Source organism: Hylobates moloch, unplaced genomic scaffold, assembly GCF_009828535.3.
Source record: "Hylobates moloch isolate HMO894 unplaced genomic scaffold, HMol_V3 SCAFFOLD_4, whole genome shotgun sequence".
NCBI classification, from domain to species: domain Eukaryota; kingdom Metazoa; phylum Chordata; class Mammalia; order Primates; family Hylobatidae; genus Hylobates; species Hylobates moloch.
The window spans coordinates 27,074,413-27,208,536 of record NW_026652279.1 but is presented as its reverse complement, the minus strand read 5'-3'; the positions used below and the strand labels follow the sequence as shown (position 1 = coordinate 27,208,536).

Below are 134,124 nucleotides of genomic sequence, written 5' to 3'. Positions count from 1 at the left end.
AGCCTGACCAACATGGTGAAACCCCCGTCTCTGCTAAAAATACAAAAATTAGCCCGGCATGGTGGTGAGCGCATGTAATCCCAGCTACTTAGGAGGCTGAGGCAGGAGAATTGCTTGAACCCGGGAGGCAGAGGTTGCAGTGAGCTGAGATTGTGCTACTGCACTCCAGCCTGGGTGACAGAGTGAGACTGTCTCAAAAAAAAAAAAAAAAAATTGCAACTGTGACTAGTACGTCAAAAAGAGACAGGGCACTATAGAAGGCTAAAGATCTGGGGGTCAAGGAAGACGGTACACAATTCTGTGTAATTAAATGTTCAGTGATGTGGGATGGACTCAAGTGGAGAAGCAGCTCAGAAAAAGAAGGGTTCAGAGAGTTTTATATTAGTTAAAAATATTTTTTTTTAGATAGTCTCGCTTTATCACCCAGGCTGGAGTTCAGTGGCTCGATCTCAGCTCACTGCAACCTCCATCTTCTGAGTTCAAGCGATTATCATGCCTCAGCCTCTGGAGTAGCTAGGATTACAGGTGTGTGCCACCACACCCGGGTAATTTTTGTACTTTTAGTAGAGACGGGGTTTCACCATGTTTGCCAGGCTGGTCTCGAACTCCTCACCTCAGGTAATCTGCCTGCCTTGGTTTTCCAAAGTGCTGGGATTACAGATGTGAGCCAACATGCCCAGCTCAAAAATACATTTCAAGTAGAAAGAAAAAATCTATCAAGTGCCAGACACTGTGCTAAGCATCCCACATGAATTAAGGCTATGTCATTATCTCCATTTCACAGCTAAGAAAACAGAAGGGTATATAAGAATGTGAAGGCCAGGCACTGTATGCCTGTAATCCCGAGACTTTGGGAGCCTGAGGCGGGTGGATCGCTTGAGTCCAGGAGTTTGAAACCAGCTTGGGCAACATAGCAAGGTCCTGTCTCCATAAAAAATGAAAGAATTAAGGCCAGGCGCGGTGGCTCACGCTTGTAATCCCAGCACTTTGGGAGGCCGAGGTGAGCAGATCACTTGAGGTCAGGAGTTCGTAACCAGCCTGGCCAACATGGTGAAATCCCATCTCTACTAAAAATACAAAAAAATTAGCCGGCATGGTGGCCCGCGCCTGTAGTCCCAGCTACTCGGGAGGCTGAGGCAGGAGAATCACTTAAACCCCAGAGGTGGAGGTTGCAGTCAGCCCAGATAGCACCATTGCACTCCAGCCTGGGCAACAAAGTGAGACTCCATCTCAAAAAATAAATAAATAATAAAAATAAAATAAACCCCAAAGTAGGACTTCTGTTAATCAAATTACAATGGCTCAGAGCCATCATAATTCACAAGATTCATGCAAACATCCCCTCAGTTGTACTCCCATGCTAGCGAGGTGAAATATAACAGTTTAATATTACAGAAATGCCTACATCCCTAAAATGAAACCAGTTGTTTAGATAAATGCAGGCTTTGAGATTGCAAATAATGTTTCAAAGATCATTTAAGAGGAAGGGGTGGCCAGGCACGGTGGCTCATGCCTGTAATCCCAGCACTTTGGGAGGCCAAGGTGGGCGGATCACTTGAGCTGAGGAGTTCAACACTAGTCTGGGCAACATGATGAAATCCTGTCTCTACAAAAAATTAGCTGGGCATGGGTGCACCTGTAGTCCCAGCTGCTCAGGAGGCTGAGGCTGGAGGATCACCTGAGCTCAGGAAGGTCAAGGCTGCAGTGAACTGTGATCGCAACACTGCACTTTAGCCTGGGTAACAGAGCGAGACTGCCTCAAAAAAAAAAAAAAAAGTTGCAAAGGAAACATGTTTAGAATATACTAAGTAAAACCACAGGCAAAATTGTTCTTACAGTACACTTTTCATTAGGCAAAAAGACATGTAAAAAAGAATAAAAATTACAATGTCTAAAGACAATTGGTGGGCCGGGCGCAGTGGCTCACGCCTGTAATCCCAGCACTTTGTGAGGCCGAGGCAGGCGGATCACGAGGTCAGGAGATCAAGACCATCCTGGCTAACACAGTGAAACCCCTCTCTACTAAAAATACAAAAACAAAATTAGCCGGGCATGGTGACGGGTGCCTGTAGTCCCAGCTACTCAGGAGGCTGAGACAGGAGAATGGCGTGAACCCGAGAGGCAGAGCTTGCAGTGAGTGGAGATGGCGCCACTGCACTCCAGCCTGGGCAACAGAGCGAGACTCTGTCTCAAAAAAATAAATTAATTAAATAAGACAACTGGTGACTTTTTCTTTTTTTCTTTTTTTTTTATTAATTTTTTTTGCACACAAAAAACAATAAACATTTTCTAAAAATACATACAAACAAAAAGATGCGTATCAAACATATTAGGAAGGTTGCACATGGGAAGTCGGGGAATAGAAATGCGGGGTGGGAGTTAAAATAAATGAGAGAGGGACTTTATATGGATCAGTGATAATAACTCAATCCTCTATTTGACAAAGAAGAGGGAGAAGGAAGAGGAAGAAAAAGAAAGTGGGGTAAAGGATCAGAAAGGGAGGAAAATAGAAAAAATTAGAGTATGACTCCAGGGTAGACCTGTTTTGTTGTCACTGAGTTGGTTGGTTAGTTTGTCTGTTGTATTTTTCATGTTTCGCCAAGTTGGCCAGACTGGTCTCGAACTCCTAGCCCGAAGTGATCAACCCGCCTCGCCCCCCAGAGTGCCGGGACCACAGGCGTGAACCACCACGTCCAGCCCCCACATTGCTTCTGGCCTCCGTGGTAGACCTCCCAGATGGAGCGGCCGGGCAGAGGCGCTCCTCACTTCCCAGACGGGGCGGCCAGGCAGAGACGCTCCCGGGCCAGTCCTTCACCAGACTGGGAGGCCGGCGGGGCCCCACCTCCAGACCATGGGTGGCCGGGCAGAGGCCCTCACCTCCCGTGGGTGGCCGGGCAGAGGCGCTCCTCACCCCCCAGAAGATGGGTGGCCGGGCAGAGGGGCGGCCGACTGGTGATTTTTTCTATCTCCTTTTCTGTCTTTTCTAAATTTTCTCTAAGGGGGATATATTTTGCCTTGTTTGTATGTCGACCAATTAAAAAATACAAGTACAATAATAAAGCAAATACTGATAATCTCACTACATGTAATTAGCATGTTGTCATATTTACATCCTTTGTTTCCAGTTTTTACAGTGAGCTGAGATCGTGCCACTGCACTCCAGCCTGGGCGACAAAGCGAGACTGTCTCAAAAAAAAAAAAAAAAAAAAAAAAAAAACAAACAAAAAAAACAGAATATCTTGTCATCCCCAAAACTCCTTCATGGTCAAACCCTGCTCCCACTTTTAATCCCTGGCAACCACTGATCTGTCTGTCTTCTGTCCCTATAGTTTTGCCTTTCCAGAATGTCACACAACAAAATCATATCATATGTAGCCTTTTGAGTTTGGCTTTTTTTCACTTAGCATAATGCATTTGAGATTCATCCAAGTTGTAGTATATAACAACTTACTCATTTTTATTGCCAAGGGTATTCCACACTATCTACTTACCAACTGCAAGCTATTGGTTTGTTTCCAGTTTTTAGCAATTATAAAGCTGCTATATACATTTGTATACAGGTTTCTTGCAAACATAAGTTTTGTTTCTCTTGGGTGAGAATCACCTAGGAGATTGCTAGGTCAAACGGTAAGTACATGTTTAACTTCATGAGAAATTGCTAACCCGTTTCACCCAGAGCAGTTGTATCATTTTGCATTCTCACCAGCAATGTATGACTGTTCCAGTTGCTTCACATTCTTGTCTACAGTTGGTATTATCAGATTTGAGGTTTTGTTCTTTTTTTTTTTTTGAGACGGAGTCTCGCTCTGCCGCCCAGGCTGGAGTACAGTGGCACAATCTTGGCTCACTGCAACCTCTGCCTCCCGGGTTCATGCCATTCTCCTGCCTCAGCCTCCCAAGTAGCTGAGACTATAGGTGCCCGCCACCACGTCCAGCTAATTTTTTGTATTTTTAGTAGAGACGGGGTTTCACCATGTTAGCCAGGATGGTCTCAATCTCCTGACCTCGTGATCCGCCTGCCTTGGACTCCCAAAGTGCTGGGATTACAGGCATGAGCCACCGCGCCTGGCCTGGCGTTTCGTTCTTAAAAAAAAAAAAAAATTTAGCCATTCTAATTGATGTATAGTGGTATCTTATTGAGGTTTAATTTGTACTTCTCTAGTGACTAACAATGTTGAGCATCTTTTCTTTTTTTTTGGAGACGGAGTCTCGCTCTGTCACCCAGGCTGCAGTGCAGTGGCGCGATCTCCGCTCACTGCAAGCTCCACCTCCCGGGTTCACGCCATTCTCCTGCCTCAGCCTCTCCGAGTAGCTGGGACTACAGGCGCCCGCCACCACGCCCGGCTAATTTTTTGTATTTTTAGTAGAGACGGGGTTTCACCATGGTCTCCATCTCCTGACCTCGTGATCCGCCCGCCTCGGCCTCCCAAAGTGCTGGGATTACAAGCGTGAGCCACCGTGCACAGCCGAGCATCTTTTCATGAGCTTGTTTGCCATTAAAAAATAATCAAGCTGGCCAAGTGCAGTGGCTCACGTCTGTTAATCCCAGCACTTTGGGAGACCCAGGTGGGAGGATCGCTTGAGCCCAGAGTTCAAGACCAGCCTGGGCAACATAGTGAGACCCTATCTCTATTTTGTAAAAAAATTAAAAATTAAAAAAATAAAGCTAACATATCTATCGCCTCAGTTTTTTTGTGGTGAGAACATTTAAGATCTACTCTCTTGGCTGGGCATGGTGGCTCATGCCTGTAATCCCAGCACTTTGGTAGGCCAAGGTGGGCAGATCATCTGAGGTCTGGAGTTCGAGACCAGCCTGGCCAACATGGTGAAACCCTGTCTCTACTAAAAATACAAAAATTAGCCAGGTGTGGTGGTGGGTGCTCGTAGTCCCAGCTACTCGGGGGGCTGAGGCAGGAGAATCGCTTGAACCCAGTGTAAGAATTAAAGAAAAAAGAGAGAAACATGAGGGGTGGCTTGACAGTCAACAGGTTTATTTCAAACCTGGGAGGGACTTCTGACCAAGTTAGCTCAGAAGCTGCACAATCTTACAGACACAGTTTTTAAGGATTCAGGGTGGGTGAGTTTATCAGAGACTTCGACTGCTTCTGTGTCTCTTTGTTGTGCTTATCTGGGAGGGAGAGTTGTTTTGTCTGTTCCCGTACATCTTTCTGCAGCTGCAGGCATATCCCCTGAGTCTGCTTTTAGCTTCCCTATCTTAGGTGCACCTGAGGGAAAGAAATGTGCTTATTAAGGCCCACTGTTTTACTGGGGCACATTGTATGAGGGTAAAGTTTGGCAGTTACCCAAGAGACTTTCCCCCTACTTCCCTCTGTGCCAGAGCTGTCTTATCTGTGTTTTACTGTGTGCTCTTTCTGGCTGCTTGTGGTTAGAAGAGATTTCCTTGAAATGCATGAGGCTACAAAGGGAGCTGGAACTTAAAGTGGCGGTGTTTGTCCAAGATGACGGTGCTCCTGCTCTAGGAGGCGGAGGTTGCAGTGAGTCGAGATCGCGCCCAGCACTTTGGGAGGCCGAGGCGGGCGGATCACGAGGTCAGGAGATCAAGACCATCCTGGCTAACATGGTGAAACCCAGTCTCTACTAAAAATACAAAAAATTAGCCGGGCGTGGTGGTGGGCGCCTGTAGTCCCAGCTACTCGGGAGGCTGAGGCAGGAGAATGGCGTGAACCTGGGAGGCGGAGCTTGCAGTGAGCCGAGATTGCACCACTGCACTCCAGCCTGGGCCACAGAGCAAGACTCCCTCTCAAAAAAAAAAAAAAAAGAAAAAGAAAAAGAAAAGAGATCGCACCACTGCACTCCAGCCTGGGCGACAGAGCAAGACCCTATTTAAAAAAAAATATAAATAAATAAAAATAAATTTAAAAACTACCCTCTTAGCAATTTTCAAATATACATTATTTATTGACTATAGTCATCATGCTGTATAACAGATGTCCAGAATATATTCCTCCCAACCAAAAGGGTGACTTGTACCCTTTGACCAATATCTCTCTGTTTCATCTCAACTCCCCTGGCCCTGGCAACCACCATTCTACTCTCTGTTTTTGTGAGTTCAACTTATTTTATTGATTGATTGATTGATTGATTGATTGAGATGGAGTTTCGCTCTTGTTGCCCAGGCTGGAGTGCAATGGCACAATCTCAGCTCATCGCAACCTCCGCCTCCTGGGTTTAAGCGATTCTCCTGCCTCAGCCTCCCGAGTAGCTGGGATTATAGGCATGCGCCACTATGCCTGGCTAATTTTGTGTTTTTAGTAGAGACAGGGTTTCTTCATGTTGGTCAGGCTGGGCTTGAACTCCTGACCTCAGGTAATCTGCCCACCTTGGCCTCCCGAAGTGCTTGGATTACAGGTGTGAGCCACCGCACCCGGCCAATTTATTTTAAAGATTCCAGCCGGGCGTGGTGGCTCACACCTGTAATCCCAGCACTTTGGGAGGCCGAGGCGGGTGGATCACGAGGTCAGGAGTTCAAGACCAGCCTGACCAAGATGGTGAAACTCTGTCTCTACTAAAAATACAAAAATTAGCCAGGCGCTGTGGCAGGTGCCTGTAATCCCAGCTACTCAGGAGGCTGAGGCAGAAGAATCGCTTGAACCCAGACGGCAGAGGTGGCAGTGAGCTAAGATCACGCCACTGCACTTCAGCCTGGGTGATAGAGTGAGTCTCTGTCTCAAAAAAAAAAAAAAAAAAAAAATTCCACATATAAGTGAGAACATGCAGTATTTTTCTTTTTTTTTTTCTTTTTTTTTTGAGACGGATCTCGCCTGTCGCCAGTGAATGCAGTGGGCAATCGGGTCACTGCAAGTCCGCCCGCCGTCAGCCTCTCCGAGTAGCTGGGACTACAGGCGCCCGCCACCACGCCCGGCTAAATTTTTTTTTGTATTTTTAGTAGAGACGGGGTTTCACCGTGGTCTCGATCTCCTGACCTCATGATCCGCCCGCCTCGGCCTCCCAAAGTGCTGGGATTACAAGCGTGAGCCACCGCGCCCGGCTTTTCTTTTCTTTTCTTTTTTTTTTTTTGAGATGGAGTTTCGCTCTTGTTGCCCAAGAGGAGTGCAGTGGCGTGATCTTGGCTCACTGCAACCTCCGCCTCCTGGGTTCAAGCAATTCTCCTGCCTCAGCCTCCAGAGTAGCTGGGATTACAGGCGCCCACCACTGCACCCGGCTAATTTTGTATTTTTAGTAGAGATGGGGTTTCGCCATGTTGGCCAGGCTGGTCTCAAATTCCTGACCTCAGGTGATCCGCCCATCTTGGCCTCCCAATGTGCTGGGATTATAGGCGTGAGCCACCGTGCCCGGCCCACATTTTCTTTATCCATTCATCTGGCAATGGACACTTGATTCCATAGTGTGGCTATTGTGAATAGTGCTGCAATGAACATGGGAGTGCAGATATTTCTTCAAAATACTGATTTTCATTTCCTATGTATATATATCCAGAAGTGAGATTGTTGGATCACATGGTAATTCCATTTTTAGTTTTGCCAGGAACCTCCATACTGTTTGCCATAATGGCTGTACAATACACATTCCCACCAAGAGCCTGGGAGGGTTCTATTTTCTCCACATCCTCACCAACACTTATCTTTTGGCCATTTAATGTCTTCTATTGAGAAATGTCTACTTAGGTCCTTTGCCCATTTTAAAATTGTTTCTTTGCTGTTGAGGTCCTTATATATTTTGAATATTAACTCCTTATTGGATGTATGATTTGCAAATGTTTTCTCCCATTCTGTAAACTGCCTTTTCACTGTTTTTTTACTTCTTCTCACATCAGATAGACAATGTGTTGACATCATACCAAGGTTTGAGGGAGGCACACCTCACACATGAACATGAAAATCCACTCATCATGCTTATGAACTATGAAAAAATCTGTTGTATTTTGTTTGCCATTCTTGTTTTTTTTTTATTTTTTATTTTTTTTTGAGACGGAGTCTCAATCTGTCGCCCAGGCTGGAGTGCAGTGGCGCAACCTTTGCCTCCTAGGTTCAAGTGATTTTCCTGCCTCAGCCTCCTGAGTAGCTGGGATTACAGATGTGCACCACCACAACCAGCCTATTTTTGTGTCTTTAGTAGAGACGGAGTTTCACCATGTTGGCCAGGCTTATGTCGAACTCCTGACCTCAGGTGATCCACCCGTCTTGGCTTCCCAAAGTGCTGGGATTACAGGTGTGAGCCACCGCACCCAGCCTGTTTTTTATCTTCAAGGTGTCAGTTCAAATATTTCACCCGTTTATTTAGCTGTTTTCTTACTGCTGAGTTTTAATAGTTCTTTATATATTTATTCAGGCCAATTGTTAATGCTTTTCAAATGCATGTGTATGTCCATAATGTATATGTGGTGATATATTACTTTTACAATGGTAAACAAACAAACACAACAATAACAACAACAAAAACCCAAACATCATTTCCACGTACAATACAGTTTTGGCCTATGGTATCTTTATCATGCAGTGAAGTTGATACTGCATTGCTCCTTTGTGTATGTTGCGTTTTCCTGAGGTTTTTCTGCAAATGTCATTCTAGTGTCTTTTGCTTTGAGAACATGCAGTGAATAAATGACTACACTATAAGCTCCATAGGCATAGAAACTGTTTCTCATTTTATCTCCAGTGCCTCACACATAATAGACATACAATGTATTTAATGCTAATAAACAACTTCTTAGGCAAAATGTTTGTGAAAGCCACACTGAAGCATTTATTATTTATTGAATTGAAATGTTCCATTTCATTTATTTATTTATTGAGACAGGGTCTTGCTCTGTCACCCAGGCTGAAATGCAGTGGTGTGATCTTGGCTCACTATAGCCATGACCTCCTGGGTCCCACCTCAGCCCAATGAGTAACTGGGACTACAGGCATGCACCACCACACCCACCTAATTTTGTTTTGTTTATTTTTTGTGGTGGAGGTCTCTCTGGGTTGCCCAGTTTGTCCTCAAAACTCCTGGGCTCAAGCAATCCTCCCATCTCAGCCTCCCAAAGTAATGGGATTACACACATAAGCCACCACACCTATCCAATAAAATTATTATTATTATTATTATTTTTTGAGGTGGAGTCTGGCTCTGTCGCCCAGGCTGGAGTGCAGTGGCGCAATCTCAGCACACTGCAAGCTCCGCCTCCCGGGTTCACACCATTCTCCTGCCTCAGCCTCCTGAGTAGCTGGGACTACAGGCACCCGCCACCACACCCAGCTAATTTTTTGTATTTTTAGTAGAGACGGGTTTCACCATGGTCTCGATCTCCTGACCTCGTGATCCACCTGCCTCGGCCTCCCAAAGTGCTGGGATTACAGGCTTGAGCCACCACGCCCGGCAATAAGATTATTTTTTTAAAAAACCGTTATGGTTGGAAGATGCAGCTGAGGCACAATACAAACTTCATGCTTGATAGTCTTAGCAAGCTCAAAGGAGCCAAAGATAACTTTGTCCTAAATGCAAACGTTGATGCCAATGGATACCACCACTTAGATAAATGTAACAAACAATTGCTTTTTTTGCACTTTCAAGGTATCAGTGAAATCCAGGGAGAGGCTAATAGAGGGCCAGTATGGTACAGAAAACACAAAACTGATTTATGAGACTCTGAGTGGCTCTGCACTGATCTGGGATAAGGTTTTAGTTTTGGCTTTGCCACCAGGATGGACATGTCACTCAACCTGTCTGGGTTTGCTTCTATATTCCCAGAATGGCAGGGGCAGACTAAATTATCTCTAAGATTCTTTCTCACCCTAATATTCTGTGAGTTTTAATTCTTGCTAGTCCTAATCTTTTGCCAATTTAGTGCACAGGGTGACTTTACTTTTTTTTTTTTTTTTTAGCAGATACGGTGTCTCACTATGGTGCCCAGGCTGGTCTTAAACTCCTGGCCTCAAGTGATCCTCCAAGGTAACTTTTCATTAGAAAATAAACCAGCCGGGCACAGTGGCTCATGCCTGTAATCCCAACACTTTGGGAGGCCAAGGCGGGAAGACTGCTTGAGCCCAGGAGTTTGAGACCAGCCTAAGCAGCATAGTGAGACCCTGTCTCTAAAAACAAAGAAAACAAATAAATAAAGAAAAATTAAATAAAGAAACCCCAGCCTGGTCAATCTGGTGAAACACTGTCTCTACTAAAAATACAAAAATTAGCTGGGCCTGGTGGAGCATACCTGTAATCTCAGCTCTTCAGGAGGCTGAGGCATGAGAATCGCTTGATCCTGGGAGGCGGAGTTTGCAGTAAGCCAAGATTGCACCACTGCACTCCAGCCTGGGTAACAGAGTGAGACCCTGTCTCAAAAAAAAAAAAAAAAAAAAACGAACAACAACAAAAAACCTAAGAACTCGAAATCAGCCTTTCTTATTGTATAATCTACTTGACAGTTATATGGCCTTTAGATGTTAGTTGTTGTTGCTGTTATTGTTGTTTTGAGACAGAATCCAGCTCTGTTGCCTAGGCTGGAGTGCAGTGGTGTGACCTCAACTCGCTGCAAATTCCACCTCCAAGGTTCAAGCGATTCTTGTGCCTCAGCCTCCCGAGTAGCTGGGATTACAGGCACACATCATCAAGCCTGGCTAATTTTTTGTTTTTTCATTTTTAGTAGAGATGGGGTTTCACCATATTGACCAGGCTGGTCTTGAACTCCTGACCTCAAGCGATCTGCCCACCTTGGCCTCCCAAAATACTGGGATTACAGGTGTGAACCACTGCACCCAGCCATGTATTTTGGTACAATTATTGACAGCAGCAATTGTCTGCAAACTGCCAGAGCAAATTTTCTAAATCATATTATCCAGAGGCAACTGGGGTCTAACCTTTTTTGCAGGCAACAGCATGAATCTGAGTATAAATACTGGGAAGGAGCCTAGAGATGAACAACAGGCTTCCTGTCCCCACCACCATGTGTTTTTTTTTTCCATTTTTCTTTTTATTGTAGAGACAGGGTTTTGCTGTTGGCCAGGCTGGTGTTGAACTTCCGGCCTCAAGTGATCTATCCGCCTCAGCCTCCCAAAGTGCTGGGAGGCATAAGCCTCAGCACCCAGCTGCCACACCATGTTTTTGAGATGGTGTCTCACTCTGTCACCAAGGCTGGAATGCAGTGGCATGATCATAGCTCACTGCAGCCTCGACCTTCTGGGCTCAAGTGATCCTCCTACTTCAGCCTCCGCAGTAGCTGGGACTATAGGCTTGTGCCACCACACCCTCCTAATTTAAAAACTGCTTTTATAGAGAGGGGTCTCACTACGTTGCCCAGGCTGGACTCAAATTCCTGGGCTCAAGCAATCCTCCTGCCTCAGCCTCCCAAAGTGCTAGGACTATAGGTGTGAGCCACCACGCCTGGCCTGTACCCCACTTAATGTGGCTTATAGTAAAGGCTGAGTATTATCTGAAATGCTTGGGACCAGAGGTGTTTTGGATTTGGGATTTTTTCAGCTTTTGGAAACCTGAAATACTTTTGGAACATCCTTATATACTTACTCATTGAGCATCCCTAATCCGAAATCCAAAATGCTCCAATGAGCATTTCCTTTGAGTGCCATGTCAGTGCTCAAAAAGTTTTAGATTTTGAAGCATTTCAGATTTTCAGAATGGGGATCATCAACCTCTAGTATACTTCTTTAGCTTGGTGAAATAAACATGGGTAGTTAAAGGTCTGAGTAACAAGAGTGGAATGACAGAACTGGGTACTTCTGTAACAATCAGCCAGACAATAAGCTCCCTATTTTTTCCTGCTTCTGAAATCCACTTTAACCATGTTGGCCAGGATGGTCTCGATCTCATGACCTCGTGATCCGCCCGCCTTGGCCTCCCAAAGTGCTGGGATTACAGGCGTGAGCCATAGCGCTCGGCCCAAGCTTAATTTTTAAAGACAGACTGAAAACTGCTTTATTATCAAGGGACTTGCAATCTATGCCTAATAGCTCATGGGTTCAAACTTTTCAGCTTTTCAGTAAATAAGTGAATTAAACCAAATTATAGGGTAAAAAACATTTCAAAGTATACAGGCATGAAGAGATTCCCTTGAAGGTGCCTATGAATGGCTTAGAGGAAAATTTAAAATTTAGCTCATTTTCCACTCACAAGATTTTTTTTTTTTTTTTTTTTTAAGACAGGGTCACACTCTGTTGCCCGGGATGGAGTGCAGTGGTGCAATCTCAGCTCACTGCAGCTTCCACCTCCTAGGCTCAAGCAATCCTCCTACTTCAGCATCCTGAGTAGCTGGGACTACATCTGCGTGCCAGTTAATTTTTGTATCTTTAGTGGAGATGGGGGTCTTGCCACATTGCCCAGGTTGGTCTCGAACTCTGTCTCAAAAAAAAAAAGGTAGATTAAAAAAATTATAATTAAAAAAATTATGATGAGTTGGCTGGACATAAATAGAAAAAAAGAGCTGCCGGGCACGGTGGCTCACGCCTGTAATCCCAGCACTTTGGGAGGCTGAGGCAGGCGGATCACGAGGTCAGGAGATCAAGACCGTCCTGGCTAATACAGTGAAACCCCGTCTCTACTAAAAATACAAAAAGTTAGCCAGGTGTGGCGGCGTGCACCTGTAGTCCCAGCTACTTGGAAGGCTGAGGCAGGAGAATCACTTGAACCCCGGAGGCAGAAGTTGCAGTGAGCCGCAATTGTGCCACAGCACTCCAGCCTGGGAAAAAAGAGCAAAATTCCATCTCAAAAAAAAAAGGCTAACTAAAAAATAAATAAATAAATAAAAATGGGTCTCATTATGTTGCTGAGGCTTGTGCTGACCTCCTAGGCTCAAGCTATCCTCCCACCTCAGCCTCCTGAGTAATTGGGATTACAGGTGGACACCACCACACCTAGCAGTATGGTACAATTAAGGGCACTAACTCATTTAGAACATATTATTTTAATACCAATAAATTAAGATTTTTTTTTTTTGAGATGGAATTTTGCTCTTGTTGCCCAGTCTGGAGTGCAGTGGTGCAATCTTAGCTCACTGCAACCTCTGCCTCCTGTGTTCAAGTGATTCTCCTGCCTCAGCCCCTTAAGTAGCTGGGAGTACAGGCATGTGCCACCATGCCTGGCTAATTTTTTTTGTATTTTTAGTAGAGACGGGTTTTCACCATGTTGGCCAGGCTGGTCTTGAACTCCTGACCTCAAGTGATCCACCTGCCTCAGCCTCCCAAAGTGCTGGGATTACAGGCGTGAGCCACTGTGCCCGGCCAATTAAGATTAATATCTATAAGCCAATAAAAAATTTATTGAGCATTTTCACATGTAATGTCATAAAAAGGTTTGTCTGCCTAGTATACCATCATTTTTGCCTCTATTACTATATCATGCTAGTCCTTGCATATAGCAGGAACTGAATGCTTTTAAGCACCTGTCTGCTATTAAATCAATGTGTCTTTTAAACTGACTGCCCCAGATAACCTAAAACTTGAACTTTAGAACTACTTCTTTTTTTTTTGAGACAAGAGTCTCGCTTTGTCACCCAGCAGGCTGGAGTGCAGTGGCGTGATCTCGGCTCACTGCAATCTCTGCAGGTTCAAGCGATTCTCTTGCCTCAGCCTCCTGAGTAGCTGGGATTACGGGCACCTGCCACAATGCCCAGCTAATTTTTGTATTTTTAGTAGAGACCGGGTTTCGCCACATTGGCCAGGCTGGTCTTGAACTCCTGACCTCAAGTGATCCACCTGGCCAAAGTGATAAGCTTACAGGCATGAGCCACTGCACCTGGCCAAAGATGTTAATTTCTATTCTAGGATGCACATGCTAAATCAGAGGCAAACCCATATCAAGATCAAATCCAGAGCTGAAGCAGTGTCAGCATGGTAGGATTGGGAGGAACTGAGAAGAGGAAAAGGGCAATACTAAATGAAAAAGTCAAGTCCAGGAGAACTTTCAGGGGGAAATTTGGCTTGAGAGGTAGACTTCTTTTTTTTGAGATGGAGTCTCGCTCTGACGCCCAGGCTGGAGTGCAGTGGCGCAAACTGCAAGCTCCGCCTCCCAGGTTCATGCCATTCTCCTGCCTCAGCCTCCTGAGTAGCTGGGACTACAGGTGCCCACCACCACGCCCAGCTAATTTTTTTTTTGTATTTTTTTTAGTAGAGCTGGGGTTTCACCGTATTAGCCAGGATGGTCTTGATCTCCTGACCTTGTAATCCAACCGCCTCGGCCTCCCAAAGTGCTGGGATTACAGGCGTGAGCCACCATACCTGGCTTTGAGCTAGACTTTGAATGGCAAATATGATTTGAATTGAGGGAAATTAATGTATACGGAGCATAATGACTTATGTGTGACTAAAATAGAGATTCTATATAGCGGATAAGCCTTTAGAAGTAGGTTGGTACAAGTTTATAGTAAGCTTTGGATACCAAAATGAAAAGTTTAAACTATCTGCTTTTCTTTTTTTTTTTTTGAGACAGAGTCTTGCTCTGTCACCAGGCTGCAGTGCAGTGGCACGATCTCGGCTCATTGCAACCTCCGCCTCCCGATTTCAAGCGATTCTCCTGCCTCAGTCTCCCGAGTAGCTGGGAGTATAGGTGCCCACCACCATGCCCAGCTAATTTTTTGTATGTTTAGTAGAGACGGGGTTTCACTGTGTTAGCCAGGATGGTACCGATCTCCTGACCTCATGATCCACCCACCTCGGCCTCCCAAAGTGCTGGGATTACAGGCATTAGCCACTGCACCCGGCTATCTGCTTTTCAAAGAGTAGACATTTAGCTTGTGCCTTATAAAACTAATAATCTTCCTTGGATTGTGGCTAAATTGTGTGAATGCTGGTATTTCAACAGACTGTAAGCATCATGTCTGATTCAATGCTGTATCTTTTATTGGAATTTAACATGACTACATAGTAAATACTTGGTAAATGTGCTGAATGACCAATGATACCCAGGATGAGCTAGTCAGCTGAAAGTCCAAACATGGGGACTTGGGCTGTTAAGCCACCTAGGCTTTGAATCAAACAGCTACATCTGAAAGTTTTATGTTAGAATAATAATGCCATATATTACATTTCTGTGCAATAAGTGAGCCCATCTCTAGCTCCTCTCCCCACCATAATCACAGCAGTCAGATAAAAAGTTGAGGAGTTTATTAGGGAAATATGAGAGGCATAGACACTCCAAGTGACAGAAATAAAAGTCTGAAAATGTCCCTTCAAGCCAAGTGGGGGCCTGGCCTTGACCTCCCCAAATCAACAAGAAACTGGTGGGTTAGCAACAACATTCTCTGGCAGCCACATTGCCAGGGCATGAGTGTCTTGACCAGGACTGCCCCCCAACTTCCCACCAAAGATGGGGAGGAGACAAAGACTGTTCACAGAAGCAGTGCAAAGGCAATGAGAACTTTAAGGAAAGTTTGAGAGACAGAGAAAGAAAGATAGAGGTGGGGAGGACCTTCACAAAGAGTCCCAGGCTTTTGGCTGTGAATGTCTCAAATACATTGATAAGTAGATGTATAAAATGTTACTGAAAAGGTAAAATGCCTAACGTCGTTTCCAACAGTTCCTCTGAACTTCTTCCCACATACCACATCACACCCCAGATGGCAGAGCCCAAAGGCCACACTTTTGAAAAAAGAAAAACAAGAATAAGCCCTGTTGCTCTTTAAGGAGAAAGGAAGGAGCTGAAGGCTGCTGGGGTCTTTCCCATGTGGCCTGTGTTGTGTAAAGCAACTTCCCAGCAGCAGCACGGCACTGTTCTAGGTGAGTGTCTCACCTTTTGTCACCTGTGAAAGGAAAGGAAAACTGACATTTAGATAAATTAAAAAAGATTAGAGGGGTCTAAAAAAAAATCTTACTTTAGATCCTAAGCAGTGAGAAATAGTAGAAAAGAAGATAGCTGTGAAGTCACAGAAACATCATTCAAATCCAGGCAATGTGCTTAACTTTTCTTTTCTGTTTTTTTTTTTGAGATGGAGTCTCACTCTGCCACCCAGGCTGGGGTGCAGTGGTGGGATCTCGGCTCACTGCAACCTCCACCTCCCAGGTTCAAGTGATTCTTCTGCCTCAGCCTCTCAAGTAGCTGGGACAACAGGTGTGAGCCACCATGCCTGGCTAATTTTTGTATTTTTAGTAGAGATGGGGTTTCACCATGTTGGCCAGGCTGGTCTCGAACTCCTGACCTCAGGTGATCCGCCCACCCTGGCCTCCCAAAATGCTGGGATTACAGGCGTGAGCCACCATGACTGGCCAGTGCTTAAGTTTCCTAAGACTGTTTCTGCTTTCAGGTTTTTTTCAGCAATAAGTGGAAATGTGCATTCTCTCTTGGAATGCCCTTGCCCATCAAACTCACCCGTGCTTCAATGTACTCTATTCTCCGTTCAAGGGCTGTCAATTTCTCGTTTAGTGTTGCAAGTCTTGAACGACAAGACATATCTGAGAAAAAGAGACTGGTGTTCAGGATTAATGTCACTCCGAACACAGACACAGACATATACAACACCTACACTGAAAAAGAGGAATAATACACAGAATACAAATGGAAGTGGATACAGTGCTAAGATCCACTCTTAGCACAGTTGCTTAGAGTGGATCTGCTGAACTTCCTATCAAGTGTTGCAAGTAGAGAATAATGTCCCCACAAAAACGTCCTTTCTTGCAGGGCACGGTGGCTCACGCCTGTAATCCGAGAACTTTGGGAGGACTAGGCGGGTGGATCACCTGAGGTCAAGAGTTCGGGACCAGCCTGGCCAACTTCGTGAAACCCTATCTCTTACTAAAAATACAAAAATTAGCCAGGCATGATGGCACATGCCTGTAATCCCAGCTACTCAAGAGGCTGAGGCAGGAAAATCACTTGAACCGGCGGGGCAAAGGTTGCAGTGAGCCAAGATCTCGCCACTTCACTCCAGCCTGGGTGAAAGAGCAAAACTCTGTCTCAAAAAAAAAAAAAAAAAGTCCTTTCTCTAATCCCTGGATCCTGTGAATATGGATTATACATGAGGAAACAGGGCTTTGCAGGTATGATTAAGGTTAAGAACCTTGAGAATCTAGAGTTTGTCTTGGATTGTCCATTTGGGCCCAATCTAATCATAGTCCACAAATGTAGGTGAGAAAGGCAGAGGAAGGGGGTCAAAGATGAAATGAAAGAAGAAAAAGAGATTCGAAGTGTGAAGGGGATGCAATCTGCCATTGCTGGCTTTGAAAGTGGAAGAAAGGAGCCATGAGCCAAGGGATGTAAGTGACCTTTAGAAGCTGGGAACAACTCTCAGCTCACAGCCAGCAACAAAACAGAGATCTCAGTCCTACAACGAGAAACTGAATTCTGCCAACAACCCAATATTCGAGGAACTAGACCCTCTCCTAGAGCCTCCAGAAAGGAAGGCAGTCCTGCTGAAACCCTGATTGGAGCTCAGGCCAGGAGCAGTGACTCATGCCTGTAATCCTAATACTTCAGAAGGCCAAGGTGTGAAGACTGCTGGCCAAGGTGTGAAGATTGCTAACCCAGTGACCAGTGTTTGATTTATGACCTACACATGGTAAATAATAAATTTATGTGGTTTAAGCCACAAAATGTGTGTAATTTGTTTTTTTTGTTTGTTTGTTTTTTGAGACGGAGTCTCACTCTGTTGCCAGGCTGGAGTGCAGTGGCGCGATCTCAGCTCACTGCAACCTCCGCCTCCCAGGTTCAAGCAATTCTCCTGCCTCAGCCTCCCACGCAGCTGGGACTACAGGTGTGCGCCACCATGCCCAGCTAATTTTTTTTTTTTTTTTTGTATTTTTAGTAGAGACAGGGTTTCACCATGTTGGCCAGGATGATCTCAATCTCTTGACCTCGTGATCCGCCCGCCTTGGCCTCCCAAAGTGCTGAGATTACAAGTGTGAGCCACCATGCCCAGCCTGTGTGGTAATTTGTTATTCCAGGAATAGCAAATGAATACACCAAGGCTGTACAGCCATTTACTAATGGCCTAACTAAGACTTTCAAGAGAGGGGACATGGCAAGAATAAGAAAATAATCTCAACAGGAAAGAAACGAGGCCGGGCGTGATGGGTCACGCCTGTAATCCCAGCACTTTGGGAAGCCAAGGTGGGCAGATCAACTGAGATCAGGAGTTTGAGACCAGCCTGGCTAACATGGTGAAACCCCATCTCTACTAAAAATACAAAATTAGCTGGGTGTGGTGGCAGGTGCCTCTAGTCCCAGCTACTCGGGAGGCTGAGGCAGGAGAATCACTTGAACCTAGGAGGTGGAGGTTGCAGCGAGCCAGGATTGCACCACTGCACTGCAGCCTGGGTGACAGAGTGAGACACCATCTGAAAAAAAAAAAAAAAAAAAGGCTGGGCACAGTGGCTCATGCATGTAATCCCGGCACTTTGGGAGGCCGAGGCAGGTGGATCACGAGGTCAGGAGTTCAGGGCCAGCCTGGCCAAGATGGTGAAACCCCGTCTCTACTAAAAATATGAAAATTAGCTGGGTGTGGTGGCGGGCGCCTGTAATTCCAGCTACTTGGGAGGCTGAGGCAGAGAACTGCTTGAACCCGGGAGATGGAGGTAGCAGTGAGCCGAGATTGTGCCACTGCACTCCAGCCTGGGCAACACGGTGAGACTCCATCTCAAAAAAAAAAAAAAAAAAGAAAGTAGAGGCTAAGAAAGCAGCAGAAATTATGGGGAGGGAAGGTGTGAGAGTTCTGAGCTCATTAAAGCCATGTCACTACTGTTGTTCCTAGAGGCAAAGGCCTTTCAGAACTAGAGAAAACTTGGAGAACATCAAATACCCTATAAAGCCCACATTCCATCTGTGAAAACAGCCAAAATTATTTTTCTTCCTCTAGCTTTTCCAATCTTCTTTTACCATCTCATTCAAGATGAAACCAGATTTAATTTAAAACATCTTTTTCTCTGCAAACTTCTGTAACAGGAACTATTCTTTTTCCAACTATTCTCAACATATAAGAGAAAAGGTATCTTAGCATGGTCATTATCTTCTACTCTCTCCTCCAACCTTGTTGTTCAGTCATCTCTCAACAACCTTCAGTTTTCAAGTCTGAAATATTCGCTGAGACTCTCCCACGTAATGATTTAACACTTAGCTAACAAGTTTCCCTTTCATCTATTCCCTGGCTGTTTTGCAAAAGCACTTCAGCATCCATTTTGACAAATCTTCCTGCACCCTGATCTTGCCTCAACTTTCATCTTATTATGTCCAAATCTTACTCATCTTGCCTGCCTATCTCCTTCAAGGCTAAGTTCAAATTCTATCTCTGAGAGGTCTTGCCAGATGGACATAATAATTCTCCCTCTTCTGTATTTATCTGAACATTTACGGATGAATTTTTTTTTTTTTTTTTTAAAGAGACATGGTCTTGCTCTGTCACCCAGGCTAGAGTTCAGTGTCGCAATCATAGCTTACTGCACACTCCAATTCCTAGGTTCAAGTGATCCTTCCACCTCAGCCTCCCGAGTAGCTGGAATTACTACGCAGTAGGTGGATGCCACTGTGCCTGGCTAATTTTTTTTTTTTTAGTAGATATGGGGGTCTCACTTTGTTGCCCAGGATGATCTCAAACTCCTGAACTCAAGCAATCCGCCTGCCTTGGCCTCTCAAAGTGCTAGGATTACAGGTGTGAGGCACCGTGCCAGCCTCTGAATTTCTAATTTGTAAGTTATTCATGTACTTGGTCTTTGGTTGCGACTTTCCTCTTTGGATAAAGATTTTACAAATAAGAATGTGCATCACTATTATTTAAGATGATGAAAAAGCAACAAAACCAAATGCCCATGATTGGAATGGTTTGATATAGTGCATCAATGAGACTAATAAAATAGCCACTGAAAGTTACAAGTGGCTGGGCGCGGTGGCTCATGCCTGTAATCCCAGCACTCTGGGAGGCCGAGGTGGGCGGATCACCTGAGGTCGGAGTTCAAGACAAGCTTGACCAACATGGAGAAACCCCATCTCTACTAAAAATACAAAAAAAAAAAAAAAAAGAAACCCTGTCTCTACTAAAAATACAAGATTAGCTAGGCATGATGGCGCACGCCTATAATCCCAGCTACTCAGGAGGCTGAGGCAGGAGAATGGCTTGAACCCAGGAGGCAGAGGTTGCAGTGAGTCGAGACTGCACCACTGCACTCCAGCCTGGGCAACACAGCGAGACTCCGTTTCAAAAAAAAAAAAAAAGTGGCCGGGTGCATTGGCTCACACCTGTAATCCCAGCACTTTGGGAAGCCGAGGTGGGTGGATCACCTGAGGCAGTGAGCCGAGATTGCACCATTGCACTCCAGCCTGGACAACAAGAGCGAAACTCCATCTAAAAAAAAAAAAAAAAAAAAAAAAAAAATTTGAGGAATATTTAATGAAATGGGAAAATGTTCATTTTACGAAGCCAAATGATATTTATGTACTTGTAATTTACAATTTATTTACATGTCTGATTCACCATTAGAACAAGTTAATCGAAAGAAGTACATATTGCCTCTTGTAACCTTAGCATATTGCCTGGTACACAGATATTGATTGAAAAAAAAAAAGATGGATTCTGGTATGTTAGTGGAACAAAAGATTGACTCTAGTGTAACTCTATTCACCTTACAAGTGGGAAAACTGAGGTCTAGGTAAGCTGAGGGCCCATGTTGGGTCACTGGTATTCTTTCCCATACTGTGTGCATCCCAGTGCACACTGCTACCATCTTTCTGTGCCTCCGGGGCTATAATTTATACCCCAGGTCTCCAGCCCAACTCTGCCACTTTCCATTCTTTCACCTGCTTAAAGTATACAATTCAGTGGTTTTTAGTATATTTACAGAGTTGTGCAATCATTATAATCTACTTTTAGAATATTTTCATCATCCCCAAAAGACACCTTATACCTCTCAGTCCTGTCACTCCCCATTCTGTCACCCCTCAGTCCCTGGGAACCACTAATCTTTGTCTCTATGGATTTGCCATTTCTGGACATTCTTCATTCTTTTTATGCTTGTGCTGCTTCCTTGAATTCCCAGGTCTAGCTTAAGTATGATCACTTCAGCATCTCCCTTTTCCTGGATGTACTGCCACTTTCTGTCGGAACTGCCCAATAGGACAAAGCCTCTTTTCAGTCTGGTTTTTGGAAGTCTGAAAGCACATTATGTATGCTACTGACTAAGAGCATGAATATTGTCTCTGACAACCTGTCATTTCCCATGAAGAAATACCAAAATTATTGGGGGAGGTGGGAGAGAGGGAAGGTTCCTTCCTGGGTGGCTATTCTGTTCTAGCTGTCAATTTGGTAATGAATTAGAATTCAAGAACAATACTATGCTACTGGCCTACATGGATAAACACTGTTGAGAAATAGAAAATGTTCGGCTGGGCGCGGTGGCTCACGCTTGTAATCCCAGCACTTTGGGAGGCCGAGGCGGGCGGATCACAAGGTCAGGAGATCGAGACCACGGTGAAACCCCATCTCTACTAAAAATATAAAAAATTAGCCGGGCGTGGTGGCAGGCGCCTGTAATCCCAGCTACTCGGAGAGGCTGAGGCAGGAGAATGGCGTGAACCGGGGAGACGGAGCCTGCAGTGAGCTGAGATCGCGCCACTGCACTCTAGCACTCCAGCCTGAGTGACACAGTGAGACTCCGTCTCAAAAAAAAAAGAGAAATAGAAAATGTTCAACTTCAGAAACCTTGGTCATATTTCAAATCCTAATAAGTATATGCTAGTTCAAATAAAAAACACTGAGAAAGCATTCAGCAGCTGGATAAATCTGAAACCAGAGCACAGGTATGTGTACATTATCACCAGCCTTTAACTGAAAATACCAGTTCTCGTTAGGGAACAAATGCTGTTATCAGATAGCTCCTTCTCTGAACTTACTGCATATAACTTTAGCATTACAAAAATCAATAATGTCAGGCCAGGCACGGTGGTTCACACCTGTAATCCCAGGACTTTGGGAGGCCGAGGTGGGCAGATCACTTGAGGTCAGGAGTTTGAGACCAGCCTGGCCAACATGGCAAAACCCCATCTCTACTACTAATACAAAAAGTAGCTGGGCATGCTAGCATGTACCTGTAATCCCAGCTACTCGGGAGGCTGAGGCAGGAGAATCGGTTGAACCCAAGAGGCAGAGGTTGCAGTGAGTCAAGATTGCACCACAGCCGGGCGCGGTGGCTCATGCTTGTAATCCCAGCACTTTGGGAGGCAGAGGCGGGCGGATCACGAGGTCAGGAGATCGAGACCACGGTGAAACCCCGTCTCTACTAAAAATACAAAAAATTAGCCGGGCATGGTGGCGGGGGCCTGTAGTCCCAGCTACTCGGAGAGGCTGAGGCAGGAGAATGGCGTGAACCCGGGAGGTGGAGCTTGCAGTGAGCCGAGATTGTGCCACTGCACTCCAGCCTGGGTCAAAAAAAAAAAAAAAAAAGATTCACCACTGTACTCAACCTGGGCAACACAGATTCCATTTAAAAAAAAAAAAAAAAAAATTACCAGGGTGGTGGCCATGCCTGTAGTCCACTATCAGGGGGCTGAGGCAGAAAAATCGTTGAACCGGAGGCAGTTGCAGTAACCCGATTGACCACTGCACCAGCCTGGGCAAATAAGTTCAGTCTCAAGTCTTTCTTTTGGAATGTTTTTGTAGTTAAGTCTTACTTTTCCAGCAAAATTCTGAATATCTTAGGAGTGGGTATCATACCCATTTATTCATATTTATTCCTTTCTCACAGCATCTGACACACACCAGGCATGCTACATTTGTTGGCTTAGTACAAAAACTAAGATTTTTAAAAAACAGTCATATTCTCTATTTTTTCTTTATACTTCTCTGCATATATTACCTTTAGAACCAGAAAAAAATAGGATAAGAATAAAAAGCGATAATCTCTAACCATCTATTTTTAGAAGCTTCACCAATTCCAAAGTACAAAATAGGCCTAGTGTTATGATATTATTGCTACATTATGATTTGTATGTCCTCAAGTTCACGTGGGAGACTGTGACTCTACTCTCACCAGCTAGAATCACAGGGTAAATGCTTTTCAGAAAGTCATTCACTATCTTAGAAAAACAGTTCTCTCTCCAAAATACATGGCCCATGCAGATTCTCTGTGGTCAGGGTAAGGACTACAGAATTGCTAACATATTTGAAGAACTTCAGATGCTCCCTCAAAGTAAATTATTTTTCTTTGAGACAGAGTCTCACTCTGTCACCCAGGCTGGAGTACAGTGGCACGATCTTGGCTCACTGCAACCTTTGCCTCCAGGGTTCAAGTGATGCTCATGCCTCAGCCTCCCAGGTAGCTTGGAATTACAGGCATGAGCCACCATGCCTGGCTAATTTTTGTATTTTTTATAGAGATGGGGTTTCTCCATATTGGCCAGGCTGGTCTCGAACTCCTGAGCTCAAGTGATTCACCTGTCTCGGCCTCCCAAAGTGCTGGGATTATAAGCATAAGCCACTGTGCCTGGCCTCAAAGTAAATTCTTATTTTTTTATTTTTATTTTTATTTTTGAGACCGTATCTCGCTGTGTCCCCCAGGTTGGAGTGCATGCAGTGGTGCGATCTCAACTCACTGCAAGCTCCGCCTCCTGGGTTCACGCCATTCTCCTGCCTCAGCCTCCCAAGTAGCTGGGACTACAGGCGCCCGCCAACACGCCCAGCTAATTTTTTGTATTTTTAGTAGAAACGGGGTTTCACCGTGTTAGCCAAGATGGTCTCGATCTCCTGACCTCGTGATCTGCCCGTCTCGGCCTCCCAAAGTGCTGGGATTACAGGCGTTAGCCACCGTGCCCGGCCATTTTTTTTTTTTTTTGAGACAGGGTCTTGCTCTTTCGCCCAGGCAGGAGTGCAGTGGCACGAGTGCAGAGCTTGCAGTGAGCCGAGATCGCACCACTGCACTCCAGGCGACAGAGCAAGACTCCGTCTTAAAAAAACAAAACAAAACAAAACAAACAAACAAAAAACCATTAGGAAAAGGAAATATATTTACTATTCATTAAATGGAAGTGGATCATCATAAAGGTCTTCATCCTCATTGTCTTCCTGCTGAGTAGGCTGAGGAAGAGGGGGAAGAAGAGAGGCTGGTTTTGCTACCTCATGGGTGGCAGAGGTGGAAGGGGAGGCAGGAGAGGTAGGCATACTGTATAACTTTTATCGCAATAAATCCACCTATGGCCAGGCACAGTGGCTCATGCCTGTAATCCCAGCACTTTGGGAGGTTGAACAGAGGTGGATCACTTGAGGCCAGGAGTTCAAGAGCAGCATGGCCAACATGGCGAATCCTGTCTCTACTAAAAATACAAATATTAACTGGGCATGGTGGCACACACCTGTAGTCCCAGCTACTCAGGAGGCTAAGGCAAGAAAATCACTTGAACCTGGGAAGTGGAGGTTGCAGTGAGCCGAGATCATGCCACTGCACTTCAGCCTAGGTGACAGAATGAAAATCTGTCTCAAAAAAAAAATCTACCTGTAAATGGATCTATGCACTTCAAACATGTATTGTTCAAGGGACAATTGTACAAGCCTACTAATGACTTAGGATGGGAAAAAAACATCCCATACACAGTCATCCTGACTCGTTCAATACCAAGACAACATACTCAAGTCTATCCTTATAATTTATCCAGTTTTGCAGCCTGTGGGGTCTTTTTCTAAACTCTTGCATTGTGATATTGTCATTTTTTTTTTTTTTTTTTTGAGACAGAGTCTCTATCTTTTGCCCAAGCTGCAGTGCAGTGTCACGATCCCTGCTCACTGCAACCTCTGCCTCCCCGGTTCAAGCAATTCTCCTGCCTCGGCCTCCTGAGTAGCTGGGATTACAGGTGTGCGCCAACACGCCCAGATAATTTTGTATTTTTAGTAAAGACAGGGTTTCACCATGTTAGCCAGGCTGATCTCAAACAAGACCTCAGGTGGTCCGCCTGCCTCAGCCTCCCAAAGTGCTGGGATTACAGGCATGAGCCACCATGCCAATCTTCAGGAACTTGCCTCAGGTACACCTAACTGCTAAGTCAAATTCCTTTGACTGTTAATCCTGCATTATAATTCTCTTCTTACTTAGTTGTATTTAATTGTTATTTTCTCTAAATTCACTTTCTAAAATCTTTAAAAACCACCTAGTAATTACTCCAAACATTTGGCCATTATCATCACTTTAAGGGAGGATAATGATCTAAGCTAAGGGAAGTCATTCCTTTTGGCTCCAAAAGACTGGACTTCTGTATGTCTAATTCCTTAGTTTAGAATTTTTGGAGGCAGGGCACAGTGGCTCAGACCTGTAATCCCAGCACTTTGGGAGGCCGAGGCAGATGGATCACTTGAGCTCAGGAGTTTGAGACCAGCCTGGGCAAGATGACCAAAACCTGCCTCTATTTTAAAAAGCACAAAAATCAGCCAGGTGTGGTGATGCACACCTGTAATCCCAGCTACTCAGGAGGCGGAGGCATGAGAATCACTTGAATCCAGGAGGAAGAGGTTGCAGTGAGCTAAGATCACGCCACTGCACTCCAGCCTGGGTTAGAGTGAGACCCTGTTTCAAAAAAAAAAAAAAAAAAAAGAATTTGTTGGAAAGCCCAAATAAAAAGTCTTTACTCTCTATCTGATCATAAAATGTGACTCTTACAAATCAGACATAAAGATATCCAAGCTGATCTCTCCTTGCCTATAAAGCAAGAAAAGGGACATTTCTCCTTTGCAAATCCTAAGCTTAAGCTTTTCAATTTTCAGTCAGTCGCCTAGGCTGGAGTGCAGTGGCATGAACATGGCTCACTGCCTCCAGGGCTCAAGTGATCCTCCTGCGTCAGCCTCCCGAGTAGCTGGGACAACAGGTGTGCATGACCATGCCCAACTAATTTTTTTGTTGTTGTTTTTTTGTAGAGATAGGATCTGGCCATGTTGCTCAGGCTGGTCTTGAACTCCTGGGCTCAAGCAATCCTCCCACCTTGGCCTCCCAAAGTGCTGGGATTACAGACATGAGCCACTGAACTCAGCCACGATTATAGTCCTAAACACCCTGCATGAAAATACTTTAATTCAAAAATAATGCTCTTCTTTGTCCTAAAGTTGTCATTATTTCATCTTCAAGATTAGAACTTCTTTGAATGTAGGACGTGGTTCTTATTCTGTGTCTCCCACTATGCCTTAAGAGAGGGCCTCACATGGAGCTCTAGCATCTCTCGCTGATGCTTTCTGACAATCTCTTGCTCTGTCACCTTTGTACTCCTAAGGCCATCAGTCCTTTAGCTAGAGAATAATTCATTTAAAAATGTTTCCAAAGTACACCAGTTGAAGAAAATGTCACTAGATGCATCCCTATATCCTGTTATTACACAAGAAAGTCTAACCAGTGCCAAGTTCTCTTAAACACTTGGAGAAGAAGGGGTAGGAGTCTCGATTACTTTGCTTGCTGTTCATAGGGAAGAATTTAAGGCTGTCACAAGCAGGCCATGCCTAGGAAAGATTCTGGTAAAGATGTCTTTCTGCTGAAGGCACCCGACCTGTGTTAGCTCTGAGGAACGGGCTAGAAGCAGACAGAACACCTACCATAAGCTATATACTAGCAATACAGAGAGGACTTCCAAGGTCCTACAAGATCCTGGCATCCCTCTGACTTCATCTCCCACACTCTCACCGCAGCAGACATAGGAAACAGGAAGGAATGGACAAGACGCGAGTGGTTGACAACGGGTCCAACTAAAAGGCACGACGCTAGAGGGTATCGACCAGATCCTGAAGATGGGGAACGGTCAACAGTCTTGAAACAGAGCATTGACACGGTCCCAGATGCTCACTTTGAGTGCAAAGTGGCGACTGGAATGGATGCAGAGTACAAAGGAGACAGGGAGACCACTTAGGAGAAGAACCAGGGAGCGAGGATGGGGCTGCCTGACGCGTCTAGGAGAAGGACTTGTAGAATGGATCCAGAGGGATGGCAGGAAGCCATGAGCTCAGCGTAGGGCAGGATAACCCTACAGAGACTGTCTAGCGGAGCCTGAGGGTCAGGGCGGGAGGGAGAAGGTGGGACCTGAAGGGGGAAGTGAAAACCCGCAACGGCCGAAGGCTGCGGGAGTCCTCTCAAAACATCTCCCCGGCGCCCCAGCCCAAGCACCTCAGCGGCCTCCCTCCTCCCCGCCTCCCCTTGCTGGCCCGCTGACCGAACGAGTTGAGAAAGTCCGCGATTTTCTTGATGCTGCTGGTGATTATCTCAATGTACTCCCGGTTAGCCCAGTCCTGGTGAATCTCCCGCTGCACCGGATCCTCCTGTCCCGCCATGGCGGCCGCCTGAGGAAGAGCGACTGCGCAGGCGTCCCGACCGTACAGGCCTCTAGTGCGCCTGCGCTGCCAGGCGACGCCCATCGTCTTGAGCACCCACGAATTCTCGGGCATTGTGATACGCCTGCGCAACGTCACGTCCTCGCCGGCGTTTGCTCTCTACTCCCACGCTATAGAAAACAGACACCTCGACTCCGGCGGCGAGATTGTAGTGCACGCGCGTTATGGTCGTTAAATGGGCGCGTGGGGTCTTGCCGTCTCCCTCAACTGCTCCAGGCTCAGGTTGCGCAGTCAGTGTCCGCAGTAAGATGGGCACAGTCGATTAAATCACACTAAATACAAGCCTTTTTTTTTTTTTTAGACGGAGTCAAAAATGATATGGTCATAAATAGCTGGGCACACTGCGAACTGGAACAGCCCTTTTCAGAAGGAAATTTGTGTTTTTGTGTTGTTTTTTGAGACAAGGTTTTTTCTTGTTTTTTGTTTTTTTGAGACGGAGTCTCGCTCAGTCGCCCAGGCTGGAGTGCAGTGGCGTGATCTCGGCTCACTGCAACCTCCGCCTCCCAGGTTCAAGCGATTCTCCTGCCTCAGCCTCCCGAGTAGCTGGAATTACAGGCGCCCGCCACCACGCCTGGCTAATTTTTTTGTATTTTTAGTAGAGATGATGTTTCACCATGTTGGCCAGACTGGCCTCGAACTCCTGACTTCAGGCAATCCGCCCGCCTCGGCCTCCCAAAGTGCTGGGATTACAGGTGTGAGCCACCGCGCCCAGCCTGAGACAAGGTCTTACTGTCGCCCAGGCTGGAATGCAATGGCATGATCATGGCTCACTGCAGCCTCGAACTCCTGGGCTCAAGCTATCTTTCAGCCTCAAGCTATCCTCCAGCCTCAGCCTCCGGTGTAGTTGGGACTACAGGCTCACGTCACCACGCCTGGCTAATTTTTGTATTTTTTGTAAATGGGGTTTCACCATGTTGGCCAGGCTGGTCTGGAACTGACCTGAGGTAATTTACCCACCTCGGCCTCCCAAAGTGCTGGGATTATACGCATGAGCCACCATGCCTGGCCTATTATGCAGTCATTTAAATGCTAATTATGAACACAAGCAACATGAAAACACATACAATAAATTGAGGGGAAAAACAAAATATCCTCCCTCCCTCCCTCCCTTTTCTTACTTTTTTTTTTGAGACGGAGTTTCTCTGTTAATGCCCAGACTGGAGTGCAATGGCACGATCTTGGCTCACTGTGACCTCTGCCTCCCAGGCTCAAGTGATTCTCCTGCCTCAGCCTCCCAAGTAGCTGGGATTACAGGCACCCGCTACCACACCCGGCTATTTTTTGTATTTTTTAGGAGAGATGGGGTTTCACCATGTTGGTCAGGCTGGTCTCAAACTCCTGACCTCAAGTGATCTGCCCACCTCAGCCTCCCAAAGTGCTGGGATTACAGACATGAGCCACCCTGCCTGGCCCACATTTTTCTTTAATTGCAACTATGGAAAAATGTATGTTTGAGGACAACAAGGATCTACCAAAAAAGTCAGTATCTGCTTTGCTAAGGTAGTGGAATATGAACAACTTTATTCTCGTTTCAGGGAATACTTACAATCTGGCATGCAGTAAATGCTCTTTTTTTTTGAGACAGAGTCTTGCTCTGTTGCTCTGGCTGGAGTGCAGTGGCTCGATCTCAGCTCACTGCAACCTCTGCCTCCCGGGTTCAAGCAATTCTCCTGCCTCAGCTTCTCAAGTAGCTGGGACTACAGGCGCATACTACCACACACAGCTAATGTTTGTATTTTTTTTTTTTTTTTTTTTTTTTTTTTTTACTAGAGATGGGGTTTCACCATGTTGGTCAGGCTGGTCTCAAACTCCTGACCTCAGATGACCTACCTGCCTCAGCCTCCCAAAGTGCTGGGATTACAGGCGTGAGCCACTGTGCCTGGCCAGTAAATGATTTTTATTAAAAAGAAAAAATGTGGCCGAGTGGCTGGGTGTGGTGGCTCACACCTGTTAATCCCAGCACTTTGGGAGCCTGAGGCGGGTGTATTGCTTGAGGCCAGGAGTTCGAGACCAGCCTGGCCAACACAGTGAAACCCTGTCTCTGCAAAAAATAGAAAAATTAGTCAGGCATGGTGGCATGTGCCTGTAATCCCAGCTACTTGGGAGGCTGAAGTGGGAGGATCACCTGAGCCCAGGGAGGTCAAGGCTGTAGTGAGCAGTGATTACACTCTTGCACTCAAGCCTAGGTGACTGAGTGAGACCCTGTCTAAAAAAAAAAAAAAAAAAAAAAAAAGGCTGAAGAGTCAGATTACTGCTAGTATTAGCATTAACTGGGAAGCAACCATCACTAACAGTTATTTACCCCAGTAGAGGATTTTATGACCTATAAAGATGCTTTTATAGCTATGACCTCAGTGGACCCTCCCAAACCCTGTGGAAGGAAGCCAGGAAGAAGTTTCTCATTTGAAAATAAAAAATCAGGAATCTGATGTTCAAGGTAACAAAGCCAATTAAGAGGTAGACCCTAACCAGCTGATTCCAGACTTCATTATTTCTTCATTATACCACTCTGAAAACAGGTTAAAGTCTGTCTGAGCAACCCTATGAATACATATAAATTATTATTATTATTTTTTTTTTTTTTTGAGACGGAGTTTTGCTCTTGTTGCCCAGGCTGGAGTGCAGTGGCGCCATCTTGGCTCACTGCAACCTCTGCCTCCCGGGTTCAAGCGATTCTCCTGCCTCAGCCTCACGAGTAGCTAGAATTACAGGCATGTGCCACCACGCCTGGCTAATTTTTTTTTTGTATTTTTATTGGAGATGGGGTTTCTCCATGTTGGTCAGGCTGATCTTGAACTCCCGACCTCAGGTGATCCACCTGCCTCGGCCTCCCAAAGTGCTGGGATTACAGGCATGAGCCACCATGCCTGGCCTACATATAAATGATTTCTAAAATAAATAATAGATATAGAGAATTAGGGAAGCCTAAGCATGCAGTAGGCTATTTGCTGCTCAAGGCCCTGTATCCTAAGTGATGCTGTTGAAGTGGCATTTTGCTTAGATATCACAAAGTCAGATAGACCTGCTTTTCCTTTAAAGGTATTGCACCGGCCGGGCATGGTGGTTTATGCCTGTAATCCCAGCACTTTGGGAGGCCGATGCAGGTGGATCATCTGAGGTCAGAAGTTGGAGACCAGCCTGGCCAACATGGTGAAACCCTGTCTCTACTAAAAATACAAAAAAAAAAAAAATTGGCCGAGGGTAGTGGCAGGCACCTGTAATCCCAGTTACTAGGGAGGCTGAGGCAGGAGAATTGCTTGAACCTGGGAGGCAGAGGGTGCAGTGAGCCGAGATCACACCATTGCACTATAGCCTGGGTGACAAGGGTGAAACTCCGTCTCAAAAAAATAAAATAAAAAATAAAGGTATTGCACCATGGTTTGAAATCTTAAGTCTACCATCCAGGAGTCATTTCACCTCTCTTAGCTTTGGTTTCTTTATGTATAATTCAAGGATAACAACACTGATGAATTAGGATTGTTGGAGGATTATGTGAGCAAGTATAAATAAAACACTAAGCACAATGCCTAGCTCTTCATAAAGCAGGCACTCAGGATCAGTTTATATTTTCTTATTATGCAGATGGCAGAAAACTGTATCCAACAATTTTTTTTTTAATGATCATCTTCCATGGACAGGTCAGACTCAAGTCTTGTCCTTTTGCTTGACTTTCTATACACCTGTTCCAGAATCTCCCCTGTAATTCCAAATGACTCAAGGATATGATGCTGTTCTTGAGTGAAGATGGTTCCTTTGGACCTCAGGAGCCTTTTCCTAAATGCTTTACAGAGCTTGCTGTCAGACAGTCCTCTAGTTATGGGTTTGCTAGCATGATAGTTCTTTTCTTTTTTTTTTTTTGAGATGGAGTTTTGCTTTTGTTGCCCAGGCTGGAGTGCAATGGCGTGATCTCAGCTCACCACAACCTCCACTTCCCAGGTTCAAGCGATTCTCCTGCCTCAGCCTTCCCAAGTAGCTGGGATTACAGGCATGTGCCACCAAGCCCAGCTAATTTTGTATTTTTAGTAGAGATGGGGTTTCTCCGTGTGGGTCAGGCTGGTCTTGAACTCCCAACCTCAAGTGATCTGCCCACCTCTGCCTCCCAAAGTGCTGGGATTACAGGCGTGAGCCACCACGCCCGGCCGATAGTTTTTCATTGTAGGAATTGTTTCTGATGAGTGATACAGGGCTGCAGAGGCCAGCTTTGGAAATGTTGTTGGTACAACAAGGAATGCTACAGTTAACATAGGGAAACCAGGTCCCTGTCTTCACTTTTTTTTTTTTTGAGACAGAGTCTCATTCTGTTGCCCAGGCTGGAGTGCAGTGGTGCGATCTCGGCTCACTGCAACTTCTGCTTCCTGGGTTCAAGCAATTTGCCTGCCTCAGCCTCTTGAATAGCTTGGATTACAGGCATGTGTCATCATGCCCGGCTAATTTTTGTATGTTTTGGTAGAGACTGGGTTTCGCCATGTTGACCAGGCTGGTCTCAAGTTCCTGACCTCAAGTGATCTGCCTGCCTCAGGCTCCCAAAGTGCTGGGATTACAGGCACGAGCCACCGTGCCCAGCCCGTCTTCACTTTGAGTTGGTCATACACTTCATGGAAGTTGGGGATCTCATTGATGACTTCAGATATAAGAATCAATGTGGAATCAAAGCTCGAAGAAATATAGCACTTGTATTAAGCCTGGTCATTTGAGCCTCCTTTGCAGTCATATGCAGTTGGACCATCACTGGCACAGCTGGGCCTGTTAAGTCAGTATTTCAAATTCCTACTAACACTTTGTGACACCATATTTGTGCCACAATAAATGTAACATGTGCTGAGACATCTAAGGATGGATACAGCTTGTGCACCATAGCAATGTTGCTGCCTGCTTTGAAAGCATTGAATCAGCTTTTGGCAGAGTAAATGTGGCTATTGTCATGAGAATCCATGAACAGTGCAACCAGAATGTTGAGCACTGGATGATACAGATCACATTCTGGTTTTCCACATGGAGCATGCTATCGGACTTGGAGGTGATGGTGAATGGCACTTCTGAGAACACGTCCTTTAGAGCTGGGCAGACTGCACAGGGACTGTTGTACAAATTCTTTTTTTTTTTTTTTTCCAGACGAAGTATCACTCTGTCACCCAGGCTGGAGTGCAATGGCACGATCTCGGCTCACTGCAACCTCTGCCTCCTGGGTTCAAGCGATTCTCCTGCCTCAGCCTCCCGAGTAGCTGGGATTACAGGCGCCCACCATCACACCCAGCTAATTTTTGTATTTTTAGTAGAGATGGGATTTCACCACGTTGGCCAGGCTGGTCTTGAACTTGTGACCTCAGGTGATCCGCCTGCCTTGGCCTCCCAAAGTGGTAGGATTACAGGCGTGAGCCACTGCACCCAGCCCAAATTCTTATAACAGTATGAAGCCCTATCTATCCAATAATTTTTAAACATGCAATTTTGCATTGAGGACTTTCATTTAAAAAACAAAACAAAAACCAAAACCACTGTGCAATTAAAACCTAAATGAAAACGACTGTTTTCTTTTAAAATAAAAATGTCGGCTGGGCACGGTGGCTCAAGCCTGTAATCCCAGCACTTTGGGAGGCTGAGGCGGGCGGATCACGAGGTCAGGAGTTTGAGACCATCCTCGCCAACATGGTGAAACCCCATCTCTACTAAAAATACAAAAAAATTAGCCGGGCATGGTGGCGGGCGCCTGTAGTCCCAGCTACTCAGGAGGCTGAGGCAGGAGAATGGCATGAACCCAGGAGGCAGAGCTTGCAGTGAGCCGAGATCATGCCACTGCACTCCAGTCTGGGTGACAGAGTGAGACTCCGTCTTAAAAAAAAAAAGATGTCTTTTTTATTCAAGAGGGAAATAAAGCCAGTGTGGTGGCTCACGCCTGTAATCCCAGCACTTTGGGAGACCGAGACGGGCAGATCACGAGGTCAGGAGATCGAGACCATCTTGGCTAACACGGTGAAACCCCATTTCTACTAAAAATACAAAAATTAGCTGGGCCTGGTGGTGCACGCCTGTAATCCCAGCTACTCGGGAGGCTGAGACAGGAGAATCGCTTGAATCCAGGAGGTGAAGGTTGCAGTGACCCAAGATTGAGTCACTGCACTCCAGCCTGGGCAACATGGTGAGACTCCGTCTCAAAAAAAAAAAAAGAGGGAAATAAAAATGAACTAATTGGCAGGGCGCGGTGGCTCACGCTTGTAATCCCAGCACTTTGGGAGGCCGAGGCGGGCGGATCATGAGGTCAGGAGATCGAGACCACGGTGAAACCCCGTCTCTACTAAAAATACAAAAAAAAAAAATTAGCCAGGCGTAGTGGCGGGCGCTTGTAGTCCCAGCTACTCGGAGAGGCTGAGGCAGGAGAATGGCGTGAACCCGGGAGGTGGAGCTTGCAGTGAGCCGAGATTGCGCCACTGCACTCCAGCCTGGGCGACAGAGCGAGACTCCGTCTCAAAAAAAAAAAAAAAAAAAGAACTAACTGGGGAAAAAAGTTTTGTAATTCAAAATCATTTGTGTCTCTTCCAAGTCTCACTATTCTATGCCTCTCCATGTTCTGACCTGACATGCCCTCCAAACTCTTCTCCACTTACCTCTTCTTCCACAAGGTGCACATGCACACACAGTGGGTGTGTGTCTTCTAAATCAGGATCTTGCCTGACTCTATTCTCAGACCCTCAGTCTTTCTCCATCAGCTTTACCCAAAAAACCAGAACAAAGGTGACAAGTCTTATTTGTGGTGTGTGTTCTATAGTTTGTAAAATGCAAGGGCAATTCTGGGTGTACAAGGGAAGGCCAAGTAGGCCATTAGTTACTTCCTCCCACAAATATTGCACACTGCCAGACACAGCAATAGCCAGGTACTGGGAATACAGACATCAGCTGGGTAGACTCCTCCCTTCCCTCAGCCATACAGGGTCATTATTTTAAGTGATGATTACAAAGTTGTCAAATCACTCCTTCACTAATATGATGAAAGTGTATTTCTGCATTATAAGAATGAGACAAAATCATTCTTTTTGAGATTTTTTTGTTCTCTTTTTGAGCCGGGCGTCTCACTATGTTGCCCAGACTGGTCTTGAACTCCTGGGCTCAAGCAGTCTGATCGTCTCAGCCACCTAGACAGCTGGGATTACAGGTACTCTGAGGTTTAACAGAAGGCTGAGAAAGGTTTTCTGTCAGGAAATCAAGGAAAGACGTGCGTTTCCTCCTGCTCTTGACAGGCGAACATTTATTAATTCTCTTTCTTTGCCACTGGGATCATTCAAATAGAGCAACAAAACCTGAGAGCTCTGGGTCACTCTGCCTGAGCACCCACTGAACAGAGTGTGATGAGTTGGGACTAACTTTTTTTTTTTTTTTTGAGACGGAGTCTTGCTCTGTCGCCCAGGCTGGAGTGCAGTGGCGCAATCTCGGCTCACTGCAAGCTCCGCCTCCCGGGTTCACGCCATTCTCCTGCCTCAGCCTCTCCGAGTAGCTGGGACTACAGGCGCCCGCCACCACGCCCGGCTAATTTTTTTGTATTTTTTAGTAGAGACGGGGTTTCACTGTGGTCTCGATCTCCTGACCTCGTGATCCGCCCGCCTCGGCCTCCCAAAGTGCTGGGATTACAAGCGTGAGCCACCACGCCCGGCCTGGGACTAACTTTTAACACTAACTACAGGTCCTGGGACTTTTATGCAGGCCTCTGACCACGGCCATTGAAGTAGGGGTGGCCTGTCCTCTGTGGCTTGATCAAAGGCACACAGGTGTGGCACGGTAGGGAGGAGGACAATGGAGGGGACAGGATTCGAACCAGCCCTCCTGAAGGCCAAGTCCTGGACAAGGCATTCCAGTGAGGTGGGGGCGGGGAGTGTGGCCCTGACGCCTCCCAGCAGGGCGCCTCGAGCCCCAATCCCCGCTGCGGCTCGGGCTGTCCTGCGGTCCTGGATCACAAAGGCGGTTGCCAGGCGCCACGAACAGCGGCCGCCACTTTGGAGCGTGCGACCCTCAGAGTTCAGCAGGTGAACCCCGGGCCCTGATGGTGGGACTGGGCCCGGGTTCCCACCGCATCGTCCGCCTCAGCCAGAACCTTCTGGTCCCCGCCCCCAGATAGGGACCCAGGAGGCCCACGCCCCTTCTTCCCGGCGGGGAGTGGGAGCCTCTCGCACTCTCGCAGCTCCAGACCCTCGGCAGCTCCAGACTCTTGGCAGCTCCAGACCCTCGTTTACAGTTCAGGACCTCAGCTGCACTTTGGCGCTAACGCCCTGTTTCCCAGGTGGGGAAATCAAGAGATGGGGTTCCTTGGAATGGAAGTGGGGTGTGAAGGGGATTTCCTTTTTGGCCAGGAGAATCAGGTGTTCCATATCTGGGAGCTATTGAGCAGCTTGAGCAGACTTTGTAGGTTCAAGCCCTTCTAGAGTGGTTGACAGTGACTTCTGGGCGGTGGGGATGGGGTGAACCATCTTTAAACTTTGTGCGAAGTGGTGCAGGGACCTAGGTTTAGAAGCCCTCTCGTCCCGTGTTGGTTCTTCCGAATATTTAGGCTGACTCCTGACCTCAAGTGATCGGCCCGCCTTGTCCTCCCAAAGTGCTGCGATTGCAGGCCTGAGCCACCGCGCCGCGACCTAGGCTGGACATTTGACAAAGGCTTTTACTTCTACCTCTATTTCCTCTTAGAAGATGCGGCAAGAAAAGGATCCAGGGGGCCCGGACAATGGTTAGTATAGGGGGATTTGTTGATTTTCTCCAACTAGTATGTTTCTCATGATCTATGTAGGCTCTTTGCAAAGTACTAAGTGTTCAAATATCTGGGCTGCCTTAGAATGAGAAAGGGACACCCAAGGGACAGTTATTTATTCCAAACACCCTGTGAAAGGCTTCTGGTGCTTGATATCTTGACCTTCAGAGCACATATCCAAGACAGGGACTACTGTGGTACACCACCATGGCAAAGTGGGTGAAGGGTATGAATGCTGCCAAGCATATTTTTAATCCCATAATATGGGATTTAAAAAAGTATTTAATCCCAGGATCCTTTTCTTTTTTTTTTTTTTTTTTTTTTTTAAAGAGAGTAGCTCTGTCGCCCAGGCTGGAGTGCAGTGGTGCGATCTCGGCTCACTGCAAGCTCCACCTCCCGGGTTCACGCCATTCTCCTGCCTCAGCCTCCCATAGCTGGGTCTACAGGCGCCTGCCACCACGCCCAGCTAATTTTTTTATATTTTCAGTAGAGACAGGGTTTCACTACGTTAGCCAGGATGTTCTCGATCTCCTGACCTCGTGATCCGTCCACCTTGGCCTCCCAAAGTGCTGGGATTACAGGTGTGAGCCACCGTGCCTGGCCAACAATTCTTTTTTTAAAATGAACTTTTCTATCTCACAAATGGCAGTGAAGGTGTCAAAATTTTCACAGTATTTCTGGGGCAATTACTGGATAGGATGAGATCTGCTGCTATCTTCTGTGGGAGACGAAGGGGCAGAGAAATACACTTGGCTAGAAACAAAAGGGACATACTATGCCCACTAACAAAATAGGTACGTGCTAAAAAAAATTAGTTTCTGAATTTAGTAAAACTTCTTATATACTGGCAATGTTGAAGGAGAATGATGGAAAATTCTAATTTTACTTGCATGAATTTTGAGTTAGCAATATCCTCACAGCCCTTTTTAATCTTCAAAGGAAAAAGAAAATTAAGGTCTTATGGAACCAGTAGGTCTTTCATAGATGGAAAACAAACAAGTCAGAAAAACAAATTTATTTATTTATTTATTTTTTTGAGACGGAGTCTTGCTCTGTCGCCCAGGCTGGAGTGCAGTGGCGCGATCTCAGCTCACTGCAAGCTCTGCCTCCTAGGTTCACGCCATTCTCCTGCCTCAGCCTCCCGAGTAGCTGGGACTATAAGCGCCTGCCACCACACCCGGCTAATTTTTTGTATTTTTAGTAGAGACAGGGTTTCACCACATTAGCCAGGATGGTCTCGATCTCCTGACCTTGTGATCCGCCCACCTCGGCCTCCCAAAGTGCTGGGATTACAGGCGTGAGCCACCGCGCCCGGCCCAGAAAAACAAATTTAAAAACATACCCACACCTAGAAAAACAAAAATCTTTAACAATTTTTTGACTGGACTTTGGAAATGTTTTCTCCTCCCAGCCTGGTGCAGCTCCTCTGAGGTGGTATATAAATAACCCAGGGGTCTGCAAGTTGCTCCCTTGTGCTAGAAAATGCAGAGGCCTTTGGGGCCAGGAGATGATCTCAGTAATGAATAGTGAAAGCTAGAGTTGTTTGAAAGGAATAGCATAAGAAATTCTCAAAATAGACAATGCAAGAGGGCTTGTATAAATGCAGATTGCTGGGTCCCACATGGAGTTTGTTCTTGTTGGTCTGAGGTGGGGCCCCAAAAATGTGCATTTCTACAAGTTACCAAATGATGCTGAAGCTGCTACTACAGGGTTCATACATCGCGAACCGCACAATATTTTTTTTTTTAGACGGAGTCTTGCTCTTTCGCCCAGGCTGGAGTGCAGTGGTGCGATCTTGACTCACTGCAACCTCCGCCTCCTGGGTTAAAGCAATTCTCACACCTCAGCCTCCCCACGTACCTGGGACTACAGGCATACACCCCCACGCCCAGCTAATTTTTGTATTTTTAGTAGAGACAGGGTTTCACCATGTTGGCCAGGCTGGTCTGGAACTCTGACCTGAAGTGATCCGCCCACCTCAGCCTCCCAAAGTGCTGGGATTATAGGCATGAGCCACTGTGTCCAGCCACAAATATTTTTAAGACAGGACTTTTCTGAGCTTCTTCTAATCTCAAGTAATAAGGTCTCATCATGAAGTCCCAGAAGTTTCTGTCACCTCAGAAGATATAGATTCTGTCATTAGCAGCTAACAACACAGCATAGGTCCTAACAGTGGACCTATATTCATTTCAGACAAATCCATTTCCTCATCTATAAAATGGGTTAAGACCTACTTCCAAAGTCTTGTGAAAAAGTTTAATATAAAGTTTTAGTACACATAGCAGTTGCCAGATCAATACTTGTAATCATTCCCTACTTCCCTGTATTAGAATTACTAATACCTAGGCTGGGCAAAGTGCGTCACGCCTGTAATCCCAGCACTTTGGGAGGCCGAGGTGGGTGGATCACCTGAGGTCAGGAGTTGGAGACCAGCCTGGCCAACATGGCAAAACTCTGTCACTACAAAAAAAATAGTGAGCCAAGATCGCTCCACTGCACTCCAGCCTGAGTGACAGAGTGAGACTCTTGTCTCAAAAAAGAAAAAATAAAAGAATTACTAATATCCTAACACCTGTTGGAATCTATTCATGGGAACTATAGAACAAGTTTATGTCAATAGTGAGACAGAGATGGGAATTTGAAAGGCCATACTCTCATGAAAAGCATGTCAGGGAAATTCCATGCTCTGATTTCCCTCCTTTAGGACTGTCAATGGCAGGATACCAGCTCTGGTCACCATGGACCCCACTGGATGAGAGTTTCCAATGGCTGCGCCACACGACACCTACACCATCCTCCAAGCACCCATTCAGGGCCTCCCCCTACTTCCCACACACACCGTCCGACCTTGAAGTGCAGCTGTGCTTTCAAGAGGTCACTCTAGTCCTAGACAACCCATTCCTGGAATCTGGAGTGAGTCCCAAGTTACCCTGCCACACATCAGAGTTGCGAACGATGAACAACAAAGGACTGGTCAGGAAGCCCCAGCCCATCCGCCTCAGTGGAGTAGATTCTGTCTTTGGCAGGGTTATCACAGCTCAGCCACCAAAGTGGACCGGGACTTTCAGAGTTTCAGACAAGTCAGCCTTTTGCAAAATCATTAGCAGGGAGCACCAGTGGCCCACTGGACTGAAGGAGCCTCAGATTCAGATGACAGTGACTATGTGCAAACAGATGCTGCGCTCTATCCTCTTGCTGTATGCAACTTACAAAAAGTGCACCTTTGCCTTGCAGCACTCCAAGTAAAGGGTCCTCATTTGATCCCCATTTCTTCACACCATGCCCTTTGGTATGTACCCGAAGCTTACAGAAACCTGTCCATGTAAATGAAACTGTGACATTGTCCCAGGCATCTTGCTTTTGTTTCAAGCAGTGATGATTCAGGAGCCCCTTTCATCCCTTCCCCTCCAAAAAAGGACCAATGATAGAGAACAAGGAAGAACATTCCCATTGTAAGGTTGAACCATTTAGAGTCAAACTAGCATTGACATGTACATGTGATAACCATTAAACAAATGATATAAACCAATGAGCCTAGTGTGAACTCACATAAACACCTAAGGCCACAATGAATTGAGGGGAAAAGGGGTGTAGAGGAGAAAGACGTATGGATTTCTATGTACCAGGGGATGTCAAAAATCTATATATAGGTCAAGGATTAGTTTAAAACCTCCCCCGACCAAAACAATGAAAATAAGAAAAAAACTCTAACTAACCACACCCTAATACCACTGGAGTACAAAAGTGGGTAGAAATACTGATATTAAACAATACTTACAGCCTGGCAAGAAAGATCTTGGTAGCAGCACTGAAGCTAAGCCTAGGCTACATGGAACTCATGAGTCTCCATTTTAGCTGAAATGTACTCCTAATGTAATTTTGTAGCATTTTTTTGTTTTTTTGGAGACAGGGTTTCATTCTGTCATCACGGCTGGACTACAGTAGCATGGTCTTGGCTCACTGCAGCCTCAAACTCCCAAGCTCAAGTGATCCTCCCGCCTCAGCCTCCTGAGTAGCTGGGACTACAGGTGCGGGCCACCATATCTGGCTAATTTTTATATTATTATTTTTTTTTTGAGAAGGAGTTTTGCTCCTGTTGCCCAGGGTGGAGTGCAGTGGCGCCATCTCGGCTCACCGCAACCTCCGCCTCCCAGGTTCAACAATTCTCCTGCCTCAGCCTCCCTAGTAGCTGGGATTACAGGCATGTGCCACCACGCCCAGCTAATTTTGTATTTTTATTACAGATAGGGTTTCTCCAGGCTGGTCAGGCTGGTCTCGAACTCCCGACCTCAGGTGATCTACCTGCCTCAGCCTCCCAAAGTGCTGAGATTACAGGCATGAGCCACTGCGCCCAGCCATTAATTTTTGTATTTTTTTTTTTAGTAGAGATGGAGTTTCGCCACATTGCCCAAGCTGGTCTCAAACTCCTGGACTCAAGCAATGCCCTGGCCTCGGCCTCCCAAAGTGTTGGGATTACAGCGGTGAACCACCATACCTGGCCTTTGTAGTGTTCTTATAACTAGGTTAGGTATAACTCAGAAAATGGAAATAAACATTATGACAAAGTTAACATGAGTTTGATGCTGCTTTTTAATTTTATTTTGGTCTTTTTTATTTTTTTTGAGACGGGGTCTCGCTCTGTTGCCCAGGCTGGAGTGCAGTGGCACGATCTCGGCTCACTGCAAGCTCCACCTCCTGGGTTCACACCATTCTCCTGCCTCAGCCTCCCGAGTAGCTGGGACTACAGGAGCCCACCACCACGCCTGGCTAATTTTTTGTATTTTTTAGTAGAGATGGGGTTTCACTGTGTTAGCCAGGATGGTCTCGATCTCCTGACCTCGTGAGCCACCGTGCCCGGCTTTTTTTTGGTCCTATACTATCACACCAATCAAAAAAATTTTTAAAGCAGCCAAAACATTCCTTTTGACTTTTCTTTGGGCACTGACAAGAAGTTCAAGTTGGCCGGGCATGGTGGCTCATGCCTGTAACCGCACCACTTCGGGAGGCCGAGGCGGGTAGATCACGAGGTCAGGAGTTCAAGACCAGCCTGGTCATATGGTGAAACCCTGTCTCTACTAAAAAATACAAAGATTAGCCAGGCATGGTGGCATGTGCCTGTAATCCCACCTACACAGGAGGCTGAGACAGGAGAATCGCTTGAACCTGGGAGTTGGAGGTTGTAGTGAGCTGAGATGGTGCCACTGCACTCCAGCCTGAGCGACAGAGTGAGACTCCGTCTCAAAAAAAAAAAGGAAAGAAGATCAAGATCAAGTCAATCCTCTAGAAAGATCAGATATATCTCATCTCAAATGAAGTTGGTTCTTACAATAGAAGACATGATTTTAATCAGCAGAACTATGTTAGCACCAGTCTCCATTATTTCTCTGCACAAATCTCAATTCAATTCCACCTAATCCTTGAATAATGAAGCAAATCCAGAAAGATAAATGAGGCAACTGAGGCAGAACTTAGAATTTATTTGTAAAATTGGTACAAGCCTAAGTTCTACAATAAATCAGAGTTTCAAAACTAGCTCCCAAAGTCCAGAATCATGACTCAGAGATTTTACTCTGCAGTGTAGCACAGCTGGGTTTATCCAAACCAATAAATAATGCTACATTAGAATCCTGAGCCAGGGACTGTGATGATGTTAGACAATCCATGATGTCCACAAGTTAATAAAGCCCCCACTTTAAGAACAAAATATGGCTGGGTGCGGTGGCTCATGCCTGTAATCCCAGCACTTTGGGAGGCTGAGGAAGGTGGATCATGAGTTCAGGAGATTGAGACCATCTGGCCGACATGGTGAAACCCCGTATCTACTAAAAATGCAAAAATTAGCTGGGCATGCTGGCATGTGCCTGTAGTCCCAGCAACTCAGGAGGCTGAGGCAGGAGAATCGCTTGAACCAAGGAGGTGGAGGTTGCAGTGAGCCGAGATTGCAGCACTGCACTCCAGCTTGGGAGACACAGCGAGACCCTGTCTTTTTAAAAAAAAAGAGGAACAAAAAAGGATCCTTCCAGTAAGAAAGGCAAACAGCGGATTTCAAACTCTAACACAAAATGATCACAGGCTGGCAGAGACACAGAAACGGGCAACAATTTATCTGGGGTCTAATCAGAGTCATCATAACTTTCATCACTATCTTGCTCCTTTTCTCCAGCACTTACTTCGTCTTCTTCACCATCCTGAGGGGCAAAGAATAAATAAATATTTTAGGTTACTGCTCTGGGTGACCTCTGGAATACAGCTCCTAGAGGATTCACAACTCTATTATTAACACTGTTAAAACTTTTTTTTTTTTTTTTTAAAGGATCTTGCTCTGTCACCAGGCTGGAATGCAGTGGTGTGATCTCAGCTCACTGCAACCTCTGCCTCCTGGGTTCAAGCGATTCCCCTGCCTCAGCCTCCCAAGTAGCCGGGATTACAGGCATGCGCCACCACGCCCAGCTAGTTTTTGTATTTTGGTAGAGACAGGGCTACACCACATTGGCTAGGCTGGTCTCAAACTCCTGACCTCAGGTGATCTGCCTGCCTCAGCCTCCCAAAGTGCTGGGATTACAGGCGTAAGCCATTGCGCCCGGCCCAATTTGCATAATTTTAAACAAGCCATGGTCCTCCCGCTCTACTGCATGTATATGACATAGGAACAAAGAGGGCATTCGATATAGAATGAAATATTTATTACAAGTGGTGGTATGGCAGTGCACGGTGGCTCACGCCTGTAATCCCAACACTTAGGAAGGCTGAGGCGGGTAGATCATCTGAGGTCAGGAGTTCGAGACCAGCCTGGCCAACATGGTGAAAGCCTGTCTCTACTAAATATACAAAAACTAGCCGGGCATGGTGGTGGGCACCTGTAATCCCAGCTACTTGGAGGGCTGAGGCAGAATTGCTTGAACCCAGGAGACAGATTGCAGTGAGCCGAGACTGCACCACTGCACGCTAGCCTGGGAGACAGAGGGAGACTCCGTCTCAAAAAAAAGAAGTGCTGTGCTGGTGTATCTCAACAGGAATCCAGTATAAAATTCTGTTCTGTCTGGCTTGCAATACTAGTATGAGAGATCTGCTTAGGGGAAAGTACCAAACTAATAGGATATTGTCTGTCTCAAATTCTCTGAGAAAAAAGTAGAAGGGGTATATTATACAAATAAAACTGGAGACCATGTAAATAAAATAACTTTTTTATTTTGAGACAGGGTCTCACTCTGTCATCCAGGCTGGAGTGTGATGATGGCTCACTGCAGCCTGCACCTCCTGGGCTTGAGCAACCCTCCCACCTCAGCTTCCTGAGTAGCAGGGACCACAGGCATGCGTCACCATGCCTGGCTAGCTCAAAAAATTTTTTCTGTAGAGATGGGGTCTCAGGCTGGTCTTGAAATTCTGGGCTTAAGCGGTCCTCCCACCTCAGCCTCACAAAAGTGCTATGATTACAGGTGTGAGCCACCCCACCAGGCCAGACTTTTCATACTAAATGATCTTTCTGGATCAGACTCAAATTGCATTACAGACAGAGGCCCCACAGCTGGGGTTCTTAAATCTGAGCTTTTTGGTGTCTATAACCTACCTGAATTGTGACAAAATTTTATAAATGTACTTTTTTTTTTTTTTTTTTCCGAGATGGAGTCTCGCTCTGTTGCCCAGGCTGGAGTGCAGTAGCGTGATCTCGGCTCACCACAACCTCCACCTCCCGGGTTCAAGCTCCTCCCAAGTAGCTGAGACTACAAGCACGTGCCACCACGCCCAACTAATTTTTGTATTTTTAGTAGAGATGGGGTTTCACTATGTTGGCCAGGCTGGTCTTGAACTCCTGACCTTGTGATCTGCCCACATCAGCCTCCCAAAGTGCTGGGATTACAGGTGTGAGCCACCACACCCAGGTTTATTTTTCATTTTTTTGTGGAGATAGGGTCTTGTTATGTTGCGCAGCTTGGCCTTGAGCTCCCAGGCTCAAGCAATCCTCCTACCTTGGCCTCACAAAGTGCTAGGATTACAAGCATGAGCCACTGCGCCAGCCATGTATACATTTTTATTTAGCTTTCTTTAAATTGTCAAAAGCATCTGTACCACAAAAAAGCGTAAGAACTTCTATTTTTATTTCAGTTCTCTAAGGTGGCAGCTTCTGACTCTGTGCTTTGGCTTTCACCAAATGCTTTCACATTTCTATTTTTGTATGTTTCAAATGTGTTTAAATGGTTTAACTCATTCTCCTCAACACTCAGAAAATACTTCGATGACTTCTCCCTTATAAAATGGTTTCAGATATGAATTCATGGAAAATGAGAGGCTATAATGCAGAGAATTGTCAACTCTATAACAAATGCCACAACTCAAGATACTCAGGAGCGATTCTAAGATTGTGTGTGGTTGTTTTTTCTGGGTCCCACAAAATTATATAAGCACAGAAGCTGTTATGGAGGGAATGGAAATGGGCATAGAAGCATTTGACAATAAACGTAAGTGGGCAAAGTTCTGCTCCACCAACTTAGAACAATTAACAAAATGCAACCATCAGTGCCAGACTCTGGTTGCCTTTTCCAGAGATACCTCAGTGGCTTTGCTCTTGGAGGCCTGGGATGACATGTCATCCTCACTCTCATCTGCTGTGCTCTCCTGGGAATTTTGGGACTTAATCTCTTCACCCTAAATATGAATGGACCAAGAAAATGGTGGGTTATAATGATCACCTTTAGGGTAATAGGGGAGAAGGTTGAGTTTACAGGCAATACAAAGGAAGATATTTTAGCCATTCAAAACACAGTCAAACATGGATACCAACTTGTGATTCAGCATCTAGAGGAGGGATACTCAACTCCAGGTTTCTGAGATGTCTGTGGCTCTGATACAATAAGTAATGTAATGAAAGGTTCATCTTAGCATGCTAGTATCACACTACATTTTAAAAGGCTAGATTGTATTGGTGACTCTAAGTTGATGCTGAACATGGTTCTAAAATTTCCCAAATACCTTAAGGTATATAAGCACCATCATACCCACCACGAATGGCCATGCGGAGGCTAAAGGACAGTACAGTGAAGTGGTTTAAGAACATCAACTCTGGATTTGGGACTGTTTGGACTCAAACCCTGGCTCCACTCACTTACTGTTGAATGACATTAGGTAAATTACTTAACTTCTCCGAGCTTCAATTCTTTTTTTTTTTTTTTTTTTTTGAGATGGAGTCTTGCTCTGTCACCCAGGCTGGAGTGCAGTGGCGCAATCTCGGCTCACTGCAAGCTCCGCCTCCCGGGTTCACGCCATTCTTCTGCCTCAGCCTCTCCGAGTAGCTGGGACTACAGGCGCCCGCCACTACGCCCGGCTAATTTTTTGTATTTTTAGTAGAGACGGGGTTTCATCGTGGTCTCGATCTCCTGACCTCGTGATCCGCCCGCCTCGGCCTCCCAAAGTGCTGGGATTACAAGCGTGAGCCACCGCGCCCAGCCTCTGAGCTTCAATTTTTATGCAGAAACAATAGTATCTGCCTCATAAGGTTGATGTGAAGAAAGGAAGCTAATTCTCTGTGGTGCTATTTTATATATTTCATATATAACTGACTATAAGACTCAGATATTGTAAGCATGAAAGAAAAGGGCTTATACTACCCTATCTGAAAAATGTTGTAACTCCAAAGTAGTATTATAAACAACACAAGATTTCAGCTAATCAGGCAACTAAAAAACCTTATAAATGCTCATTAGTTAAAATTAGAGATTAATTTGTAATTTCCCGAATAAGACAGATTGGCTTAGGGGAAAAAAATAACAAAAGAAATGTTTGTCCCTATACGAAAATGTTATTATGAATCTACCCTCAGTGGGGCTTAAAGGAGCCCCTCTGGCTGTGGAGAGAGGTTTGTACTGGTCTGACTCCTTTATGTCTGAGGCATGTTTTGGTGCCTTGCTGCCTAAGATGAGGGGTGCAGCCTGTGACCAGGGCCCATGAGCAATGTACCATAACTTTAAGAGTTAAACAGTCACAGACTTAAGAGAAAAGTAGCCTTACTAAGAGACAAGGGCTTAGGTGACCTTCCTTACATGCCATCTGATGCTGTCACAGAGAGTAAGAGTGGGGGATTATCACTAGCAGGATCCAAGGCTTACCTGCAAGTCCCGGTTTTTTAGATTGCCCAGCCAGAAAGCCTCTCTACAATTGTTGAGTGTGAGCATAGCTTTGACTCTGCAAACTAACAGTTCCAGGGTCTTTTTGAGCAGAGGCACATGTTGGGTGAGTCTCGTGTCCTGGTGAATCTGAACGGAAACAAATAACATCCATCTTTTGTGAGTTCATCATCATGCCTTCACATTTCTTATAGAAACCTTTGAATATTGAATAAGAACACAAGCCCTGCCAATATGGGCCAACGGTACGTTCCATCAAACAAGAATAGTTTGGCAGAGTAATCCAAAGAGAATGGGAGCTAAAGAATTCAAAGCCTAGAAGACATACCACCAAACACCTCTAGTTCCTCTTCATATCCCCTTACAGGCCGATCATCAATGAATTTACCTAAAATATTCTTGAATATATATTTTAATGATATTAAACAATAGAGTAGCCCTGTTTAGCTAAGAGAATTCCTTAAACATTCACTGTTCAGCCGGGAGGCGGAACTTGCAGTGAGCAGAGACTGTGCCACTGCACTCCAGCCTGGGCTACAAAGCGGGACTCTGTCTCGAAAAAAAAAAAAAAAAATCACTGTTCAGGACCTTATAAATTTAGAACCAGGGGAGGAAGTAACAGAAACTGGACTCAAGAATCATTTGGTTTGCCAGTGACTGCAGAACTCTAGGGTCCTGTGTTCATTCAGACAAAACGTGACAATACCTCATTAACTATAAGAAGGCTTCAAGTGGAAAAATCCTTTAATGCTAAGATGTTCTCATAAGACATAGATGCGCTCCTTGAAAATAAGTGGCACAGATGAAAGCCTCTACAGATGGCTGCTTTAGAGCCACCTCCTGTCTCCTGCAGGATCATCACTTACATCACAGTCCTGTCACCTAGAGGACTTTGCAGAAGTAAACATATATCAGCATTCTATTTCTGTCACCCAAGAAGTTTCTAGAGGAAAAACAGCTTTGGAGTTTGAATCAAATTTCAGATGCAGAGATTACCCTCTAGAGGACTGCCCAATCTCAAGGAGCAACTAAGGATTTGCTCTGAATAAACTGCCTTTGGACAGACACAGTCCCAGACATAAAGGAAGAAGGACGGTAGCCCGTGGATCCCTCAATAGCAACAGCAGATTAAGCCAACAGGCAGGCTGCTGATAGAACCTGCTCCCCCTTCTTACCTTGGAATGCCCACACAGGTGATGAAGCAGCCTTGTGTCCAACTGGAAGGTTTCCAGTAAGCTCAGAACATCTTCCTATAACCGATAAGTTTATAAATGCTCTATGAAATGTCCTGATTTCATTTTAGATTCAAGATACCCTTGCAATCAAAAGCTCCAAAGAGGATAAACTCTGCAGGTTCCAGCCTATGCTGATAATCATCTTAATTTGCCTGTCAAATAGGAGGAATAGCGGCTACCTCTTATTCTCAACTCTCCCATTTCTGTCCCTTGTATAAATCTGAGAGTTATAAGACCTGCATTTTAGTTTTACATAGGTTACCATGTCTCAGTTTTCCCATCTGCAACATTAGGATAAAATACCACCTTCCCTTTCTCTTTCAGGGCTGTGAGGGACCAACCAAATATGGTGAGTGTTTTGTTCAACTTGCTAAATATGTACAGGAAATAATGTGATTCAATCCTTACTTCATCACTCTAGCCCTGGGTGCCACTGGCTAAAAAACTGTCAAGACTGTTCATTACCACAGCAAAGGGTTTTATGACACAAATGAGCTTTTTTTTTTTTTAAATCATTTCTGAGAGTATACCTACAGAAGCATAAAGGAATAAGCAAATGACACACTGATATATGAGGACCTGAGAGTGCAGTAGCACAATAAAATCAGGCTAAAAGGAAGACCACTGTCAGATCTGGAGAAGAAGTAGAAAGGTGGGTTTGATCCAGAGTGGGTCTGAGGAGTTCAGCCTACTTTGGAATATTCAGTCCGATTTGGGGATCTCTGGCTATAGCTGAAGTGGACCAGAGGAGCCCAGGTAGAACACTCCCAGCCCCACCCAGGAGTCACCATGGACATATCTTCTGAGCAACTCTTCAGTGCATATCTTTGTTCTCTGCTCTTAGCTCTTACCCGGTGTTTTCTAAAACTGAAGTCTAGGAGCGGCATACATTGCTTCAGAAATGCTTCCACAAAGAGACGTCCGTACTGAAGAAGAGAGACACACTGTTATCTCTAGCTGAGGTATCTCACTGAAAGACCCCTGAGGCAGAATAGCCTCATCCAGCCCAAGGGTTTTATTTTCTTATTTATATATATAGAAAACAAATTGGGAAGGGTCCAAAAGGTTTATTTGGAGAATGTAACTTAATACAAAAATCAAATAGGCCTGTTAACTAAGCCCCAGAATTAGGCAGACTTACTTACCTACCACAGATACAGTCGATGGACAGGGAACTTGCTCAGCTTAGGAGTGAGAGCATAGAGGAGTAGAGGGGAGCTCTGAGGATAGCTTACTCCCAAGAGGGAAAAACTGGGTAAAGCTGAGGAAGCATATGACCAATTTCTGAATTTCCCAATCAGATAAATCACTCCTCTCTCCAACTCGCCCATCTCCCACATTGCGCAAGGGTGGAGTAAAAAGGGAGAGTGACCAGTAGATAACAAGAATGGGGCACCATCCACTTGGAAGGAAACTTGAGGAGTGGGGAAGTAGCATTCTCCCCATAACATTCCGACTGGACTTCCCATCAAATCTAGGGCTAATACAGGCTATTCCCACAAAAGAGAAGTTTGGCAATTATCAGGATATCAGATCCCACATTTGTAAGGCCACCTATAGACTTTAAAGAAGAATCATCTGCCGGGCGCGGTGGCTCACGCCTGTAATCCCAGCACTTTGGCAGGCCGAGGCGGGTGGATCACAAGGTCAGGAGATCGAGACCATCCTGGCTAACACGGTGAAACCCCGTCTCTACTAAAAAATACAAAAAAAAAAAATTAGCCGGGCGAGGTGGCGGGCGCCTGTAGTCCCAGCTACTCCGGAGGCTGAGGCAGGAGAATGGCGAGAACCCCAGGGGGCGGAGCTAGCAGTGAGCAGAAATCGCGCCACTGCACTCCAGCCTGGGCGACAGCGAGACTCCGTCTCAAAAAAAAAAAAAAAAAAAAAAAAAAAAAAAAAAAGAAGAATCATCTACTCCTCTTTCCTCCCTTTTGCCTGGTAAGGAATGGCAGGGAAGGTAACTACTGCTCCTAAACTCAACTGCCCTGAAGCCATTCCTCCTAATACTAAGATTCTTACCAAAAGTTTTCAAATTCATGGGAAAACTGGCTTCTCCAATCATCCAACTAGGGTGGGAAAATGTATCCATTGCCTTCCCTAAACTGGCATAGATTCTGGAAACTCTGGCTTGTGGGCAAGAAATTGAGCAATTTATCTCAGCTGAGGTCCTCTCTAGAGTGATCCACAGGAAGAATAAATATGAAACAGGACTCAGTAAATCTCTCACCTTCAAACATACATGCAGAACAGGATGACTGTCAAATACCTGGAGAGGTGAAAGACAAGAAACCAAGTCTGAGATCTGCTCCTTTGAGCACTCCAGCCTCTTTCCCACTGCGCAAAGCACAGCTTGGTGCTGTAGAGAATTCTAAAATGGAGGAATATCAACATTTAAATTAATATTACAAAGCAGAATAAAGTAATTATGACAACTGAAGTTCAAGAAAAGGAAGAGACGAGCAAAGAGAAATAAACTGATTCCAACTGGGAGTGTTGAGAAGATGGCATTATTAGAGGTCCAAAACCTTGATCTGAAGACTTAAGAAAGACTGGATGAGGCTGGGCATGCTGGCTCATGCCTGGTATCCCGGCATTTTGGGAGGCTGAGGCTGGTGGATCACTTGAGTCCAGGAGTTCGAGGCCAGCCTGGGGAACAGAATGAGACCCTGTTTCTACAAAAAATAGAAAAATTAGCTGGGCGTGGTGGCATGTTCCTGTAGTCCCAGATACTCCAGAGGCTTAAATGGGAAGATTCTTGAGTCTAGGAGGTTGAGGCTGCAGTGAGCTGTGATCACCCTACTGCATTCCAGCCTGGACAACAGAGTGAGACCCCACCTCAAAAAAAAAAAAAAAAAAAAAAGACATGAAAGAGGTGGAAAGGAGAGACAAGGACATTCTAGGCTGGGGGAACAAGCTGAGCAAAACCACGATGGAGTGGGTGAGAACACAGTGTGTTTAAAGGAGAATGAGGGCATTCCGGGTTAGAAGAGGGAATGTGAGCTTAGATCATAGAGGAACCAAGGCAAGGTGAAAAAGTGAGGGAATTACAGATGGAAGGAGTCATTAAATAGTATTGTGGCATAAGTAGAAGGAAGGAAGGAAAAGACAAAAACGAATGCCTAGTGAGAAAAGGGGTTATCCAGGATGGGTAGGGGGACAAAGGAAGAAGACGACTCAGGGAGAGCAGGCCCCAAGGAAGAGTGGGAAGAGGAGCAAGGAGAGTCCATTTTGGAAGCCAGGACACTTGGTTTCTGCAGTTATTTGGTGAGATGGGTCAAGGAGCCTCCATACTCACCTTTATCAAGTTGATAAGGATACTGAAGTCTCGAACAGCCATGTTCCAGTAGAGGAGTTTCTCTTCATGAATCTGGGGCAGCCAAATATATGGGCACCTCTGAGTCACAGCCAAATACTTCCCTTACTGTATTCCCACTAAGATATAGTTCTTGAATTACATAGCTATACAGATATTTAAGCCAATTACCCTTAGATGTAGCAACCAGTGCATCCACAAGATGGTTCTGAGGCCTGCACATGTTGTGGTAACATTAGAACACCTCATAGGGTCAGACTTTCTAAAAAGTTTCCTCTTCAGCAATTTCCAAGTAAGTAAAAGCCTTTGCAACATATACTGGCCATCAGACCAGGTGCAGTGGTTCATGTCTATAATCCCAGAACTTTGGGAGGCTGAGGCAGGAGGACTGCTTGAGCCTATGAATTCAAGACTAGTCTGAGCAACACGACAAAACCCCGCCTCTACTAAAAATAGAAAAATTAGCCAGGCATGGTGGCGTGCACCTGTGGTCCCAGCTATTTGGGAGGCTGAGGTGGAAGGATTATCTAAGCCCAGAAGGCAAAGGCTGCAGTGAACCAAGTTTGCACCACTGCACTCCAACCTGGATGTCAGACTCAGACCCTGTCTCAAAAAGAAAAAAAAAAAAAAAGAAAAAACATATACTGGCTGTAGCTTCTCTGCTTCCCTATGCTAGCCCTTTCTTTTACTTGTCTAGCTCCGTTCTGGTTAGCAGGCTGCCAAGATCCACAGTATCTCAAACAGGCTGGCTTACCTCATGCCAGTTAGCAGGAGACAAACTGGGAAGTGGCCAAGGAAAAGACAGCCCTTTCCTCACCTCTAACTGGAGGGAAAGGAAATTAAACTAGGAACTCTTTGAAAAAAAATCTTGAATCTCAGAAACTCAAAACAAAACAAAAACAAAAAACAGCTTAGGAGAAAACTTGGACCCAAGAAATAGAAGAATCAGCAACTACCACCGGGCGCAGTGGCGCACGTCTATAATCCCAGCACTTTGGGAGGCCGAGGTGGGTGGATCATGAGGTCAGGAGTTTGAGACTAGCCTGGCCAACATGGTGAAACCCTGTCTCTACTAAAAAATATAAAAATTAGCCGGGCGTGGTGGCGCATGCCTGTAATCCCAGCTACTCAGAAGTCTGAGGCAGGAGAATTGCTTGAACCCAGGAGGTGAGGTTGCAGTGAGCCGAGATCATGCCACTGCACTCCAGTCTGGGCAACAGAACAAGCAAGACTCTGTCTCAGGAAAAAAAAAAAAAAAATCAGCAACTTCCAAGTAATCCAAAGTCCACTTCTTGAAGTGACTATATCTTACTCACCTGCTGCGAGTCTGCTGCTGTGCCAGGCTCAATTTTTTTCACTGTCTTCTCTAGTTCAGCCATCATCACGCGGAAGAAAACAACAAAAGTGTGCCTAGAAGATGGGAAAAGCATGTGTGCCCACACCATGATGCACTGCTTAGAACTACCTGGGAAGAACCAGGAACCAAAAGTAGCTTCCTTCCCTACCTTTCTAAATGTCCTTTTACTAGGGTCCTTAGTAAGAGGATGGGGGAGTGGAAAGGACTCAGTAACAAGCCCAAGAAGATTGCCTATCAAACAATGGAATTAACTTTATGAAAGGAGGTGTTATGGTAGTATGGAAAAAGCAATGAAGTAACAGTGAGAAGATCTGAGTTTGAGTCCTGGTTCTATGTTTATTTTATTGCACGTGTAAGCTTGAGAAGTTCCCTAGCTCTCATTTTCCTAGCTCTCATTTTCCTCAACAGTAAAATAGGGGCAATGATACCAACCTCACAGAATTATCAAAAGAATCAAATGAGATAAAGTGAAAGTGCTTTATAAACTGAAAAGACTACAAATGTTAAGGTAACTATTGATATTCTGAGACACACACCCATTAAGTGAGACATACATGTGAGCACCCTGTTCTCAAGATGGCTGAAATATCTCAGCTGGGCACAATGGCTCATGCCTGTAATCCCAGCACTTCAGGAGGCCAAGGCAGGCAGATCACCTGAGGTCGGGTTCAAGACTAGCCTAACCAACATGGTGAAACCCAATCTCTACTAAAAATACAAAAATTAGCCAGGTGTGGTGGTGGGTGCCTGTAATCCCAGTTACTTGAAACGCTGGGGTAGGAGAATCGTTTGAACCCAGGAGGTGGAGGTTGCAGTGAGCTGAGATTGTGCCACTGCACTCCAGCCTGGGTGACAAGTTTTCTCAAAAACAAAACAAAACAATACAAAACAAAAACCACCAAGGTCCTCTCAAATGTATTAGCTGAGAGCCCTTGAAAGGAATGCATAACAGACTCTCTTTACTAAATGAATGATTATATCTACTGTCTATATCAGAATTAGATGAGGAGGAGCAAGGCAGTTGTGTGGAAGCTATATACGTTGGACAGTGTGATTATGATTCTTTTTTTTTTTTTTTTTTTTTTTTTGAGATGGAGTTTCGCTCTTGCTGCCCAGGCTGGAGTGCAGCGGTGCGATCCCGGCTGACTGCAACCTCTGCCTCCCAGGTTCAAGCAATTCTCCTACCTCAGCCTCCTAAGTAGCTGGGATTACAGGCATGTGCCACCACACCCGGCTAATTTTTGTATTTTTAGTAGGGACAGGGTTTCACTATGTTGGCCAGGTGGGTCTCAAAACTCCTGACCTCAAGGTGATCCTCCTGCCTCAGCCTCCCAAAGGGCTGGGATTACAGGCGTGAGCCACCGTGCCCAGCCTGATGATGATTCTATCTTAAGAGAAAAACTGGAGGAAAGAACTCCCTTACCTGGTCAGTGTGGGGAATGTGGAGGAAGATGCATCTTTAGGAGAGTTGATCAGTTCTGGGATACCAACACCAGCAATCTCCTCTATGGCCTTCAGAATGCTGTCTGTGTGCTCCAGGTAGATACTGCATTGAGAGTCAAATATTTGACCCACTGATTAACAAAGTAGAATACAACTGCAGATTCCCCTAATTCCTCTATGATCTGAATTAACAATAAGCAGTTAGCTGACAGTATAAAACAGAACCAGAGGATCTTAAGATCCACATGTTCCAAATTGTGTTCATTTTTAACTACTTCATTGTTTTCAAATTCCCACTAAAAAGGTCATTTGTCCAGTCTCTGACAAACAACAGTAGCAAAATAGAAAAAGGCTATTTGGCTCATTGGAAGAAACCACACATCTCACCAGAGCAAAGCATGGAGATGGTCATTAGAGATGTTGCTCTTCTCTTTATCTCCACTTGGCCACACCCGACAGAGGAATTGTCTGGCAAGGGAAGCTGTTGGAAAAGAAGACAAAGGAATCTTATATATGGGAACTTGACCTCATTCTTGCTTTTCAGGCTTTTGAGGATGATTATTGATCAAAAGGATCATTAGTTTAGATTTACTAAGACGTTCCCGGTCTAACAGGCAACTTACAAAAAGCTGTCATGTTCCTCATCCACTGGCCCTTTTGCCAGACATAAACTCATTTGTCTAAGGCTCAACACATCCCACCTCAACCCCATCCTGAAACACACAAACATGCAAACATGAACATAAATACAGACACACAGAGAAAAGGAATGCTGCTGGGCAGTGGGAAGACCAATCTTGTTCCTCCTGGGCTGGCCAATAGCAGTGGTCACCACCAAACCTTCCCCTTTTAATCAACAGGGAAAAATAAAGGTTTGTTTTGCATTTTTATCTTGCTTTCTGATGTGCTGCCAACTAGGATGAGCTGCATTCTAAGAGCTATAATAAAAGACAGTTTAAGAAAGAGGCCAGGGCTGGGCACAGTGGCTCATGTCTGTAATCCCAGCACTTTGGGAGGCTGAGGCAGGTGGATCATGAGGTCAGGAGTTCGAGACCAGCCTGACCAACATGGTGAAACCCCGTCTCTACTAAAAATACAAAAATTGGCTGGGCATGGTGGTGTGCGCCTGTAATCCCAGCTACTTGAAAGGCTGAGGCAGGAGAATTGCTTGAACCTGGGAGGTGGAGGATTGCAGTGAGCCAAGATCGTGCCATTGCACTCCAGCCTGGGCAACAGGGCGAGACTCTGTCTCAAAAAAAAAAAAAGAAAAAGGCCAGGGAAGAGGCTAGTATTTCTTTTACACTTGAACCTGATTTCTCCTTTATCTCCTACTTTATTAACCTCATGATTTATGTCTCGTTTTGTCAAATATCTCAGATAATTTTTTTTTTTTTTTGAAAAGGAAGAACATGATTAAACTTAAGCCAAAGAGAAAACTATCTACTCAGCTTGTCTAACCAAACTCAGACTAAGCAATTTTAGCAGAAATCAGTCAGGTTGTTCTGGGAAAATGACCTTCTTGGTATAGCAAGAGGGCCTGTCCAAGGTTATGTGGGGATTTACATGTAAAAATGTCCTGGGAAGCCCCAAGTTTACAAGTGTGAGACATTAGTCCTATTCATTAAAAAAAAAAAAGGATCTGGGCCCATCACCAATTTTTTGTTTGTTCTGAGTAGAAGCTGTCGATTTCTCCAAAATAACCATCAAAAGTCTGATGAGATAAAGAGCACACTGGAAACTGGGAATGCTTTGATGGAAATTCTGCAAGTAATGGAAGCTCTGGCTGTAAGGAGACAAGAAAAACAAACAAATGCAATAGTATCCTATGTATTACAGATATATTTAAATCCACATGACGTGCCCAAGTCCCTTTAAGTGTCTGATGGCCTAATCAGAATCCTCCTTATTTTCAGGTGCTTTAGTAGCAACCCTCTTCAAGCATCTTGGTAGAAAACCATACCTTTGTATGGAAAAAGCCAAGGCAGAAGACAGCCCCATGGATAGAATGTTGGCCTTGAAGGGGTCATGTATGCTGAGAAACCCAAGCACCACGCTAATATGTACAACCCTAGAGAAATTATTTGCTCTTTAAAGCCTTAGGCAATATACTGAAAATAATTTTTAAAATCTGGGTTCACAGGCCGGGCATGGTGGCTCATGCCTGTAATCCTAGCACTTCGCTAGGCTGAGACAGGCAGATCACCTGAGCTCAGGAATTAGAGACCAGCCTGGCCACATGGCGAAAACATCTCTACAAAAATATAAAAATTGGTTCGGGGTGGCAGCATGTGCCTGTAATCCCAGCTACTTGGGAGGCTGAGGCAGTACAATCACTTGAACCCAGGAGGTGGAGGCTGCAGTGAGCTCACTCCAGCCTGGGTGACAAAGTGAGACTCTCAGAAAAAAAAAAGAAGAAGAAATAAGGTCCTGACCTATAGACAGGGATGATAAGCACTGACTGCTGACCCAGTGATGGTCTAGGTTATCAAGGGAAATGAGAGAAAGACCAAGTCACTCTGACTGAAGGGGGAGGGGCTGAAAGCCATGCCCCTGAGATCATGTCACTTCCCTTGTCCACTGCCTACCCCTCAGCCACATAAGGTCTTCCTACAAGACAAGGGGAAAGAAACAGGCTATCAGTGATAACGAGCTGCTGCCTAATTACCCAAACCTGCTGGGAGACAGTAGGTCCCTGGATAATCAAGAGTTGATTACAGATGGTCAATGTTTTCATCATTATTACTTGAAAAGGCTGAGTTTATGGGCTGATGCATTCATGAAGATTTAGCATGATTATTCAAGGTTTCTAATACTTCAGGATTTATTAGAATACATAGATGAGAACGCTTATATATGAGGAGAGTAGCTGAAAATAATTTCCTTTACAACTACTGAAAGACATCCAGGTTATTTTAAAGAAAGTTGCCAATCTTGTTCCTAGGAGTTTCTTGGGACAACAATCTTGGCTATGTAGTATGACTCGCCTGAGTAGTTCCTCCAAAGGCTGGCTGTGTTCTCCCTGTTTCAGTCGGCTATTAAGGACGTGGAGGGCTGAATACAGTAAATTCTGATTTTCAGGTTGAGAAAATCCACTCCTAAGGAAGTCAAGGTAAAAGGGGTTAGCTTAGTTTCTGGAAAACTACTTGGATAGTATTTAAGGATCCTGGCCTCCAGTTTGTACCATCAATAGTTTAACGGTTTGAAAAAAAGAATTGAGAGGTCGAGCGTGGTGGCTCACAGCTGTAATCCTAGGACTTTGGGAGGTTGAGGCGGGCGAATCACGAGGTCAACAGATGGAGACCATTTTGGCCAACATGGTGAAACCCCATCTCTACTAAAAATACAAAAATTAGCTGGGCGTGGTTGCAGGTGCCTGTAGTCCCAGCTACTTAGGAGGCTGAGGCAGGAGAATGGCCTTAACCCGGGAGGCGGAGCTTGCAGTAAGCTGAGATCGTGCCACTGCACTCCAGCCTGGGCGACAGAGCGAGACTCTGTCTCAAAAAAAAAAAAAAAAAAGCGTATGTCCACCAGGGTCTGGTACGAGAATATTTTTAGCAATTTAGCCTGTGGTTTTACATAGTATATTCTAAACTTGTTTCCCATGCTTTTGTGTGTGTGTGACAGACAGAGTCTCACTCTGTCGCCTAGGCTGGAGTGCAGTGGCGCGATCTCGGCTCACTGTAACCTCTGCCGCCCAGGTTCAAGCGATTCTCCTGCCTCAGCCTCCTGAATAGCTGAGATTACATGCGCCCGCCACCACGCCTGGCTAAGTTTTTGTATTTTTTGTGGAGACGGGGGTTTCACCGTGTTAGCCAGGACGGTCTCGATCTCCTGACCTGGTGATCCGCCCGCCTCAGCCTCCCAAAGTGCTGGGATTACAGGCGTGAGCCACTGTGCCCGGTCAGTGGACATATGCTTTCATTTCCCTTGATTAAATACCTAAGGATAGAATGGCTGAGTCACATGGTAGGTGCATGTCTAGCTTTTTAAGAAACTACCAAACTATTTCCCAATATGGATGTACCATTATAAAGTCCCCCTAGAAGCATGTGAGAGCTCTAGTTGCTCCACCTTCTCACCAACACTTGGCATGCTAAGTCTTTTTAATGTAGCTATGCTAGTGAGTGTGTTGTGCTATCTCACTGTGCTTTTAATTTGCATTCCCTTAAGAAGTAATAAACATCCTTTCATGTATTTATTTTAATTGTTGTTTTTATAATTTTTAGAGATGGTTTATTTTCTGTGTTAACTTCGCTGGGCCATGGTGCCCAGATTTTTCTTTTTTTTTGAGACAGGGTCTGGTTCTGTTGCCCAGGTTGGAGTGCAGTGTTGCAGTCTTGGCTCACTGCGACCTCTGCCTCACAGGCAGAAGCCATCCTGTCATCTCAGCCTCCTGAGTAGCTGGGACTACAGATGCATGCCACCATGCCCAGATAATTTTTGTATTTTTTATAGAGACAGGGTTTTGCCATGCTTCCCAGGCTGGTCTCAAACTCCTGAGCTCAAGTGATCCACCCACCTTGGCCTCCCAAAGTGTTGGGATTACATGCATAAGCCACGATGTCAGGCCCCTTTCACATGTTTATTTGCTATCTTTAAGTCTCTTTGATAAATTGTTCAAATTTTTTGTCAGGCACTGCTTTTAAGTACTGAGGATATAAAAATGACAGACAGCTGCCTTCATGGAGCTCAGAGTCTAGCAGGAAAGACTGATGAACAAGTAATTATAATAAAATGAGATTAAGTTTTATCACGAACGGATACCAGAGTGTTAGAAGAGAACTGGGGGTTAGAGAGGCAGGATAGATGCTTAAGTTCAGATCTCAAGAGATGTGATGAGTCAGAAAAAGCTGGGGATCAAGAAAAGTGGGGGTCCTGGCAGGAGAATGAACATGTGCAAAGCCTCCCACGTAAAAGCTATATAGGGTGCTCAAATTAATTCAGTGAGGCTGGAGGCAGAGTATAACATAATAAGTGGAATAGCAGGAGTCAGAAGAAGACCTAGAGGCTAGGTAAGAGAGTTTTAACTCAAGAAAAATCTAAAAGCCATCAGAAATAAAAATTGGGATAGGATCAAATTGGGTTTACGTTAGGAAGATCACTCTTACTGCCATGTGAAGCATGGACTGAGAGAGGCCAAGTGTGAACCTAGCCCAGTCCAGGTTGAGAGATAATGGGAGTCTGGAAGCAGTGGAGAAACAGGGACAGATGGCTATCTAGATGTTAATTATAACAGAAAATAAAATCAACAGGATTTGGCAATCAGACGTGGGAAAAAGACGGTGGCGAGCAGAGGGAGGGACAAAGAATAACTCCTGGTTTCTGGTTCAGGCAACTGGTGGTACCATTTACTAAGCCAGGCAAAGCTGAAGGAGCATGCTAGGGATGACATGTTCCATTTTGGATGTGGAGTGTGAGGTGTCAATGACACATCTAAGGAGTTGTTGAGTAGGCAGTTGGATATAAATGCCTATAGCTCAAAAAATAAATTTTGGCTAAATTTAAGCTTGGGTAGGATTGACCAGAAATCTTGTATAATGAGAACAGAGAGCCCAAGGCCTATCCCTGAGGAACAAAAGTATTTAAGGGGCACACCTCCCTTAGTTCTACTTTTGTCCATGTTGTACCTTCCACTTCCTTCCTTTATGTCTCTAAAGGCCATGTACCCTTCTGGGGTTCCCTCGAGTCCCACTGTTTCCATGAAGGTATCATGGAATAGCCCAGCTCACAGTGTTCAGCTCGTCACCAAACAATCTGGAATTGAAGCATGCTAAAGGAAACTGGACTGAGGATCAGATGGCCACATCTGTTATACATCAGCTCATCAGCAAGTCACCTAATCTGTCAAACGGGTTAACAATAGTGGCTCCAAAGGACTCAAAGGGTACAAGATCAAACGAAATAATACAGACAAAAACACTCCCACAAAATTAATGAACCATATTCACATAAGATTTTTGAACCTTTTCTTTCTTTTCTACATTTCAGTGCCTTGGTGACTGTCAAGTAAAAGCAAGTATATACTCATTTCTCTCCACACTTCCCACATACTTACCAAGCAAAAAGCCCATGAAAAATCTGCAGCAGCCTCTGATAGCAGGAAGACATTATGTGGTACTCCTGAACTTTCACTCCTGGTCCATCAACTACACTGTGATTCTCAGCAGCTAAACACTAAAAATAAAAATGATTTTAGGACAGTTGCTTCAGTAATTGTCCTCATTTTCCTTTTTCTCAGCCAAAAATGAAACCTCATATTTGCTTAGCAGCTTCTAAGTCTAGGCTTCTGACCTGAAAATAGTTGTGAATGTTCTCCAGGTGGTTACACATTGGGGTCAGCAGTTGAAAAACACAATGAACAATTTCTTGGGCAGATCTCTGTTGGAGATGTGAGAATCCAATATTCCGGCTTCCTTTGTTCTATAATAAATTCAGAGTTATGAGTGAAGAAACTGCTGGATAGCTTCTCAGAAACTAAGGGTTCACAATGGAGTCAAGTCAAACCTGTGTCACCAGGTAGGAGCGGATGGGAGAAATGAGCTGTTCACCTAAGACTATATTCTGACAGAGGGATAAAAATCTTGCTCCATCTTCCAATAACTGAGAGATGGCTTTTGTAGAGTAGGAACAGTGATTGAGACATATAGCCCTATCATAAATAATCAGATAAAGGTCACATAAAAGTAGAAATCATTTAGGTTGACAAATGTAGAGCAATAGACTCCTTCTTATAATTTTTTTTTTTTTTTGAGACAAGGTTCTGCTCTGTCACCCAGGCTGGAGTGCAGTGGGACGATCACAGCTCACTGCAGCCTTGAATTCCTAGGCTCAAGTGATCCTCTCACCTCAGCCTCCTGAGTAGCTGAGACCATAGGCACATGCCAACAAACATGACTAGTTTTTGTATTTTTTGTAGAGATGGGGTTTAACCACGTTACCCAGGCTGGTCTCAAACTCCTGAGCTCAAGCAATCCATGATTGGGCTCCCAAAGTGTTGGGGTTAAAGGCATGAGCCACTGTGCCTTGCCTCCCTCTTATAATTGAAAAAAAAAAAAAAAAAATGTAGAAGCCTGGGCAACATGCTGAAACTCTTCTTTACAAAAAATACAAAAATTAGCTGAGTGTGGTGGCACATGCCTGTGGTCCTAGCTACTCAGGAGGCTGAGATAGGAGGATTACTTGAATCCCGGAGGTGGAGGTTGCAGTGAGCCAAGATTGTGCCACTACACTCCAGCCTGGGCAATAGAGCAAAGCCCTGTCTCAAAAAGTAGAGCCAATAGTGAATACAAAGAAGAATGAATTGCTGGGCACTGTGGCTCTCACCTGTAATCCCAGCACTTCAGGAGGCCAAGGCGGGTGGATCATTAGGTCAGGAGTTCGAGATCAACCTGATGAACATGTTAAAACCCTGTCTCTACTAAAAATACAAAAATTAGCTGGGTGTGGTGGTGCGCACCTGTAGTCCCCAGCTACTCAGGAGGCTGAAGCAGGAGAATCACTTGAACCCAGGAGGCAGAGACTACAGTGAGCCGAGATTGCACCACTGCACTCCAGCCTGGGCGACAGAGCAAGACTCCGTCTCAAAAAAATAAAAACACATTTCTTATTCCAAGTGCCTTTCTATTTTCTGTTTCAGACTTCCTTTTTTTTTTTAAAATTTCTGAGACAGAGTCTCGTTCTAATGCCCCAGCTGGAGTGCAGTGGCATGATCTTGGCTCACTGCAGTGTCTGCCTCCTGGGTTCAATCAAGTCTTCTTCCTCAGCCTCCCAAGTACCTGGGACTACAAGCATGCGCCACCATACCCGGCTAATTTTTTTTGTATTTTTAGTAGAGACAGCCTCTTGCCACGTTGGCCAGGCTGGTCTCAAACTCCTGACCTCAGGTGATCCACCTGCCTCGGCCTTCCAATGTGCTGGAATTACAGGTGTGAGCCACTGCACAGGTAGACTTCCTTTTTTTTTGTTTGTTTGAGACGAAATCTGTCACCCAGACTGGAGTGTGGTGGTGCGATCTCGGCTCACTGCAACCTCTGCCTCCCCATGCCTCAGCCTCCCAAGTAGCTGGGACTATAGCTGCGCCACCATGCCTGGCTAGTTCTTTTTGTATTTTTAGTAGAGATGGGGTTTCACCATGTTGGCCAGCTGGTCTCGAACTCCTGAACTCAAGTGATCTGCCCTCCTCGGCCTCCCAAAGTGCTGGGATTACAGGCGTGAGCCACCACGCCCAGCCTTCAGACTTCCTATTTAAAGCAAGATGAGGCCGGGCGCGGTGGCTCAAGCCTGTAATCCCAGCACTTTGAGAGGCCAAGGTGGGTGGATCACAAGGTCAGGAGATTGAGACCATCCTGGCTAACACAGTGAAACCCCATCTCTACAAAAAATACAAAAAATTAGCCAGGTGTGGTGGCGGGCGCCTGTAGTCCCAGCTACTCGGGAGGCTGAGGCAGGAGAATGACATGAACCCGGGAGGCGGAGCTTGTAGTGAGCCGAGATCACACCACTGCACTCCAGCCTGGGCGACAGAGCGAGACTCCATCTATAAATAAATAAATAAATAAATAAAAATAAATAAATAAATAAATAAATAAATAAATAAATAAATAAATTGCCTGGCAATACAGCTGCACCCATGCTACCCAGTGACCCAAACACAATGCCAAAGAAAGTGACAACTTTTTCATTATAATACCTCCTTTGTTCCCAAATCCACTAAGCCCAGGTCCTATGCTTCTGCCTACACTAACCTTGAGAAAGGGGACTCTCCTGGCAATAGGAGGTGTCAGCATACTCTCCAGCTTCTGGGAGAGATCTTCCAGCAAGAAAAGCAGCTCAGGGGGCCCAAGTTGCACAACTTCTGTAGCCTGTCACATGGAGGAAAGGATTAGTTCCAAGAATGTCCTAGTCATTTCATGATAATTTTCTTCTTTCTTTTTTGTAAATGTGCAGTGGCAAGATCATAGCTATTCCAGCCTTGAACTCCTGGGCCCAAGTTATCCTCCCATCTCAGCCTCCCGAGTAGCTGGGACTATAGGCACATGCAACCATGCCCAGCTATTTTTTTTTTTTTTTAATTAATAAGAAATGAGGTCTCACTATATTGCCCAAGCTGGTCTCAAACTCCTGGGCTCAGATCATCCTTCTGCCTCGGCCTCCCAATGTGCCAGGATTACAGGTATGAACCACCACACCTGGGCCCAGCGAATTTTTAAATTTTTTTATATAGATGGGGTCTCACTTTGTTGCCCAGGCTGGTTTCAACCTCCTGGGCTCGAGCAATCCTCCTGCCTTGGCCTCCCAAGGTATTGGGATTATGGACAGGCATGAGCCACCACACCTGGCTATTTCATGTTAATACTTCCCAATGGATGAAAAAAAAAATTTTTTTTTTTTTGAGACAGAGTCTTGTTCCGTCACCCAGGCTGGAGGGCAGTGGCACGATCTTGGCTCACTACAACCTCTGCGTCCCCGGTTCAAGCAATTCTCCTGCCTCAGCCTCCCAAGTAGCTGGGATTACAGGTGCCCACCACCATGCCTGACTAATTTTTGTATTTTTAGTAGAGATGGGTTTCATCACGTTGGCCAGGCTAGTCTCAAACTCCTGACCTCAGGTGATACGCCTGTCTCAGCCTCCCAAAGTGCTGTGATTAGAGGCGTGAGCCACCGTGCCCGGCCGGGTAAATAATTTGACTTTTATTTATTTATTTACTTATTTTTGAGACAGGGTCTCGCTCTGTTGCTCAGGCTGGAGTGCAATATTGTGTTCACAGCTCACTGCAGCCTCAACCTCCTGGACTCAAGTGATGGTCCCACCTCAGCCACCCAGGTAGCTGGGATCACAGGTGTGCGTCACCATGCCTGGCTACTTTTTTTTTTTTTTTTTTTTTTTTAATTTTTTGTAGAGATAGGTCTCACTGTGTTACCTAGGCTGGTCTCAAACTCCCAGTACTTTGGGAGGTCAAGGCAGGCAGATCATTTGAGGTCAGGAGTCTGAGACCAGCCTGGCCAATGTGGTGAAATCCCATCTCTACTAAAAATACAAAAATTAGCTGATGTGGTTGTGGGCACCCGTAATCCCAGCTGCTTGGGAGGCTGAGGCAGGAGAATCGCTTGAGCTCAGGAGGCAGAGGCTGCAGTGAGCCAAGATCGCGCCACTGTACTCCAGACTGACAGACAGAGGAAGACTCCGTCTCCAACAAACAAACAAAAAAACTAGCCGGGTGTAGTGGGGCATGCCAGTGGCCCTAGATACTTGGAAGGTTGAGTTGGGAGGATCACTTGATCCTTGAACCCAGGAGTTCAAGGCTGCAGTGAGCTATGATCTTGCCACTGCACTTCAGCCTGGGTGACAGAGCAAGACTCTGTCTCTAAAAAGAAAAAAGAGGCAAGGGAGGAAATTGCACCTATCTCATATAAAAGATAGCTATTATGCTCTGTCATATAATAAAGTCAAGCATGTCCAAAATAAATATTCGGAAGAGTAAAATAATAATTCAAGACAGGATAGTTTAGAAGACATACTTTTTCTCTATAAATTCCTCTGTATACCTTTCCAGTTGCGGATCCAAGATGCATTTCCTAAATATCCTGTGATTTAAAAAATGACCTTGAATGCCACAAGCAGGGTTTGGAAAAAAAAAAAAAAAAAGACTAATTCAAGGGAATTTCACTTGTCTGTTCATTAAATAATCCTTTCATACTTCTTTTCATCTAATGTTTTGCTACTATTAACCCTGGGCGGGATCCCAGAGTGATCCCAATGGAATAACTATATTACACTGCCAGAAGCAGAATGGGTGAAATACAGTCTCACTGCAAACTGCTCACTCAATACACATTTATGTGGACTCTCCTAAGGGCAAGATGATGTAGAAAGATTAAAAAAAAAAAAAAGATATGGCTGGGTGTGGTGGCTCACACCTGTAATCCCAACACTTTGGGAGGCCAAGGTGGGCGGATCACGAGGTCAGGAGATCAAGACCATCCTGGTTAACAACAGTGAAACCCTGTCTCTACTAAAAATATAAAAAATTAGCCAGGCATGGTGGCAGGCGCCTGTAGTCCCAGCTACTCGGGAGGCTGAGGCAGGAGAATGGTGTGAACCCGAGAGGCGGAGCTTGCAGTGAGCCAAGATCCCGCCACTGCACTCCAGCCTGTGCGACAGGGCGAGACTCCATCTCTAAAAAAAAAAAAAAAAAAAAAGATACTATTTCTGTTCTGAAGGTACCCACATTCGTGTAAATTTCAGGTGAAAATTAATGCTATTTCAATTTCTCTTAACCTGGAGAAATTCTACTCTCTGTCTCTGATGAAATCCCATCTCAAAAGTTACTTTATCTGTGAAAATGTTCTCTACTCCCAACTTCAATATAAACATCATTCTCTCACTAGAGTTTCACTAGTCCTTGGTTCGGACCATTAATACCGTATTTGGCATCAATAAAGCTATGGGGCCAGGCACGGGGGCTTGCGCCTGTAATCCCAGCACTTTGGGAGGCCAAGGCGGGTGATCACGAGGTCAGGAGATCGAGACCATCCTGGCTAACATGGTGAAACCCTGTCTCTATAAAAAATGTACAAAAAATTAGCTGGGCGTGATGGCGGGCGCCTGTAGCCCCAGCTACTCAGGAGGCTGAGGCAGCAGAATGGCGTGAACCCGGGAGGCAGAGCTTGCAGTGAGCAGAGATTGCGCCACTGCACTCCAGCCTGGGCGACAGAGTGAGACTGTGTCTCAAAAAAAAAAAAAAAAAAAAATTAATAATAATAATAAAGCTATGGTACTGCTAGCTATTTCCACTTCTTTGATTAGATTAGAAGCTATTCGAAGGCAAGCATGATACTCTATGTACTACTGAAATACAAGTGCCTTGATTAGTGGCAAACACAAAATAGGACTCAGTAAGCAACTGTCGGATGCTGAACAAATGTTGTGAAAAAGTGAAAAGGGCAATGACTTCTAAGAACCAGAAGAGTGCTCCTCTACAAAAATAATCTAGGTAGCTTATTATTATTAGTAGCAGTAGTAGTAACCTAAATGTAAGGATCACATCATTGGCATGATATTTTATAATGTCTGACACATTATTAAAAACCTTATGACTTACAAACACCAGTATGAGGATGATTATTCGTCATTACTTTCACATATAAAGGCTTTTAAAGTCAGTCTAACTTCTCTCCTCAGTGTCACAGTGTTCTTTGTGAAATAAGAATAGACCTGAGGAACTTTCTGAAAGAAGATTAAATTCTGAGATCTTAGCCTGTCACTTACTTCAGTGTGCATTTCAGTATCTAAGATGAACTTCGTCACAAGTCCACAATGTAGAATAGAGAAGACCTCAATGTCCAGCTCTCGGAAAAAAGCATGGGCATTATGTAGTAACAATGATGTCTTTTCTTCCCTCCCTGTGAACTCCTATGGGGAAGTCACAGCAACAAAGAGAATAAATAAATCTTCTATATTAATCAAATTTTAATAAAAACTTCAAAGTGCAAATATGCATTTATTTAATGCAAAAAATTACATTTTCATTATAATAACAACTTCCTCTAGCCAAAGTCCCTAAATATTCCCAAGACAGAGCACCTAATTTAAGATGGGGATACAAGTCACACATCAAGACCCTTAGCTGGTTTCTATTTAGGGATGATCTATTAGGCAAATCAAGGCATTTAGGTCTAGTACAGAAAACTGTGAGCTGGCCAGGCGTGGTGGTTCATGCCTGTAATCCCAGCACTTTGGGAGGCTGACGTGGGTGGATCACGAGGTCAGGAGTTTGAGACCTGCCTAGCCAAGATGGTGAAACCCCGTCTCTAATAAAAATACAAAAACTAGTTGGGTATGGTGGTGCATGCCTATAATCCCAGCTACTTGGGAGGCTGAGGCAGGAGAATCGCTTGAACTCGGGAGGTGGAGGTTGCAGTGAGCCAAGATCGCACCACTGCACTCCAGCCTGGGTGACAGAGCGAGATTCCATCTCAAAAAAACAAAACAAAACAAAACAAAACAAAACAAAACAAAACAAAACAAAAAACAAAACAAAACAAAACAAAACAAAACAAAACAAAACAAAACAAAAAACTGTGAGCTTAGGGGCCAGAATGATCTGGCTTCAAACGCTAGCTCCAGCATTTATTAACTGTGTGACTTTGCGCAAGTCACTTGCCCTCCCTGGGTCTTAGTTTCCTCCTTTATTAAATGTGGTATTAATATGAAACTTGGGCTCTTACAGAAACTATATCTAATAAATATACAATAAATGGTGGCTGATCAACAGAAATAATTGGGATCTATGTGGTCCAGGCAATTTCAAACACATGAAACTCATTCTGCAAACAGTACAAATGTAAAGTAAAAGGGAACTACTGATAATCAAGTACCTCAAGAGAGAATTCAATATACTGCTGGGGTACAAAAAAGGGAGTAAAACAGTCAAGAAAATAATTAGAAAAAACAGTCAACAATGTGTGGCAGGAATAAGGACCTAAAGTCTAATCTGAACTTTGCTACTAAGGAGATTACTCCAAGGCCTAAGAGAGTTTTGGCTCGCTGTTTCCTAATTTTTTTTTCTTTGTAAAATGCAGAGAATAAAGCTTGGTTTCTGTTAATCTCACTGGGATGTCACAAACCTTCACGGATACCCATCATTCCAATACCTTGTTCAGCGGGCCTTTATGAGATGGAGTAGGGTCACATTCTGAATTTTTCTCTTCTGAAAGTGTGTCAGAGGAGGATGTCTTGCTGCCATCTGTTTTTTGTTTCCTTTCTTTTATATTAAAAAGAGAAAAGTGACTCAAGTAATTAATAATCATGTTTGCCAAATATCATTGCCCTCAGAAAACAACCTGTTGGAAACTGCCTAGAGGTAGAAGAGGTAATTTTATAACCCTAAATTACAGTGTATTTATAAATCTAATAAAGAAAGAGTTCAGTTTTACAATTGTTCCAATTACTGATGCCATGATACACATAACTTTTAGGTTAATTCAATGAAGCTTATTTGGAGACACAAGACAAGAGGAAAAGAACATACTTACCTATTTTTCCTTTCTTTCTGATTTTTGCTGAAATAGCAGTAACAGTATGAGGTGTTATATCTAAAGTTTCCACGTCAAAGTTTCCAAGAGGAGGGACATAGTCTGGGGTGACTGAAACAAACAGCAGGCTGAAGCTCAATGTGTACCAATTACACACCACCATTAGACTTGAAATTCAGTCACTCCATTGGCTAAAAACTAGTTTCCAAAATTACCAAGCATGGCTGAATGCTTATAAGACATATTCAAGTCATCTGACATTGTTTTGGTATAGCAAAATGGCCAGAGATAACACAGAAATGTCATATTAAGTATGATCAATTATCATAAAACCACTTTAAATAATGATATAACAAACAGAAAAAAACTAAAACAAACATTTAAAATCTAAATGGTGGCCAGGCAGGGTGGCTTGTGCCTGTAACACCAAGCACTTTGGGAGGTCAAGGTGCGTGGATCACCTGAGGTCAGGAGTTCGAGACCAGCCTGGCCAACATGGTGAAACCCTGTCTCTACCAAAAATACAAAAATGAGCCAGGTGTGCTGGCAGATGCGTGTAATCCCAGCTACTTGGGAGGCTGCGGCAGGAGAATTACTTGAACCCAGGAGGCAGAGGTTGTAGCAAGCAGAGATCGCACCACCACACTCCAGCCTGGGCAACAAAGCAAGCCTGTCTCAAAAAAAAAAAAAAAAAAAAGAACGGGGAAGGTATATGTATTTATGGCGTACATGAGATATTTTGATACAGGTACACAGTGTATAATAATCACATCAGGGTAAATGGGGTATCCATCATCTCAAGCATTTATCATTTCTTTGTGTTACAAACAATCCAATTATACTATTTTAGTTATTTTTAAATGTACAGTAAGTTATTGTTGACTGTAGTCACCCTGTTGTGCTATCAAAAACTAGATCTTGGCTGGGCTCTCTGGCTCATATCTGTAATCCCAGCACTTTGGGAGGCCGAGGCAGGTGGATCACTTGAGGTCAGGAGTTCGAGACCAGCCTGGCCAACATGGTGAAACCCCATCTCTACTAAAAGTACAAAAATTAGCTGGGTGTGGTGGTGCACACTTCTAGTCCCAGCTACTCAGGAGGCTGAGGCAAGAGAATTGCTTGAACCCAGGAGGCAGAGGTCGCAGTAAGCCAAGACCGTGCCACTGCACTACAGCCTGGGTGACAGAGCGAGACTCCATCTCAAAAACAGAAAAACAACTAGATCTTATTCATTCTATCTAATTATATTTTTGAACCTATTAACCACCCTCATTTTTCCCAGTCCCCCAACCACAATTACCCTCCCCAGCCTCTGGTAACCATACTTCTACTCTATCTCCATGAGTTAAATTATTTTAATTTTCAGCTCCCACAAATATGTGAAAATATGTTGTGCCTGGCCTATTTCACTTAACATAATGTCCTCCAGTTCCATCTGTATTGTTGCAAACAACAGGATCTCATTTTTTTTATGGCTGAATAGTACTCCATTGTGTATATGTACACTTTATCCATTCACCCACTGATAGACACTTAGGTTGCTTCCAAATCTTGACTATTGTGAATAGTGCTGCAATAAACATGGGAGTGCAGATATCTCCGTGGTATACGGATTTCCTTTCTTTTGGGTATATACCTACCAGTGGCATTCCTGGATCATATATGGTGATTCTATTTTTAGTTTTTTGAGGAAACTCCAAACTGTTCTCCATAGTGCTTGTACTAATTTACATTCCCACCATGTACAAAGGTTCTCTTTTCTCCATATTCTCACCAGCATCTGTTACTGCCTGTCTTTTGCATAAAAGCCATCTTAATTAGGGTGAGATGATATCTCATGGCAGTTTTGATTTGCATTTCTCTGATGCTCAGTGATGTTGAGCACCTTTTCACATATCCACCATTTGTATGTCTTCTTTTGAGAAATGTCTATTCAGACCTTTTACCCATTTTTCAGTCCGAATAAATTTTTTTTCCTATCTTTATATATTCCAGTTATCAGTCCCTTGTCAGATACATAGTTTGCAAATATTTTCTCCCATTCTGTGGGTTGTCTCTTCACTTTGGTGTTTCCTTTGCTATGCAGAGGAAAGGAACTTAACTTTTTAACTTAATGGGATCCCATTTGTCCATTTTTGCTTTGGTTGCCTGTGCTTGTAGGGTATTCCTCAAGAAATCTTTGCCCACTCTAATGTCCTGAAGAGTTTTCTGAATGTTTTTTGTTGTTGTTGTTAATAGTTTCATAATTTGAAGTCTTAGATTTAAGTCTATAATCCATTTTGATTTTTGTATATGGCAAGAGATAGGGGTCTAGTTTCATTCTCCTGCATATGGATATCCAGTTTTCCCAACACCATTTATTGAAGAGAGTGTCTTTCCCCAATGTATATTCTTGGCACATTTGCTGAGAATGAGTTCATTGTAGGTATATGGATTTATTTCTGGGCTCTCTTCTGTTCCATTGGTCTATGCATCTGTTTTTATGCCAGCACCATGCTGTTTTGGTTACTATAGCTCTGTAGTATAATTTGAAGTCAGGTAATGCGATTCCTCCAGTTTCATTCATTTTACTTAGGACAGCTTTGGCTATTCTGGGTCTTCAGTGGTTCCATATAAATTTTAGGTTTTTTTTTCTATTTCTGTGAAGAATGTCATTGGTATTTTGATAGGGATTGCCTTGAATCTGTAGATTGTGTTGGGTAGCATGGAAATTTTAACAATATTAATTCTTCCGATCCATGAACATGAAGTATCTTTCCTTTTTTTATTTGCTCTTCAATTTCTTGCATCAATGTTTCATAGTTCTCATTATAGTGCTCTTTCACTTCTTTGGTTAAGCTTACTCCTATTTTATCTGTAACTTTTGTTTATTTTATTTGTAACTATTGTAAATGGATTACTTTCTTGATTTTTTTCAGATTCTTAGTTGTTGGCATACAGAAATGCTACTCATTTTTATATGATGATTTTGTATCTTGCAACTTTACTGAATTTATCTAATAGTTTTTTGGTAGAGTCTTTAGGCTTTTCCAAATATAAGATCATATCATCTGCAAACAAGGATAATTTAACATCTTCCTCTCCAATTTGGATGCCCTTTCTTTCTTTCTCTTGTCTAATTGTTCTAGCTAGGACTTCCAATACTGTACTGTATAACAGTGGTATTATATAAGTGGGTATCCTTGTCTTGTTCCAGATCTTAGAGGAAAGGCTTTCAGTTTTTCCCTGTTCAGTTTAATAGTAGCTATGGGTCTATACCCAGTTTTCTGAGGGTTTTTTATGATGAAAGGATGAATTTTATAAAATTTTTTTAAGCATCAATTTAAATATCATGTGGTTTTTGTCCTTCATTCTGTTGATAGGATGTATCACATTGATTTACATATGTTGAACAATCCTTGCATCCCTGGGATAAATAATCCCATTTGGCCATGATGAATGATCTTTTTTTCGTTTGTTTTTGAGACGGGAGTCTCGCTCTGTCACTCAGGTTGGAGTGCAGCGGCACGATCTTGGCTTACTGCAACCTCTGCTTCCCAGGTTCAAGCGATTCTCCTGTCTCAGCCTCCAAAGTAGCTGGGATTACAGGTACCCACAACCATGCCTGGCTAATTTTTGTATGTTTAGTACAGACACGGTTTCACCATGTTGGCCAGGCTGGTCTCGAATTCCTGACCTCAAGTGATCCACCCGCCTTGGCTTCCCAAAGTGCTGGGATTACAGGCGTGAGCCACCTCGCGCCTGGCCGATATTTTTAATGTGTTGCTGAATTAGGTTTGCTAGTATTTTGTTAGGATTTTTGTATCAACGTTCATCAGGGATATTGGCCTGAGGTTTCTTTTTTTGATGTGTCTTTGTCTGGTTTTGGTATCAGGGAAAGCTAAGTGCTTTATTGCCTCACTACTGGCCTAGTAGTACTACCAGTATAGGACACTTCCCTTACCTGCCAAGTACTTTTCCAGGATTATTTGCAATTCTACAATGTGCTTTAACCGGGTGAGCACCTTCCCCTTCATCTCAGGTGATGTTTCCCGGCAGAAGGCATTCACAATCTGCAAAGTACAAATTACATTCTCATACTTCCAAATGTTCAGATTTTAATCTTGTTTGTATTATTTATCCAGAGCTGAGAGATGTCTATGAAAAGCAGGATCTTTGAGTTTAGTCTGTAATAGAACTGTCCTCAGCAACGTGGTATAGAGAAAAAAAATCTCTGGGCCAAAATATAGGAGATTCAGCCAGGCGCGGTGGCTCATGTCTGTAATCCCAGCACTTTGGGAGGCCGAGGCAGGAGGATCACTTGAGGCCAGGAGTTCGAGACCAGTCTGGCCAACATGGTGAAAGCCCATGTCTACCAAAAATACAAAAATTAGCTGGGCATGGTGGCACACATCTGTAATCCCAGCTACTAGGGAGGCTGAAGCAGGAGAATTGCCTGAACCTGGGAGGTGGAGGTTACCATGAGCCGAGATTGAGCCACCACACTCCAGCCTTGGTGACAGAGCAAGACTCCGTCTCAAAAAAACAAAAAAGGAAGGAGATTAGGCTTGTGACCCTAGTTTTACTTATTACTAGTTATGTTACAAGGTAGAATAGCCAGAGAGCACACAATTTGGTGAAACAAGTTCTATACTGCTACTTACTAACTGTGTGACCGTGGCTGAGTCTTTAATCTTTCTAAGTATTTCCTCATAAAGAAATGAGTCCAGCACTTGGTACAGTGTAAGTACTTAAAAATTTTTAATGACTTTGAACTCCCTATACTTGAAATTTGTATGTGTAAAATGAGGACAATAGCTATCCTGCCCATATCATAATAGAGATGTGGTAATCAAATAAGCTCATTCAAGTACACAAAAATTCCTGAAATAATATGTGAGAGGAAGACAGTGAGGTAGAGATATAAGATGTTGCCATCGTTGTCATTATCACTAAACACAAATATGTTCTAATGGGAGGGAAACTACCACCACTCACTGAATCAAAACAGTAGGCATATGCCTGTGCTAGGACCAACAGTAGTTCCACAGTGAAGAAGGTGAGAAGGTCATTCTAGGCAGAAGGCAGCTTGGAGAAAATAAAGCACGGGCAATGTGAAGTGAATTCTAAGTATTCTCATTTGGCTACATAAGGAGGTTCATATAATTGGGGAGTGGTGGGACATAACAGCTAGAGAAGCACACGGGGGTTAGTGCTTGGTGAGGACTTCTAGGGAGTCTTCTGGGAACTAAGAAAATAGTTTTGAGGAAAAACTATGCACAATAAGTGAAACATCCTATTAACTCTGCTCACCTCTCGGAACCAGTTGAGAGTAAGAAATATGAGAGAGCACATGAATGAACACTCTTTAGCAGACATGGACTCCAACCTCTCTCCAGGCTCCAGGTCAGTTAGGAATACAGGACAATCTGAGAGAGAACAAACATTTCCAACTACCTTTAGTGCAAGCCAATAAAACATGGAGGTTGCCTCTGCAGCTAGCTCTCCTTGCTATTTACTTTCCCCTTTAATTCATATTTGAAGGCCAAGATCTGATTAAAATATTTGTATAGCAATCAACAAATATAATTAGAAAGTTTTTGCAGCAATTGATTTGTTAACATAATGGGATTCTGTATGTACTATTTTGTCTTTGGAATTCCAATGCTAAACTATTCTGTTGAAGTTAGAAAATTCCTCCCCACATATACCATATACTGATCTGCCCTTTCCTAAGTTTACCAAAGAAAGAGTATAAAGAAGAAAGGATCTGATGACTTCATCCCATACCTAGTAGACCATCAATCTCCTCCAAGTTTCCGTTATGCTGTCTCTCCACACAAAGTCTCAGTAACCGGAAATACGGAGCCAGGCACAGTGGAGACACCAAACTGAGAAGGAAAAATAAATTTCTAGACCACACTTCATAGGTGTATTATTCCACGTACATAGGGAGCTATTACTCCACATACATAGGGAGCACAACTTCTTTTTTTGAGACAGAGTCTTGCTCTGTCACCCAGGCTGGAGTGCAGTGGCATGATCTCAGCTCACTGCAACCTCTGCCTCCCAGGTTCAAGCAATTCTCCTGCCTCGGCCTCCTGAGTAGCTGGGATTATAGGCGCATGCCACACTGCCCAGCTAATTTTTGTATTTTTAGTAGAGATGGTGTTTCACCACGTTGGCCAGAAAGTAATCTCGGAATATCTGTTGGCTCACACAAGGCAATATAAATCTCAAGCCAAGGATCCAAGAAAAAACAAGGAATCTGCCCCATTCTCCCTAAGCTCTCCAAATACTATTGTCTCAAGAGAAACTTTTTTGACTCAACTTCCCCACCAAGAACTGTGGAATTCCCCGTGAACATTCAAAACACTAACAGGTTTAGAAAAGAAAAACTATACTGACTTTTGGCCTGATTCCTGTGAAGTCACCGGACCCCCATCTTTTGCAAAGTCCTGAGAAAACAGCAGTGGCAGGAGGTTTATGGCGATCCCATCCTGAGTGTTGTATTCTTCCAGTCCATACAGCGCTTTCACAGGAAATGGAAAGTCACTGCAGAGAAAAACCAGAATCTGATGCTGCAGCTCAGGAATACGCAAGGCTACAGGGAAAACCACTAGAGCAAACCAATTTCAAATACAACATCATGGGGAGAAATTAGAAACAGAAGAACAAACAGTGAACCTTTTAGGAATTTTGGAGCTAAGGGTGCAGAGGTGCTGGGGTTGGGAGGAAAGAAGCTGTGGGACTGGGCAGCTGTGGCTGAGGTCAAGGGTATTCTGAAGTTTGTATCAGCTACTGACAGAATTGATGTAACTTCACCAGTACAACCAAGCCAACAGGTAAACAATACCTACCCTTCGGGAACAACACAGGAGTCCACTACGAAGGCATCCTGGAAATCATTACAGATGGTATGCCCAACCCATTCCTTCAGGAAGCAAACAAACAAAAAGGGCAGTGCAGGGTGTACTTGCTGTAGAGCCCTAGATAAATTACTCTTAACCTTTCTAAGTCTCAGTTCCCTTATTTCTAAAAAGAAATAATAAATATTTCATTATTGTGAAGTAGAGAAGAGAGAGTGCATAAAAAGCACTTAGCACAAGGCCTAGCATAGACTAGGGCTCTCAGACAGATAGTAGCCATCATCATTAACAAAGTCAATCTCTTCTTTACTATTGTGATTGTTATTAAGTGAAGGAGGCCTCAGAGAAGAGCTGTGAGGCAGGGTAGGGCAGAAAAGCCTTTCCCAGTTAGAATTTAGGAGAGGTCACAGGATGATCTATTTTCACACTGCAACAGAAAGACTTGAATAGTAAAGCAGCTCTCATGCTTTACTGCTTTAAGAAAAGACAATTGGCTTTACCAGGGCTTTTGGATCCAGCTTTTCATGTTGGATCAGGTTGGCAAATTCATCATAGTAAAGTGCAGAGGCCTGAGGAGACTGCTCACTGCAGGAATGAACCAACTGCAACAAGGAGGTCACCTGGAGCAAAGAGGAAGAATGGTTTAAACCTTGGGCTGCCAATCCTTCCCAAACTCCACTCGCCCCATTCAAGATTGTTTTTTCACTTTCTGATTTTACTGGCAAAGCTCTACGTCTCACTTGAAGTTTTCCTGAATGTTCTGACTTGTCTGTCTCTTTCTGATATCATCCCTTTCCCAATCTGCCAGACACTGCAGCCAGATTAATTTTTCTAAAGTAAAGCTTTGATTTGCCATCTCCATGCTAAGAAACCCTTAAGGAATACCTCTGCCTAAAGAATGAAATAAAAATGTATTACTTTACATGCAAGGCTCTCTGTTTTCTCTCTCAACTAGCTTTTTCTTTTTTCCTTTTGAGACGGAGTCTTGCTCTGTCGTCCAGGCTGGAGTATAGTAGTGTGATCTCGGCTCACTGCAACCTCCACTTCCCATATTCAAGCAATTCTCTTGCCCCAGCCTCCTGAGTAGCTGGGACTACAGGCGCCTGCCACCGTGTCCCACTAAATTTTTTGTACTTTTATTAGAGATGGGATTTCACCCTGTTGGCCAGGCTGGTCTCAAACTCCTGACCTCAAGTGATCCTCCTGCCTTGGCCTCCCAAAGTGCTGGGATTACAGTCGCAAGCCACCGTGCCCTGCCTGAACTAGCTTTATGTCCCACTTTCCAATTATATACTTATTTGTCCCCATGCTTCAACCAAAGTGTTATTCCATAAAAATGGCATATCTTTCTTGCTAAGACTTTATAATTTAATTAGAGAGATTAAATGGAAATAGAAATAAATGCAACTGGCCCAGGGGTGGTGGCTCACATCTGTAATCCCAGTGCTTTGGGAGGCTGATGGGGGCAGAGTTTGAGACCAGCCTGGTCAACGTAGCAAAACCCTGACATGGTGAAACCCCATCTCTACTAAAAATGTAAATTTAGCTGGGCATGGTGGTGCATGCCTGTGATCCCAGCTACTTGGGAGGCTGAAGCAGGAGAATCGCTTGAACTTCGGAGGCACCACTGCACTCCAGCCTTGGCGACAGAGTTGAGACTCCATCTAAACATAAATAAAAAAACATAAAAATAAATGCAACCCAAGCCAGTAGTTTCCAACTGTCAGAAAACCACAGAAGTAGGAGTTCAGGAAAACTTCTTTTTCAAAAGAAGCACTTTCTGGTGAACTGACAGTGACTAGAAGCAATTCCTCAGTTACTCATAAACATATCCAATCACATTATAAGAACTCGGCCAGGCGAGGTGGCTCACGCCTGTAATCCCAGCACTTTGGGAGGCCGAGGCAGGTGGATCACTTGAGTTCAGGAGTTCAGGACCAGCGGGGCCAAAATGGTGAAACCTCGTCTCTACCAAAAACATAAAAAATTAGCCAGGTGTGGTGTTGGGCGCCTGTAATCCCAGCTACTCTGGAGGCTGAGGCAGGAGAATCACTTGAACCTGGGAGGTGGAGGTTGCAGTGAGCCGAGATCTTGCCACTGGACTGCAGCCTGGGTGACAGAGCGAGACTCTCAAAAAAAAAAAAAAAAAAAAAGACAGGAAAAAAAAAAAGAAAGAAAAAAAGAACTCACCTGTGTGCACTGCTCATCACTCAGGTTGGTTCTGTCTTGGGTCAAACTAGATGATTCACTTCTAAAAACAAAGAATTTTTTATTTTATTTTATTATTATTATACTTTAAGTGTTTTTTTTTTTTTTTTGAGACGGAGTCTTTCTCTGTCCCCCAGGCTGGAGTGCGGTGGCGCGATCTCGGCTCACCGCAACCTCCACCTCCTGGGTTCACGCCATTCTCCTGCCTCAGCCTCCCGAGTAGCTGGGACCACAGATGCCCACCAACACGCCCGGCTAATTTTTTTGTATTTTTCAGTAGAGACGGGGTTTCACCATGTTAGCCAGGATGGTCTCGATCTCCTGACCTCGTGATCCACCCGCCTCGGCCTCCCAAAGTGCTGGGATTACAGGCTTGAGCCACCGCGCCCGGCTATACTTTCAGTTTTAGGGTACATGTGCACAATGTGCAGGTTTGTTACATATGTATACATGTGCCATGTTGGTGTGCTGCACCCATTAACTTGTCATTTAGCATTAGGTGTATCTCCTAATGCTATCCCTCCCCCCTCACCCCACCCCACAACAGTCCCCGGTGTGTGATGTTCCCCTTCCTGTGTCCATGTGTTCTTATTGTTCAATTCTCACCTATGAGTAAGAACGTCCAGTGTTTGGTAAAAACACAGAATTTTAATTTCACTTTTGTAATATTTTGTAACAACTGCCAATAAGTTTAAGAATTCTGACTTCCCTAGGGTAGGGTAAAGATAAAAGTGCATGAAGGCAGTGAAGAGTATTTATTTTGTCCATACAAAATACAGATTAGAGTAAAGGATGGTTATCTTATATATATTTTTTCTTTTTTCTTTTTGGTACGTATTTTTTAAGGGCAAATTAGCAATAATTAGAGGAAGCACTTAATTAGTGCATATTATGTGCTAAACATTGTTCTAACCCTTTAATGTTCTCAATGACTCTATGAGATAAATCCTATTATTATCCTTATTACTGATGTGAGTCTACAAAGGCAGAGAGATAAAGTAACTTACCCAAGGTAATTCAGCTAATAAACAATGGAGCCAGAATTTGACCCTGGGCAAGCAGTATGGCTTCACTGAATGAACTCTTAACCAGTACACTCTGCAACCTCTTCCCATTATTAATGTGTGTCACAGGAGAGTAATGACTATCTGAGCCAGTGGCGGTTGGGGTGGGGTTAGGGGGAGAATTTACTAAGACAGTTGTAGGTAAAGAAAGGCAGATATCTTAGAGAAGGTATAAAAATATGTTGCAAGAAAGTAATGGGCAGCCAGCAATAGAGGAGCTGACTGCAAGGAAACAACGGCTTGCTGGGGATTTATAGAGTAGTATTTATGATGTATGCTGTATGCCGAAGAGGGCTTTGTGCAGTACTGATAATGCCAAAGTTGCAGTGAGCTAACTTGCAGGTGTCTGGTGATTAAGTTGGGCGCAGGAGAGCTGCATGTCCTGCACCATGAAAAAAGGCAGACTTATATACTTTCTGTCTTTGCTTTCTTTGCTCCCACCATTCTGACTCCTTTTCCCTAATTAGGATTCCACAATGTGGATTCTAAAGATGTCTCCTGATGTCTCAGAAAATAAATTCCAAGGAGCATGAACTGATATCCAATGTCGGTTTGTAATGGCAACATCTTATCAAGCCCCCAAACTGATATTTCTTTAGATTCTACAAATGGGGCCTCAAGGAACAAGGTGAGGGGAAACACACAAGATCTTATTTGTACCAAATGTATAAAGTTCCCGACAGGAATGACACAGCAATGTAGACACCTGCATTGTCTAATGCCTATATCAGGAGCAGATAAAGAAAAATGCATTCTAAAAGAATCAGGGTTCCCGTTTCGTGCGGAGATTTCTAGAATTTTACCTCTAGGCAATCCTTAATTTTTAACCACAGACTGTAATGGCTAGGAACACAATCCAGCAAAACATATACATGGTAATATATACAGTCACGATTAGAAGGGAAAATGGAAAAGTAGCAAAACACATTTGCTCGTTTCTCTTAAAGTTGTAACTTCTACTGCTAAAATGATGTCTATGAGATGTAACACTTTGTTAGTAAGATTAACTGATCTTAAACCACAGAAGTCAGAATCTCCACGTGTACCTGTCTGCCGCCATGATGCCAGCCATGGTGACAGCACCAATAATCCCAATGAGTTTGTACTTGAATACGGTGCTAGAGAGCTGCTTTCTTATCACCAAGTGCATGTCATCCTGCAATGAGATGATGAAGAAAGATGAAAATGCTGGAATGGCACAGCAAAAGAAGGTATGGATATTGAGCCATATAGCTAGACTATAAAGGCTTTTATCGTTTACTGCTTTTTTTTTTTTTTTTTGAGACGGAGTTTCATTCTTGTTGCCCAGGCTAGAGTGCAAAGGCGCAGTCTCGGCTCACTGCAACCTCTGCCTCCCAGGTTCAAACGATTCTCCTGCCTCAGCCTCCTGGGTAACTGGGATTACAGGCGCCCGCCACCATGCCCGGCTAATTTTGTATTTTTAGTAGAGACGGGGTTTCACCATGTTGGCTAGGCTGGTAAACTCCTGACCTCAGGTGATCCACCAGCCTTGGCCTTCCAAAATGCTGGGATTACAGGTGTGAACCACCACACCCAGCCCTGTGTGTCTTTAGCAAGTCAATTCATCTCTCCAAGTTTTAATTTTTACGTCTGTGAAATGGGGACTTTTTTTTTTTTTTCTTTGAGACGGAGTCTTGCTCTGTCGCCCAGGCTAGAGTGCAGTGGTGCCGTCTTGGCTCACTGCAAGCTCCACCTCCCGGGTTCATGCCATTCTCCTGCCTCAGCCTCCCGAGTAGCTGGGACTACAGGCGCCCGCCACCAACCATGCCTGGATAATTTTTTGTATTTTTAGTAGAGACGGGGTTTCACCATGTTAGCCAGGATGGTCTCAATCTCCTGACCTCGTGATCCGCCTGCCATGGCCTCCCAAAGTGCTGGGATTACAGGTGTGATTACGTGCCTGGCCCGAAATGGAGAAGGTTGTTTTAAAGATTAGAGATAAATTATAAAAAACTTCTAGAACAGTGCCTAGCACATGATAGACATTCAATAATATCTTTTATTGTTATTATTTCTATAAGGATATGAAAATTATCATAATGTTGATGACTGCTCAGCCAAAATAATGAACTAGAATAAAATACTCAGGTAAAGATTTAAACATGGAGGCAAGGCTGGGCGAAGTAGCTCATAGCTGTCATCCTAACACTGAGAGGCTGAGGCGGCTGGACTGCTTGAACCCAAGAGTTCAAGACCAAAGACCAGCCTGGGTAACATAGCAAAACCTCGTTTCTATAGAAAATACAAAAATTAGCCAGCTGTGGTGGTGCATGCCTGTGGTCCTGGCTACTCGGAAGGCTGGGGTGGGAGGATCACCTGAGCCTGGGAAGTCAAGAACACAGTGAGCCAGGATCACATCACTGTACTCTAGCCTGGGTGACAGAGCCAGACACTGTCTCAAAATAAAATAAAATAATAAAATAAATATTGCTGAAAAACATTAAAGACATAAGTAAATGGAAAGAGCTATTGTCTTCATGGATTGGAAGACACTTAATATTGCTAATACCATTCAAAGTGATTCAGTGCAATCCTTATCAAAGTCCCACAACATGTTCTGCAGAAACAGAAAGATCCATACCAAAATTTGCATGGAATTTCAAGGGACCCCAAACTGCCAAAACCTTGAAAAAGAACAAAGTTGGAGGGCTCACACTTCCTGATTTCAATATTAATACAAAGCTACAGCAGTCAAAACAGTGTGGTGATGGCAGAAGGACAGACATATAGACCAATGAAATAGAATACAGAGTTCAAAGATAAGCCTTCATATATGTGACAAATTGATTTTAGACAAGGGTGCCAAAATCATTTCAATGGTGAAAGGACCATCTTCTTAACAAATGGCACTGGAAAAACTGGATATCCATGTGCAAAAGAATGAAGTTAAATCCTTAAAATATTAAAATATACTATATACAAAAATTAACACAAAGTGGATCAAAGACCTAAATTTAAGAGCTAAAACTTTCTCTTAGAAGAAAATAAAAGAAAACCTTCATGACCTTGGATTCGGCAATGGTATCTTAAGTATGACAACCAAAAGGACAAGCAACACAAGAAAAAAATTGATAGAGAGTGGGTCGTACAGCTTTGGAGTGGCAACCTTTGTGGTGCCAGTGACGAAAAAGAGAATTAAATACGGGTGATGTTGAGAAAGGTAAGAAGATTTTTGTTCAGAAGTGTGTCCATTGCCACACGGTGGAAAAGGGAGGCAAGCACAAGACTGGGCCTAATCTCCATGGTCTCTTTGTGTAGAAGACAGGTCAGGCCATTGGATTCTCTTACACAGACACCAGTAAGAACAAAGGCATCACCTGGGGAGATGGTACACTGATGCAGTATTTGGAGAATCCCAAGAAGTACATCCCTGGAAGAAAAATGATCTTTGCCGGAATTAAGAAGGCGGAAAGGGTAAACTTGATAGCTTATCTCAAAAAAGCTACTAATGAGTAATAATTGGCCACTGCCTTATTTATTACAAAACAAATGTCTCATGACTTTTTTATGTGTACCATACTTTAATAGATGTCATAACACCAGAATTCAGATCATGAATGACTGACATAATATCTTCTTGGGTGGTCCTCATTTAAAACTAAGACTGGCCGGGCGCGGTGGCTCACACTTGTAATCCCAGCACTTTGGGAGGCCGAGGCGGGCAGATCACAAGGTCAGGAGATCGAGACCACAGTGAAACCCCGTCTCTACTAAAAATACAAAAAATTAGCCGGGTGTGGTGGCGGGTGCCTGTAGTCCCAGCTACTCGGAGAGGCTGAGGCAGGAGAATGGCGTGAACCCAGGAGGCAGAGCTTGCAGTGAGCCGAGATTGAGCCACTGCACTCCAGCCTGGGTGAAAAATCGAGACTCCGTCTCAAAAAAAAAAAAAAAAAAAAAAAAAAAAAAACTAAGACTGGCTTGTGGTTAAATGAATATGTTGTTTTTTTAAAATTTTAATAGTAATTCCAATTCAGTAAATGGTATCACTGTTTACCCCTTCTAAAGATATAATTAGATTTTGTTAGTCATGTTCAACTTTTCACAAAGATGGTGAGTGCCATCTTAAAACTTAATGGAGGCTGGGAGCAGTAGCTCACGCCTGTAATCACAGCACTTTGAGAGGCTGAGACAGGCAGATCATGAGGTCAAGAGATTGAGATCATCCTGGCCAACATGGTGAAACCCCGTCTCTACTAAAAATACAAAAATTAACTGGGCGTTGTGGCGCATGCCCGTAGTCCCAGCTACACGGGAGGCTGAGGCAGGAGAATCGCTTGAACCTGGGAGGCGGAGGTTGGAGTGAGCCAAGATTGTGCCACTGCACTCCAGCCTAGCCCTAGCGACAGAGTAAGATTCCATCTCAAAAAAAAAAAAAAAAGAAAGAAAGGAAAAGAAAAAGAAAAAAAATAGATAAATTTGACTTTATTGAAACTAAATACTTTAGTGCATCAAAGGACACTATCAAGGGGGTGAAAACCCATAGAATGGGAGAAAATATTTGCAAATCATGTATCTGATAAGGGATCAATATCCAGAATATATAAATAACTCCTATACCTCAACAATGACAAAAACCTAATTTAAAAATGGGCAAAGAGCTGACCACGGTGGCTCGTGCCTGTAATGCCAGCACTTTGGGAGGCCGAGGTGGGTGGATCTCCTGAGCTCAAGCGTTCCAGACCAGTCTGGGTAACATGACTAAACCTCATGTCTACCAAAATTATAAAAAATTAGCTGGGCATGGTGGTGCACACCTGTGGTCCTAGCTACTCAGGAGGCTGACATGGGAGGATCTCTTGAGCCTGGGAGGTGGAGGTTGCAGTAAGCCAAGATAACACCACTGCACTCCAACGTGTGTGACAGAGTGAGATCCCATCTCAAAAACAAAACAAACAAAAATGGGTAAAGGACTTGAATAGACATTTCTACAAAAATATAGAAATGGCCAAGAAGTACATGAAAAGATGCTTAACATCATTAGTCATTAGAAAATGCAAATCAAACCACAATGAGATACCACTTCACACTCATCAGAATGATTATAATTAAAAAATAGGGCCTGGCGAGGTGGCAGGTACCTGTAGTCCCAGGTACTCAGGAGGCTGAGGTGGGAAGACTGCTTAAGCACGGGATTTTCAGGCTGCAGTGAAGTATGATTGCGCCACTGCACTGCAGCTTGGGTGATGGAGTAAGACCCTATCTAAAAATAATAATAATTTTTAAATTAATTAATAAAAATCAAAAGAAATTTTTAAGAAAGGAAAATAAATGTTGGCAAGGATATGGAGAAATTGGAACCTACATACATTGTTGGTGGGAATGTAAAATTATGCAGCTGCTATGGAAAGCAGTTTGGTGGTTCCTCAAAATGGTAAACATATGGTCATCATATGACCCAGCAATTCCACTCTTAGATATACACCCTAAAGAACTGAAAACAGGGACTCAAACAAATATTTGTAAACCAATGGTCACAGCAACATTATTCAAATGGCCAAAAGGTGGAAACAACCCAAGTGTCCATCAATGGATGAATGGATAAATAAAATGTGGTATAAACAAAGAATGGGGGCCAGGCGCAGTGGCTCACGCCTATAGTCCCAGCACTTTGGGAGGCCGAGGAGGGTGGATCACCTGAGGTCAGCAGTTCAAGACCAGCCTGGCCAACATGATGAAACCCCAACTCTACTAAAAATACAAAAATTAGCTGGGCATGGTGGTGCACGCCTGTAATCCCAGCCACTCAGGAGGCTGAGGCAAGAGAATTGCTTGAACCCAGGAGGCAGAGGTTGCGATAAGCCAAGATTGTGCCATTGCACTCAAGCCTGGGCGACAGAGTGAGACTCCATCTCAACAAAACAAAATAAAACACAACAACAACAAAAACAAAGAATGGAATTATTTATTTATTTATTTATTTATTTATTTATTTATTTATTTATTATTATTATTTTTTGAGACGGAGTCTCCCTCTGTCGTCCAGGCTGGAGTGCAGTGGCACGATCTCGGCTCACTGCAAGCTCCGCCTCCCGGGTTCACGCCATTCTCCTGCTTCAGCCTCCCAAGTAGCTGGGACTACAGGTGCCTCCACCACATCCAGCTAATTTTTTGTATTTTTATTAAAGACGGGGTTTCACCGTGTTAGCCAGGATGGTCTCGATCTCCTGACCTCATGATCCGCCAGCCTCGGCCTTCCAAAGTGCTGGGATTACAGGCGTCAGCCACTGCGCCCGGCCAAGAATGGAATTATTATAGCTGTAATGGGAATAAAGTTCTGATGCATGCTACAACCTACATGAACCTTGAAAATATTATGCTAAGTGAAATAAGCGAGACACAAAAGGATACATATCGTATGATTCCATTTATATGAGGCATCTAGAATGAACAAATCCATAGACAGAATGTGATTAGTGATTACTAGGGGGTGGGGAGAGGAAGATGGCAAATTATTGCCTAATGGGTACAAAGTTTGTTTGGGATGATCAGGAAGTTCTAGAAATGGATAGTGGCAATGGTTGTATAACACTGCGAATATACTTAATGCTACTAAATTGTACCCTTAAAAACAGCTTAAACGGTCTATTTTATGTTATGTATATTTTATCAAAATTCAAAAATAAAATAAAATAGTGAAGTAGCTTTATATTGCTGATTTGAAGCAATCTCCAAAATAAACTGCTAAATGCAAAAGGTAAGATGTAGAACAAGAAGGGAAAGGAAACTGCCGGGCGCGGTGGCTCACGCCTGTAATCCCAGCACTTTGGGAGGCCGAGGCGGGTGGATCATGAGGTCAGGAGATCGAGACCATCCTGGCTAACACGGTGAAACCCCGTCTCTACTAAAAATACAAAAAATTAGCTGGGCGAGGTGGTGGGCGCCTGTAGTCCCAGCTACGTGGGAGGCTGAGGCAGGAGAATGGCGTGAACCCCGGGGGGCGGAGCCTGCAGTGAGCTGAGATTGCGCCACTGCACTCCAGCCTGGGTGAAAGAGCGAGACTCCGTCTCAAAAAAAAAATAAATAAATAAAATAAAAATAAAATGAAGAAGGGAAAGGAAACTACAGGTAAACACAAATTTGTAAATTCTCAGAACATCTCAGAAGATTATAAAGTGATTGCCCCTGTGGGAGACAAACCAGGTGCCTACAGAACTGAGAAGAAGTGAGAGTTATTTTTCACTGGATACTCTTCTATATGTTTTGAATTTTGTATGACACATGTACATTACCCAGTCCAAAAATTTTTTTTTTAATTAAAAAAATGTGCTGACTGGGGATCCAAGAAAGGAGGGGAAAAGAGATAAAAAAATATGATGGCTGTGGCCGGGCGCGGTGGCTCATGCCTGTAATCCCAGCACTTTGGGAGGCCGAGGGTGGCGGATCATGAGGTCAGGAGATCGAGACCATCCTGGTTAACATGGTGAAACCCTGTCTCTACTAAAAATACAAAAAATTAACCAGGCGTGGTGGCAGGCGCCTGTAGTCCCAGCTACTCGGGAGGCTGAGGCAGGAGAATGCTGTGAACCCAGGAGGCGGAGTTTGCAGTGAGCCGAGACTGCGCCACTACACTCCAGCCTGGGCGACGGTGCGAGACTCCATCTCAAAAAATAAAAAAAATGTATATATATACGTGTATATATATATATAATATGTACATATATACGTATATATATAATACGTACATATATACGTGTATATATAATACGTACATATATACGTGTATATATAATACGTACATATATACGTGTATATATAATACATATATATACACACATATATACACACATATATACATATATACACACATATATACATATATACACACATATATACATATACACACATATATACACACATATATACACATATATATATACACACATATATATATACACATACATATATATACACATATATATGTATATATAGGCTGGTTGTTCAAAGTCACAGTCTAGTATGAATTACTGCCATAAGGTAGCACTAAAAATACAAACGAGTTACAAGTTATGATTCCAATCTAATCTCTTCCTTTTGTTTTATTTATTTATTTAATTATTTATTTTGAGATAGAGTCTTACTCTGTTGCCGTGGCTGGAGTGCAGTGGCACAATCATGGCTCACTGACGGGGTTTTGCCATGGTGCCCAGGCTGGTCTCAAACTCCAGGGCACATGTGATTTGCCTGCCTTCGCCTCCCAAAGTGCTGGGATTACAGCCTGGCTTTTTCAGTGAATGGTGTCCACAAACGAAAGCAAGCCCATGTGAAGTTCACATTAGATGGAGATGTTTCTTAGGAAACAAGGCAATTCTGTGTCCCCACTGCACTCAGAACCTGAACAGTTTCATGGTTAGCTCATCACAGACCCATCTCTACCCTAATAGACAAAGCTTTTTGAGGGCAGAGGATCTAATATATCAGTGCCTGGCACAGAATAGGCACTTAATGTTTGTGGTAAGAATAAAAAAATGCTAGTACTATGGCTATGTACTCCATTTCCACTACTACACACTAGCAAATCTATCATTTGCTTTTTTTTTTTTTTCCTAGCAAATTTCAAGTAAAGAGGTTTAAAATTAATACAAAATACTGAGAATACAAAAATTAGCTGGGTATGGTGGCACGTGCCTGTAGTCTCAGCTACTTGGGAGGCTGAGGCAGGAGAATTGCTTGAACCCAGGAGGCGGAGGTTGCACTGAGCTGAGATCGTGCCAACTGCACTCCAGTCTAGGAGACAGAGCTAGACTCCGTCTCAGGAAAAAAAAAAAAAAAAGAATCTTTCCCAGCATATTGCCACTTACCTGGATGTGGCTGCTGGCTTCATTCTGTTTGCTAAATGCCAGTGTGCTGAGAACATAGAAGAGTTTTCGTATTTGCTGAGGGGATATGTTATCCAGATAATCTAAAATGCCCTGTGGAAAAAATGAGGACAACAATGAGGCTAGCAGCTAACATTTTTCCCTTAAAATTCAAAAAATTAAAATCCCTTTAAAAGAGACACACATAGATAGCCAGGTATCTAAAACTTTTTAGCTCCCTTAAAAGCTTAAGTTCTAAAAGCTATGCTCAGAGCCCAAAGGTTTGATAGACTAGATATAAACTGAGAAAACTCTTACAACTTTCTAAATCTCTTATTATCAGCGACTAGGAACTATCAGGAAACATAAAGTTTTCTTTATCCTCTTCACTCTGAACCACAATCCTGGGCTTTAATCATCTACTGCTTAATCATTCCAATGCACCTCCCAGTTGGTATTCTTTACCTCCACCTTTCCCTTTCTTTCAGTGAAAACAATATTCTACCAAAAGTTATGTCTTTACCCTATTCCTTGCCATATCATCCCTTCCCAGCTTCTACTCCATGAATTATTTCTCCCTTCTCTACAGATCTGGAAGGAGTCACAAGGAAACTATTTACTTTGTGACTTTGGGAAATGCCTCAGCTTTTCTCATCTGTAACGTGGCGATAATAATAGCTATAGTACCTTTCATGGTTTGTCTGAGGATGAAGTAATAAAACAGCTTTGCAAACTTTTAATTAATTTTTTAAAATTTCCATTTCTTCCTCTCTATTGAATCCTTTCTCTCAGCCTACAAGCAATCTCAAACCTCCTCATCTAAAAAATAATCTCCCTTGCAACCAGCTTCTTTCTCAAGCTACTTTTTTTAATTCTCTCCTCCTTGATGCTTCTCAACATTGACTCTATTCCCCAAGTCTTCAAGTTACTGCTCTCTGGCTTCCACCCTTATAATTCAATTAACACTGTTCTCTCAGAGGTTACCAGAGGTATCCTAATTGCCAAAGCCAATAGCCTCTGCTCCATCTTCAACCTCTATAGTATCCAACACTGGAGATAAATCCCTCACTCTTTTTTTTTTTTTTTTTTTTTTGATGGAGTTTCGCTCTTCTCTCCTAGGCTGGAGTGTGATGGCATGATCTCAGCTCACTGCAACCTCCACCTCCTGGGTTCAAGTGATTCTCCTGCCTCAGCCTCCCGAGTAGCTGGGATTACAGGCATGCACCACAATGCCCAGCTAATTTTTGTATTTTTAGTAGAGAAGGAGTTTCTCCATGTTGGTCAGGCTGATTCGAACTCCCAACTTCAGGTGATCCGTCTGCCTCGGCCTCCCAAAGTGCTGGGATTACAGGCGTGAGTCACCACGCCCGGCCAATCCCTCACTCTTGAAACTCATTCCTGGGCTTTTGCTACCTGACATCCTTTAAGCTCACATTATTAATCTTCCAGTTTTTTCATTTTCCTTCTACGGACATTTGCTTTCATCTGCCACTTAAACTTTAACCTTCTCAAAACAAAATGTCTGTGCTCTTCTAAGCTTCTTTTTTTTTTTTTTTTTTTGAGACAGAGTCTTGCTCTGTTGCCCAGACTGGAGTGCAGTGGTGTTATCTTGGCTCACTGCAAGCTCCGCCTCCCAGGTTCACGCCACTCTCCTGCCTCAGCCTCCTGAGTAGCTGGGACTACAGGCGACTGCCACGACGCCCGGCTAATTTTTGTATTTTTAGTACAGACAGGGTTTCACCATGTTAGCCAGGATGGTCTCTATCTCCTGACCTCGTGATTTGCCCGCCTTGGACTCCCAAAGTGCTGGGATTACAGGCATAAGCCACCACGCCCAGCCTGCCACATATTCTTAACAGTCACCAAGTCATGTTAATTCTAACACCAAATTGTCTCTAAAGCCATCATTTCTTCTACATTCCCGTGACCAAAATCCGGCCCTTACACTCACTCCCTTAGACCATTTCAGTGGTCTCCAATCCACCCATCATATAGCCTACTGAGTTATCTCTCAACGCTGAGTAGATTGGGTCAACTCTATGTAAAAACTAGTAATACCTTATTGTCTAGAAAATAAAGTTGAAACTCTTTAGCATGTTATTTGAGACTCTTTGCAACATGGGCCTGTCTTATGTCTTACCAGCCTTGCCTCCCATCATTCCTCTCCATATATATCCTATTCTCCAGTCATGTTTGTTTGCTTCTCATTCCTCAGTCACACCATTGACTTGGGCACCAGTTTGCTTCTGCTCAAACTCTTCTCTGCCCAGAATGCACTTCCCATACTTTCTCTTGTCAGTCATTCCCATCCTTCAGCAATCACTCACATCGCCTCTTTGAAGAATTCTCCAGCTTCCCAGGCTAAATTTAATTATTCTTGCTCTGTTATATCTATAGTACTTTACCAGAGAATTCACCATGTTGTATTTATAGTGACTTGCTTATGTGTCTTAGTCTTTGACATCAAAGGCAAGGGCCTACTTTACATTCATAGCACCCAGAACAGAGCTTAGCCTGTAGGTTAGGTATAAAGAAGTATTTGCTGAATGAATTAACACATAGATAGAACAGTCACTTTTTATTTATATTACTTGCCTATCATCTCACCTCCTTCCCACCTCCTCCCACCAATTATAGTATTCAATATCTAAAGTACAAGAAGCCAGTAAGATACCTTTACAAAGACAGCATTCATCATCATAGCAGATGGGTTTAACACTACCAACTCTAGGAGGACATCTAAGGCAGTATCAACTTCAGCTTCATTCCCACTGCAGATATGGGTCACTAAGGCACCAACCACTTCCTATACAGAGGAAAGTCAATAGGACAGTGTAAAACAAAATGTGGATGGCCATTCTAAAGGGATTCACCCCCAAGGCCTCTCCAATCTCTTCTTCGTTAAAATCACAATCAACCCAATCCCATCATCTATTATCTAGTTTTCATTAATGTTGGCTTCAGGAGATTTAGGAATATGCCAGTGTAACTTGACCATCCCGTCTTGACCTATTTCCCATATTTTATCAGTGAGCACTACCTAAGCCCTCCTGATTTTGCTCCTTGGCATAGTTTTCCTCTTTCTTTTTCCCATATGGGTTAAATTTTACCCTTTAAGTTGAGGTTGTACAAGATCAGTTGAAATTCCTCAAAAAGATGGCACTCAAGGAGCTAAAAGCTTTAAAGGTTTTCTCTATATAGTACAGGCTAGATTTGCATGTTTCCAAGCAAACATGGATCATGATAGTGTCTGTAAGACATTAAGAGGGTCCAGAAATGTCTTAGATGCCATTCTCCCTTTATACTGTCACTCCATCATAGTCATAACAGAATTATATTCTCAACTGCAACAGCTACCTCATGTCAGCTGCAACTATTGCTCTACTTTAAATGTTTAAAATTTTTTTACAAATCTTCATTTTAAAAGCTCCATTCAAATGTGTTTTAACATTGTTAATGATAGGAAGAATATATGTAAAAATACAAAATAAGACACTGTTCTTTACTTGCTTTCATAAACATTTTCCACAAATACAGTCCTCCCTCTCTGGATATATGCTATTAAAATATGTCTCGGCCAGGCCCGATGGCTCATGCCTGTAATCCCAGCACTTTGAGAGGCCGAGGCAGGCAGATCACCTGAGGTCAGGGGTTTGAGACCAGCCTGGCCAACATGGTGAAACCCTGTCTCTACTAAAAATACAAAAAATTAGCCGGGCGTGGTGGTGTGTGCCTGTAATCACAGCTACTCAGGAGGCTGAGACAGGAGAATCGCTTGAACCCGGGAGGCGAAGGTTGCAGTGAGCCAAGATAGCACCACTGCACTCCAGCCTGGACATGAAGAGCAAAACCCCGTCTCAAAACAAAACAAAAAAAAGTGTCTCATGTTTTGAAACAGCCTAGATCTAGATCTTAATTTCAGACAGAGAATTTTAGAGCTCAGAACACAGAGTTAGATCCACCAGTCAAGTCTCTTCATTTCGTCAAGGCTAGGACTAGAATTGAGCCTTCTTGAGACCCAGTTCAGAGTTCCTTCCCCTTCAGTGAGTTCCAACCAATAAGAAATAAACATCAGATTATTTTCCCTTTCCATGTTCCCTCCTTGCCAAAATAAATGTTTCAACATACCTGCTGGCAGTACGTGTCAAAAAACTTAAATGCATATTTGTATAGGAGACTGCCAAATGAAATTATACTCTGGTCTAGAGAGTGAAGCAAACTCTGAGCCAGCGAGAGAATGGATGAACACATATCCTTAAGAACCTTGAGTGGGGAAGAGTAGAGAGAGAAAAGAAGCTGTAGGAAACAGTTAGTACACAACCTGAGTTGCTTATCCTTTTGGAATGTCAGACTTCTCCTCCCTAGCTCTCATTTTAACTTAGGAAATCTTAATCTTTGTTTTACACAAAAATAATCCTTCATCATTCTGAGATTATTCTCAGCATCAATGGGATTCCACGTTTGGATAATAATTGACCTTTAAGCTCAAAGAAGTTAAATTATAAGCCTAATAGAACGTTCCTATCTGCTCAATTTGGGATTGGAGGCCAGATCTTCTAAATACCAGTTTCCCCATGCAATCACACTATCCCCCAGGGATGTTTCACCTTGGTTATAATTTGAAGTAGGTCTATAAAGTTCAATGCTAAGTAAACTGATTTTTTTAAAAGAAGATCAAGAAGAGAAGTGATCATACCCTACCAATAATGCAATATACATAGACATTAATGGACCTAGAGTAAATAACCAGTTAATAAACATAGCTTCCTTACTGACACCATAATTTTTAAAAATCTTATATTTAGTACTAAGCTGGGTATAATGCTTTATTGGGGAAAATGCAATGAAAAATTACATACGGTTTCTGCATCTAGAAAATTACAGCCCAAAACATATATAATTGGCAGAAATAAACACAGAAAGAACTGCAAGATAAAATAATACAACCATTAAATCTATTCCTAAATATAAAATTTAAGACCCAGCAAGGTATTCTCATTAGCTCCTAACCCAAACCCCAAACCACTGGCTCATCCAGTTTTCTAAGTTCTATACTGTTAATATCCTGAACGTTCAGCCAGCAAAACACTATTCCTAGCTTATAAAATTCCACTTTGAATAATTTACATTTCCAGAGGAATTATCACCTAAAGTCCACAGTTTTGAATGGCCAAAGAGTGATAGTTCAAATAGGTACATATTTACATTTCTACTAGTTTCTACAGGCTGGTCCTATTCCCCTCAAGGTTTTTATAAGCTACTTAAATAGGATACGGAAGGCCAGTTTGTCAAAGTTGCAAACTGCATTGAGATAGGCAATTAAAATGATTAATGCAAAAATAAAATTCAAAAATCTCAATGGGTTTGAACAATGGACTGAAATAAGATGAAATTTTATATGGGAGCTGTAAAGCTTTCCATTTCAGATAAAAAATTATATAGTCTCTGACACTTACTAAGTAATGAACAGAGAATGTACTCTGGAGCAGCTGTTCTTGAATGCAGGCTGATCGAATCTTATTTCTTAGCACCCTTTCAATATACTTCTTTGTCTGAGTATTGGTGCTATAGATGATGAAAAGCATCACCAGGTCAAACACCTATTGTCAATAAATATGCAATAAAAGAAAAACAGTTAACAAATCAGTACATTTGCTACAATGAAACAGCAGCTTTTCCTCTAATTAAAACACAGAAAGGATAATGCTCATTTGTTCCACACACTCCCCTGGGAGTATCTACACTTTTCACAAAACTCAGAAATATTTTTCAGATAAATAAAGTGCCACAACTGTTAACCATTGGTACCCCTTAAGAATACAGAGCAGGCCAGGCACAGTGGCTCACGCCTGTAATCCCAGCACTTGGGAGGCCAAGGCGGGCAGATCACAAGGTCAGGAGATGGAGACCATCCTGACAAACACGGTGAAACCCTATCTCTACTAAAAATACAAAAAATTAGCCGGGTGTGGTGGCGTGCACCTGTAGTCCCAGCTGCTGGGGAGGCTGAGGCAGAAGAATGGCGTGAACCCGGCAGGCAGAGCTTGCAGTGAGCTGAGATCGCACCACTGCACTCCAGCCTGGGTGAGACAGCGAGACTCCATTCTCAAAAAACAAACAAAAAAACAAAACAAAACAAAAGAATACAGAGCAATATGCATAAAAGTGATATTACTGCAGAAGTAACTCTGAACATCTTGATATTTATTAAAAGAAAAATTCAATAACTTGCCAACTCCAGTGTGTATTTGTTGCCAACTACAGTATGTATTTTCACTATTACTAGGAAAATTACTAGGCCGGGCGCGGTGGCTCATGCCTGTAATCCCAGCACTTCGGGAGGCTGAGATGGGTGGATCACGAGGTCAGGAGTTCAAGACCAGCCTGGCCAAGATGCTGAAACCCCGTCTCTACTAAAAATACACAAATTAGCCAGGCAAGGTGGCACACACCTGTAATCCCAGCTACTCGGGAAGCTGAGGCAGGAGAATCGCTTAAACTCGGGTGGCAGAGGTTGCAGTGAGCCAAGATCGAGCCACTGAACTCGAGCCTAGGTGACAGAGCAAGACTTTGTCTCAAAAAAAAAAAAAAAGGAAAATTACTTTGTGAAAAGTTGGAAAGACTATAAATGCCCATCAATACATCAATACAGGAAAGGTTCAATAAATTATGATGGAGTAATTTTATTTTTTGGAATATTACACAGTCATCAAAAAGAATAAGCCATGCTGGGCGTGGTGGCTCACGCCTATAATCCCAGCACTTTGGAAGGCCCAGGTGGGCAGATTACCTGAGGTCAGGAGTTCGAGACTAGCCTGGCCAACATGGTGAAACCCCATCTCTACCAAAAATACTCACAAAAAAATTAGTCGGTCATGGTGGCAGGTGCCTGTAATCCCAGCTACTCGGGAAGCTATGGCAAGTGAATCACTTAAACCTGGGAGGCAGAGGTTACAGTGAGCCAAGATTGTGTCACTGCACTCCAGCCTAAGTGATGGAGCAAAGCTCTATCTAAAAAAAATTTTAAATTAAAAAATTAAAAACAAACAAAAAGAATAAGCTAGACCAGGGGTCCTCAACCCCTGGACCACAGAGTCCGTGGTCTGCTAGGAATCAAGATGCACAGCACAAGGTGAGGGGTGGTCAAGTGGGCATTACCACCTGAGATCTGCCTCCTGTCAGAATAGCAGCTGCATTAGATTCTCATGGGAGTGTGAACCCTATTGTGAACTGCACATGCACAGGATCTAGGCTGCACATTCCTTATGAGAATCTAAGTAGTGCCTGATGATCTAAGGTGGAACAGTTTCATCCTGAAATCATGCCCTGACATGGTCTGTGGAAAAACTCTCTTCCATGAAACCAGTCCGTGGTGCCAAAAAGGTTAGGGACTGCTGAGCCATACTATATTTTTTGACAGAGAAAACATTCCTGACATGAAGTGGAAAAAACAGCAACCTGCAAAGGGATAATCAGGCTTGGCATGGTGGCTCATGCCTATAATCCCACTGCTTTGCGAGATTGAGGAGGATCACTTGAGCCCAGGAGGTGGAGGCAACAGTGAGCTATGATTATGCCACTGCACTCCAGCTTGGGTGAAAGCAAGACCTGGTCTCCTGAAAAACAACACAAGGCCGGTGCAGTGGCTCACGCCTATAATCCCAGCACTTTGGGAGGCCGAGGCGGGCAGATCACGAGGTCAGGAGATCGAGACCATCCTGCCTAACTTGATGAAACCCCATCTCTACTAAAAATACAAAAAATTAGCCAGGCGTGGCCAGGCGCGGTGGCTCACACTCGTAATCCCAGCACCAACCCGAGGCGGGAGGATCACGAGGTCAGGAGATCGAGACCACGGTGAAACCCCGTCTCTACTAAAAATACAAAAAAAAATTAGCCGGGTGTGGTGGCGGGCGCCTGTAGTCCCAGCTACTCGGAGAGGCTGAGGCAGGAGAATGGCCTGATCCCGGGAGGCGGAGCTTGCAGTGAGCCGAGATTGCACCACTGCACTCCAACCTGGGTGACAGAGCGAGGCTCCGTCTCAAAAACAAAAACAAACAAACAACATAAAAATTTAGCCGGGCGTGGTGGCGGGTGCCTGTACTCCCAGGTACTTGGGAGGCTGAGGCGGGAGAATGGCGTGAACCCAGGAGGCGGAGCTTGCAGTGAGCCGAGATCATGCCACTGCACCCCAGCCTAGGTGACAGAGTGAGACCCTATCTCAAAAAAAAAAAAAAAGAAAAACAAAAACAAAACAAAAAAAGAGAAAACATTGGGAGTGTATTCAGGGCAACCTGAGTCTATGCTTCCAGGTAAAAAAAAAAAAAAAAAAAAAGTCAAAAAGGCAAGCAGGACAAACAAGAAAAAACAAAACAAATTTTACTACTTCTCTTAACTGAATGCCCCATTCCTTAGGACACCAAAATTGAGAGTTATTAGACCAGAATACAGTCATTAAAGATAATGAAGACAATGCAGACCTTGAAATATTTATGACAGGAGAAAAAATGTTAAGAAAAAAAAGTAAGAATACAAATTATATTTATATAATGATTACAAATATGTAAAAATAGGAATGCAGGCAGCCAAGGTGGTAAATTTGTGTTTATCCAAAACCAAAAACAGTGTGTTGGAGTACTTTGATATTTTTCACCACAAAAAATTATGAATTTTCATTGCTTTATTCAGCATCATGAAAGCTTTTAAGATGGTCATCCAAAAATTGGATAACAAAACTAACAAAAATCCCACAAAACAGATTGCAACCAAAGAAAAATCTTTAAAGGCAACCAATCAGCACCAAAGGAACTCAATCATCTAGCTTTTTATCTTTTGAGATGGAGTCTTGCACTGTCACCCAGGCTGGAGTGCAGTGGCGTGTGCCACCAGGCCAGGCTAATTTTTTTTTGTATTTTTAGTAGAGACAGGGTTTTGCTACATTGGCCAGGCTGGTCTCAAACTCCTGACCTCAGATGATCCGCCTGCCTCAGCCTCCAAAGTGCTGGGATTATAGGCGTGAGCCACCGCGCCCGGCCAATCACCTGGCTTTTTGATGGAAGGTATTTCTAGAATTAATAGAGACATAAGATCCAGTACCACTGCCTTGACAGTGGACAGACTGATTTACTCCAGTCAGGTCTACATGGGCAAAGTAAAGTAAAACATGGAATGCCATTATCTTGACAGTGGTGCTAGGTGGAAGGAAGGGCAATTAGGCAGATATAGGGACCTGAGACTTAGGTGGTTATTTTCTTCATCTCATCAGTGGGGAACTGGCTTCTTTGACTGCATCTTGATGTGCTTGTTTACAATGTTAATATTTCCCCTTGTGGATACTGTAGGCTTATTTTATATCCAGAGTGAGTAGGGGCAGGCTATCTGACCAGTCGCCACCTCAGATTATCTTCCCCAGACAGCTAATGTTTATTAGAGCAACTAGGGAAGAGAGAAAAGAGTGACTGGAGGGAGGAGAAAGAAAGAAAGTGGGAAGGCAAGCTAGCCAATGTCATTACTTTTAAGTCTGCAATACTTAAAATGCATAGTACATGAACATTACCTTGTGTTCAGACACTGAGGCAGTGTTTTCAATTGCCTGAAAAACAGGAGAGAGTCACAAAAATATTATGACACATCAGCGAAACACGTTACACCTTATTTAGCATGCCCTGTTATCTCATCTGAGAGCCAGTGTGTCCATATGGCAACCATCAGCTATCATTTCCACTTGAATGACTTTTGAGATTTTTATTTCAGTCTACCTCAGTTATACATCTGTCACTAATTGCCACGCATTTCCTCCTTGATAATCAAAGTTCCAAAGATCTCACCTTAATCCAGGCTTCTGAAATGGTTTTCTCATATCTAATAGCTGACTTTATTACATCAAAGAGGAGAATAATACAGTTCTGACCGCTGCTTTCTTGATTTCCTGAGGAACTACAAGTAGCAGAGAGGAAAAAAATTACTCTTCTACCTACCAGAAAAGAACTTACAAGATCAGAGTTCCTGCTTAGTAGCCATGTACCCTGGAGCAAATGACAACCTCATGAGTAAGATGGCTAATAAACTTGCACTGTAGTCTGTCTGGGATTGATCTGAATGGCTAAGAAAACATATAAACACATACATACTCACATACATATATGTAATTTGGAACACTATACAATGCTAGACGTAAGTGTCATAATAGTACCATTATTTGTAGTAGCAAGTATTAAGTTCTAACTCTGTGGGATGTCAGAAAATTGTGACATCCTATGTGAGGATGAGCTCTTTACCTTGCTCGTCCTTTACTTTTCAACTTTACTTGGGAAGCCTGTAACCGTGATGGCAAAACACAATGCTGTAGATCCAACTTCTCCCGAAGCTCAGAAATTACCTGCAGAAAGTAAATATTAGCTATGGTTTTCTGCTCATTCACAGTGGGTAGGCACAGTCCAGTCTCTCTACCATGACAATCTCCTGAAAGACTGAGGAAGAAAAAATTTTAAACGTTATACATCTTGAAAAATAGAGTTATGAGAATAGCCAATGCAATGTCATAGAACGTCATACCCAAAATTTCAGAATTCTGTGAGGTACTACACAGAAAGAGTAAATGTAACTTATAGCAGCTTATATAGATCAATGAACCCATTGAATAGCTCCATTCTCTCCTCTGAATGCTATCCGGATTAGTCAGTATTCTCGGTTAGTCTGGGGACAGAGAAGAGCAATTGGCACTTAAGTTGCTTTATCTAGGTGTGATGGGATATAAGAGCATACCTCAAGTGCATCCATGGCTGTTATGGAATGAAGAATGAACTTTATTATCACAGGTAAATCCTCCAATCTAATAGACAACAACTTATCCATCACCAACTGGCGAACCTAAAGATTAAAAGCACAAAAACTTAATAGGTTTTCATGTCACTATCTCAACTTTGTACTGAACTGTTAGGTAAAATTAGAAAAAAATCACTTCTCTTACTCCGTTTTCCCACTTATAATTTAGGGAAAGACAAAATTTTAGATTTTTCCCCAAATTAAAGTCTTTTAGTTGTTAATACAGCTTCATCAAAAACAGACGGGCAATAAATGTGAAACAGAGCTATTATCCTACATTTAGAGCCTAAATTCTCAACTGGCTACAGTAAGGCATAAAAAGTATTATTCCTATGGGAAGCAGGTATGATTCAGACAATATAGAAGATTTCCACTCAAAACTTACTGCTTAAAAACAGACCTGTGGGCCAGGCACGGTGGCTCAAGCCTGTAATCCCAGCACTTTGGGAGGCCGAGGGGGGTGGAAAACAAGGTCCAGAGTTCAAGACCAGCCTGGACAATACGGTGAAACCCCGTCTCTACTAAAAATACAAAAATTAGCCGGGCGTGGTGGCAGGTGCCTATAACCCCAGCTACTTGGGAGGCTGAGTCAGGGAACTGCTTGAACCTGGTAGGCAGAGGTTGCAGTGAGCGGAGATTGCGCCACTGCACTCCAGCCTGGGTGACAGAGCGATACTCCGTCTCAAAAAACAAAATAAAACAAAACAAAACAAAAAAAACAGACCTGTGAATCTATCATAGAATAGCATCTGAAACTCATTGAAGGGAAAAAAAAAAGAGATATCAAATGTGATTCACTATGGTTTCAAAATGAAATATTCATTACTCCCAAGGCAATGACTGACTAACACTTGTTCTGGGAGGTTGGAAAGCTGGCTCTGTTTCTGGAAAGCTGAGTCTTTTCTACCTTCAATAGGAAGTTTGGGTCAAGTCGGAGGCTTGAAAGGACATCCAGGATTGGGACAGTGAGTGAAGTATTCTCTATCAGTAGGTCACTGTGAATGGTAGAAAAAGAAAAAAGTTGTGTAATGGTTTGAACAGAGCTGGGCAGACAATGACTTGAGAAAATCATTTATTAGAGTATGAAAATAAAGGATATACTTAGTTGCCATTAAATTACCGTTTATAGTATGTTTCTTTAAAAATTGTTTTGACTGCAAAAAATAATACATGCTCATTATAAAAATTCAAATAATAAATGTAGAAACAAGAAGACTTCCATCACAATCCCCACTACCCAGAGAACACCACTATTTAGTTTGGTACATATCCTTCCCTGCAAAAAGGAAAAAGAAAACCCAAAACATTTACAATGAAATGTGATAAGTATGAGAGACACATGTACATGGTGCTACAGGAGCACAACATAGTGAGGAGGACAGTGATAGATTTTTTTTTTTTTTTTTTTTTTTGCTTTTTGAGACAGGGTCTTACTCTGATGTCCAGGCTTGAGTACAGTGGCGTCATCATAGCTCACTGTAGCTTCGACCTTCCACGCTCAACTGATCCTCCCATCTCAGCCTCCTGAGTAGCCAGAATTATAAGTGCGTACCACCACACCCACCTAATTTTTGTATTTTTGGAGAGACAGCTTTTCACCATGTTGCTCAGGCTGGTCTCAAACTCCTGGGCTCAAGCAATCCACCCACCTCAGCCACCCAATATCCTGGGATTAAAGGCATGAGCCACTGTGCCCAAATGACAGTGATAGATGCTAAAAGAAGACTATACAAAAGGAGATGAGCTGGCATCAGGCAGGTAAAGTGGATGGCGTAGTGCTTTGCCCAGAAGGAGCACCCTGCCCAAAAGGACGAAGGCAAGAAATCATTGGACGTTTTGGAGGTAGCTTTGCAGACAACTATACAAAAGGAAGTATTACAAACTGAATTTTTTAAAAATACTTCTAGTACAATAAAAAGTTGCATTAAGATGGAAACTTTATTACCTAGGGATATTGTTCTCCCCTTCCTCAATACTGCCCTACCAATTACTATTTTTCAAATGAATAACAGTAAGCAATGGGTCTCCACAAGGGGTCTGATGCAGGGCTGTGCATTAGAATGAATCACCTAGGAACCCAAAGAAGGTAAATGTTTAATAGGCTCCACAAATGATTTTAATGTGCAGCCAGGGTTAAGGATCCCCTGAAGAACAAGTTAATGAAACTTAAGGGATCATGGTCAACTTCACCATTGGCCAAATTTAGATACCTAATCCTAAGCCAGACTTCACGCTCATAACAGGTATACCATTTAAAAGAAAGTACGTGGGGCCGGGCACGGTGGCTCACGCCTATAATCCCAGCACTTTGGGAGGCCGAGGCGGGAGGATCACAAGGTCAGGAGATCGAGACCATCCTGGCTAACACGGTGAAACCCCATCTCTACTAAAAATACCAAAAAAATTAGCCAGGCATAGTGGCAGGTGCCTGTAGTCCCAGCTACTTGGGAGGCTGAGGCAGGAGAATGGGGTGAACCCAGGAGGCAGAGGTTGCAGTGAGCTGAGATCGCACCACTGCACTCCAGCCTGGGCGACAAGAGCAAGACTCCAACTCAAAAAACAAAAGAAAGTACGTGGATCTATTCAAATATATACCTTTTTTTTTTAAGTCAAATTCCATACCCTACTCATGAAGGTGGGTATCATCCTCTTTTTAGATATAAGAGACCATATTACTACTGCTCTTTGCATACTGCGGTGATAGAACCCCCATAGCTGAGCCTCACTTAGATGGTGACAGAGTGTTTATCCACCTGAGTTCTTTCCCCACATCAGCGTGCTGGGAATCCCCTAGGATCTCAGGTAGGCTGGTGATGATGTCATGCTGCAGGTTCTCTGGAGCAATACTGATCAGCTGCATGATCTTAGTGGTCAGGTCCTGCAGTAGAGGACACTATTAGAACTGCAGCACATTACCCAGAATAAAGAAAGACTACCTACTTGTGAAATGCAGAGCTGAAATTATTTGAGAAATAAACATAGTTATTTATCTCTGTACTTTGAAAAGGAATCTTCCCAAATACTTAATTTATTTAATAAATGATATCTACTCTTCGTATTTAAACTTTTCTGAAATTTAAAGGGTGAAATATCTATGATTCTCAAATTATGAAAATTGGAAAAAGCTAATGGATGGATGGAAAAGTATGAATTTTCTGTTTAGAAAGAGAAAAAAAATACAACTTCCAAAAGATATGAGAAACATACTCTTTAAATTCAAGAGATAAAGTCCATAAGCCTACCTTGCCATCCACAACTCTGTCAAGCCATTTTAGTTGACTGACAATGAGTCGAGGTATGTTGATTTCATCACTGTTCTTGCTAAAATGTTAGGAAGAGAAAACAGGGAACTTAGCCTTTCTGGCCAAAATAACAGCAAGCATTAATACTGCACAAAATATTTTAGCCATTCCATTAACATTTACTGAACACCTACTATGCATTCGGCACTGCACTAGACACACAAGTGATACCCAATATGCAGGAGATATATGCTTACGTTTGTTGAGAAAAATGTCTAGAAGACATGCTAAATATGAACAGTGGCTACATCCAGGGAGGGTTTAGAGAGAAGGGATGACAGGGCTAGACAGCATCTCTTAATAATAATTTTTAAAAAGACAATGTTAATAAATCTTAAAAACTGAATACGACAAATATTTTTAAAAGGTAAGACACTAATAACATCAACGCAGTAAGTGCTTAAAAAGGCAAGCATAAGTCAGGTGCGGTGGCTCATGCCTGTAATCCCAGCACTTTGGGAGGCCAAGGTGGGCAGATCGCATGAGTTCAAGACCAGCCTGGCCAACATGGTGAAACCCCATCTCTACTAAAAATACAAAAATTAGCCGGGCATGATGGTGGTTACCTGTAATCCCAGGTACTCGAGAGGCTGAGGCAGGAGAATCGCTTGAACCCAGGAGGCGGAGGTTGCAGTGAGTTGAGATCGTGCCACTGCACTCCAGCCTGGGTGACAGAGCCAAGACTCTGTCTCGAAAAAAAAAAAAAGCAAGCATATATTGCTAAGGGAACATAGAAAGTCAAATTAGATTATATTCATAAAAGTACTAAAAATCATTTATAAATAAAAAAAGTTGGCTCAATTATCATTTTTCCAAAAATGATAGTTTCCACCTTCCTTCGAGCCTCCTGTATCTAAAGTTTTGGAACACTTCCATCTCCTTGACAGCATGGTCCTTGTTATTGCAGCCAATCTTTTTTTTTTTTTTTTGAGACGGAGTCTTGCTCTGTCGCCCAGGCTGGAGTGCAGTGGCACAATCTCGGCTCACTGCAAGCTCCACCTCCCAGGATCACGCCATTCTCCTGCCTCAGCCTCTCCGAGTAGCTGGGACTACAGGCGCCCACCACCACGCCCGGCTAATTTTTTGTATTTTTAGTAGAGACGGCGTTTCACCGTGGTCTCGATCTCCTGACCTCGTGATCCTCCCGCCTCGGCCTCCCAAAGTGCTGGGATTACAAGCGTGAGCCACCGCGCCCAGCCAATTGCAGCCAATCTTAACTGAAAAAGACTAGCCAGGATGTAAAGCATACAGCATGAGACATTTAGCTAAAACAAATTTGAAAAAATAAACCTTCAGTGGGTGCAGTGGCTCACTCCTGCAATCCCAGCACTTTGTGGGACTGAGGCAGGCAGATCACTTGAGGTCAGGAGTTCGAGGCCAGCCTGGCCAACATGGCGAAACCTCATATCTACTAAAAATACCAAAAATTAGCTGGGTGTGGTTCGCGCACGCCTGTAATCCCAGCTACTTGGGGGGCTGAGGCAGGAGAATCACTTGAACCCAAGAGGCAGAGGTTGCAGTAAGCCAAGACTGCACCACTGTACTCCAGCCTGGGCAACAGAGTAAGACTCTGTCTCAAAATAAATAAACCTTTAAACTTACTATTATTGTATCAGGACTCTGAAAAAATTAAAAAGGAGAACATAAAAATGACTATAATCCTGTCATTCCAGAAATGTACACTATTAATATGCATATGTATATGTGTGTGTCTTCTTTTTTAAACAAAATACTGAACTACTTATTGCAAAAACTGCAATTACTTTTGCACCAACCTAATATAAATGCTATGTGTAACCTGGGTTTGTTTTTTTCAATTAATGTATGATATTAACTAGTTCCTTTTACAATCATTAATGTGCACATAATATTTCTATTTTTTGAACATCTCAATTATTTACATTTCTTTTTTTTAAAGAGTAATCTTTTTTCAATATATGGAACACTTCACAAATTTGGGTATCACCCTTGCAAAAGGGCCATGCTAATCTCTGTATTGTTCCAATTTTAGTATATGTGCTGCCAAAGCAAGCACTAAACTAGTATTATTTCATTTTCATTCACAGTTATTATCTTAGGATAAATTAGGAGACATGACATTAGGATTAAAGGGTATGCAAAATTTAAGGTTTTTGACACATACAATCTATTGCTCTTCCGAATCAATGCCTGAACTAATTTATATGCTCACTAGCAATGTACGAGCATGCCTATTCACTACACTCAACAAGGAGACCCTTTGAGAGTAGGAAAAAATGCATTTATTTTACTGTTTAGTAGTTATTATTTACTATTTTGATATAGTGTTTTAAATTTGTGCCTTTGATTGCTAACAAAATTGAATTTTTTAAATATTTGATGTTCTTGTATTTCTTCTTTGTAAACTGTCTGTTCATGACCTTTGTCTACTTTTCTATTAGGCTGTTCATTTCTTTTTTAACACAGTAATTAAAAAAAAAAAACAGGTAGGGCCACATCCCAGTAGTTTGAGTGGCTAAGGCAGGTGGATCACTTGAGTCTGAAAGTTTTGAGACTAGCCTGGGCAACATGGGGAAACCCCAGCTCTACCAAAAAAAAAAAACACGAAAATTAGCTGGACCGGGTGGTGCACACCTGTAGTCCCAGGCACTCATGATGCTGAGGTGTGAGGATCACTTAAGCCTGATAGGTGGAGGCCTCAGTGAGCCATGATCGTACTATGGCACTCCAGCCTGGGCAATAGAGTGAGACCCTGTCTGAACACACACTACAAAATTTAAAAGGTAAAAAAAAGTATTCAGAAAATTCCAACCACTGGCTACCCTCTTTGGAGACAACTACCATTACCAGTATATTGTGTATCCTTCTACTAGGGATTATTCCTGAGCATAAGCAACAGATACTTTAAAAAAAAAAAATTCTGTTTTGAAATACAGACAAGGTCTCACTACATTGCCCAGGCTGGTCTTGAATTCCTGAACTCAAGCAATCCTCCTGCCTCAGCTTCTCAAACTGTTGGGATTACAGGTGTGAGCCACCGCACCAGGCCAATAGTTACTTTTAACAGTAATCCTATCTATTTTTACAAAGTCATGTTAATAGATGAAACTTCAAAGACACTACAGTAAAATTTTAGTAGTCACTTAAGAAACATCATGATAAATATGACTTTCAGAGAAACCAAAAGTTTTCAGAGTAACCTTTTCAGAGAGAACTTAAGTACACCAGGGTACTTTGAACATTCCATAATAATGCCACTTACTTTTCAAAAAAATATTCTGGCAACTTCTCAAATAAAGTTTTGATAATGGCAGGCTAAAAAAGAAGACATAGGGAGTTAGGAGATGATCTCAAAATACACAATAGAAATGTATAATCCCAACTACTTGGGAAGCTGAGGCACGAGAACCTCTTGAACCTGGGGGAGGCAGAGGTTGCAGTGAGCTGAGATTGCACCACTCCACTCCAGCCTGGATGACAGAGGAGACTCTGACTTAAAAAAAAAAAAAAAAAAAAAAAGAAATGTATAATTCTCTTTCCAACTACAGCTCCTGGAATAAACACTTTGCTAAAGTTGATATCTTATTACAAGGATATCCACATGAATATGTCTTCATTTTTAGAATATGCTATTGGAATGCAAAGACTTACTTTGTCTTCTGAAAAACTGAAAATGATTATCAAGGCAAAGTTAAAATAATCAGATAATTAAAATATTATTAAATATGATAACGGTTAATCCACAAAATACAGACTTTAAATCAAGTAAGTTGCAAGGGGAGCTCTCCAGAGGAACAAGGGAGCTCTTAGACTTAAAATAACTAAATTATCTTCAAGATTTCCAGTGAAAAGGAAGAGTTTAAGAGTGTGAAAAGATTAACAATAGGGGAGAAGAGGAAAAATGGAGAATGGGGTGGAGGGAAGTTTTCTGCTCTATATACATTTGTATAACTTGAGATATTTAAATCATATTAATGTATTGTCTACTTAATGTATTAAAAGAGAAGAGGAGGAGGAGAAGGACAAAATTAAGTTACATAAGCATCTAAAAAGCTAAATGGGAGATGATGTAGATATGAATATGATAAAGATTACCAAGTACTCAGAGATACACAGGATGCAGCTTTAAGAACAGGAATCAGATGCAGAGAGAATAAATAGCCAGATGTATTAGGCTAATAAGCACAGTTTTAAAACACAGACATTACCCTACCAAACCCATCACAGCAACAGGGCTGTGCTAAAGCTGTTACAAACCCAAATTCTCCAATTAACCCTACTCTATCCTGTGTTCCCGCTATTTAGACTTGAGCATACACCACAAACCTCATCCATCAAATGTTCACAGAAAAAGTGAGTCTTACCTGCAGTATGTCAATCCCCAGAAGCAGTTTGATAAGACTCTTAGAATAAGATGCACCCATACTGTAAAAAAAAGAAATCTGTTTTCCACTTTGCTTTCCTTGTTTTAATGCTTTTATCATCTTTTCTCAATAAAATTGGTTAAATACATAATCTTTAAAGAGGAACTACCCTGTTAGACAAGAAATACAGAAATGAGCAGATGGCTCTTTGCAAGGGAGAGGTAGAGATTTGAAATTCTGTCAACATAGGTGAAACACATTCTAGAAAACACTGATGTTTAGACTCATAACCACAAGCTTAGGAATTTTAAACTTAAACTCTGTGGAAAAGAGAGCTTACACCAAAAATGAAATTTGAAACAACTGTGCTCTCCCTCCCCAGCCCCATGCAGTTAGCAGAACAGACTGAATTTCAGCAAGATTCCAGGCCTCCTCTCCACACCTGGCTTCCTCATCCTGCAGACGCTCACAAGACAAAAGGCAGTTCCTGAAACTGTCTTCATCCTCAATGTAAGATTCCAGGCCACTAACAAATTCTTCTATTATCTTAAGGAGATTTAAAAAATAAAAAAGAATAAAATTTTTAGTTTAATATTTGCTGTTAAAAATCATTCTAGCCCACTCAACTTTATACCAGTGTCCTTAAATTCCAAATTCTAGAGTTATGCTGGCACAAGCAAAAATACCAGGGGAAAAATACATACTTTGGGATAGGAAGGGTGTCTCCTCAGGGTTTGAAAGAGCTTCTTTTGGAAAGCTATTTGATCCACAGCTATGCAGAAAAAAGAAGAGCTGGTCACCGGTTTCCTACCATAGTTTTCCTTCTCTAAAAACCCAAGTTTCTTGCCTGATGAAACCAATAAAAATATTTTCAACCTAATTTCAGAGCCAAATCTTTTTTTTTTTTGAGACGGAGTTTTGCTCTGTTGCCTAGGCTGGAGTGCAGTGGCGTGATCTCGGCTCACTGGAACCTCCGCCTCCCGGGTTCAAGTGATTCTCCTGCCTCAGCCTCCCAAGTAGCTGGGACTACAGGCGCGTTTTGTTTTTTTTTTTTTAGTAGAGACAGGGTTTCACTGTGTTAGCCAGGATGGTCTCAATCTCCTGACCTCGTGATATACCCTCCTCAGCCTCCCAAGTGCTGGGATTACAGGCATGAGCCACCGTGTCCAGCTCAGAGTCATGGGGTTCTGTCTAAATTCACATAAAAGACTTAGCTTTGGCCGGGCGCGGTGGCTCACGCCTGTAATCCCAGCACTTTGGGAGGCTGAGACAGGTGGATCACAAGGTCAGGAGATTGAGACCATCCTGGCTAACATGGTGAAACTCCGTCTCTACTAAAAATACAAAAAATTAGCCGGGCATGGTGGCGGGCGCCTGTAGTCCCAGCTACTTGGGAAGCTGAGGCAGGAGAATGGCGTGAACCTGGGAGGCGGAGCTCGCAGTGAGCAGAGATCGCGCCACTGCACTCCAGCCTGGGCGACAGAGCGAGGCTCCATCTCAAAAAAAAAAAAAAGACTTAGCTTTGATAGCAGATAGCCACTAAGTGTTCTAAAAAAGACCTGCCATAACCTTAGCAAGATAGAATAATCTGTTCCCCAAAACAGAATCTTAGGCCTGGCGCGGTGGCTCACTCTTGTAATCCCAGCACTTTGGGAGGCCGAGGCAGGCGGATCACGAGGTCAGGAGATCGAGACCATGGTGAAACCCCGTCTCTACTAAAAATACAAAAAAACTAGCCGGGCGTGGTGGCAGGCGCCTGTAGTCCCAGCTATTCGGAGAGGCTGAGGTAGGAGAATGGCGTGAACTCAGGAGGCGGAGCTTGCAGTGAGCCGCGATAGCGCCACTGCACTCCAGCCTGGGTGACAACGCGAGACTCCGTCTCAAAAAAAAAAAAAAAAAAAAAACAGAATCTTATATGGCTTTATAAATTTTCTTCTGAAATTATTCTGACACTGATACAGCTGCTTTCTAGATATTTATTTTTTCATAGGAAAACAAAATAAATAATATACAATATTTTTTCTAATAAAAGGATGAGAAATGCTTTACTTAACACGGAGTAATGAGGACCAAAGACTGTACCATTTTCTTTTTCCTTTTTTTGTTTTTTTGGAAATGGAGTCTCACTCTTTTCACCCAGGCTGGAGTGCAGTGGTGCGATCTTGGCTCACTGCAACTTTTGCCCCCTGGGTTCAAGCAATTCTCCTGACTCATGCGCCCGAGCAGCTGGGACTACAGGCACAAGCCACCATGCCCGGCTAATTTTTTGTAGTTTAGTAGAAACGTGTTACCCAGGCTGGAGGCAAATTCCTGAGCTCAGGCAATCCGCCTGCCTCGAGCCTCCCAAAGTGCTGGGATGATAAACGTGAGCCACCACGCCCGGCCTGACTGTACCATTTTCTATAAAGCAATTTCAACTTTGTCTCAAGATGGATGGCCCTCTCATTTCTAATCTTCATTGCCTCTCCATTTAGAAAACCCATGATTCAGTCCTGAGCTATTTCATTAAACCCAGAGAATAAAATTAGATTAAAATATTACCTAGTTGATTCTGGCTCTCTCCCGTTTTAAGAATAATTCCTGATATCTTAAGAAGCTTTACAAAGATACTGTCATTTTCTTCAACTTCATTAGCAATATGAGATTTCTTCGTCTTTTTGGAAAGTGGTTGCTTCCTGGTTTCTGAAAATAGAAAAATTTTCAAATTAAAACTTAAACCCAGGAATAATAATCCTGAGAGGAAAACTGATATGTCCTTAAAATTTATACTAGGATTGATGCTGTAGTGAAATAAACTATCTTCAGCAATAGTGGCTTCCAAACAAACGAACAAACCAATAGAATTATTTTCACATATTTTCATTTGAAGAATTCAAAATGTGCCATTTCTGGCCAGGCAAGGTGGCTCATGTGGTAATCCCAGCAATTTAGGAGGCCAAGGCAGGAGGATCACTTGAAGCCAGGAGTTCAAGACCAGCCTGGGCAACAAAGTGAGACCCCCCTCCCACAATCTCCCCCGCCCTCCACACACACACACTAGTTAGGTGAGGAGACGCGCACCTGTAGTCCCAGCTACTTCGGAGGCTAAGGCGGAAGAATAACTTGAGCCCAGGAGATTGAGGCTATAGTGAGCTATGATAGTACCACTGCACTCCAGCCTGGGTGACAGAGTGAAATCCCCATCTCTAAAAAAATAAATTCAAACAAACAAGTGCCTAACAAGAATAACCCATGGAAATGTTTTCCACCCAAATACTAAACTAGCTAGTGTCTCTCAAGCTGTTGCCTGCAAACCACTGCACTGGAATCCCTGGGAAGCTTATTAAAATGCATATTCCCAACCGAGCACAGTGGCTCACGCCTGTAATCCCAGCACTTTGGGAGGCCGAGGCAGGCTGATCACCTGAGGTCAGGAGTTCAAGACCAGCCTGGCTAACGTGGTGAAACCCCATCTCTACTAAAAATACAAAATTAGCTGGGTGTGGTGGTGCATGCCTGTAATACCAACTACTTGGGAGGCTGAAGCAGGAGAATCACTTGAACCCGGGAGGCAGAGGTTGCAGTGAGCCCAGATAGTGCCACTGCACTCCTGCCTGGGCAACAGAGTGAGACTCCGTCTCGAAGAAAAAAAAAGGCATATTCCATGACATATACCAGAGTTACTGAGTCAAAATCTTGGGAATGGGACCTAGGAATCCAAATTTTTTACATTCTTCAGATAATAATCCTGATACACACCAAATCTGAGACTCAATGATCTGAATAAAGGGTAGACAGAATGGGGAAGTTTCTCCTGTATCATATCTTTGACTACAATGCTCAGATAGGTTTAATCCCAAGACTTTCAACCCATAAAAAGAAATAAGAAACAAGAAACAGGGCCGGGCGCGGTGGCTCACGCCTGTAATCCCAGCACTTTGGGAGGCTGAGGCGGGGGGATCACGAGGTCAGGAGATCGAGACCATCCTGGCTAACACGGTGAAACCCCGTCTCTACTAAAAATACAAAAAATTGGCCGGGCGCGGTGGCTCACGCTTGTAATCCCAGCACTTTGGGAGGCCGAGGCGGGTGGATCACGAGGTCAGGAGATCGAGACCACGGTGAAACCCCGTCTCTACTAAAAATACAAAAAAATTAGCCGGGCGCGGTGGCGGGCGCCTGTAGTCCCAGCTACTCGGAGAGGCTGAGGCAGGAGAATGGCGTGAACCCAGGAGGCGGAGCTTGCAGTGAGCCGAAATTGCGCCACTGCACTCCAGCCTGGGCGACAGAGCGAGACTCCGTCTCAAAAAAAAAAAAATAAAATAAAAATAAAAATAAAAATAAAAATACAAAAAATTAGCCGGGCGAGGTGGCGGGCGCCTGTAGTCCCAGCTACGTGGGAGGCTGAGGCAGAAGAATGGCGTGAACCCTGGAGGGCGGAGCCTGCAGTGAGCCGAGATCGCGCCACTGCACTCCAGCCTGGGTGAAAGAGTGAGACTCCTTCTCAAAAAAAAAAAAAGAAACAAGAAACAAACAGGTACTTGAAGCCAAGTTTAAAATTTACTCTTCTCCCTTAATGATGCCATTCTGTTTTTTCCTTCTTCAATTCCTCTCCCTCTTTTTTTTTTTTTTTTTGGAGACAGTCTCACTCTGTCGCCCAGGCTAGAGTGCAGTGGTGCAATCTTGGCTCACTGCAAGTTCCGCCTCCCGGGTTCATGCCATTCTCCTGCCTCAGCCTCCCAGTAGTTGGGACTACAGGTGCACGCCACCACGCCCGGCTAATTTTTTGTAGTTTTAGTAGAGATGGGGTTTCACAGTGTTAGCCAAGATGGTCTCAATCTCCTGACCTCATGATCTGCCCGCCTTGGCCACCCAAAGTGCTGGGATTACAGGCGTGAGCCACCACGCCCAGCCTCCTCTCCCTCTTTCTAATAAAGCCTTAATCAGAATGCAACAAAGACCACTACCTTCCTGAATGAAATGTAAAACATAATCAGAATGAAAGATTGTTTGTTCATTACCGACCAAGAGAACCCAAATCCCTTCTAATAAACTTAATTCAGAAGTCTCTTCTCTTTTGGAGAACAGTATTTCCAAAGTATAACATTTACTTTCAGTAATTTCCTGTATTATTCCTCTTCAGTTTCAAATTTTCTACCAATTTATCTATATTCTAATTCTATAATCCCATTACTAATCAACCATTGGAGCTTCACAACTTCCTTTTTTTTTTTTTTTGAGATAAGAGTCTTGCTCTGTTGCCCCGGCTGAAGTGCAGTGGCATGATCTCAGCTCACTGCAACCTCCACTTCCTGGGTTCAAGCAATTCTCCTGCCTCAGCCTCCGGAGTAGCTGAGATTACAGGCGCATGACACTACGCCCAGCTAATTTTTGTATTTTTAGTAGACATGGGGTTTCACTGTGTTGGCCAGGCTGATCTTGAACTCCTAACCTCAGGTGATCTGCCTGCCTTGGCCTCCCAAAGTGCTGGGATTACAGGTGTCAGCCACCGTGCCCGGCCCACAGTTTCCATTTCTAAATCAAGCCTATTCCTTACATGGTTTTGGACTCACAATTTTTATCATTATAATTGCTGTTTAGCCGGGCACGGTGGCTCAAGCCTGTAATTCCAGCACTTTGGGAGGCCGAGGCGGGCGGATCACGAGGTCAGGAGATCGAGACCATCCTGGCTAACACGGTGAAACCCCGTCTCTACTAAAAATACAAAAAATTAGCCAGGCGTGTTGGCGGGCGCCTGTAGTCCCAGCTACTCGGGAGGCTGAGGCAGGAGAATGGCGTGAACCCGGGAGGCGGAGCTTGCAGTGAGCCGAGATCGCGCCACTGCACTCCAGCCTGGGGGACAGAGCAAGACTCCGTCTCAAAAAAAAAAAAATAATTGCTGTTCAGCAAGCATTTTCATCTATTTCGGTTGAATTGACCAAGAATCAGACTTAACTTCCAATAACCTAGTAAGAAATAACTCTTCAATCCACAAGTTAGTAGAAGCTAAGCTATGAGAATGCAAAGGCATTAAGAATGACATAATGAGGCCCGGCATGGTGGCTCACGTCCAAAATCCCAGCACTTTGGGAGGCTGAAGTGGGTGGATTACCGGAGGTCAGGAGTTTGAGACCCGTCTGACTAACACAGTGAAACCCCTTCTCTACTATAAATATAAAAGTTAGCCACGCATGGTGGCATGTACATGTAATCCCAGCTACTTGGGCAGCTGAGCCAGGAGAATTGCTTGAACCCAGGAGGCGGAGGTTGCAGTGAGCCAAGATTGTGCCACTGCACTCCAGACTGGGCAACAAGAGCCAAACTCCATCTCAAAAAAAAAAAAAAAAAAAAAGATATAATGGGCCAGGTGTGGTGGCTCAAGCCTGTAATCCTAGCACTCCGGGAGGCCGAGGTGGATGGATCACTTGAGGTCAGGAGTTCCAGACACCCCCTGGCCAGCATGGTGAAACCCCGTCTCTACTAAAGATACAAAAAAATCAGCCGGGCATGGTGGCTGGCGCCTGTAATCCCGGCTACTCGGGAGACTGAGGCTGGAAAATCGCTTGAACCTGGGAGGTGGAGGTTGCGGTAAGCCGAGATTGTGCCACTGCACTCCAGCCTGGGTGACAGAGTGAGACTCCGTCTCAAACAACAACAACAACAACAAGAATGATATAATGGACTTTGGATACTCGAGAGAAAGTGTGGAAGGGGGGTTAGGGGTTGAAAAAATACACATTGGGTACACTATACACTCTTCAGGTGATAGGTGCACCAAAATTTCAGAAATCACCACTAGAGAACTTATTTATGTAACCGAACACCACCTGTTTCCAAAAAACCTAGTAAAATAAAAACAAACCAACACAAATCGAGATAGAACTGCTTTAATAGAGTAGATGAGAGCAATAAACGAACGATCAACCTCCCCGTCCCCCACTCCCTTTTTGAGACATGGTCTCTCTCACCCTGTCGCCTAGGCTGGAGTGCAGTGGTGCTGTTATTGACTCATTGCACCCTCGACCTCCTGAGCTCAAGTGATCCCCCCACTTCAGCCTCCTCAGTAGCTGGGACCACAGGCACACACCACCACGCCCAGCTAACTAAAAAAATTTTTTGTAGAGATGGAGTCTCACTATGTTACCCAGGCTGGTCTTGAACTCCTAGCTTTAGGTGATCCTCTCACCTCAGTCCCTCAAAGTGCTTGGATTACAGGTGTGAGTGATAGCACCCGGCCATCAACTCATTATATCTGGAACTCTTGGGATCTTTGTCAACTATTTCTCATATGGGCAGAGTCTGCACTGTTTCTTTGCCTCTGGTTTGCTTGCTTTGATATATTTTTCCTTTCACATCACTAACATAGCATGTGTCTAGATCATAATATTTTTTTTTCCAAGAAAGGAAGAAAGACCATAAAGTTTTTTAAGGGTAGAGACTATGTTATGTCTTTGTGTCTCAACACCTAAATGATGTATAGCAGAAAAAGTCTGTAACACTAATTCCTCTTATGGATGTGGAGACTGAGGTCCAGAGGCTGTGGTCATACTCAAAGTTACATGCAGAATTCGAGGCAAAAACTCAGTCCCAAATCTGGTATTTCTCCCTTAATTCTGTGTACTCCATTCATTACACTAAAGATTCTCAGCACTCGAAAAGCAGGAACTTTATATCTCTCACATGCCTCACACATTGCTACAGGAAATAAGGCAACAAATGACTAGATACTTACTGGAGGCATCTTCTGTCAGGCTCTCTTTATCCTCAGATCTTGACAGTCTTCTTTTGGAAACCATTTTGACCAATGTCTTATGCACTTAAGTATATGCACTTAAATTACTTCCTGGAGCAAAATCGGGAAACAGAAGTTAACCCTCTAGAAGATAAATTCTGAGAAGTTAAAGCTATTGTTCAAAGAAAACTGCTCTATCCAAAATCAGAGGGGCTCACATCTCCATATTAATGCTACCTAAATCTAGGTGCTAAGCAAATTTTAACTCTTACATCTAGTCAATACTACCTTCCTTTCAAGTCTTAGTTGCCTCTTTAGGCAGACTACTTCGCTGTTGCTGAAGGATAAAACCCATCGCTCTCCATCTGAGATTCAAGACCCTCCATTATCTATCCCCAATGTACCTGTCCTTTAATTCATTATTTCAATACTATGTTAGGGACTGTGTTAGGTGCTGGGGTTACAACTGTGAACTAGACAGACATGATCCCTGTCCTCAGGGAATTTACAGTATACTAACAAATAGCCTTAATGTACTGAACTACAGTTATGTAAGTGCTATAAAAGTACAGGTTCTATGAGGGCTTACTAGGAAATTTAGTCTAGTTCCTAGTAGGGGTGGTAAAGAGAAGCAAGGACAATTTCTTAGGGACAATCTCCTTGAATTTTTTTTTTTTTTTTTTTTAGTAGAGACAGGGTTTCACCATGTTGGCTAGGCTGGTCTCAAACTCCTGACCTCAAGCGATCCACCCACCTCGGCCTCCCAAAGTGCTGGGATTACAGGTGTGAGCCGCCCGGCCTGAAGAAGTGAGATTTTTTTTTTTTTTTTTTGAGACGGAGTCTTGCTCTGTCGCCCAGGCTGGAGTGCAGTTGTGCCCCCTCGGCTCTCTGCAGGCTCCACCTCCCGGGTTCACGCCATTCTCCTGCCTCAGCTTCCCAAGTAGCTGGGACTACAGGCGCCCGCCACCACGCCCGGCTAATTTTTTGTATTTTTAGTAGAGACGGGGTTTCACCGTGTTACCCAGGATAGTCTTGATCTCATGACCTCGTAATCCGCCCGCCTCGGCCTCCCAAAGTGCCGGGATTACAGGCGTGAGCCAACCGCGCCCGGCCTGAAGAAGTGATTTTTAGGCAGGGACTTGAAGGCTGAAACAGCAGTTAGCCAGTAGAAGAGGTAGGAGAAGAGGAGTCCAGGCAAATAAACACTCATACTGAAACAAGGAGATGTGGAGTTGGAAATGAGACAGCAGAGGTGGGGGAGTGCCTGAATCACATAATCTTGTAAATCAGAACCTTCGTGGTCTCAGTGCCTTTGCACAAAGGTGTTCTTTTCATCTGAAGTGCTCTTATTTGCCTGGAAATTCCTACTCAGATCTAAACATTCAATCGAATGTCATCTTCCTTGAAAAGTGTTCCTCCTATCCCTAAGGGAGTTTGCTACTGCAGCTTCCCTGCTCCACTTTATCTAGGGGCCCTTAGCTTACACTAGACCGGGGCTCTCTGAGAGCAGGAACCCAGTCTCACTTACTCAATGTCCCTAATGCCCAGCATAGTTACCGGCATAAGGAAAATTTCTCAGAATATTCAGAGTGAGAAAACCTCGCAGGGCAGGGGAAATGCTAAAAACTAACAAGAACTGTTTCAAGTGCTTTATATTTAATAATTCATTTATTTCCCACAAAACTTTCTGAGGTGGGTACCATTATTCTTCTCATCATCACGGGTAGAACTGGGATTCTAACTCGGACAGCCTGGCTCCAGCACCTGCGCTCTTCACCACCTATACTTACTCTTCATGATTATAATGACTTCTAATAATGGTTAACATTTACGAGGTACCAGGCGCTGTGCTAAGCTTTTTATTTATCGCCGCTTCGGTTAATACGGATAACCATTATCAGCCATCTTGCAGATGGAAAAACTAAGTCATGTCAGCACGTCCGGCTTCCAGGCACCCGCCTTTAACACGTGCGATACCATCTGGCTTCCAGAAAAGCCCAACAGAAGTGAGATGAGGCCGACTGCCTGGATTAGTTCATCGGGAAGCGGGTGAGGGTAAAAGCCTTTCTCGTTTTCCCATTTTAATGACGCAGAAAGGTACCTGTGGGGATTATCCCATCTCAGGGCAGATGAAGAAGCCAAGGTTCGGGGCGCGGAGCCCCAGAGGAGAACGCCGACCGCGGCCCGGACTTAGAGATTAGGCCGCAGGGGAGCGGGGCCTCGAGAGACTACGACCACTGCTCCACTTACTCACCGAGAAGCCGTCGCCGCCCGTAGTTTTCGACTTTCCCGCCAGGCCCGACGCCGCTCTGACGCCACCGAGGCGCGCCATGACGTGACGCCAACTTTCGCGCCGGAAGTGGAAGGCTGGGCAGCCCAGCTGAAGGCAGTAAGCTGGGTTCACCGCTGCAGCAGAGTTCTGTGCTAGCCGGGCATGGGGGCGAGAGAAGGCCCAGAGGCGACGTCAGAGAGAAGCAACTGCGACCCGGTGAAGAGAAGCTCGCCCATCACCGGCTGGGAGCCAGCTTTCAGTGAAGATGGCAGGGCCAGAACTGTTGCTTGACTCCAACATCTGCCTCTGGGTGGTCTTACCCATCGTTATCACTCTTCGTAGGCATGATCCGTCACTACGTGTCCATCCTGCTGGAGAGCGACAAGAAGCTCACCCAGGAACAAGTATCTGACAGGTCAGCGCCCTCCCTTCCCCAGCCTACCTCACACCGCCATGACCTTGGACAAGAAAGTGCAGGCGTTGTGTCAATTTGCCGAGGTTCACGTCTCGCCCCCACTGGCAAGGTGACCTTACCCGTTACCTCTGTGTTTCACTTTTGTCCTCTGTGAAATGGGGATGATAATAGTACCTGCTCATAGACAGGTGGGAATCAAATTAGATGATGTCTATAAATCCCTTAGCACAGGATCTAGGACGTATTGAGTGTTAAAAACAAACAAAAAACAACGGTGCTGTTAATCCTTTAGGTTAGTCGCCAACCCTCGGTGGGTTACCTATGAACTGTCCCATCCCACCCTTTCGTTGGGAAGAGTGCCCGGTGCTTTGTAGCTTTTAGTATTTGTAACATCCAGTCAGGTGAGTGTGATAATCTGCATTCTACCAAATTACTGTTCCAATGGTTAGCTGAGATGCTAAGTACCAAAGCGCTTTGCAATCTGTAACACTGCTGTTAGACATGTAAGGAATTGTAATTATCATTTCCCTTCCTAGGGTGAAGGCAACTTCCTCACATACTTCATTGCAGTATTTATTTATTTATTTATTTAATTTAACTTAATTTAATTTTTGAGACGGAGTTTCGCTCTTGTTGCACTAGATTAAGTATTTATTATTTTTCCCTTTGCATATTTTATCACTTGAACAGAAACTCTGAGAGCAGGGTCGTGACTTTGTCTTACTCTATACCCCATAGCATGCAGCAGAGTGCAAGGCATATGGTAGGCCATCAAAAAACTTGTTCACAGCCAGGCATGGTGGCTCTCGCCTGTAATCTCAATACTTTGGGAGCCTGAGGCGGGAGAATCGCTTGAGCCCTGGAGTTCAAGACCAGCCTGGGCAACATAATGAGACCACTGTCTCTACAAAAAAATTTAAACATTAGCCAGGTGCAGTGGTGTGTGCCTGTAGTCCCAGCTACTCGGGAGGCTGAGATGGGAGGATTACTTGAGCCCGGGAGATCGAGGCTGAAGTGAGCCATGATCGCACCACTGCATTTGCAGCCTCAATCACTGCATCCTCGACCTCTTTGGTCCAGCCTGGGTGACAAAGCAAGACCCTGTCTCCAGAAAAAAAAACGAAAAAACACTTGTTCAGTCTACGATAATTCAAGACTTTTCCAGGCAGTGTAATCAAAAGAAATTCATCTAGCTCTCCTATATTTACGCTGCTGAATAGTTTTGTAGAAATGGAGTTGAATATCATGACCCTGAGGTATTTCAAGACCCTAAATAAGCAATCTTAAATTATCTTTTATTTTCTAAACACTCAATAGCTGTGTTCTCTGAAGTTTGCAAATTCTACAATAAATTTTTAATTTTGTATTTTTGTTTTTGTGAATATCTAAAAATAAGTCCTTGTATTGTTATAAAGATAAAGCTTTGTAATTTGTAGCTGAAAGACATCTATTTATTTTTTGCAGAGACAGGGTCTCACTATGTTGCCCAGTTGGTCTCAAACTCCTGGGCTCAAGGGATCCTCCCATCTCAGCCTCCCAAAGTGCTGGGATTATAGGTGTGAGCCACTGTACCAGGCCTAAAAGACATTGTCTTATAATAAAACTTTAAACTCAGTACCTCTCAAACCAGAGTTCCACATTCTTAAGAATCTATGTCTTCTCCTTTCCAAAAAGTCAGTAGTATATTCAAGTTTGAGAACCATTTTTTACACACATTCTATCCCCAAACCTAGTCTAATGTATTTTATTCATGTATTTTTCAGCTTTGGTTTAATACCTGTCAGAAATTTTTTTTTTTTTTGAAACATTGTCTCGCTCTGTTGCCGAGACTGAAGCTGGGGAATAAGGTCAGTGATGCTTCTGCCATCCCTATGGAGCCACAGAGCCAGTCTGGGAAGCCCCACTTCATAGCTCCTTGGCTGCCAGGGAAAGAACAAGTGGGCTGGACTCTATGAGGTGGAACTGGACCCCAGGCCGTCTGCTATGGAATCGCTACCCAGAGACTTTATCAGGGTACCTCTTGGCTCCTGGCTTCAGAGTTCATAGTCTAGAATAATATTGTCCAATAAAATATAATGTAAGTTACATTTACCTTTTAATTGTGGTATGGTTTCCTTCCTCTAAAAGTTACCCTCTTAAAGTGTACAATTCAGGGTTTTTTAGTATATTCACAAAGTTGTGCAACCATCACCACTATCGAATACTGCAGTGACTAATAGGCTGGAATGCAGTAGTCATAAGCCTATCATAAGCATAAATAGAGAGTCTTCAAGGGGTTTTAACCATCTGGTTGTCTCGATGCAGGGGACGAGGCACCCACTGTCCCTCTCCCATAAGCCTGCCAAGAAGATTGATGTGGCCCGTGTAAACTTTGACCTGTACAAGCTGAACCCACAGGACTTCATTGGCTGCCTGAACATGAAGGCGACTTTTTATGATACGTACTCCCTTTCCTACGATCTGCACTGCTGTGGGGCCAAACGCATCATGAAGTGAGCAAATTGGGATTTCCTGGGGACAGGGTGGGTACGGGCAATGGGAGAGCCCCTGTCTATTCACATGGACTCAGCTTTCTCAGCACCTGGGTCTGGCTTTGGTGCTGACAAAGCATAGCCTGTATCAGACAACACGGAGCCTGATGGGCTCTCGAAGTGCTGTGGGTGACACTGGCGTGTGCCCAGGGGTGCACGTGTTCCTCCTTGTGGAACCTGGATGCATTTTATTTTTATGACTACTTTCCACTCTAGCAACTACATTTTTTCATTGAAATAGGGAGTTTTCCTAAGTAGTCTTCTAGTCAGTTTTTTTAAAAATGAACATGTGTTGGCCAGGCACAGTGGCTCACGCCTGTAATCCCAGCACTTTGGGAGGCCAAGGTGGGTGGAACAGTTGAGGTCAGGAGTTTGACACCAGCCTGGCCAACATGGCAAAACCCAATCTCTACAAAAATTAGCTGGACATGGCAGTGCATGCCTGTGATCCCAACTACTGAGGAGGCTGAAGCAGGAGAATCGTTTGAACCCAGGAGGTGGAGGTGGCAGTGAGCCGAGATTGTGCCACTGCACTCCAGCCTGGGCGAAACAGCAAGTGTCTTACAAAAAAAAAAAAAAAAGTATGTGTCAAAGATTTAATTGAATTCATTAATTAATGAGAGAACTAGCAAGAAGTTACAATCATTCAAAGGAGAATTCAAAATCCCACACATATATAGGTCCAGTAAGAATGATGAGATAGGCTGGGTGCAGTGGCTCTCACCTGGAATCCCAGCACTTTGGGAGGTCAAGGCAGGAGGATCTCTTGAGCCCAGGAGTTTGAGACCAGCCTGGGCAACATAGACACATGCGCGCGCGCGCGCGCGCGCACACACACACACACACACACACACACACACACACACACACACACACACACACACACACACACACACACACACACACACACACACACACACACCCTGGGCAACATAGACACACACACACACAGTTTGAGACCAGCCTGAGCAACATAGTGAGAGGCGTGCACGCTGAGAGCAGTGGTAGTATGTGCCAATAATCCCAGCTAGGTGGGAGGATTGCTTGAGCCCAGGAGTTTGAGGCTGCAGTGAGATATGACCATACCACTGTGTACTCCAGCCTAGGCAACAGCATGAGGCCTTGTCTCTAAAAAGAAGAAAAAAAGAGATAAATGTATACATACAAAATTGGGTTTTTTCTCCCGTGGGGATGGGAAGGATGAAATAATCTTCCCTCCATAGGACAGAATTAGTTTGTAAGTCTTACAGACCACAGTCATTTGTACCATATAACGAACTTTTCTTAAAACTTACTTTGAAAGCCTAACCAAGTGTCTCAGGAAGCATGAGAATATGTGAGCTTAGAAGCTGCGTGCCGTTATGGTGATGTTTCCCAAATTCGGCCGCTCCAGTGGCGCCCTGGGGCATCCTTACCCATTGGGTCGATGTAGCCAATGAGGCTGAAGTGATTGAATCAGTCCAAAGCCACAAAACTTGCGAGCAGCAGAGCGTGGCTGCTAGTCCATCTTTCTGATAGTCTATTCTTCTCCAGTTCCTTCATTCAGTGTTTCCTGAGTGCCCACTGCGTGCCTGGCCCTATGCTGTAACTACAGATTCAGAGATGAACAGAATATCAGAACAAGTTCCCTGAGGGCACGAATTTCTGTGGCCTTCAGCACCTTGGTAAATGCTGACACATAGTAGTTATTTAAATGATTGTAGAATAAACGAAGACACAGGTGATCTCTGTTCACATGGGGCTTCTGAGAAATCCTGCTCAGGATCCCAAGAGTTCTACCAGATCACATGTAGCTAGAACATATCAGACCTTCTTGCTTTCTTAGTTGATCTCCTGCAGACCCAATCTGCAGATGAGGAAACTGAGGCTGTGTGGGTCTGCTTGCCAGAGACAATGGTGGGTGGCAGGCTTGAGCCTGGTTCTGTGGCTGAGAGTTCCATTTTCCTCTTCAGCTGCTTCTTCCAGGATACTACCATCTCATGCCATCTCTTGACCTCAGACTACCACCAATAGTCTGCATATTTCAAAATTATGAACAAGAAGTTTCAGACCAGCCGGGGGCAGTGGCTCACACCTGTAATTCTAGCACTTTGGGAGGCCGAGGGAGGTGAATCACCTGAGGTCAGGAGTTCAAGACCAGCCTGGGCAACATGGTGAAACCCCATCTTTACTAAAAATACAAAAATTAGCCGGGCGTGGTGACACACTCCTGTAATCCCAGCTACTCAGGAGGCTGAGGCAGGAGAATCACTTGAACCTGGAATGTGAAGGTTGCAGTGAGCCGAGATCACACCATTGCACTCCAGCCTGGGCGACAGAATAAGACTCTGCCTCAAAAAAAAGAAAAAAAAAAAAAGGTTTCAGACCTTAAACTCAGTCCAGTTAGGGGAGGTGGGACACTTAAACCTAAACACAGTCTAGTGACTGGAATCAGTTTAGTGACTTAGTGGTATCACTAGGTTTTTTTTAGTTATAATAAATATGTATAGCATAAAATCTATTGTTTGGACCATTTTAAGTGTACAATTCAGTGCCATTAAGTACATTCACAATGTTGCCCAGCCATCACCACCATCCATTTCCAGACCTCTTGCATCATCTTAACCAGAAACTCTGTCCCCCTGAAGCACTAAGTCTCCATTCCTCCTTCAGACACTGGTAGCCTCCACTCCACTTTCTGTCTTATCAGTTTGCCAATTCTAGTACCATATGGAACTGGAATCAGTCAATACTCATCCTTCGTTTCTGGCTTCCTTGACTTCGGATTTTCAAGGGTCGTTCATATTGCAGTATGGATCAGAATTTCATTCCTTTTTTTTTTTTTTTTTTTTTTTTTTTTGAGATAGAGTCTCGCTCTGTCACCCAGGCTGGAGTGCAGTGGCACGATTTCAGCTAACTACAACCTCTGCCTCCTGGGTTCAAGCAGTTCTCTGCCTCAGCCTCCCGAGTAGCCCGCCACCATGCCCGGCTAATTTTTTTGTAGTTTTTGAGTAGAGACGTGGTTTCACCATCCTGGCCAGGTTGGTCTTGAACTCCTGACCTTGTGATCTGCCCACCTCGGCCTCCCAAAGTGCTGGTATTACAGGCATGAGCCACTGTGCCTGGCCTCAGAATTTTTCTTTTTTTTTTTTTTTTTTTGGGAGTGGGGGTTCATTCTGTCGCCAGGCTGGAGTGCAGTGGCACGATCTCAGCTCACTGCAACCTCCGACTCCCGGTTCAAGCGATTCTCCTGCCTCAGCCTCCCAAGTAGCTGAGATTACAGGTGCATGCCACCACGCCCGGCTAATTTTTGTATTTTTAGTAGAGATGTGGTTTCACTGTTTTGGCCAGGATGGTCTCGATTTCCTGACCTCGTGATCCGCCCGCCTCGTTCTCCCAAAGTGCTGGGATTACAGGCCTGAGCCACCACGCCCGGCCGACCTCAGAATTTCATTCCTTTTTAAGGCTGGTCAGCTAGGTTGTCAGCCTCAGTTCCTTAATTTGAGAAGTGGGTATACTTCTAAGATATAGCCTTGAAAATGTAAAGTATTCTCTTGTGTAGATGTTAATAGTTCTAAGTCTTTCTGCCGCCCACACTCCAGTCAGACCATAAGTTCACTTATTGAATGAATGTTAATAAAAGACTAAAGTTTGAACAACAGCCAGGGAACACTTCTTTGCCTTTTGTTTTCCACTCCCCTATCTCACTTAGGACTAGACACCTCGAGTGACCCTCACATACCCCTTTCAAACAGATTTGGTAAGAATTTGATTAAAATTATCTAGCATTCTTTCTATTTTTTTAGAGACAGCGTCTCCTCTGTCATCTAGGCTACAGTGCAGTGGTGCAATCATGGCTCACTGCAGCCTCAACCTCGTAGGCGCAAGTGATCCTCCTGAGTAGCACAAGTGTGCGCTACCATGCTTGGCTAGTTCTTTAATACTTTTGTAGAGACAAGGTCTCATTAGACCAGGCTGGTCTCAAACTCCTGGCCTCAAGCCATCCTCCTCGGCCTCCCAAAGTGCTGGAATTATAGGCGTGAACCAGGGCACCTAGCCAAAGTTGTCTAGCATTCAACCAGCTGCTCTTGAACCTGCCCCCGCTTCCCCATTTCCCCTACTTTCCAAATATCCAACCCCATGTTAATTGCTTTATGCTATTCAGCCTCATGACCCTGGGTGGCAAGTGCAATCCCATTTTACCCATGAGGGAGCTGAAGCTCAAAACTAGAGCAGTTTGCTGAAGTTCACCCAGCTAATAAGACTGGATTAGGACTTAGACCTGCCTGATTCAGGTTCAGTTCTCAGTACATGCTCATGCCAGGCATGGGTGTCTTCATGTCTAGCACTCTGAACATGAGCTAGACTGCAGGTGACTTAGAAAGGCCTCAGAGTCTAGAACAGAGTGTCTCAAGGGCAGAGCCACATTATGGAGATTAATCTGGCTGGACCAAAGTAGTAGTAGAAAAATAGAAAGCCATATGAAATGAGCTGGGGTTTTGCATGAGAAAGTAGGGAGGTTCCGGGCATCTCAATTAAGGTAGAATTGTAGGTCCTCGCCTTAATCCTGATCCCATCTGCAGCATCTGTTCCTATTTGCACATCGCTCTAGAATTGATGAAATGCTTTTAGTGCTACCACCTCAGTGGTATTCAGATGTTATTAATGAAGAAAACAAACAATGAAACCAATCCCTTCCAGGCCAGCATGGGAATAATGGGTTGTAGGGAGGTATACACTTATGTTTTATTCTTATTTATTTATTTATTTTTGAGACGTTCTGTTGCCCAGGCTCAATCTCGGCTCACTACAACCTCTGTCTCCCGGGTTCAAGCGATTCTCATGCCTCAGCCTCCCAAGTAGCTGAGATTACAGGTGTGTGCCACCACACCTGGCTAATTTTTTTGTATTTTTTAGTAGAGACGGGGTTTCACCATGTTGGCCAGGCTGGTCTCAAACTGCTGACCTCAAGTGATCCGCCCGCCTCAGCCTCCTGAAGTGCTAGGATTACAGGCATGAGCCACTGAGCCCAGCTTCGTTTTGTTGTTGGTAGTGGTTTTGTGTTTTGTTTTTTGTTTTTTATTTTATTATTATTATTATTATTTTTGACAGAGTCTTGCTCTGTCACCCAGGTTGTAGTGCAGTGGCATCACCTCAGCTCACTGCAACCTCCGCCTCCTGGGTTCAAGCGATTTTCCTGCCTCAGGCTCTCAAGTAGCTGGAATTACAGGCGCCCACCAGCAGGTCTAATTTTTGTATTTTTAATAGGGACTGGGTTTTGCCATGTTGGCCACGCTAGTCTCAAACTCCTGATCTCAGGTGACTCACCCACCATGGCCTCCCAAAGTGTTAGGATTACAGGCATGAGCCACTACGCCCAACCTACTTTGTGGTTTTGACTTGCATGCCCTCTCATTCCACCCAGGGAGGCTCTCCGCTGGGCCCTCTTCAGCATGCAAGCCACAGGCCACATGCTGCTTTACCTCCCGTTACCTGCAGCAGCTCCTCGATGCTACGGAGGAAGGGCAGCCCCCCAAGGGAAAGGCCTCATCCCTCATCCCGACCTGTCTGAAGATACTGCAGTGAAAGCCCAAGCCCTAGCTTTCCCCAGTGAAGGACTAGACTAGGGACCCCACGCTCAACTGGTAGTGCCCACAAGCCTGGCAGCTGTAGAGCCGCTAACCTCCCCACACCTCCCTCACCGCACTGGACCCTGAGTTAGGAGGAGGGGCTGGAAACCTGGGGTGGGTTGGCCAAAGGAGAACCTCAGGCTCCTAGCCTGGCCTAGCTCCTTCCTGCCCAAGGTAGCTTAGCCCATCCAGACTGGTCCCGAAGTCTGCCCCTCAGCAATCCGGCCTCGCAGGCTGTACTTTCATGGTGCTCTCTACCTTCTGGCCCCCATCCCAGAACATTCCTGAGTGAATTCTCAAGCACACCAGCATGTGATATTAGGGAATTTGCAATAAATTATTGATGCTGATGTATCTTTGCCTGTGTTCTTTGGGGTGGGGTTCTATCTGGAAGGTTGAAGAGGGCTAAAGGAAGAGCTGAATCTGTTGTCAAACTATTCTCCATAACGTAAGATTACAAATAATAGCAGTTTTTCTACCAAAGGGGAAACAAAAAAAAAAGCTGAGCACAGTGACACGTGCCTGCAGTTCCAGCTACTCAGCAGGCTGTGGTGGGAGCATCCCTTGAGACCAGGAGTTCAAGGCCAGCCCGGGGCACAATAGCAAGAGCCCAGGCTCTTTAAAAAACAAAATTGCAGGCCGGGCACGGTGGCTCACGCTTGTAATCCCAGCACTTTAGGAGGCTGAGGTGGGCAGATCACGAGGTTGGGAGATCAGAGATCGAGACCACAGTGAAACCCTGTCTCTACTAAAAATACAAAAAAAAAAAAAATTAGCCAGGCACGATGGCAGGCGCCTGTAGTCCCAGCTACTCTGAGAGGCTGAGGCAGGAGAATGGTGTGAACCCAGGAGGCGGAGCTTACAGTGAGCCGAGATCGCACCATTGCACTCCAGCCTGCCTGGACGACAGAGCAAGACTCCGTCTCAAAAAAAAAAAAATTGCATTTGATTTTGAAACTAAAGTCGGCTGAATTTGAGGCTCGAGCTGACCATGTAATTGATACCATAAGTAACAATTTCCTAATTAAATTCACCTATCAGAGGAGCTTCAATTGAGCAGGTGGGATTAAGTCACTCTTCTAATTTCTCAGTGTCCCATTTTATAATAACCGTTTAAGTGGTTAGGTGAAAAAGTACTACTCAAGCTGTAAGGCATTTCTCCGTCAATGCCCATCCTAATTTGCCAGACAGCTTATCTTTCATGTTCAGGACTTTCAACCTCGGGATTTCAAAGTGGGCTCATAGGTAACCCCAAAGAGTAGTAGCTTCTCATCAGTGTGAGCTGGCATTTTCCCATATTGGACAACTCAAGACAAGCATGAAAGGCTGAACTTAGGCTGGGCATGGTGGCTCATGCCTGTAATCCCAGCACTTTGGGAGGCCAAGGCAGGTGGATTACCTGAGGTCAGCAGTTGGAGACCAGCCTGGCCAACATGGCCAAACCCTGTCTCTACTAAAATACAAAAAATTAGCCAGGCATGCTTGTAGGCACCTGTAATCCCAGCTATTTGGGAGGCTGAGGCAGGAGAATTGCTTAAATCTGGGAGGCACAGGTTGCAGTGAGCCAAGATCATGCCATTGCACTCTAGCCTGGATGACAGAGTGAGACTCTGTCTCAAAAAAAAAAAAAAAAAAAACGAAAAATAAAACAAAACCAATCGTTTCACGACTCTTACTGTAAAGCCTATTTGGATTTAGTAAATACTAAGGCAAAGGTCTGTTTTACCAAAGCTGGTCTGGGAGCTATTTCTGGCAGCGGACCCAAACCCTGCAACCTGTGGGCGAAGCTGCTTCAGAAGCTCGCTGAAGAAGGCCTGCTATTCCGGGCTCTCCTGCTCTTTTGCAGTTACGGCTGGAGGCTGGCCTGGTGTCAGGCTGGCTCCATGGGGTGGGCCGTCTGGCAGGGAGGCCTGATGTTTGTATCAGCACAGAAGCTATCCCAGTCCACCCTTGCCGAAGCTGTGGCAGGGCCTACCTGCTCCTTCCGTAAAGTGCTCAGTAACAGAGTTGGAGTGGGGGTGGGAGGCTCGGTATTTGTCCCAAGCTTCTCTCCTCCTGAGATCCGAGTTTCACAAGTGAATCTTGAGCAACTGCCCACGGTCTCTTGGCATTGAGCCCAGGGAAAACAAGGTTCTTTCTTTTCTTCCAGGAGCTCGAGGCTAATGGAGTCAAAGCAGCTGTGGTCAGTGAACAGGAAAAGGCAGCCTTTGATGAGGCTGGGGGGCTGGGGCGGGAAGATTCCAAACAGCAAAGGAGCTTGAGCCTCAGTAGGGCCTCGTGATCCTAATGGGAGAATGGCCTTTCCTGGGGCCCCCCAGCACAGCCAGGAGCGGCTATCGTCAAGGTGGGCTGTGTCCCAGCCCCTCCAGCTCAGCCTTTTCATTTGTTCAGGCTGGTGCTCACGTGTGCACAGGACACCTTTCAGAAGGAAGATTCTAAATCCCAGGGGCCTGTGATGGCACAGCCACATGTCTGAGCCCAAAACAAGAGAACCACATGTGTTTTTGCCACACTTCTTGCCAGTGCTGTCCATATTTGTGTACATAATTTTTTGTTTGTTTCTTTTCTTTGAGACAGAGTCTCACTCTTGTTGCCCAGGCTGGAGTGCAGTGGCACTATCTCAGCTCACTGCAACCTCTGCCTGCTGGGTTCAAGCAATTCTTCTGCCTCAGCCTCCCAAGTAGCTGGGATTACAGGCACCCACCACCATGCCCAGGTAATTTTTATATTTTTCTTAGAGATGGGGTTTCGCCACATTGGCCAGGCTGGTCTCAAACTCCTGACCTCAGGTGATCCACCTGCCTCAGCCTCCGAAAGTGCTGGGATTACAGGCGTGACACCGCACCCGGCTCTTGTACACATAATTTTATTTTATTTGAGATGGAGTCTTGCTCTGTTGCCCAGGCTGGAGTGCAGTGGCATGATCTCGCCTCACTGCAACCTCTGCCTCTCAGGCTCAAGAGATTCTTGTGCCTCAGCCTTCCAGGTAGCTGGGACTGTGCACCACCATGCCTGGCTAATGTTTGTATTTTTAGTAGAGTTGGGGTTTCACCATGTTAGCCAGGCTGGTCCCGAACTCTTGGCCTCAAGAGATCTGTCCGCCTCGGCTTCCCAGAGTGCCTTGGATTCCCAAAGTGCTGGGATTACAGGTGTGAACCATCATGCCTGGCATGTGCACATCGTTTTAATAACTGATATTTTTGAAAACATTGTTTATTGACATAATTTATATACAATAAAATGTATTATTTACAAGTATGTCTTTCAATAAGTTTTGGCAAATTTATACAGTTATATAACCACCGTTTCAGGCAAACCAAAAAGCTGCCATCTGTCCCTTTATAGTCATATAAATAGACTTTCTAAAATGTGATATAAATAGAATGATATATCTTAAAAATTTTTATTTCTATTTTTGTAAATTAAAAAAATTATTTAGAAAATTATGAATCATATAGTCTTTTATATCTGGCTTAGATTTTTAAACTGTGTGTGTGTGTATGTGTGTGTGAAGAAGAAATATATCAGCAAGGTAAAACATTTAAGCGGTTCCAAAGGGTAAACATAATTATTCATCTAACCCCATCTGATTCCTTCAGAAGCAACATCTTGTTTTTGTGTGTACTTTCAGAAACACAGAGGATGTAAATATAACTAAGAAATTGGCCAGGCGTGGTGGCTCACGCCTGTAATCCCAGCACTTTGGGAGGCCGAGGTGGGCAGATCGCAAGGTCAGGAGATCGAGACCAACCTGGCTAACATGGTGAAACCCCGTCTCTACTAAAAAAGAAAAAATTAGCCAGGCATGGTGGCAGGCACCTGTAGTCCCAGCTGCTGTGGAGGCTGAGGCAGGAGAATGGTGTGAACCCGGGAGGCGGAGCTTGCAGTGAGCCGAGATTGCACCACTGCACTCTAGCCTGGGCGACAGAGCAAGACTCCGTCTCAAAAAATAATAAGAAATAAAAATTAAAAAAAAAAGAAATAGACACCCATCACAGGCCAGGTGCGGTGGCTCACGCCTGTAATTCCAGCACTTTGGGAGGCCAAGGCAGGGAGATCACCTGAGGTCGGGAGTTTGAGACCAGCTTGACCCACATGGAGAAACCCTGTCTCTACTAAAAATACAAAATTAGCTGGGTGTGGTGGCACATGCCTGTAGTCTCAGCTACCCGGGAGGCTGAGGCAGGAGAATCCCTTGAACCCGGGAGGCGGAGATTGCAGTGAGCAGAAATCGCACCATTGCACTCCAGCCTGGGCAATAAGAGCAAAACTCCATCTCAAAATTAAAAAAAGAAAAGAAAAGAAAGGAATAAAAAAGAAATAGACATCCATCACATACACATATGCTTATTCTAGTCACACTTTCCTCTTCTGATTTTGGAGTTTAAGACAAGCTTGACTTTTTTTTTTTTGAGAGGTAGTCTCGCTCTGTCGCCCAGGCTGGAGTGCAGTGGCACAATCTCGGCTCACTGCAAGCTCCGCCTCCTGGGTTCACGCCATTCTCCTTCCTCAGCCTCCCGAGTAGCTGGGACTACAGGCGCCTGCCACCACGCCTGGCTAATTGTTTTGTATTTTTAGTAGAGATGGGGTTTCACCATGTTAGCCAGGATGGTCTCGATCTCCTGACTTTGTGATCCGCCCCGCTCAGCCTCCCAAAGTGCTGGGATTATAGGCGTGAGCCACCGTGCCTGGCCACCTCTTCTGATTTAATATATTCTGGTGATCAATTCACATGAGCTCCTATAGAACTATGCATTCTTCCCTCAAAGGCTCCATGGTATACAGATGTGCTAGAGCTGATTTAGCCACTCTTCTGATGGATTTAGATTCATTGACAGTATTTTGCTAATGCAAACCATCAATTGAAAGTTACAGTGTGCTTTTTTTTTTTTTTTTTTTGAAGTTGAGGGGCTCCTAAGAATCAGAATGGTAATCAGGAAACCTCGACCTTCCTTCATGGTTTGTAATCACCTGATGGGGTCTTCCTGCCCACTGCACAGACAAAACCAACTCATTGAGACTATGGCATTGCAATAAAGAGTTTAACTGATGCGAGCCTAGCCATGCCACCTGAGAGACGGAGTTGCTGCTCAAATCAATCTCCCTGAAAATGTGGAAGCTGGGGTTTCACCAGGGTGGTTTGGTGGGCAGGGGCTAGAGGAATGGGTGCTGCTGACTGGGTGGGGATGCAGTCATAGGGGTGTGGGAAATGCTGTTTTTGCACTGAATCTGCTTCCAGGTTGAGCCGAGTCAAGGGTCAAGGTGGGACCATCCAGTTGTCAGAAATGCAAAAACCTGAAAGGATTTTTGGTTGAAATGAAAGGGTTGCATTTCAAAAGGCCAATCTTAGGTTCTATAATAGTGAGCTGGGAAAGTTGCAAATCTTGTGATCTCCGGAATAATGACTGGTAACCATTTAACTGAATTCTGAGCAGAATTCAGGCAGCCTTTCATTAGTTGGCTCCGGGGGTGGTAGGAACCAAGTGGGCAAGACAGCTGAGGCTCAGCCACACACACAGAAAGCACCGACCCTGTGTGAAAAGACAGATGCTAGGACAAACATGGGGACCTGATGTGACAGCCGTGGGAACAGCAGTGCCATGGTGATGTTTAATGGATAATTGTCAGCGAGTGCTGTAGGCTCCACTTTCAAGGGACGTCCTGAAGCCAGCCCTTCCCCCCACCCCTGCTGCCACCCCTCTGGTCCTGCCACTGTCATCACTTGCCTGGATCCTTGCAGTGGCCTCTGGGCTCCCTCCCTCCACCTACCCACCCCTGGGTCCCTGGGCCATGCAGCATCCAGAGGGCTCCAGGTCCCCATCGCACTCCTCCTCTTCTCAGAAGAGGGTCCCCTGCCGGGATAAAGGGCAGAGTCCTCCAGGGCCCTGTGTGAACTCCTGCTCCCTTGACCTCTGAGTCCTCACCTCCTCTTACCCTCCCCCGGCTCCCCATCAGCCACACAAGCCTCCTCGCCATTCCGCCAACGAGCCAGGCACGTTGGCCAGGCACCCGCAGACCTCCAGGCCTTTGTATTGGCTGAGTCCTCGAGCCAGGCCGGCTGTTCCCAGATGTGGACACAGCTCACTCGCCCACTTCCTTTAAGCCTTTGCTTCCATTCTACCTAACATGCCAACACCACCCACCCACCCCAGCTCAATCTTTCTCCTAAGCACATTTCCAATCGAACACACACATATCTCTATTTACCACCATTATTATCTGGCGTTCCTCACTGAAATCGGAACCCTGAAGACAGGAATTTTCTTGTTTTGTACATGTGGTAACTGCTCAGCAACTCAAACAGTGATGGGCACATGGAGTAGAAGCTCAATAAATATTTATTGAATAAATGAATGGTGTTTGCTGAAAGAACCTTCACACTCAGAAATATTTTAAGTGTTGCTGCAATTCCCAACCAGCAAGATGCAGAGGAAAACCTTGAGAAGAGGACCCAGAGAAGGAAACCACAGTGTTTACACACCGGCACCTGAGATAGGGAAAATGCCAGCTCAGAGCTGGAGCCTGGCCAAGGAGGACAAAGGTCCTGACAAGGACTGTACCATGCAGAGATCACTGCCTGCTACCTGGGGTATGAGACTCTCCTCGATTCAACAATATTCTGATGAGACAGTCAACCTGATTCCTAACAGAAGGGGCCAAGGCAAGGTGGTCTAGCCAGCCAGTAGGATTGAATGACAAGCACAGACCTATGCCAGAATTAGAGGCCAGGCAGGAGTTTCCACAAATGCACTTCCTTGGTGCTGAGTGCTGAGACCACAAAGCCAAATGAGGCTTCTTGGTTTCATTGCAGACTCAGCAAAAATGAATCTAATCCTGCTCCCCATGGCTGGGTCATGTCCTGGGGAGGCACCAGCATTCAGCTTGGCCTGCTTCAGTATCGTTTTTATCCGTGTGTGTGTTCTGTTGGGACTCTGGACATCTAGACATCTGTGCAGGGGGGCTGGTGAGACCAGTCTCCCTGGCAGGCCTGAATGTAGCCTAGCCTGAGGCGGGAGGGGACCACAGGTGGGGCTGGATGTTCTTTCAGCCTCCCTGGCAGAGATCAAGGTCAGCTTGGCCAAGCTTCTGCAGTGGCTGGCTCTCATGCGGGGGAGGGAGGCAGTTCCCAGAGCAGGAATGCCTTCCCTGGGGCTCATTTCCTTGCAGGGGAAGAGTCATCCTCCCCTCAGTACCTCCTTCACTAAAGCCTATAGGAGGCGAGTGACCTGGGGAATCCGTGCCCCAGGGGCAAACCTCTGGGCTCTAGCTTAGCCCCACTCTGGGAAAACATTCACAGCCCCTCGGGAGGAGAGCCCAGCTGCAGGAGGACTGTAGGGCAGGGCCCAGCTGCCAGGTCCTGGGCTGTTGGTGACAGTAGCCCCAGCTACAAACTCTCCTGGCCTGGGGGCAATTCCCTTCCCTGGTTACAACAGATTCCCACCCCACCCTGCCCTACTGCCCACCCCTGGGCAGGGAGGCATGGGAAGATGGTAGGAGAGGGGAAGCAGGGGCCAGACAGGAGGAAGAGATGATGCCCTGGGCCAGGTGGTCACATCTGCTGAAGTGGGAAACTCTGGCTTCTCCCAGTAGAAATTTCAGGATTCCAAAAAATTGGACCAGCAAATAAACTTAGTGACAGTCACACCAGCCTTCTGGAAACTCATAGTAGGCGTCCACTGCCCCTGCGGGTCCCCAGGCAGAGGGCCTGTGGCTTCGGGGACCCAGTACTGTACTTCCAATGCTCTGCAGACACACCTAGGGCTTGAATCCCATCTCACTGATTCCACAAATACTGATTTGTGGCCTACTGGGTGCGAGGCCTCTGTGGCTGTGAGGGAGGCAAGGTCCCTGCTCCAGTGGGAGTGACAGGTGTAAAACAGGACGACTTCAGAACCTGGGAAGGGGGACAAAGCAGAGTACTTGGAAGTGGGTGGGCGCGGGGCAGTCTGGGATGGGGAAAACAGCAAATCTTTGCCATCTGTTCCTGGCCGGTATCACTGGGGGTGCTACCTGATCTCTCTTCAGCCTGTTTCACCTTTACAGTGGAGCTGGAGCCCCCCCACTACCAGACCCAGCTCTCTGGGCTACCTCTAGGAAGCCTGCCCTGCTCAGGCCTGCTCCCCATCTCCATGGTTGTCAGTCCCTCCTGAAAATGTCCCCCTCAAAAGGAGGCCACTGGCCATAGAGGGAGATGAATGGCCCAAGGTTGCCCAGCCTGTACCTAGGGCCCCATGGCTCCTGAGGCCCGGCCTGGGTGGACCCTGGAAGGGGCTTTCTCTGTAGGTTTTGTCCTGGTTCCTGGAGCCTCTTCCCTATGGGAACCTCTTAGCATGATTAACACAGGCAGACGGGACCTGAAGGGGCCACTGGTCCTTCTGAAAATGCTTACCAGGCAGTGTGAGTGTGGGGAGGCCATGCGCAATGTGTGGGACTCCGCCCTGCACCCGCTCAGAGTCTCAGCCCTTCAGAGCCCCTGGTAGTGATTTGCTGCAGGGTCACCCTGATACTTATCTGAGGTCTCTTTTCCTTTCAGTTTTCCTGAGAAACTGGGAGGATCACATGATGGCATGCCACCTAAACTAGGATGTGCACAGCCCAGCTACTTGGGAGGCTGAGGCAGGAGAATGGTGTGAACCCGGGAGGCAGAGCCTGCAGTGAGCCGAGATTGCGCCACTGCACTCCAACCTGGGCGACAGTGAGACTCCATCTCAAAAAAAAAAAAAAAAAAAAGCCATTCGAAAACATAAAACTGTAAAACTGCTGCGTATTTGTGATTGGGAATGGTGCTTTTGCCAACTTACAATGATTAGAGGAGATATACACACATTTTAAAACTATGTGTGATCATATGACTTAAGATAATTAAGAAAATCACAGATCAAAAAAATAATAAAATAACATAAAAAATAAGGCCAGACGCGGTGGCTCATGCCTGTAATCACAGCACTTTGGGAGGCTGAGGTAGGCGGATCATGAGGTCAAGAGATCAAGACCATCCTGGCCCACATGGTGAAACCCCATCTCTACTAAAAATACAAAAATTAGCTGGGCGTTGTGGCACACGCCCATAGTCCCAGCTACACGGGAGGCTGAGGCAGGAGAATCATCTGAACCCGCAAGGTGGAGATTGCAGTGAGTCGAGATCGTACCACTGCACTCCAGCCTGGTGACAGAGCTAGACTCCATCTCCAAAAAAAAAAAAAAAGTAAATTTGACTTTATCGAAACTACTTTTGTACATCAAAGGACACTATCAAGGGAGTGAAAACCCATAGAATGGGAGAAAATATTTGCAAATCATATATCTGATAAGGGATTAATATCCAGAATATATAAATAACTCCTATACCTCAACAATGACAAAAACCCAATTTAAAAATGGGCAAATGGCTGAGCACAGTGGCTCATGCGTGTAACACCAGCACTTTCAGAGGCAGAGGTGGTTGGATCTCCTAAGCTCAAAAGTTCGAGACCAGTCTGGGTACATGACGAAACCTTATGTCTACCAAAATTGCAAAAAATTAGCGGGGCACAGTGGTGTGCACCTGTGGTCCCAGCTACTCAGGAGGCTGACATGAGAGGATGGCTTGACACTGGGAATTGGAGGTTGCAGTGAGCCAGGATCATACCACCACACTCCAACGTGTGTGACAGAGTGAGACCTCATCTCTAAAACAAAATAAACAAAAATGGGTAAAGGACTTGAATAGGCATTTCTACAAAAATATACAAATGGCCAAGAAGTATGTGAAAAGATGCTTAACGTCATTAGTCATCAGGGAAATCCAAATCAAACCACAATGAGATATCACTCCGTACTCATCAGGATAATTATAATTAAAAAATAGGGCCAGGAGAGGTGGCAGGTACCTGTAGACCCAGGTACTCAGGAGGCTGAGGAGGGAAGACTGCTTGAGCCCAGGAGTTGCAGGCTGCAGTGAACTATGATCACACCACTACACTGCAGCCTGGGTGACAGAGCAAGATCCTATACATTAAAAAAAAAAAAAAAATTAAATTATTAATTAAAAGAAAAATTATTATTATTATTATTTTTTGAGACGAAGTCTCGCTCTGTCGCCCAGGCTGGAGTGCAGTGGCACAATCTCAGCTCACTGCAAGCTCCACCTCCCGGGTTCACGCCACTCTCCTGCCTCAGCCTCCCAAGTAGCTGGTACTACAGGCACCCGCCACGACGCCTGGCTAGTTTTTTGTATTTTTAGTAGAGAAGGGGTTTCACCATGTTAGCCAGGATGGTCTCGATCTCCTGACCTCGTGATCTGCCCGCCTTGGCCTCCCAAAGTCCTGGGATTACAGGTGTGAGCCACTGCACCTGGCCATAAAAAAATTTTTTAAGAAAGGAAAATAAATGTTGGCAAGAATATGAAGAAATTGGAAACTACATGCATTGTTGGTAGGAATGTAAAATTATGCAGCTGCTATGGAAAGCAGTTTGGTGGTTCCTTAAAATGGTAAACATATGTTCATCACATGATCCAGCAATTCCACTCTTATATACCCTAAAGAACTGAAAACAGGGACTGAAACAAATATTTGTAAACCAATACTCATAGCAACATTATTCAAATGGCCAAAAGGTGGAAACAACTCAAGTGTCCATCAATGGATGAATGGATAAACAAAATGTAGTATAAACAAAGAATGGGGGCCGGGTGCAGTGGCTCACGCCTGTAGTCCCAGCACTTTGGGAGGTCG

The 134,124-nt window shown here is 44.3% G+C and overlaps 3 protein-coding genes, 2 non-coding genes and 2 pseudogenes across 12 annotated transcripts; 3 read left to right on the top strand and 4 right to left on the bottom strand.

The window, feature by feature from the left end:
- Window positions 1–7,789: 7,789 nt before the first annotated feature.
- Window positions 7,790–7,893, bottom strand: LOC116467721 (small nucleolar RNA U13). The gene has a single exon (XR_004247926.1). It is a non-coding gene; the product is annotated as a small nucleolar RNA U13 (small nucleolar RNA).
- Window positions 7,894–15,059: 7,166 nt separating this feature from the next.
- BRK1 (BRICK1 subunit of SCAR/WAVE actin nucleating complex) lies at window positions 15,060–27,270 on the bottom strand. Its single transcript, XM_032149688.2, has 3 exons — window positions 27,061–27,270; window positions 16,276–16,358; window positions 15,060–15,709 (listed from the first exon to the last, which is right to left on the bottom strand). The coding sequence occupies exons 1-3, from the start codon at window positions 27,260–27,262 to the stop codon at window positions 15,683–15,685; spliced, it is 312 nt and encodes a 103-aa protein (XP_032005579.1). The 5' UTR covers window positions 27,263–27,270; the 3' UTR covers window positions 15,060–15,682.
- An 8,117-nt stretch (window positions 27,271–35,387) lies between these two features.
- On the top strand, window positions 35,388–59,632 carry FANCD2OS (FANCD2 opposite strand). 6 transcript variants are annotated; one of them, XR_009213064.1, is made up of 5 exons: window positions 35,798–35,945; window positions 38,671–39,255; window positions 55,109–55,217; window positions 59,090–59,316; window positions 59,421–59,632. XR_009213064.1 is itself a non-coding variant. In XM_058437257.1 (3 exons), the coding sequence occupies exons 1-2, from the start codon at window positions 35,909–35,911 to the stop codon at window positions 39,210–39,212; spliced, it is 579 nt and encodes a 192-aa protein (XP_058293240.1). In that variant the 5' UTR covers window positions 35,798–35,908; the 3' UTR covers window positions 39,213–39,255; window positions 59,421–59,632. The 6 variants fall into 6 exon arrangements, 3 of the variants coding, with proteins under 3 accessions (XP_032005578.1, XP_058293240.1, XP_058293239.1); XR_009213065.1 differs by lacking the exon at window positions 59,090–59,316; XR_009213066.1 differs by lacking the exons at window positions 55,109–55,217; window positions 59,090–59,316 and adding an exon at window positions 47,644–47,668.
- LOC116466730 (lipid transferase CIDEC-like) lies at window positions 35,798–123,763 on the top strand (annotated as a pseudogene).
- LOC116466728 (Fanconi anemia group D2 protein) lies at window positions 41,411–114,874 on the bottom strand. 3 transcript variants are annotated; one of them, XM_058437253.1, is made up of 44 exons: window positions 114,684–114,874; window positions 112,583–112,693; window positions 107,413–107,553; window positions 105,576–105,643; window positions 105,314–105,417; window positions 104,872–104,932; window positions 103,770–103,822; window positions 100,469–100,547; window positions 99,980–100,104; window positions 98,134–98,221; window positions 97,167–97,271; window positions 96,680–96,780; window positions 96,230–96,338; window positions 95,959–95,994; window positions 91,859–92,002; window positions 90,531–90,665; window positions 89,077–89,208; window positions 86,406–86,516; window positions 78,633–78,742; window positions 76,505–76,565; window positions 74,815–74,934; window positions 74,306–74,379; window positions 73,854–74,000; window positions 73,236–73,336; window positions 72,759–72,874; window positions 71,410–71,518; window positions 67,467–67,577; window positions 67,086–67,195; window positions 65,701–65,844; window positions 62,177–62,293; window positions 59,724–59,852; window positions 59,488–59,606; window positions 56,413–56,527; window positions 55,085–55,211; window positions 53,820–53,913; window positions 53,413–53,535; window positions 51,949–52,042; window positions 50,615–50,686; window positions 49,547–49,585; window positions 48,171–48,245; window positions 47,260–47,334; window positions 46,067–46,213; window positions 44,514–44,609; window positions 41,411–42,154 (listed from the first exon to the last, which is right to left on the bottom strand). In XM_058437253.1, the coding sequence occupies exons 2-44, from the start codon at window positions 112,644–112,646 to the stop codon at window positions 42,080–42,082; spliced, it is 4,356 nt and encodes a 1,451-aa protein (XP_058293236.1). In that variant the 5' UTR covers window positions 112,647–112,693; window positions 114,684–114,874; the 3' UTR covers window positions 41,411–42,079. The 3 variants fall into 3 exon arrangements, with proteins under 3 accessions (XP_058293236.1, XP_058293237.1, XP_058293238.1); XM_058437254.1 differs by lacking the exons at window positions 41,411–42,154; window positions 44,514–44,609; window positions 46,067–46,213; ... (17 more) ...; window positions 73,236–73,336; window positions 74,306–74,379 and having other exon boundaries at window positions 73,885–74,000; XM_058437255.1 differs by lacking the exons at window positions 41,411–42,154; window positions 44,514–44,609; window positions 46,067–46,213; ... (20 more) ...; window positions 74,815–74,934; window positions 78,633–78,742 and having other exon boundaries at window positions 76,523–76,565.
- Window positions 78,766–81,063, top strand: LOC116466493 (cytochrome c-like; annotated as a pseudogene).
- On the bottom strand, window positions 102,460–102,563 carry LOC116467635 (U6 spliceosomal RNA). The gene has a single exon (XR_004247852.1). It is a non-coding gene; the product is annotated as a U6 spliceosomal RNA (small nuclear RNA).
- Window positions 123,764–134,124: the final 10,361 nt, after the last annotated feature.

Excerpts from the sequence above, each read along its gene's own strand:
- LOC116466728 (XM_058437253.1), bottom strand. The coding sequence starts at position 112,646 with ATGGTTTCCAAAAGAAGACTGTCAAGATCTGAGGATAAAGAGAGCCTG. Across the intron at positions 100,105-100,468 it reads ACAGAGTTGTGGATGGCAAG|GACCTGACCACTAAGATCAT; the intron begins GTAGGCTTATGG and ends CCTCTACTGCAG. Across the intron at positions 74,380-74,814 it reads AGCTGGATCCAAAAGCCCTG|GAATGGGTTGGGCATACCAT; the intron begins GTAAAGCCAATT and ends TGCTTCCTGAAG.
- FANCD2OS (XM_058437257.1), top strand. The coding sequence starts at position 35,909 with ATGCGGCAAGAAAAGGATCCAGGGGGCCCGGACAATG. Across the intron at positions 35,946-38,670 it reads TCCAGGGGGCCCGGACAATG|GACTGTCAATGGCAGGATAC; the intron begins GTTAGTATAGGG and ends TCCCTCCTTTAG.
- BRK1 (XM_032149688.2), bottom strand. The coding sequence starts at position 27,262 with ATGGGCGTCGCCTGGCAGCGCAGGCGCACTAGAGGCCTGTACGGTCGG. Across the intron at positions 16,359-27,060 it reads GGACTTTCTCAACTCGTTCG|ATATGTCTTGTCGTTCAAGA; the intron begins GTCAGCGGGCCA and ends TCTTTTTCTCAG. Across the intron at positions 15,710-16,275 it reads TAGAGTACATTGAAGCACGG|GTGACAAAAGGTGAGACACT; the intron begins GTGAGTTTGATG and ends TTCCTTTCACAG.